At 36.1% G+C, this 122,229-nt stretch overlaps 8 protein-coding genes, 1 long non-coding RNA gene and 6 pseudogenes across 16 annotated transcripts; 8 read left to right on the top strand and 7 right to left on the bottom strand.

Moving 5' to 3' along the window:
• Window positions 1-1,429: 1,429 nt before the first annotated feature.
• On the top strand, window positions 1,430-2,355 carry LOC125210906 (small ribosomal subunit protein eS27y-like). Its single transcript, XM_048110537.2, has 4 exons — window positions 1,430-1,574; window positions 1,695-1,796; window positions 1,881-1,909; window positions 2,055-2,355. The coding sequence occupies exons 1-4, from the start codon at window positions 1,572-1,574 to the stop codon at window positions 2,179-2,181; spliced, it is 261 nt and encodes an 86-aa protein (XP_047966494.1). The 5' UTR covers window positions 1,430-1,571; the 3' UTR covers window positions 2,182-2,355.
• A 303-nt stretch (window positions 2,356-2,658) lies between these two features.
• On the bottom strand, window positions 2,659-5,759 carry LOC125209992 (uncharacterized). Its single transcript, XM_048109572.2, has 2 exons — window positions 3,309-5,759; window positions 2,659-3,244 (listed from the first exon to the last, which is right to left on the bottom strand). The coding sequence occupies exons 1-2, from the start codon at window positions 5,647-5,649 to the stop codon at window positions 2,871-2,873; spliced, it is 2,715 nt and encodes a 904-aa protein (XP_047965529.1). The 5' UTR covers window positions 5,650-5,759; the 3' UTR covers window positions 2,659-2,870.
• An 18,757-nt stretch (window positions 5,760-24,516) lies between these two features.
• LOC148930785 (uncharacterized) lies at window positions 24,517-25,660 on the top strand. The gene is made up of 3 exons (XR_016136493.1): window positions 24,517-24,663; window positions 24,862-24,924; window positions 25,451-25,660. It is a non-coding gene; the product is annotated as an uncharacterized LOC148930785 (long non-coding RNA).
• A 4,424-nt stretch (window positions 25,661-30,084) lies between these two features.
• Window positions 30,085-34,014, bottom strand: LOC125209989 (uncharacterized). Of its 5 annotated transcripts, none has more exons than XM_089066982.1 (3): window positions 32,395-34,014; window positions 30,723-31,092; window positions 30,085-30,653 (listed from the first exon to the last, which is right to left on the bottom strand). In XM_089066982.1, exons 1-3 carry the CDS (start codon window positions 33,949-33,951, stop codon window positions 30,280-30,282), a joined length of 2,301 nt encoding a protein of 766 aa, XP_088923108.1. In that variant the 5' UTR covers window positions 33,952-34,014; the 3' UTR covers window positions 30,085-30,279. The 5 variants fall into 5 exon arrangements, with proteins under 5 accessions (XP_088923108.1, XP_088923109.1, XP_088923107.1 ...); XM_089066983.1 differs by having other exon boundaries at window positions 30,723-31,321; window positions 32,618-34,014; XM_089066981.1 differs by lacking the exons at window positions 30,085-30,653; window positions 30,723-31,092 and adding an exon at window positions 31,167-31,353 and having other exon boundaries at window positions 32,031-34,014.
• A 3,438-nt stretch (window positions 34,015-37,452) lies between these two features.
• LOC125209988 (uncharacterized) lies at window positions 37,453-40,559 on the bottom strand (the record flags this gene model as incomplete). The annotated part of the gene is made up of 2 exons (XM_048109568.2): window positions 37,453-37,918; window positions 38,006-40,559. Coding segments are annotated over 2 exons (2,844 nt in total), but the record flags the coding sequence as incomplete, so codon positions are not given.
• Window positions 40,560-43,547: 2,988 nt separating this feature from the next.
• On the top strand, window positions 43,548-45,547 carry LOC125211437 (uncharacterized). Its single transcript, XM_048111228.2, has 2 exons — window positions 43,548-44,229; window positions 44,314-45,547. The coding sequence occupies exons 1-2, from the start codon at window positions 43,803-43,805 to the stop codon at window positions 44,829-44,831; spliced, it is 945 nt and encodes a 314-aa protein (XP_047967185.1). The 5' UTR covers window positions 43,548-43,802; the 3' UTR covers window positions 44,832-45,547.
• A 9,831-nt stretch (window positions 45,548-55,378) lies between these two features.
• LOC148930784 (uncharacterized) lies at window positions 55,379-57,016 on the top strand. The gene is made up of 3 exons (XM_089066614.1): window positions 55,379-55,452; window positions 55,687-55,841; window positions 56,763-57,016. Exons 1-3 carry the CDS (start codon window positions 55,379-55,381, stop codon window positions 57,014-57,016), a joined length of 483 nt encoding a protein of 160 aa, XP_088922740.1.
• Window positions 57,017-57,566: 550 nt separating this feature from the next.
• On the bottom strand, window positions 57,567-69,089 carry LOC125209987 (uncharacterized; annotated as a pseudogene). Its single transcript, XR_016136270.1, has 4 exons — window positions 67,892-69,089; window positions 59,287-60,025; window positions 58,169-58,749; window positions 57,567-58,100 (listed from the first exon to the last, which is right to left on the bottom strand). The product of XR_016136270.1 is annotated as an uncharacterized LOC125209987 (transcript).
• Window positions 69,090-76,099: 7,010 nt separating this feature from the next.
• LOC148930783 (protein VACUOLELESS GAMETOPHYTES-like) lies at window positions 76,100-77,179 on the top strand. Its single transcript, XM_089068274.1, has 2 exons — window positions 76,100-76,839; window positions 76,923-77,179. Exons 1-2 carry the CDS (start codon window positions 76,134-76,136, stop codon window positions 77,066-77,068), a joined length of 852 nt encoding a protein of 283 aa, XP_088924400.1. The 5' UTR covers window positions 76,100-76,133; the 3' UTR covers window positions 77,069-77,179.
• A 2,904-nt stretch (window positions 77,180-80,083) lies between these two features.
• LOC148930782 (MDIS1-interacting receptor like kinase 2-like) lies at window positions 80,084-81,221 on the bottom strand (annotated as a pseudogene).
• A 2,289-nt stretch (window positions 81,222-83,510) lies between these two features.
• On the bottom strand, window positions 83,511-84,494 carry LOC148930781 (uncharacterized; annotated as a pseudogene).
• A 270-nt stretch (window positions 84,495-84,764) lies between these two features.
• LOC125210381 (receptor like protein kinase S.2-like) lies at window positions 84,765-89,435 on the bottom strand (annotated as a pseudogene). Its single transcript, XR_016136269.1, has 5 exons — window positions 89,181-89,435; window positions 87,615-89,124; window positions 87,149-87,545; window positions 85,417-86,793; window positions 84,765-85,349 (listed from the first exon to the last, which is right to left on the bottom strand). The product of XR_016136269.1 is annotated as a receptor like protein kinase S.2-like (transcript).
• A 5,330-nt stretch (window positions 89,436-94,765) lies between these two features.
• On the top strand, window positions 94,766-99,299 carry LOC148930780 (uncharacterized; annotated as a pseudogene).
• Window positions 99,300-116,183: 16,884 nt separating this feature from the next.
• On the top strand, window positions 116,184-118,385 carry LOC125210809 (uncharacterized). Its single transcript, XM_048110403.2, has 3 exons — window positions 116,184-116,310; window positions 116,392-117,081; window positions 117,162-118,385. The coding sequence occupies exons 2-3, from the start codon at window positions 116,397-116,399 to the stop codon at window positions 118,331-118,333; spliced, it is 1,857 nt and encodes a 618-aa protein (XP_047966360.2). The 5' UTR covers window positions 116,184-116,310; window positions 116,392-116,396; the 3' UTR covers window positions 118,334-118,385.
• Window positions 118,386-118,527: 142 nt separating this feature from the next.
• Window positions 118,528-120,560, top strand: LOC125212613 (uncharacterized; annotated as a pseudogene). The gene is made up of 2 exons (XR_016137072.1): window positions 118,528-120,074; window positions 120,151-120,560. The product of XR_016137072.1 is annotated as an uncharacterized LOC125212613 (transcript).
• Window positions 120,561-122,229: the final 1,669 nt, after the last annotated feature.

Raw genomic sequence — 122,229 nt, 5'->3', positions numbered from 1 at the left:
AAAGCAGTCTTATCTCTCAGAAAATATAATTTGAAAAGAGGCAATCTTTCAAAAATAGAAGTAGTAAGATTTATTTATATAATCTGATACTAAAATTGTATTATGTTGAATTGTTTTATTTAGTTACATATCATAAAAAATCAGTTACTATTAAGAATAAGAAGAATTAATTATCTATATTTGCCGTAAAAGTTTTCAATTCCCCATTTGTGTAGAGGAAATAAAATAGACGGATATATTCTACTCCCTCCATCCACCATTATGTGTTACTACTATAAGTTGACTTGATACGAATTTTATGAAATGTAATGAAAATTTGATAGAAAAGTTAGTGGGACGTGAATTCTACTTTTATATGAGTGAGATGAGTTTCTAAAATATGAAGTCCGTTATAAAAAATAATAGTAAAAATTAAATAAAACAATTAACTGTAAATGAGCGTTAAAGGAAACTTGAGGCGTGGATGGAGGGATTACAAATTAATTTTTTCAATCATCTTAAAATTAACATATGCATAACCTCATAGAAGAAAAAACTAGATCGTACAATTGAATTTCGTAATACTACCTCCATCCCATAATATGAGCCACATTTAATACGAACACGGTTTAAATAAATATAAAGAAAAGTAAGTTGAATAAGTTAGATAATATATATTAGTTTTATAATAAAAGTGAAATGTAACTTTTATTATGGATAGACTGAAATGATAAAATGTGATTTTTATTATGAGATAGTACTAGCTCAAGGCATGTCGCATCAATTCTTCAATGTTTTTTTTTTTTAAAATATTACTAATTTTTGTTATTAGTAGATTATCATTTAAAATTATGAAGACATTTGAAATAAGTATGCTCCAATCTTTAATTGGCCAACAGAAGGGAAGGCCGAAAAACACCATATGTGGTTAGGTCAATCCGTTAATACATTACTCTCTCAGTTACATCATGAAAATTAAACCAATTTTTTTAGGTTAAGCTATATGCTTTGAAAACTGGACAAAGATAGTCTAATCAAATTATTAAGTTATCCTCTTCTTCTCATTTCTCATTTATTTTATATATTTATAGTATATTTTATCATTATTTCATAAATTTATCTTTGACTATTTTTGATAAATAAATCTCACTATCTCATTAATTCATTTTGCTCATATTTATTACTCCATAAAATTAACACACAAAAATAAGTACAACATTCTACTAATTTTTCCAATACTTCCATTTACATCTAAATATCTAATAATACTCGAGTTCAATCAAAGCAAGACAATTAATCACGGAGTAATGGTAAGAAACTATATCAAACCATGCAATAAATAAGAATTTTTAAATTAAATACTCCTAACAATTACAAACATTTAAAATTATGAAAACCTTTGAAAAAACGTAATCCAATTTTCAATTGGGCCTACAAAAATAAAGGCCGAGGAAGATTATCAGTCGTCGGCCCAATCTATTCATATATACTTCAATCGCGAAAACCTAGCTTCATCTTCGCCATTAGTACTCTCCGCAGCTGCTTGAAGCTCTCTCCAGTTTCTCGCCGCGATCCCACTTTCTACAGCAAAGATGGTGCGTCCTCCGTTTCAGCGCTATTGCGAATTTTTTTCGTTTCATAATGAATTTTCGATTTATTTGGTTTGATTATTGCGTTGTTTTCTTTTTAATCAATCAATTGCTGCTTGTTGATAGGTTCTATCCAATGATTACGATTTGCTAAACCCACCGGTTGAGCTCGAGAAGAGGAAGCACAAGCTCAAGCGTCTCGTCCAATCCCCAAACTCATTCTTCATGGTAATAATCGTCATCTAATTTTTTTCGATTTTAAATTTATTGTTTTCTTTTAGATTTTAATTGGGGATTTCTGTGATTTTGTAGGATGTTAAGTGCCAGGGCTGCTTCAACATGTAAGTTATTTCAATATTATTAGATTGTTCAAACAAATTATGATATTGTCATTATTGTGAATCAATTGTTGGTGGATGATAAAATACTTGGTTTTGGTTGATGTGTGCTGTTAATTTATGTATGTAAATGTGTATGTATTTGCAGAACCACTGTTTTCAGCCACTCCCAAACCGTTGTTGTGTGCGGAAACTGCCAGACGGTGCTCTGCCAACCGACTGGAGGCCGTGCCCGCCTCACCGAGGGCTGCTCCTTCCGAAAAAAGGGTGATTGAAGAACATACTCCTAGTCATGAGGTTTTTTGGTTGGATGTTTTTTGACATGTAATGCTCCTTTTAAGACTTCTTGAACATATTCCTTGAGGTTATGTTATCCTAGTTTTGAATTGTGTTACATTGGCAAATTATAACTGACCAGTTTTTATGTGATATTTATTCACATTCACTTATTTTGTCAGGTTGAAACATTTGCCGTTACCCTCTTATTGTTATGGTTATTGTTTCCAAACTCCAAAGACTTGCCCTGTCAATTATTTTGTTGATGCCTTATGGTTCTTGTCTTCAAAGATTTGCACTTTCAGTTAAGATGCTCTTTAGGTAGTTGCTGGTCTCAGCTAGTTGTATATGTTTGTGATATCCATCTAGATGACTTGGTGCAATGACAAGAAGTGTGTATCAAGATTTTAGAGTTTAATACAAGCATGCAATTTATACTATTACACAGATACGTAGTACCATCAACTAGGGTTGGCATCTAAGAAGATGAGAGATTCATTTATTAGAAATTCTTTTTGTTGTTTTCAACAATGGAACCAATACTACATGTTGCTTAACTAATAAAGATCCCTCTCCAGTTGGAGTTTAATAAATATGTTAAGAGTGGAGCTACTTAACTATTACGAAGATGCATCATACACCAAAACATTTAATCTTTATTCAAGAAGCGGTTAAGGCAGTTGTGAGCTCAGTCTGAGTGCATGAGATGAAGCACTGATATGGAGCGGAATGGCATTGGCAATCGTGGTGGATGCTTAGCAAGTTCCTGAGCCACCTCCTTCATTGACGGCCTCGACTTTGGATTAGAGCTAATGCATTTCAGTGCTGTTTTCACCACTCCAGCCACTTCCCTTGACACTCTTACATCTTCATCCGGAGATGATAGCCTCTTGTCCATGAGTTGTTGCACCATCATGTTTTGAGCAAACTGCGTGGATCTCTTCATCATCATCATGGAGAAAACGAAATCCCCCGGGTGGTCTCCAAACATGACTTCCAATGCCAAAACTCCGAAGCTATACACATCACATTTTTCTGTAACCACCATTGTGAAGGCCAACTCTACAACCAACAAACATGTCATCGTAATTAATACAATTACTTGAAAATATGTAATTATGCATACCTGGTGCTATATAGCCCCGAGTTCCCACAAGTACTGTTTGATTGGATGAATCTGGATCCAACAATCTTGCTGTCCCAAAATCAGATAAACAACCTTCAAACTCTGAATCCAAGAGTATGTTGTTGCTCGATACATCTCTGTGTAGAATAGGTGGGCTGCAATCATGATGCATGTAAGATAGGGCATTTGCAATGCCCTTCACCACATTTACCCTCTTCTTCCAGGTCAGCTCTACGGCTTCGTCATCATACTTCAACACGCTAAAGAGGCTTCCTCTTTCCATGTAGTTGTAGATGAGAAACATGCTCCGTTGGTGCATACAAAATCCAAAAAGCTTGACAATATGGCGATGGCGAATCTGAGAGAGAACCTCGGCTTCATTCCTAAAAGAGGAGTCAAAGGTAGGATTATCTCCTTCAAATCTGTGAAGCTTTTTCACGGCAACAACTCTTCCAGAGGGCAGTAGAGCTCTGTAGACGCTTCCATATGCTCCAGTTCCAATGCAGTATCTCAAGTCAAAGTCTTGTGTTGCTTGGATGATGTCTTGATATGCCATGTTTCCATCAAAGTTCCAAATGTTGAATATGTCACCATGTTTGGGATGAGGTGTGACTGATGCTGCTTTCTTCTCCCTTCTTTTGGAGAATATGAAATAGATTCCACAGAAAATTAAAAACACACAGATTACATAGTAAAGAATTTCCACATCTATTGTGGATGTAGTTGGAAGATGTAAATTTAGATTCCCAAGGAACGATTCTCTCCCAAATCTAAGCCACACGTCAGGTGGAATGTGGCCCTCCAAATTATTGAAGGACAAATCGATTCCATGCAAACGTGAAACAGATTCAGGGATTTCACCAAAAAGATGGTTCAATGAAAGATTGATATCGAGAAACTTTGCATTAGGAACATCTCCAAACGGAATAGGTATCTGTCCATACATAGAATTCCTACTGAGGCCTATGGTTGTGATACAAGGAAGCATGTGTATTCCTGCTTCAAAAACACCTTCCAACCTATTGCTATCCAATTTCAAGATTTCCAATCTTGTTAATTGGCTCATAATAGAGGGCAAAGAGCCATTGATGTAATTGTTGCTCAAATCAAGAGCAATCAAATGAAGGAGGTACCCTATTCCAGAAGGAATGAAACCAAAAATGCTATTAAAAGAAATATGAAGCACCTCTAAGTTAGTGAGATTTGATAGTGAAAGAGGCAGCTCACTTTGGAGTCGATTGTATGACAAATCAAGATGAGTAAGTTTGGATAGGCTTCCTATGTCAGGTGGAATGACACCAGAAAATTCATTAGAGGAGAGGTCGAGCACAAGTAATTCACTCAGATTTACCAATATGAAAGGCACCTCACTTTGGAGTCGATTGTATGACAAATTGAGATGAGTAAGTTTAGATAAGCTTCCTATGTTAGGTGGAATGATACCATTAATATCATAATTATCAGAAATGTCAAGTACATGTAACTCACTTAGATTTGCTAATGAAAGAGGTAGCTCACTTTTGAGTCGATTATGAGACAAATTGAGATGAGTAAGTTTGGATAAGCTTCCTATGTCAGGTGGAATGACACCATAAAACTCATTAAAAGAGAGGTCGAGCACAAGTAATTCACTCAGATTTGCCAATGAAAGAGGCAACTCACTTTGGAGTCGATTGTACGACAAATCGAGATGAGCAAGTTTGGATAAGCTACCTATGACAGGTGGAATGACACCATAAAACTCATTAGAAGATAGGTCGAGCACAAGTAATTCACTCAGATTTGCTAATGAAAGAGGTAGGTCACTTTCGAGTCGATTATGAGACAAATTGAGATGAATTAGGTTGGATAAGCTTCCTATGTAAGGCGGAATGCCACCATAAAACTCATTAGAAGAGAGGTCGAGCACAAGTACTTCACTCAGATTTGCCAATGAAAGAGGTAGCTCAGAAGTGAGTAGATTATGAGACAAATTGAGATAAGATAAGTTGGATAGGTAACCTATTTGTGATGGAATAAGTCCATAGAGACCACATTCGGTGAGATGAATACTGGTGAGAGATGTGAAAACAAGCGGATCCAAATAGCGAAGATCGTGACAGCCAGGATTAGCAGTGCATCCTACTTGAGTTTGCAGGCTTATCTCTGTAACGCGGCCACCATCATCGCAAGTGATACCTTGCCACTCGCAGACGGTGGAGTTGGATTTCATATGAGTATGAGGCCACTCAAAAACCATCAACGCCTCCAATTCTCTGCTAGAGTCTGAAACATTTGCTGCAACTACATCACTTAACAATAATATGCTGATAATGTTGACAACAACAAAGAATACATCCATTGCTTATATTCTCTAGTTTGTATAAATGATTCTTTTCATGCATACCTCTAAGTGTCACAAACGCTAATTATATATATATATATAGTACTAAATTAGGGAATATAGTTATTCTGATATATGAGTGTTTTACATACTTTAGATACATTGATAATTGAAATTTGAGTCTTGGAAATAAATGGCTATCGATTGTCATTGACTTGACTTGGAACTCTACTCATGTCATGTAAATTGTAACCCTACCTATATTGCAAGATACACGCTTTTCTATTTCGAAAGCAAATTTTGAATACTCATCTGAGAAAATATTACACTCATATTCTTAGACAAGGTTGTTCTCCAGACTATATTCATTTCGGAACTTCATGCAAGATTTCAATATTTTCTAGAAAAGATACGAATTAGGCAAAGCGGTTTAATCGAGAACTATCTTAAAATGAGAACTTAAAAGCTTATAAGTTGAAAACACAAGCCATATCAGTTACCAACTATAAGTTCTCATTTTATGAGGTGCACTCATAATTATTGAGAATATCTATAAACATAATTAATACACCAATTCTTCTAATTTTTAAAATTATGGGCGACATTTATGTAACATCAATCTCATAATTTCTTAGATGAGAACTTCAATCCCATAACTGTTTAATATTTCTTAAACTGGAACGATGAAATATAAATCTACAGTGCTAGAGATATGTTCTACAAACTTTAATAATTGAAAATCGGAGTGTTGGACATAAGTCAAATTCCAGCCCGATCAACAAGTTAGATCACACTTTTATTTGTTCTGACTTTATAATACTAGCATTTCTCTTTCTGCACATTTTAATATTGACATACAAATATTTCATCCTTATTAGTGACCACTTGCTAACTAATTATCAATTCCAAACTAAAACTATATTTTAGCCATTAGATTAGAAGATCTAGTGATTGAAATAATGACACATGGATTATATTTTTAATTAAGAAAATTAATAAATAAAATTAGAGGGTATTAATGTCAATTCCCTCTCATTAAAATCATCTTAAAACTTTAAATTTACGCAACCCTCTCGATTTAAATTATTTTTTACCAAAAAATATATCAAATTAAAGATAATTTTATAAGGATCCAACGAGATCTCAATTGCATATGTTCCGACGACGTTCGGATGATGAAATTTGATATTTTTTATTTTAGTTTTCGTAAATGTTGATAACCAGATTTTTATCAACAAATACATAAAAAAATCTCAATAAAACCATGTAAAAATCTCACTAAAACCATATAAAACTCTCAATAAATATATGTTGATATTTTCTTGTACTAGTGTTGATATTCTTATATCATATTGTTGATATTTGTAATACACTATGTTAATATAAAAAAAATATTCACGAAAATTATCATATGATAACATAATGATGATATTACCCTTTTGTTAATATTTTGTCTACTATTTATTGAGATTCGTAAGATTTAATCTCATCCACTCATTTTAAATCTAAAGGTAGAGATTTGGTCTTAATTTTGGATTAGGGTGCTATAAGCATTAGAATATGACCCAATGCGGGACCTCATTCCATTAATTTTTTCAACTTACTTTTTTCCACATTTTTTAAAACCCACGCCGAATTAAACTTGGACAATATTTCATGGACGAAGGAAGTACTGTAGTTTAGAAAAGATATGATATAGGGAGTGGTTCAATTCAGAAATGTCATTTACTTAAAATGATAAGTTGATACCTTATCACTTGCCACTTGGAAGTACAAGTACAAAACATATGGTTGTCAACTGATAAATTCTCATTTTAAGATAGTTTTCAAATTGAATCACCCACTTTGATGATAATATATTTTTTTAAATAAAAAAGTCCAACTTATTGAGTTATATATTATTAGCTTTCTTAAAATCTCCCTGTCCATACAAAAAATAGTCTCATTTGTATATAACATAAGCTATACTGAACAATCGGTAAAATATGAAAAAAAGAGAAAAGCGAAAAAATAGTCGAGAACAAAAAAGGTGATGTATAATTATTTACCATTTAGTTATTATAGAGTATGACGTTGATTTTTGAATAAGATACATATTTTGGATTATTGGCATGCGTGTAAACAAGGTGTTCCACCAACATAGCTATAGCATGCGTGTAAACAAGGTGCTCCACCAACATAGCTATAGCCTTAGTGCTTGTCATACAATAAAACACCTCCACATTATGGATTTAGGAAAGTGTGGAAATTTTGTAGCAAGAGTATAGAGTTGACTTAAAAGATCTTGTGTTTATACAGCTCTTCTAATTTTAATAAATTTTTTTTAGAAGCATGCATCTATAATAATTTTTTAATATTAATGCAATGTACATAGGTCTAAGTTAAGTAAAATAACATACTCCCTCCGTCCCACATTTGGAGTGATAATTAGTTATGGCACGGGTTTTAAGGACGTGGAGTGTGTAATGAATGAAGTGAGAGGTGAAGTGTGTAATAAATGAAATGAGATGGTGGAGTGAGATGATGGAGTGTGTAATAAATGAAGTGAGATGATGGAGTGTGTAATAAATTAAGTGAGTTGGTAGAAGGTGGGTCCCTCTTTGACTTTTTGGTTTTTTATTTTTGTTTTGATTTATTTAATATAGATAATGACATTTGGGTGTAATTTTAGTGAATAATGGGGTAAAATTTTATGTGCAAATATGGTAAATTCTAAATGTTACTCCAAATGTGGGACGGACTTTTATGGCAAAATGTCACTCCAAATTTGGGACGGAGGGAGTAGTTTGTAAACTAAGGACCCGTTTTAATACCCTACGGAGGATAAAAAGGCGCCCAGTTAGTAATCAAGGAATGGAGGCCCGGTGGGCCAAAATTGGTTATCTTTGACGGCCGTTTGATAGACAATATTTAATTCAAACCCAATTTTTTTGTTATTGTTTGATAGCATATTAGGAAAAATCTATTTTAGCATTGAATGTATATTCTCGGTACAAAGCATAACTCATTTTCTTCTCTTTTTTCTCTCTCTTTTTCCACCTTTCCTTCCCGAGAAATTTCGGAATAAGGGTCTTAATTCGTTGACCTTTTGAAATTTGAGATTAATTTCGCTGACCTTTCAGAATATGAGACCAAAGCACGCGAATTTTTCGGAATAAGGGTTTTTTCATTTTTTTCTCTTTTTTCCTTTTCTTTTTCTTATTATTTCCATCACAAAATATATTAATGGACTAAACTATCCCTCAATAATATTTGAAACCTCAATTCTAGCATATATCTGATAAATCTGAAACGCCAATTCTGGAACCCCAATTTCTCTCGATAGTTGGGTGCTGCTGAAGATTTTACAGCTTCACAAGCCTATTTTTGATATATGAGCCCTTCATTAATCAAACCACTTTATACCAATAAGAAATTTATTTGTTTTCTCCCAATCACATTATGAATCCATTTTCTAATAAAGAACCGCAACAGATCAATATACAGTTTTCATAAAAAATTGTGGGGATAAAGAAAGAGTTTTTTTAATACTAAGCATTTAATTTGTACGGTAATAATTTGCTACTCCAACATCTGTTATAATGTTAATCAATTCACCAAAATGAATCTCATTTTCTAGTGCTCTACCCATCGACAATATCCAGAGCTCCATGTGGTGCGCCTTGCCCAGATTCATCCTCACTATTGCTGCCGTATCACCACTGCCGAATTCATCACTTGCTATTTTAAACCGCCGCGGAGTCTTAGTGGCGGCGTATCCTGCTATATTCTCACCGGAAAAACTAGAATATAGCACCCAACTCGTACATGGGAATACACTAACCTGAATCTCTTCAACAATGATTGCCAGTTGCTCAACTGGATTTTTGGTGGTTCTATTTACATGAATATTTGTGAAAAAGTTAAAATTTTTGAATGAAATTCAAATATATGTGGCGAAGTGGTTAGGAGGAGGATGAGAACGTGGTTTGGTACTGGAAGTTTCAAAACTGGAGTTTCAAATTATCAGATACGCAAGTATTGGTGTTTCAATTTGTATGGGGTAATTTGGTCCATTAATATATCTTGTAGTATAAATAATACTCCCTCCGTCCCACAAAAGATGTCACACTTTCCTTTTTAGTTTGTCCCACAAAAGATGTCACATTTCCTCTTTTGAAAAAAGTTCCTTCTCACATCAATTACTCCATCTGTCCCGCTTTAGGAGTCCCGGTTGATTAATTTTGGGCGTCCCGCTTTAGGAGTCCCGGTTGAGATAAATTAATAAAAAATGCATACAATATTTATTTATTACACACTTAAACACTTTTTTCTTAAAACATGTGCCCGACTCAACCGGGACTCCTAAAGCGGGACGGAGGGAGTATAAAATTATATTTTCTCTCACCATTTAACACACAAAATAACATCTCCTAAAATACCGTGCCATTTCCCAAGTGTGACATCTTCTCTGGGACGGAGGGAGTAGGAAAAAGAAGAAGAAAAAAATGAAAAAACCCTTATTATGAAGAATTCGCGTGCCTCGGTCTCATATTCTGAAAGGTCAAAGAAATTAGTCCCAAATTTCGAAAGGTCAGCGAATTAGACCCTTATTCCGAATTTTCTCTTTTTTCTCCCCTCTCTTTTTTCCCTCTCCTTTTTTTCGTAGGGTAGCCGAAGCGTTGTGGCTGGGTTTATTCAAACAGAACTAGGAGCATTGTGGCTGGGTCTATTTAAACAGAACTAGGAAATCTCTTGCTTATTGGTGGTTGGAAGGTAACGAGCCCTTACCCATTTCAACAAGGATGTTTCAATTTTGTTTGTACCATTTATTTGTGCTGATTTTATTTGTGCGCAATGTCAAACCTTTTGTGAAATTTTGCAATGTAGCTGTGTTCTAATTTTTGTTTACAATTGTGGGTGTTGGTGAAGATGTGAAGTATTGCAATTTATCTGTGTTCTAATTTTTTTTTACAATTGGTGAAGATGTGAAATTTTGCAAGGTATTTGTGTTCTAATTTGTGAACTGCGTGCAACAAAAATTAAGAGGATAAAGCTATATAATGAACTCCTACTTGAGAAGTTTGTGAGATGCACAATTGAATTTGCTGCTAGGGCTTGAGAGGAAAAGTTACTCAAAAATGGCGTATGTTGGAAGATTTGAGAAGAATGAAACTTGCGTCCCTTTTCTCAGTAATAGAATCGATGCAGATTTTAAAAAAATGGAAGATACTGTACATTTGTGGCTCAAATTTGCAGGCCTAGGCGGGCCAGAGTTAAAAAACGGGCTGATGTTTTGGCCCAACAAGGGTATTGTAGGGATCAGACCACTCGGGGTTCGCTAATTACCAGGACCTCTTTTATTGATTGGTTCTGAGATGGCTAATCTCAGATGGTACAAGCCAATACAACAGTGGTATCACGATTACACACTAAGTACAATGGTTACAATCAGGAACACTAGACTAATCTCAAGCACTCCTCTGGTCTTGAGATCCCATCACTTCCGATAGTACCTGCACACTTAGTAAGAAGATTAGTCACACAAGAAATGATCCCGAAGGATCTAAACCACAAGAAAGGACTAAAACCAAGCATCGGGCCACGAGTGGCTCAGGTCACAGTAGTGATTGCACTAGGCCTCAGACCTCCCCAATCCTCACAGCAAGTCACAAAGGAGAACACCGTTGAACGAACTCAAAACCAGAGATCTCACCGGTCAACGATCACCACGGCCTTCTCACACACGGACTAGCACGCACAACTCAGAACTTCACCGCGAACACAAGAACCTTCACAAGACACTCCAAGCACTTCACGATTGGTCACAGACGAAAGACCAAACCCTAGAAAGAGAAGGAAACCGAAGAAGTTGCCTAACACTCAATCTACACCGGTAGATCCTTTAGGAACTGAGAATCATCGGTGGAACAGAAAGCTCGAAGGGGAACTCCGGCTAGATTCGCCGGAATCTTAGAGAGAAGGAAGAGAGAAGGCGGTTTCTGAGAGCAGAGAGAGAGAGGTCGAAGAATTGAATGAATGAAGCCAAAGGGCACTCTCTCACTTAACAAACACATCTCGCATCCGATGGCTGCCGTGCACGATCCGTGTGGAGTTGCCACATGGCTCTCATCCAGCGGCTCTAGATAAGTAAACGGGCCGGACTTAATTTGGGCCAACAATTAATCATATGGGCTCAACAAAGACTAGCCCAACCAATTAATAATGGAAGTCCAAAGCAAGGAGTCCAATATTCAACATTCTCTACCTTTGGACTACTTCTGGAGAAACAGGGGAGAGCCTTGGTCTACTGCTGCTTCATCATTGCCTACAAGGCATTCCTATCACCAAAGAACAAAATGTTCATTAGATAGAAGATGCCAGGTTGCCTAACAAAACACCAGATGATAAACCAATTAGTTTTGTATGACTTAGCTTGCCTTGTGACTTCAGAGAGTCAACAAGGTCTTTCCCCCGGGACATGCAATGCACATGCTCAACCAAAATCAAAGTGCAATTTTTTGATGCATGACAACAACTTATCCACAGAAAGACATTTAGTACCCATATCAGCAGGGTTATAATCAGTATGCACCTTTTGTAAAAGAACTTCACATTTTCCCACAACATCCCTAATAAAATGGAACCTAACATCTATATGTTTAGTTTTAACATGGAAAACAGGGTTTTTACAAAGTTGAATGGCAGACTGACTATCAGAGTATAACACAGGAGCAGACTTAATAAAATTGAGTTCAGAGAGAACTCCCTTTAACCAGATTGCCTCCTTCATAGCCTCTGTAATGGCTATATACTCTGAGTCTGTTGTAGACAGAGCTACAATGTGTTGTAGTTGTGATTTCCAACTAACACAAGACCTGCAAACCTGAAACACATAGGAAGTTGTGGACTTCCTCTTATCCTTATCATTTGCATAGTTAGAATCAACAAAACCACACAACTCAACACCTTGATCATGCTTAGAAAAACACAAACCATACTTAGAAGTATTTTTCAGGTATCTAAGCAACCATTTGAGAGCCTCCCAATGCACTGGCCCAGGGTTAGACATGTATCTACTCAAGCAAGAAACAACATAGGCAATATCAGGCCTAGTACTAACTATAAGATACATCACAAAGCCAATAGCATTAGAATAAGGGACCTTTTGCATAGCTTTAACCTCAGATTCAGTTGAAGGACAAAGGTCCTTACTCAGCATAAAATGAGCAGCTAAAGGAATAGAAGCAATTTTAGCACTAAGCATATTAAACTTTTCAAGAATTTTTTGCACATAAGGTTCCTGATGAAGGACCAGAGAAGAGGACTTTCTATCCCTAAGGATATTGATACCCAAAATCTTTTTAGCATCACCAAGATCTTTCATGTCAAAATTTTCACATAAAGCACTTTGCACATGTTTAATAGACTTAATGCAAGGACCCATAATAAGCATATCATCCACATACAGCAGCAAGAACACATGCACTTTATCAAGGTTTTTCACATATAAACAAGCATCAAAGGTACTCCTAACAAAACCTAATTTCTGCATGCATGCATTGAACTTGATATTCCACTGCCTAGGAGATTGTTTAAGACCATACAGAGCCTTCTCAAGCAAACACACATGATTGGGAAAGTTAGGATCCACAAAACCCTCTGGTTGTTTCATGTAAATGGGTTTATCCAAATCACCATGAAGAAAAACAGTTTTGACATCCATTTGCTTTAATTCCCAATTAAAATGAGTACATAAGGCAAGCATCACTCTTACAGTAGTAAACTTAACCACAGGAGCAAAAAATTCTGTATACTATCCCCTCTTGCTAAGCAAAACCTTTGACAACGAACCTAGCCTTGTACCTCAACCCCTCAATCTCATCTTTCAATTTAAACAGCCACCTGCAATCAACTACAGAGGCACCAGGGGGCAGAGGCACAAGGATCCAAGTATTATTGACAAACAGAGAGTGGATTTCTTCTTGCATAGCTTTAAACCACAAATCCCAAAACTTGGACCTTTGAGCATACTTAATGGATTGAGGCTCATTTCCATCAGATTCAAACACATTAAAAGCTAGGGCAACTAAATTCACAAAAGAACCAAATCTATCAGGGGGTTTACCAACCCTTCTTACTCTATCCCTGGTTAATTGATAATTGTGTAAATCTGGATTATTATTGGGTTGTGGCTCACCATCAAAAACATTTTCATGGTCAGGGTCTTGGTTTTCCAGAGGCTCAGGGGGTATAGGATCTGGGTTGATAGGGGAAGAGTTCCACACCTGCTCCACCTCAGTGGAAGCATCACTGCCCTGGGACTCCACCTCACTTGAGGACCTCTCCTCAGATTGCTCCACCTCACTAAGAGGTTCACCTTCTGAGGATGGAGAAGCAGGGAACCTGGGAACAACACAAGGGAAGTCTTCTTCATTGAAGATGACATCCCTACTGACCACAACCTTGAAACCAGGTTCATCCCTAACCCACACCCTATAACCCTTAACACCAACAAGATAGCTAACAAGATCACCCTTCCTTGACCTTGGGTCTAACTTATCAGTTTTTGAATGAATAAAAGCATTTGGAGGTTTTGTTTTCCTTTCATATTAAGTTCTAACTCTTTATCGGGACTACTTTCTATTAGAAATTTAGAATGATGACAACCGAAATTTAGAATGATGACAACCTTTAACACTAGTAGATTATGCAGTACATATAGTTATTAACTTGATATATATATTCAAACACCTACACATACTATAATGTACTATAACTTAAACTAAAAGTTCAGATCTATGAGTTGGAAATCTATGTACAGTACTACTTATATAAAATTCAAGAGAATGAATTATGATTGTTGAACTTGACTTGCAGCCTCAGGCCACACGTTAATAAATATACGTATCAATTATCAATCTAGCTATCGGTAAAACACGTTTTACAAACTTTAGGTACATTAATAATTGAAATTTGAGTCTTTGTAATAAATGGGCGTCAACTAATTATTCGCTTGACTTATAAGGCTACTCATTTCATGTAACCCAACTTTGCCCAATTTCCAAACCCTATCTATAATTTATTTTACTATTTTCTTCGCCTCAGTAAATATTACTCCTATACTCATTTCCAAATCAAGGTTGCTCTCCGGACTATATGCATTTTGGAACTTCATGCAATATTTGAGAAAGGATACTAATTTCATGGTAAAATTTAATTACTAATTATAAAAGTTTAACTTGTTGAGTTCATGTTGGCTTTCTTACAGTATTTAATGATTAGTGAGTCTTAAATATAGAGCAACACCTTGATTTCTCAATAAAGATATTTTGGATTGTATGGTGGACTCCCTGAAAGAAGAAAAAAAAACATTGGAGAGTGTGTGAACAAGGCGCTCAATCAACTAAGCACAACATTGTCAAATACGCTGGGTGGGCCGAACCCATGTCCATATATAGTGGGCTAGATTGGGTTGGTTTTTTCCCCTAAAGAATATAGCTATAGTCTGGCTCAAGCCTCTTAGTAAGTGAGCTCCGCTAGACCGGGCGAGTTGCACAGAAAATTTTCTTTTATGCACTTTTTAATTTCTCATGTACTTTTTAATTTATAATGCTAAAATAACTAAATTTGGAGGATTAAAATAAATATAATAATTTATATTTTCGTTTTTAGTTCAAATATATATCCATTCGATAATTTTAGAATTACACGAAATTCCTCATTATTATTTATTAAATAAATATATATTTAAATTCGTTTTATTACAATTTTTTAAGAAAAAATATAATTGTAAAGAGGAATTTTATTAAAATTGAGTAGTAAAATTTAAGACAAATTAATATACTTAAGACTATTTTAAATTAGATGAAATTGTGATTCTTATTTGGACCGATCTTGTATATATTAGACTGAGTAGGTTAGCTAATGAGTCTGGTATTGAATTGACAAAATGTCTTAGAGCTCAATTTAATCAACAAACCCACATTTTTAGATGGGTCAGACTTAGAGACCAACCCAAAATCAACAAATAAAAAAAATAAAAGAATTGCTGAGGTAGAAGAAGTGCTAACACTAGATTGATTCATCATTTATCTCACTTGATGTCAACTAATCATAATAGAATATATCTTTAAATTTTTTATTTGCCATATATTTTACTTACTTTAGAAATTAAAAATCCATTAGTAGATACCAAAACCTTGAAGCAAGCATAAATACTACTCAATTAACATCTACTAATCCTAAAAAGAAAAGTCATTAATATCTTTAAAGTTAATTATTTGCCATATACAAACTCCTTCCGTCCCAAGTTACTTGAGCCGTATTTCATTTTGAGTTGTTCCAAGTTACTTGAGTCATTTCTCTTTTTGACTGAAATAAAATATTTAATCATACCTACTTTATTCTTTTTTTTACCTTATTCTTTCTTACTTTATTCTGTTATCTACTTTATTTTACTTTATTTAACTCACCAGACACAACTTTCTTAAATCCTTGCTGAAAAAAAATGCCTCAAATAACGTGGGACGGAGGGAGTACAACTTTAGAAACTAAAAGTTCATTAGTAGATACCAAATCCTTGAAACAAGCAAATAGAGTAATTATAAATTGAATATATATATATATATATATATATATATATATATATATAGGATTGTGATTAATTGAGATTTTTTATGCTAATTGAGAAATGAGATGCAATATCAGCCACTCATTTTTATTAAATGAGTGGTCCAGATTTTGCCACATAAAAAATAATTTTAGATTAATTTAATATGAAAGGGCAGAATAGTAATTTCTGGTAATTTTAAAAAGCCACTCTAAGCCACTGCACCAGCTTCAGTCGCTTCTCCTTCAAGCTTCCGCCGAGCTCGCCTGATCAAGTGACGATGATGAAACCGCACCGATCATCGGACTCCTTGTTCCAGGCGATCCGCCTGAAATCGAACCTCACGTTCCGTGATTTCAGTCTCGTGCGCCAGATCGGCAGTGGCGACATCGGCCACCTCTACCTCTGCCGCCTCCGCGGCGCGGCGGACGACGGCCGCCTCTACGCGATGAAGGTGGTGGACAACGACGTTCTCGTGTTGAAGAAGAAGACGCAGAGAGCGGAGATAGAGAGGAAGATCATGCGCCTCATCGATCATCCGTTTCTCCCTACACTTTTCGCCGAATTCGAAGCTTCGAATTTCTCCTGCGTCGTTATGGAGTTCTGCGTCGGTGGCGATTTGCACACGCTTAGGCATAAACAGCCGCAGAAACTATTCTCTCTCAACGCCGCTAGGTAATATTCAGATTTTTCAAAATTGAATTCCACTTAATCGCAAATCCTCAATGAAATCAATTTTTAATTTACTAATTTAGTGTTGTTGCAATTATTTAATTAGTTAGAATTAGTGTATTTTTGCAGATTTTATGCTCCGATTTTGACCTCCCTCTATGCTCTGCCGCTGTCCCCGCCGTCAAGTACCCTGACTTCTCGCCGCATCTGCCGTCACCGGCGAAATCCTCCGCCGCGTCTGCATTGACTCCGTTCTCCTGCATCTCCAACCGCTTTATTTGATCTGTGATTTGGTGATGGTAGTGGGGAGGAATTGGATTGGGTTTGATTTGGTGATGACAGTCGGGAGGAATTGGATTGGATTTGATTGGAGAATCAAGCTTAATCATAATGCACTCTAGGTGTTTGGTGATATTCCCCAATTGGAAATTAGTTGCTAAGAGTTAGATTTACGATTTAACTATCTCCCTTTTTTTAATGTTAACTAATGTCAACCACATACACAAATTCATGTCAACTATACACATATTTGGCTGAATTGAATTTTTTTATGCAGTTGTTCGAATTTCGATAAATCTCGTTGTATTTGCCTATGACTGAAGGTTCAATTCGTAGGAGAAATAGGCGTACATAGGAGTACACTGCATATTCGGTTCAATTCAGATTTTTTTGAGTTGTGTATATAAGGTGTTTGTGATATTGCCTAAAATATTATTGTTGACATAAATTATATAAGTTGTTGACATAAAGATGTTTATTTTTTACATAATTATATAGCTCGTTGACATAATAACGTTTGTTGTTGACATGAATTATATAGGTCGTTGGCATAAATTATATGTAAGACGTTGTTGTTGACATAAATAATATACGTCGTTGACATGAAAATATTTGCTGTTGACATTAATTATTTGTAAAATGTTATTGTTGACATAATAGTTGACATAAATAAAGTTTGTTGTTGACATGAATTATATAGGTGGTTGGCATAAATTTTACTGTTGACATAAATTATATATAAAACATTGTTGTTGACATGAATTATATGTAGAACGTTGTTGTTCACATAAATAATATAGGTCGTTGACATGAAAATATTTGTTATTGACATTAATTATTTGTAAAATGTTGCTGTTGACATAATATTTGACATAAATAACGTTTGTTGTTGACATCGTAGTTGACATGAATAATGTTTGCTGTTGACATCGTAGTTGACATAAATAATGTTTGTTGTTGACATCGTAGTTGATAAGTGAATTATAAGTATTATTTGTTAGTTGTTGACATTTTAATACGAGTTGTTGACATTCGATGTTCTCGGTATTGATATGTGAATAGTAAGTGTTATTTGTTAGTTGTTGACATTTTTATACGAGTTGTTGACATTCGATATTCTCGGTATTGATATGTGAATAGTAAGTGTTATTTGTTAGTTGTTGACATTTTAATACGAGTTGTTGACATTCGATATTCTCGGTATTGATATGTGAATTGTAAGTGTTATTTGTTAGTTGTTGACATTTTAATACTAGTTGTTGACATTCGATATTCTTGGTATTGATATGTGAATTATAAGTATTATTTGTTAGTTGTTGACATTTTAATACGAGTTGTTGACATTCGATATTCTCGGTATTGATATGTGAATTGTAATTGTTATTTGTTAGTTGTTGACATTTTAATATGAGTTGTTGACATTCGATATTCTCGGTATTGATATGTGAACTGTAAGCATTATTTGTTAGTTGTTGACATTTTAATATGAGTTGTTGACATTCGATATTGATATTGAAGATTTGAATGTTGAAGATTTGAAGATTTGAAGATTTGAATGTTGAAGAAGATTTGAAGATTTGAATGTTGAAGAATTGAAGATTTAAAGATTTGAAGATTTGAATGTTGAAGATTTGAAGATATGAATGTTGAAGATTTGAAGATTTGAATGTTGAAGAAGATTTGAAGATTTGAATGTTGAAGAATTGAAGAATTGAAGATTTGAAGATTTGAATGTTGAAGATTTGAAGATTTGAATGTTGAAGAAGATTTGAAGATTTGAATGTTGAAGAATTGAAGATTTAACGATTTGAAGATTTGAATGTTGAAGATTTGAAGATTTGAAGATATGAATGTTGAAGTTTTGAATGTTGAAGATTTGAAGATTTGAATGTTGAAGAAGATTTGAAGATTTGAAGATTTGAATGTTGAAGAATTGAAGATTTGAAGATTTGAATGTTGAAGATTTGAAGATTTGAATGTTGAAGACTTTAGAAAATGATTTCAAATGTATTTTATTTTTGTCCTCTACATTATTAATGAAAAGACAATTATACCCCCTTGTTGACATAATGTAATAGTTGTTGACATTAAATTAATCTTGTGAATTAGTGGCTGAGATTGCATCTCATTTTTCAATTATGCCCAAAAATCTCATCCTAACAAGACCCTATAGGGAGATGATCAAAATAAGAATGCATTTAAACCCAGAAATGCAGCCCAAATCTTGGCCCTGGGATTAGATGATCTAAGGGTCAATAATTAACCCAAAACACGGAAGGTCATAATTAAGTAGTTTTAGGTCATATTGTAATATTTGAGTTTATGTCATGTTAAGATCATTTTAGGTCATGCTTTGTTAGCATGACCTAATAATAAACTAACTATGACCTAAAAATGCCCTACGTATGACTGTGTTCTGCGTTTCTGTATTTAAAACTGGTCTTCATAGATCAAAACCCTATAGTTTATTATTAGGTCATGCTAACAAAGCATGACCTAAAATGATCTTAACATGACATAAACTCAAATATTATAATATGACCTAAAACTACTTAATTATGACCTTCCGTGTTTTGGGTTGATTATTGACCATTAGATCATCTAATCCCAGGGCCAGGATTTGGGCTGCATTTCTGGGTTTAAATGCATTCTTATTTTGATCATCTCCCTATATATATATATATATATATATATATATATATAGGGTCTTGTTAGGATGAGATTTAGGAATACAGAAATACAGACTAAACATGGACCGTAAGATCTGGAAATGAACGGTAACGATCTGGCTTTTTCAACATTTTCTGTGGGTCATAATAAGAGTGAGTTATGTCATGTAAGGGTAATTTAGGAATGGAAAATACAATGATCTGCCCTTTCCGTTTTTCAAGAGCAGATTAATTGGGATCATTAATCCACACGTTATTAAGTGGATTCTTCGGTTCCCGCGCCATTCAATTCCTCTCTCTCACCCAAATACCACCACAAAATCCGCAAACCCTACAAACTTCACTAAAAATCACCCAAATCATCTTGGCATCAGATTCGTCGAAACCCTAGAAAGCTCTAACAACTGATTCGCCGAAGAAGGGATCGTCTGGGCATCAAAATCGTCTTCAAGATCGTCTGGAGTGTATTTTTCAACCATGACGGAAAAGGTTTGTATGTTTTGTTTATTTTTCAATTTCACCGAAACCCAACTCAAATCTGACCCAAATTTCAATTCCATTTGTTGGCTGTGACCTAGTCTATCAACGAACTAATGTGAAGAAGAAGGCACCGCCAAAACCTAGAAACCACAAAGGTATGTCGACTACATTGTCTGGGTTATTATATGAAGTAATGAAGTTTTAATTCTTTTTCGGCACTCTGTTTTTTGTTCGCTGGTTTTTTCTTAATCCGCTCTGTTACATGTTCGACTGAACTTCTCGATTTGGTATCTTGGTTCAACATATACCTATTCTCATTTTGTACCTCTGTTTTTTGAAGAATGAGTTAAGTGAAATGTGATATACTATTGTAAAAGGACAAATATGAGATATAATTGATGGAAAATAGGTCATACTATTATTATTTGTTTGTGTAAATGTTAAACACTAAATTGTTGATGCTTCATGTACAGCACTACAAAAGAATATTCTGCACACAGTGAAAAAGGGATAGGAAATGCAAAGGATTTAACGAATTATGAAAAAGGCCAGTAAACATAAATCATAACCTGATATGCTTGTGACTGTATCTCAACTACACAATTGATGTTTATTGACGAGTACGCCGCAGTATTAACATTGTTTTTATGCAGCGAGTTTGGAGGGGAACACGAAAGGGATAGATCCGACAGCAAGTGCAAACAATGCGGAGAAAGGTTGTAACTATGAATTTATTGGTTTGACACTTTGGAATATAATTGTTAGTACATAATTAAGTGGGAACATATAATAGTTTGTTGAGTCGGTGGTCATTTTAACAAGGTTAAAGTTATATCTATTTACTTTATGTAACTGTCCTTTTTGAGAAACTAAGTTGATAATCTCTCAGATATAGTACCACCTCCAAATATGGTTGCTGAAGGAGAAAAAGATAAAGAAATAGGTGAAGATATTTCCATTTCTAGAAAAGGTACTTACTTTTAACACAAATCATAACTTGTTGTGATTGATATGATATCTCTATTACACAATTGTTGTTTTATGACGTCACCTATTAATATTAACATTGTTTTATTATACAGATGCAGTCATTGGGGAAGTAGAAACCTCTGCCATTGGGAAGGAAGGGGCTGGAAACTTAAAACATGCTGCAAAAGGTTAAACATTTACATTGGTTTGTTTGACTCGGTGGAATTTATTCTTATCTAAGTAAATTAGGTCGAACATGTCATAGATTGTCCACTGGGATGTCATTTTTACACACAGTGCACACCATTAGTGCTTTGGGGTCATAATAACCGGATACATGAGTCATGCTAAAGTATGGGTAATCAAGGTCATAATAATTCATTATTTGAGTCATGACATAAACTACTGAGTACAACAATGTCTCATACAACCACTGTTAATGGTACTGATATTGCACCTCATAATAAAGTTGGAACATGTCATCAAATGTCCACTCTTATGTCATTCTTAACCACATTGAACATTATGTTCATACTAAGGGAGTGTGTAAATAATTCATCAACATGACCAACGACAAGGCTGAAATATACAATATTCAGATGGAACATGTCACATATTCCTCCCTCTGCTGTGTATTCTCACTATTGAGTTGAGTTGTGCTTCTTTATTTTATTTTAATGACTTTGAATGTAATTAATTGTGTCTGTGATGTGGTAATATAAATGTCATATTTGTGTAAGATATGTGTATATAACATTTGAATCATATAATATCTGTAAAATGTATTAGTTAGTTGCAAACTTGAGAAATTTTAATGCTTATTCCACTATGATTCAAGAAATTGATGCACTACAGTTTGTGTGCCATATAATAATATTGTCATACTTGTGTAGGATTTGTGTCATTCATCTACGGTCGTGTCCCAGAGACATTGATATGTGTGACACATTAGTCCTCACAGAACTACTTAAATGTTATTTATACTGACACAGTGCATGTCTTGCATAGGACGTTCTTTTGTAAGTATTTAACCATGATTGGTTGTCACAATCATTGCAAAACAATGATCAACGTTCCTATTTCAGAGGTTGAGGATGAGTTGGAGAACGACAGGTAATAGTGATGACAACGGTATTTATTTGCTCAGTATACATGGGTGAAAGAGAAGGTCAATGGAATTGTGGACTATCGACTAAAAACAAAGGTGTGTTTCAGTATCTAAGAGCAAAATACAATCGTGTGTTGATGCTGGCAAGAAATAGTCATAGCGCATTACTGAATAAAGAGTTGGCGTCCAAGCATTATGCAAAGGAGAGCAAGAAAAAAAAAGATCAACGTAGAAAGGATGATAGCAAACTACGTTTCTTAAACAATGGTTATGTCATACCTAAAGCTTCTGAAACATTTCGTTCATTTCTTTATAGATTGCCACTATTTTATTGAATCGATGTTTGGAGCCTACAATTCTATTTTTTCAAAACATGTTTATCTGTCGGTTGGATGTCATTGTTAATATATGTTATTTTATCTTTAAGGTGAGAAAAACATGAACAATTCATGTGATGAGAATTACTCGATACATTGTGTCATAATAAATGAATAACTATGTCATAGCATTGTTAGGTTAATTTGTGTCATAATATACCAACATTCGAGGCATGACATAATACTACTGAGTACAAGAATGCCTCATAAAATTTGATTGAGCTGTTCGTTTCAAACAAACTTAATATAAGTACGATCGAAGAATATTTTCATGTGTTGAACATATTGTAAAAAACAAATACACTATTCTTCTCATGGTTGTAACATAATAAAAAATCCAAATATAAGCACGACCAAAGAATACACAAACAATAACACAATACAATTCAGCTTTTGGGCCGTACTAAACGGATATTCGAGTCATGGAAACGTATGGGTAAACAGGGTCATAATAATGGAATATACGAGTCATGACATAAAACTACTAAATAAAAGATTACTTTGCCGGTTGACCCAAAACATCACGTATTCTTTTGGGTCATACTAGACTGAAATTTAAGTCATGGAAAAATATGTGTAAATTGAGTCATAATAATCCAATATCGAGTCATGACATTAAACTACAAATCTGCACACGAATATGAGTAATTTCAAACAATTTGCCAGTGCAAATAAAATGGACTCAAAAAAAAAATTAAACTGAAGTCACTTTGAAATTGTGGAATGCAAACTCAAAGTCCGTGAAGAAAAAGAAGAAGAACAAACTGGAAACTAATTAGAATGGAAAATGAAATGAAGATCGTTATAAATCTTCATGGAAGATATGAAAGAGAGAAATTAAGGATTGTTTACTGGAAAGTCACGCTGACAATTAGTTAGTGAATAGAGGAAATAGCAATATCATAGGACTTACCATAACTAACGAAATGAGAGATTGAAAAAATTGGCCTTTAATGATAATTAGTAATTAAATGAATAACTATGTCATAGCATTGTTAGGTTAATTTGTGTCATAATATACCATCATTAGATGACACGTGGCATTAATCTAACCGTTAGATCATAAGATCCAATGGACTGCAAGTGTTTTGAGTTTTACTTATACTTAGCGTTCTGACCTGAATACATCCCTATATATATATATATATATATATATATATATATATATATATATAGGAATGTGATCAAATGAAAACTCTAAATATTGTACAAACTCAAAACTATGATCTAGACCATTGAAAAATGTCAACAGATCACAAAAAAGCATCAACAGGAAAATGTCAACAGAATTTCAACGGTAGTCAATGATTGATGCTGTGTTGATATTGTGTTGATACTGTGTTGACATTAAAATCTTGAAATTTTACACCTGTGTTGATATTGTATTGAAACAGTATTGAAGCTGTGTTGAGGAGTTTTGAGTTTGTACCATATATAAGTTTGCATTTTATCACTACCCTATATATATATATATATATATATAGGGTTTTAATCTATCAAAAGAAGGGCCTAAGTACCAAAATACAGACCAATTACCAACCGTCAGATCCATATGTGAGTGGCCACGATTTGTTGTTTAAATTATTTCGTTTGAGTCATAATAAAAGCAAAATGCGTCATGTGAAGGGTATTTTCGGTAGAATAAATAAGTGGAACCGTCATGACCATTTTTAGTGTGCGGATTTAATGGGAGTGTTTACTGCACATGCTAAAATCACTCATTTATTGAAATCCCCCAAATCAAACGGATTAAATCCCAAAATCAGAGACCCAAAACCTAAACCACTCTTCTCTCGCTTCTCCAATAAACCAAAATCCTCATCGCCGACGATTCTTCAGTAATGGTGAATACACGCTTGGCTGGAGCAGCGAAGGATGACGGAAAAGGTTAGCAAGGATTTCTAAATCCCTAGTTTTTTAGAATGAGCAATCTGAATTGACACAGCGTTCTTTTGTGTTGGTACCGCCAAAAGCAACAACGAAAATTTGTATGTTGTCTAAAATATTTGGGTTATTTTTGTTCGGATTATATTTGAATTTTCATATGACAAATCTTTTCGTGTTGATGTTTGTCTTCCTGAACAGCGACTGCAACTATTCTACACGCGTCAAATGTAAAGGCTGCTGGAAGAGATGACCCAAAACAAGGTTAATGTGTTATTTTTTAGGTTATTATTATGTAGTAGGTTATTATGGTTTTCTACACTGAAACAATGAATTTTGTCTACAAATTGAGTTCAACTTAGGATTACATACTCAGACTGTCGTAGTGGATGTTTCAAAGGCTGTTAAAGGTTAATGTGCTAATCTACACAAATAATGAATGAGGTCATAGCTTTGACTGTTTTGTGTCATAGTTCAGAAACATTGATTGTTGCAATATTTTTTTTTAAAAATTGATATGAACAGAGTTTAGTGTTATGGATTGTTTGAGGTTATTCGATAAAATTTCTAGTTTTTTAAGTCATTGTTAGTTTTTGTTAACATCATTTTAGGGTATGCTTAATATCATAACATAAAAAGCATATTAAAATTGACCTCCGTGTTGTCTAAACAGGACCTATGTAAATTAAAAGTACGGGTTTGAAAAATACGGATGTCATTTTTAGATCATTTTAGGTCATGCTTTCTATATGCCTTCAAAGACTAAGAATGACTTCATTTATATGTACAGGTACTGTGGTAGAGAATGTTGATGCAGCTGACTTACAAGAATGCGGAGATCAATGTTGAAAAATGATAGCAAACTACATATCTTAAGCAATTGCTATATGTCATAAATAAAAAGACTGGAACTTTGTTTCATTTTTTTTTTAGTTTACCACTGTTTTAAATTAAGGATGTTTAAACAGTTTAGCTTTACATATTTGGATGGTGTTTTAGAAGTGGCGTCAGATGTTATTGTTTCTTCAATTTATATATGAATACTAGTGCCAAACAAGCTCTTTTTTATGTCATACTCTATGCGTGTTAGAATATTTGAGTCATAATAAATGAATATTTGGGTCATAGCATCGTATGGTTAATTTGTGTCATAATAAACCAACATTCTGGTCATTATATAACACTAAGGAGTACCAGAATGCGTCATGCAAATCTGATCAAAATGTTCGTATCAAACAAATTGAAGTTAAATACACGATTATATGTCGCAATGTTTGTAATGCTTTCCTCTTGTTTCTTGTAGTCGAAATACCATATGATGAAAATTACTTCATACATTGGGTCATAATAAATGAATATTTGGGTCATAGACTTGTTTTGGTTAATTTGTATCATAATAAACCAATATTCGGGTCATTATATAATACTAAGAGTACCAGAATGCGTCATACAGACCTGATCGAAATGTTCGTACCAAACAAACTGAAGTAAAACACAAGATTATTCTCATGTTTTTGACATATTAAAAAAACCCAATATTAATATGGCCGAAGAATACACAAACAATAGCCCAAACATCAATTCAGTCAACAGCTTGAAAGTGGGTGAAGGACCAATATTAGCACCAGCACAATCCGTAATAAATTTTTGGTGTACTGGATCAAGTTGACGATTTAATCTCATGAACTTCTGGTGTTGTACCAAAATCATGGGGTGGTTGTGTTTTTCGTTCAAGTGTTGAATGACATAACCACGGTAAGAATCGAATTTGAATGCAACCCGAGCATTACATCCACATTTTTTCGATTTACGTCGTCGTTTGGGTTGTTCATCGCTAAATTTATGTTCACCTTCTCTGTTACACACCATGTAAAACCATATGGTGAGATCATCAACCTTCTTTGAACCGTTCTTCCTTGTGTCAAAATCGACACGGCGCCCATAGTTCTCGTAGAACTCAATGGCGTTGTCCAATGTGGGGAAGCTACGGCCAACAAAAGGTTTATGCTCTATAGGGCATTCTGGTCTATTTAAATCTGAAATAATTCATAATCAGAACACACATAAAAACTAACGATGAAGTAAAGACAAGTTTCCATCTACTGGATTTAGAATGATAATAGGTCATAATAGGATGAAATCGCGGCATACAACAAGTTCAATTGTCTTATACGAAAATGGGTCATACTAAACACAAATCGAAGCATAGCGGAAAAATCGATCAAATAATATAGATGAAAAGATTCATACAACAGAAGACAATGTCAGTTCATAAATACAAATATATAAATTGGAGCAACACAAACAAATGAAAATAAAGACAATAACCATAACTTGTATTATCAAGAACGTCATCGGAGTATGATCGATTATCTACATGATAAGTAGAATGGGTGTCGGATTCCATCGACGATGATATAGAATTGAAAATGGAACAGATTAATCTGGAACACGATTGGAGTTGGGATCTGCCAACGACGATGATATAGAATTGAGAATGGAACAGATTAATCTGGAACAAGTATAATGGAAGTTTGATGGTACAGTGGCCGAAGAAGATGAAGATACGAAGGAGATGATTTGTTAGTGGAACAAGTATATTGGAATGTTAACTCATAATCACGCATATGATTTGTTAGTGGAAAGAGAAATTGCAAGATTATAGGAGTTGACATAACAATCGAGATGTAGCTAATGACTTTAGTAACCTTATTGGCTTTTTAGTGAATTAGTGAATTAATTGAGCCATTAGATATTTTAATCTCAAGATGATCTCGTCAGATCCTAAGGCTGAAAATTGGCCTTTATTTCTTTATTTAAAGTCATTTTTGTTTTGATCAAAATCATATATATATATATATATATATATATATATATATATATATATATATATATATATATATATAGGGGGTGCGTTAAAATAACAACACTCTTAAAATGACACTGTGACACCACGCTAGACTATAATATTATATATGCTAGACTGCAATAGTATAAACGCTAGATTGCAATCTATAGATTGCAGTCTCGCGTATTGGATATTGCAGTCGGAAAAAATTGCAGTCTAGTGTATTGGATATTGCAGTCCGTGAAAATTTACCCTTGAGCAATTTTTATGATTGCCAAATGGCAGCTTATTATTTGTCCACATATACAAATGATTGGCTAGGAATGGTGGTATGGTGTTATTTTAAGAGGTGTTGTCATTTTAACACAATCCTATATAGGGGAGTGTTATATTGCTAACTCAATGCTTAATTGCTAACTACAACTCAATAATAGCCATTAGATATTCAAATTAAAGGCCTATATCATCAACCACAAAATGTCAATACGATCAACAAAAAACGTTAATAAGGCTATAGGATTATTCCAATAAAAATCAATAGGGGTATTAATGTCAAGTTAGTTATAACTAACTTTTAAAAGAAATCCCAAAACTTTAAATTCATATAACATATATCAAATTAAAGATAATTTTATAAGGATTCCAACGATATACTACATGCATATGTTCCGACGTCAAAATTTGAAAAAAAAAATCTAGAATTTTCGTATTTTTCGTACACAGGTTAATGTCAATGCAGCTAAGATAATATGTCAATATAAAGCATATACAATGTCAATCCTAAATTTGTGTTGACATTCTCAAAGCATTGTATTGATATTTTCGAAACACTATATTGACATTTCATCCAAAACCCTAATTTGGCATTTTTTTTTTATCTTTTTCGATTTAATTAATAAAAACGAAAAATTACACTTGGCAAATTGTAGACCACGCGTTTTTTAAAATCATGTGGCCTTAAATTAGTTGTAGTTAGCAATTAAATGATGAGTTAGCAATTGATCACTCCCCATCCTATATATATATATATATATATATATATATATATAGGGTTTTGATCTATGAAGATCAGATTTAAATACAGAAACGCAGAACGCGGTCATACGTAGGGCATTTTTAGGTCATAGTTAGTTTATTTTTAGGTCATGCTAACAAAGCATGACCTAAAATGATCTTAACATGACATAAACTCAAATCTTATAATATGACCTAAAACTGCTTAATTATGACCTTCCGTATTTTTGGTTAATTATTGACCATTAGATCATCTAATCCTAGGGCCAAGATTTGAGCTGCATTTTTGGATTTAAACACATACTTATTTTGATCATCTCCCTATATATAGGGTATATATATATATATATATATATAGGGTAGTAATATAATGCAGACTTATATATTGTACAAACTCAAAACTCCTCAGCACAGCTTCAACACTATTTCAATACAATATCAACATAGTGTAAAATTTCAAGATTTTACTATCAACGCAGTATCAACACAATATCAACACAGCATCAATCATTGACTACCGTTGAAATTCTGTTGAAATTTTCTTGTTGATGCTTTTTTGTGATTTGTTGACATTTTTCAATGGTCGAGATCATAGTTTTGAGTTTGTACAATATTTAGAGTTTTCATTTGATCACATTCCTATATATATATATATATATATATATATATATATATATATATGAGTAAATGTCAATTTTGGTCTGAAACATATGACCAAAATACCAATTTGGTCCAAAACATTCACTTTTTGAAAAACAGGTCCATAACAAATGAAATTCTTGTCGGAGTGATCCTTTTTTTACAGTTCTGTCAAAAAATTATCGGTCATGCCACTGTGCAATTAGCGTTGACAGTTAGTTTTTTAACGGAACCGTAAAAAAAAGGACGACTTCAGCGACATTTTCATTTGCTATGGACCTGTTTTTCAAAAAGTGAATGTATTGGACCAAATTCGTATTTTGTCATAGTTTTAGGACCAAAATTGACCTTCAATCTATATATAATCAAGATTCAAGAATCCCACTATTTTGAGTGTGAGTGCCTATTTAAGCTTATTCTCCTCATAGCTGCGATCACTCACTCACACATTAGGTTGGTATTTTTGAGTTAATCTCTCTCTCTCTCTTTTTTCTCTAACTGAATATATAGATTAATTCTGCAACTAACCAAATAGTTAGTTTGTTTGATATTCCATAGACAATGGCTAGATTGGCGCGGTCGGTCGAGCCCCTCTGACCCTACCTAGCTCCGTCGCTTGGTGAAGTTCCTATTGTAGCTCCGCTTATTGTCCTTATTTTAACACCTCTTTCTATTTTTGAATCACAGACAGAATAAAAATCATAGCGATGATTTGTGGTGATGTTCTTGACCAACTAACTACGTCAAGTATATATATGCAACATTAATCCAGCTAAAACATATTATAAATTCAATTTACATAGGACTAAGCTAAGTAAAATAACTTACTACTAGTTTGTAAAAAAACAGAGTAGAAGAATCGATCTAGTTGAACCAACACTCGATGTGATAAAGTTCCCTGCTGTAAAATTAGACAGTATAAATCACAAAAATTATGTTAAAGAGTTCCAATAATATGTAATACACATACCACATATACTACCATACATTAGATCATGATTCTGCAAAATATCACAACATTGTTCACGAAGAAGAAAAAGACTAAGGAAACAGAGGAAAACAGAGGCATTTTCATATGGCTACTGAGCATTTGTAAGTTTATTAAGGCAGCTGTGAGCTCAGTCTGTGTGCATGAGATGAAGCACTGATATTGATCGGAACGGCATTGTCAACCGCGGTGGATGCTTCGCCAGCTCCTGAGACACCTCCTTCATATACGGCCGCAGCTTTGGATCACAACTGATGCATTTCAATGCTGTTTTCACCACTCCAACCACTTCCCTCGACAATCTTACATCTTCGTCTGGTGATGGTAGCCTCTTGTCCAAGAGTTGTTGCACCATCATGTTTTGAGCAAACTGTGTGGATCTTTTAATCATCGTCATGGAGGAAACGAAATCCCCCGGATGATCTCCAAACATGACTTCCAATGCCAACACTCCGAAGCCATACACATCACATTTCTCTGTAACCACCATTGTGAAGGCCAACTCTGCATACAACATAACATGTCATCATTATGAAAAAATTACTACTTGCAACTGTGTTATGGTATGCATACCTGGTGCAATATATCCCCGAGTTCCCACAAGTAGAGTCTGATTGGAAGCATCTGGATCCAACAATCTAGCTGTCCCAAAATCAGATAAACAACCTTCAAACTCTGAATCCAAGAGTATGTTGCTGCTCGATACATCTCTGTGTAGAATAGGGGGGCTGCAATCGTGATGCATGTAAGATAGGGCATTTGCAATTCCCTTCACGACATTTACCCTCTTCTTCCAGTTCAGCTCAACGGCTTCTTCTTCATCCTTCAACACACCAAAGAGGCTTCCTCTTTCCATGTAGTCGTAGATGAGAAACATGCTCCGTTGGTGCAGACAAAAACCAAAAAGCTTGACAATATGGCGATGGCGAATCTGAGAGAGAACCTTGGCTTCATTCCTAAAAGAGGTGTCGAAAGTAGGATTATCTCCTTCAAATCTGTGGAGCTTTTTAACCGCAACAACTCTTCCAATGGGCAGTAGTGCTCTGTAGACACTTCCATAGCCGCCAGTTCCAATGCAGTATCGGAAGTCAAAGTCTTGTGTTGCTGCAATGATGTCTTCATAGGCAATGTTGCCATCGAAGTTCCATATCTTGAATATGTCACCATGTCTTGGAACCAACACTCGATGTGATAAAGTTCCCTTCTGTAAAATTAGACAGTATAAATCACATAAATTATGTTAAGAGTCCCAATAATATGGAGTAATACACATAACACATACCACATATACTAGCATACATTAGATCATGATTCTGCAAAAAATCACAGCATTGTTCACGAAGAAGGAAAACACTAAGGAAACAGAGGAAAACAGAGGCATTTTAATATGGCTACTGAGCATCTGTAAATTTATTATAGAAGAAGAAGGTAGCTGTGAGTTCAATCTGAATGCATGAGATGTAGCACTGATACAGAGCGGAATGGCGTTGTCAACCGTGGTGGGTGCTTAGCGAGCTCCTGAGACACCTCCTTCATATACGGCCTCAGCTTTGGATCACAACTGATGCATTTCAATGCTGTTTTCACCACTCCAACCACTTCCCTCGACAATCTCACATCTTCGTCCGGAGATGATAGCCTCTTGTCCAAGAGTTGTTGCACCATCATGTTTTGAGCAAATTGCGTGGATCTCTTCATCATCATCATGGAGGAAATGAAATCTCCCGGATGATCTCCAAACATGACTTCCAATGCCAAAACTCCAAAGCTATATACATCACATTTTTCTGTGACCACCATTGTGAAGGCCAACTCTACCGCCAACAAACATTTCTTTGTCATGAAAACTACTATTACTTGAAAATATGTTATTATGCATACCTGGCGCAATATAGCCCCGAGTTCCTACAAGTAGAGTCTGATTAGACGAATCTGGATCGAACAATCTAGCTGTCCCAAAATCAGATAAACAACCTTCAAACTCTGAATCCAAGAGTATGTTGCTGCTCGATACGTTTCTGTGTAAAATAGGAGGGCTGCAATCGTGATGCATGTAAGATAGTGCATTGGCAATGCCCTTCACCACATTTACCCTCTTCTTCCAGGTCAGCTCTTCGTCATCATACTCCAACACGCTAAAGAGGCTTCCTCTTTCCATGTAGTCGTAGATGAGAAACATGCTGCGTTGGTGCAGACAAAATCCAAAAAGCTTGACAATATGGCGATGGCGAATCTGAGAGAGAACCTCGGCTTCATTCCTAAAAGAGGAGTCAAAGGTAGGATTATCTCCTTCAAATCTGTGAAGCTTTTTCACGGCAACAACTCTTCCAGAGGGCAGTAGAGCTCTGTAGACGCTTCCATATGCTCCAGTTCCAATGCAGTATCTCAAGTTAAAGTCTTGTGTTGCTTCAATGATGTCTTGATATGTGATGTTGCCATCGAAGTTCCAAATCTTGAATATGTCTCCATGTTTGGGATCAGGTGTAACTGATGCTACATTCTTTTCCCTTCTATTGGAGAATATGAAATAGATTCCACAAAAAATAGAAAAAACGAAGATTACATAATAAAAAATTTTCATGTTAATCTTGGATCCCTCTGAATCAGGAGGTTGTGATTTGGGATTGCCAATGAATGATTCTACTGGAAACTTACGCCCTACGTTGGGTGGAATTGAGCCCACTAAATCATTGTAGGACAAATTGATTCCATTTAAACATGAAATAGATTCAGGGACTTCACCATATATTAAGTTCCAAGAGAGATCGATATTGAGAAATTGTGCATTAGCAACATATCCAAACTGTGGAGGTATCTGTTCTTTGTTTGAGTTCCTACTTAGATTTATCATTTTGATAGAAGGAAGCATGTGTATTCCTGCTTCGAAAGCACCTTCCAATCTATTGCCATCCAAATTCAAGATTTCCAATCTTGTTAATTGGCTCATAGCTGCAGGCAGAGAGCCATTGATGTCATTGAAGTTCAAATCAAGAGCTATCAAATGGAGGAGGTACCCTATTCCAGAAGGAATGGAACCGGAAATGCTATTAGAAGAAATGAGAAGCACCTCTAAGTTAGTGAGATTTGATAGTGAAAGAGGCAGCTCACTCCAAAGTGAATTGTATGACAAGTCGAGATGAGTTAGTTTGGATAAACTTCCTATGTTATGTGGAATGACACCATGAATGCCACGGTCACGAGAAATGTCAAGAACCTCTAAGTTAGTGAGATTTGCCAGTGAAAGAGGCAGATCACTTCGGAGTCGATTGTATGACAAATAGAGATGAGTAATTTTGGATAAGCTTCCTATGTCAGGTGGAATGACACCATGAATGTTAGGGTTAAGAGAAATGTCAAGCACCTGTAACTCACTCAGATTTTTCAATGAAAGAGGCAGCTCACTTTCGAGATAATTATTCGAGAAATTGAGATAAGATAGGTTGGAGAGGTAACCTATGTGTGTTGGGATAACTCCATAGAGTCCACGTGAGGTTAGATGAATGCGAGTGAGAGATGTGAAAACTAGCGGATCCAAATAGCCAACATCGTGACATTTCCAAGATTCATCATCGCATCCTACATCAGTTTGCAGGTTTATCTGTGCAACGCGGCCATGATCGTCACAGGTAATGCCTTCCCAGTGGCAGTGATGAGCTGTGGAGTTGATATAAGGCCACTTGAAATCCATCAACGCCTTCTTTTCTCTGTTCGAATCTGAAACATTAGATGCAACTACATTATTGATCAATAATATGCAGATGCTCACAATGATCATTGCATTAGCAACAATCACAACACACATCACTTATATTGTCTGGTTTTTATATGTATGATTCTTTTTCGTAATAATCTACTCATGCCTCTAATGGAGTATAACTTTTTATATAACTTGCAAGCATCATATTTTATCATTACTTGGTAATTATTGACACCACACATTTAATTATTTGTGAAAATCATAAAATTCAAAGTCTTCCAGGTCAATACCTGGATTATTCAATGAATACAACAAAAATTCCTAAACTTTACTTTTCCATTGTATTGCATTACGTGGAGGTGTTTTTTTCTTTTTTTCTTTTTAATTAATTGTAGCTTTTTCTAAGGACTAATTTAGTCACTGTCGATGATGATACTTGTAGCAAAAACATAATCCATCACGTATATAGTATACTTTGTATAATATAGTATTTTTACCTCTGACACAGACGGTGGTGAAGCCAGGATCTTTATGCTGGGGGGCAAGTCACGATTAATAGTTAAAGGGTTTATAGATGTAGGTGATATCGGAAGCTCGAAATAATCAATATTTTAAATTTATACGTAAGTGATAATGGATGGAAACGAATTTTTGATGATGTTTAAATGTCCATTATAAAAAATATAATAAAAACATATACTTTAGCAATAAATAATTTATAAACTTTTTACTATAAGTATAATGATGGATTATGAAGAGACATTAATGGAATATCGTAACTACTACAAGTATAATGATGGATTATGAAGAGACATTAATGGAATATTGTAACATCCCGAAATTCCGTAAATTTAGAAAAAAAAAATTGTTAAAATGCAATGGAAGTCGACAATTAAAATTAAATTAGAAGTCTCGGTGAGTAAAGATTTGCGTGTTGAATTAGTAGGAAAATAAATGGATTAGATACGTGTTTGTATTGATTGTAAAATGTAAAATCTAGACTAAGTGTTGTGGTGTAGGATTTTAGAAGAAAAGTATTAAAATTGAGAAAAAAAAAGAAAGGAATTAAGAAAAATGGAAAATGGAAAGGTTTGTATTTATCCCTCAAAAACTAGAACCTACGAGATTCTTCTCTTGGCACACACTTTTACACCTCATACACACACTCACCGTGATACATATATTGATACACACACACACCCTATGGGGGAGATACGCAGTCCCTCCGCCGGCAGCATTGCGCCTCAGGCAACCTTTGTTCTTTGTTGAAAGTGGCACCCTCTCCTCGTCTCCCTCTCTGTCTCGATCTTTCTCTTGCTACTCACAAACATATGGTACTTTTTGTGGCTGATCGACTATTTCTAGCCGTCATTACTTGATTTCAGCGACAATAGATTAGCTTTGTCTCCCATTTGTGTAAGTAATGTTCCTATTTTGTGTATTCTTTGAATTTTATATGTGACTGAAAGTTAGGGCTTCTTTTTGAAATTTATCCCCAAATTATTGGTTTAGCAAATTGGGTGAAATTTTAGTATATTAATGGACATTTCTGTTCTTACTTATGATTGGGGAGTTGAGTTGGACGATAACTATGAATCTTGTTATTTAAATGAAGTGTTAGCTTAGAGTTCTTCCATATAATTTATGGAAATTGTATTGCTACTTTGGATTGACTTTAGAATATCTAAATCTATATGTGGGAGAAAAGTATTTTTGGTAGGGAAAAGTTGGGACAATCCATTGACTAGTGAGAATATTGATGATTTTTGCATATTGTTGTTTAAAGATGCTCAAATGAGTTCTGTTATGCATTCATGGGAATATTTGCTACATGATTAACTAAAGATCAATGAAGAAGAGTTGATACTTGAGGCTAGGTTGTTTAACTGATTCTGGAACTCAAGATTTTAGAGCAATGATAGAATTTTATAGAAGTTGAGAATGATATAAAAGGATAACATATTTTATATTTAAATTAGTTTGTATTGATGTTAGTATATGTAATAAATATATGCTAAAAAGGTAATCTTTACCGAGATATAATACGGGCAACGAGCAGAAGTAGGATTAAGGTGATTCTGGTTTCAAGGTGTTTTGGAATTTGAGATTAAGTGATCAAAGTAGCTCTTTTGTTGTACATTTTCCCAAGTTGGGTCGCTTGCCAACCTTTTGTGTTTGGGTAATTCTTTTGTTATGCTAGTTGTGGCATGCACAAGAAGTGTAATATAGTTGGAACATTTAGTTACCGCGTGCACCTTTGTTGAATATGTATATTTGTAAATTGTTATCCCAGTTCCATAAATATGTATATTTGTAAATTGTTATCCCAGTTCCATAAATATATATATATATATATATATATATATATATATATATATATATATATATATATATATATATATATATATATAGACTTTTAGAGCAGTTTTCTTTTCGATTACCAAGTAATGAAAAACAATTCATCTATATATAAATTAAGAATCAAGGATTTTCTGTTAATTCAATACTTGTACCAAAATGTGACATCACTTGCATGATTATTAAATTAATCCGGTAAGGGGTGTTACAAATATTGTAACAAATCGGCACTATAGGCATAATTTGTAGTACTACTATAAAAGAGAGAAAAGTTGCATAAACTATGAAGAAGAAAATGACACCAAAGGGGTGGTTGAACACGGGACACGGGACACACAATTTACAAGGCAACACTCACAACTAGCTGCACCACTGAAATTACATGTGAATTATGGTTTGCATATAACATATATAGGTAAATTGAAATTTCAGTAATGGAAATTTAGTGATACATTGACTGACTTAGAAGATGTAGTCATCCCACGACTACCCCAATTTCCAGCCCAATTTGCACGTGATTTCAAAATTGTATGTAGCTAACACAAAGCCCATATGAACCGACGTGACAAAATATTAGGAGTACTACACATAGATAATATTGTCTCTTATGGAGCAAAAATGATCAATAATAAGATGGAAAATTTTTTCTTAGTGGAAAAGAGAATAAGAATTTAAAGCCATGATATAAATTTAACAACCAATGAAAATGCAGCCTTACATTTTCAGACTAAGGTTTTCTGAGAGAATTCTTCATTGTAGGCCTCAACTTTGGATCAACGCTTATGCATTTCAGTGCTGTTTTCATCACTCCAGCCAATTCCCTCGACACTCTTACATCTTCGCCTGGAGATGGAGATGGTAGCCTCTTGTCTAAGAGGAATGTGAGACCTACTTTTATACAATGGTTTTATAATAAAATGCGAGTGAAATGAGTTAGTGCATGTAGGGAGTAAAAATTCAATGGTCCTTCCACACCATGGTGGCACAATGATTTGGTGTGCCTCACCATTAACTCTTTGACAATTGGAATAAAAAGGGTCCATATGCCATATCACTTTAACATAAATTAGGAAACTTATTGGTAAATTTGGATACATCAATTTAATCATTTTATGGAAAGTTGAATAATATTTAATATAGAAATTATACTTATATGAAAAATGAGTTGACGTTACAATTTATATATGTATATTCATCTCATAATATAATAGTACTTATATACAAGACATCAATTTTATAAAATAATAATATTTTAAGATTATATTAATATTTTATTTTTTAATTTTTATTTTCTTGTGTTAAAAATTATTAATTTTTTTACACGCTAATAAATCTAATGAAAATTATAATAGTACTAATATACATACATGACATCTCTTTTATAAAATATTTTTCAAATTATATTTATATTTCACTTTTATTTTTCAAATGAGTTGAAAATATAGTAATAAAATAATAGTACTTATGCATTTGAGTGCTGTTTTCACCGCTCCAACCATTTCCCTGGACACTCTTACATCTTCATCTGGAGATGGTAGCCGCTTGTCCAAGAGTTGTTGCACCATCATGTTTTGAGCAAACTGTGTGGATCTCTTCATCATCATCATGGATGAAATGAAATCCCCTGGATGATCTCCAAACATGATTTCCAGTGCCACAACTCCGAAGCTATATACGTCACATTTTTCTGTAACCACCATTGTGAAGGCCAACTCTGCAACCAACAAACATATCACCATCAAAGTCATGGATATAGTTAATGTGTTAATTGAAGATGTGGTATGGTAAGCAATATTTAAACCTGGTGCAATATAGCCTCGAGTCCCGACTAACAGAGTCTGATTGGAAGAATCTGGATCCAACAATCTAGCTGTACCAAAATCAGATAAACAACCTTCAAACTTTGAATCCAAGAGTATGTTGCTGCTTGAAATGTCCCTGTGTAAAATAGGCGGGCTGCAATCGTGATGCATGTAAGACAACGCATTGGCAATGCCTTTCACCACATTTACCCTCTTCTTCCAGTTCAGCTCCACAGCTTCGTCGTCGTCTTTCAACACACTAAAGAGGCTTCCTCTATCCATGTAGTCATAGATGAGAAACACGCTCCGTTGGTGCAGACAAAAACCAAAAAGCTTGACAATATGGCGATGGCGAATCTGAGAGAGAACCTCGGCTTCATTCCTAAAAGAGGAGTCAAAAATAGGGTTCTCTCCTTCAAATCTGTGAAGCTTTTTAACAGCAACAACTCTTCCAGTGGGAAGTTGTGCTCTGTAGACGCTTCCGTAAGCTCCAGTTCCAATGCAGTATCTCAAGTCAAAGTCTTGTGTTGCTTGGATGATGTCTTGATAGGCGATGTTGCCATCAAAGTTCCATATATTGAATATGTCTCCATGTTTGAGAACAGGTGAGGTTGATGATGCTGCTGCTGCTGCTGCTTTCTTTCTTAAGAAAAAGACTCCAAAGAGAATTGAAAGCAGAAACACACACCCAAATACTATCACCACAGCATAAACTATGTGTGACCTGTTTCCATGTTTTGCTCTCTCCAAACTTCCATCTGGGATAAGTAACTTGGGATTGCCGAGGAATGACTCTGCTTGAAAGGTAAGCCAGACATCATGCGGAATCTGGCCCTCCAAATGATTGTAGGACAAATTGATTCCTCTCAAATATATAACAGACTCAGGGACTCCACCCGAAAGTTTGTTCCAAGAAAGATCAATATTCTGTAAACTCGTAGGAGCAACATATCCAAAGTCAAAAGGTATCTGTTCTTTGATTGAGTTCCTACTTAGATTTATCATCATGATTGAAGGCAGCTTTTCAATCCCCCCTACAAAAACACCTTCCAGCCTATTGACATCCAATTTCAAAAATTGTAAACTTGTTAAATGGGCGATAGTTGAGGGAAGAGAGCCACTGATGCTGTTGTTGCTCAAATCAAGAACAACCAACTTCTTGAGGTTCCCTATTCCGGAGGGAATGGCACCGTGAATCAAATTTTGAAAAATTTCAAGCACCTCTAATTTAGTGAGATTTGCCACTGAAATAGGCAACTCACTGTAGAGTTGATTTTGAGACATATTGAGATGACTTAGTGTCACTAAGCATCCTATCTCAGGTGGAATGGCACCAGAAATGTCATTAGAAGAAATGTCGAGTTCTGTCAATTTAGTGAGATTTGGAAGTGAAAGAGGCAACTCACCCTTGAGTCGATTGTGAGACAAATCGAGATGAGTTATTTCTGATAAGGTTCCTATCTCAGGTGGAATGACCCCAGAAAAGTTATTCCAAGAAATGTCAATGCCTATCAATTTAGTTAGATTCGACAGTGAAAGAAGCAACTCACCCTCGAGTCGATTGCTTGATAAATCGAGAAGAGTTAGTTCTGATAAGCTTCCTATCTTAGGAATTATGCCACCAGAAAAGTTATTTGAAGAAATGTCAATGTCTTGCAATTTAGTTAGATTTGATAGTGAAAGAGGCAACTCACCCTCGAGTCGATTGCTAGATAAATCGAGATGAGTTAGTTCTGATAAGCTTCCTATCTCAGGCATAATGACCCCAGAAAAGTTATTCCAAGAAATGTCAATGACTATCAATTTAGTTAGATTCGACAGTGAAAGAGGCAACTCACCCTCAAGGTAATTGTGAGACAAATCGAGATGAGTTAGTTCTGGTAAGCTTCCTATCTTAGGTGGAATGACACCGGTAAACTTATTCCAAGAAATGCTGAGCACATGTAACTCACTCAAATTTACAGGCAGCTCACCATGGAGTCTATTACCAGACAAATCGAGATGATTAATTTTGGATAAGCTACCTATTTCAGGTGGAATGACACCATAAATGCCATAGTTATAAGAAATGTCAAGCACAAGTAACTCACTCAGATTTGCTAATGAAAGAGGCAGTTGGGAATTGAGTCGATTACGAGAGAAATTGAGATGAGTAAGCTTGGATAAACTTCCTATGTCAGGTGGAATGCGACCATAAATGCCATAGTTAAAAGAAATGTCGAGCACAAGTAATTCACTCAAATTTGACAATGAAAGAGGCAGTTGGGAATTGAGTTGATTATTGGAGAAATTGAGATAAGTTAGGTTGGAGAGGTAACCTATGTGTGGTGGGATATCTCCATAGAGACCACACGAACTGAGATGAATGCTAGTCAGAGATGTGAAAACTAGTGGATCAAGATAGCCAACATCGTGACACCACCCAGGTTCATCAGTGCATCCAACTTGAGACTGCAGACTTAACTCTGCAACGCGGCCATGATCGTCACAGGTAATGCCTTCCCAGTGGCAGTGATGAGCAGTGGAGTTGATATAAGGCCATCCAATACTGATTTATCCTTAATTCCTTATGATGTGACTTGAACCTGACTGTTGGTTTTGTAGAAACATCTAATACTCCTATCTCAGGTGGAATGGCACCGGAAAAGTTATTAGAAGGAATGTCAAGAAGCTGTAATTTAGTGAGGCTTGGAAGTGAAAGAGGCAACTCGCCCTTGAGTCAAGATAAGTTAGTTCTGATAGCTTCCTATCTCAGGTGGAATGACACCAGAAATGATGTTGTGAGAAACGTCAAGCATCCTCAATTTGGTGAGGTTTAGCAATGAGATTTGCCAATGAAATAGGAGGTTTAGAATAGAAATAGTTATGAGACAAATTGAGACGTGTTAGCTTGAATAAGCTTTCTGGTGGATTGTTACTATACTACTCCCTCCGTTCCTTCGTAGTTGAGTCATTTCCATATATAATAATTTTTTTCTCTTTCTTACTTTATTCTCTTTACTTTATTCACTTTTTACTTTTTTCTCTCTATATTTTTCTTTTTCTTACCTTTTTTATCTATTTATTTAATACACTCAACATTCATTTCTTAAACTCCGTGCCGAAAAGTTCCGTATCAATTAAATATGTTTTACAAACTTTATATGCATTAGTAATTGAAATTTGAGTCTTGGAAGTAAATGGGTGTCAATTTATTTTCATTGCCTTTTACTTAGAAGTCTACAAGTTATTTCACAATTTTCTTCTTCTCAACACGCTTTTCTGTTTCGAAAGCCAATTTTGAATATTGAGATGAGAATATTGACTCAACTTATTTTAACACAAATAATATCCGCAAGTGTACGGGGCTAGTGTAGCAAATAGCAAGCAAGATTATCGTATTCCACAGAGACAAGATTGTATCAACTTAAGTACCACGAACAAATTTCGACTACTATCTAGACAATCCAAAGAGAAATGATTTTGTTCTAACACTACTATAAGCATAAAACAATGAAAAAGAAATTAAAAGTAACAAGAGGAAATAAACACAAGTGAAAAGATACCACAAAGAGGAGAATATAGTTTTGGATCCAACTACAATGGAATTGTATTGTGATTGATTCAACAACTTCGATTACCCATTTTTCTAGGTTCAGCCCCCTCGCGAGTGTACTCACCCCGTTGATTAACCCTTAATATCGAAGTCTCCTTCTACATGTTTAGATTAACTCCATAGAGCAAAAGACCCAAGCCCTCACTAAGGTTCCCCTCTCCCGAGTGTAGATTATCAAACTGATACTCACTCTTTTATCAAACCTAGATAGGTATCTCTCGATTACAACTATAAAGGTAAACAAACTCAATTGGTAGCTAAGCAATTGAATTAAAAAGGCACAAGAATGAACAAAGGAATCACAAGAGCTAAGCAATCAAAAGAAGTCCTTGAATTAATCACAAACATCCATTGTAGTCTTCACCAAAACTCCACAATAAATTTAGCTACTCATGTTTTTCATGAAAACCAAAACAATGAGTTCAATCAAATACATCAAAGAAAGCAAATAAATACTCCTGTGGAACGATTCTATGGATTAGAGACTCCAATTTCTCGATTTGTAGTCATCAATCTTCAAATCTCTCTTCAAAGTGTTATTGGGGAAGTGTAGAGTGTGTGATAGGCGGTGGAGTGTAGAATGTGTGAACCCTAGGTGTTCTTCCTTTTAATCCCCCATAAAAAATCGCGTTTTTGGCATAAAAATACGCCAAAATAGCGTACCCAGCCGGGTGGAATTATAAAGAGTAAAATTCACCCGGCCGGGTGGTAATTTTGGACCACTTTCTGACTGTTTCCGCGCAGAACACTTACCCCGGCCGCGTGAAATTTTCTGGAACGCGCAGTGTTCTTATAATTGCCATAACTTCTTCTACCGAACTCCGATTGAGGCGTGCGAGATACCCACGCGAAGCTTTTTCGAAGAAGAAGAGATTGATATGCATTAGGGGCTGATTGGACTTCAAAATCTCCAGTTAATATTGTCTCAAACCAAGGCTGTTGCACATCCACATATTTTGTACCTTTTTCTACACATTCTTAACAAAATGGTCAAATACCAAAATAATAGAGAAGTAATCATAATAATATCCAATAATAGATGAAATGTGATCAAAACCATACAAGATTACTCTCTAAAACCAAGCAAATCCAAGTATGTCAAATATTCATTTGGAATTACATGTAATATTTGAATATATTTAGAAAAGATACGAATTTGATGGTCAAAATTAATTTATTTCTAAATTGTGAAAAGTCTAACTTATTGAGTTGTTAGCTTTCTTGTACCCTCTCTATCCACAAAATTATTTGTGGATGACGGTTTAGTTGTAAGGTGCTAAATTTAAGTATAAGAGAAAAAGAAAAGTGATTGAAATATTATTAATGAAGAACGAGACCACCAAGAGAGAAAAATGTTTTCTTACTTAAATTTAGTTTAATATTCACAAACTCAAAAATGATAAAATTAGTGTATTTTTAGGAATAGAGGGGAGTTCTGAATCTAAGAAGAAAGCAAATGGACTAATTAGCAACTTTCAGGATTATATAATTCTTTATTTGGTCGACGATGCCAAATAATATTATCGAATGTTTTTCTCCAAGGACGGATGTACATGCATCCTATAAGGGGCAAATGTCTCACCTCAACAAAATTCATTAGTGCTATTTTGATCATTATTTTTAAATTTTTTTATAATAGCTCCGTCCCTGTTTTTCTCTCTCTTTAGAATAAAGGTGCAAACTTTGGTGCGTCAAAAGAATTACTACAAGTTTTAGTAGTACTACTACTTTACTCTTGGCATATTTTATCAAAAGAATATTTTTGACAATAGATGAGAGAGTATTCCACCGCCAAACCAAATTAATGAATATAATTAGTAAAGTGGATATAGTGATATTTCATTGATATTCTTGGCAGACTAACTAAGTCAAGTAGGAGTATATATATATACTGTATCTGATTTTTGTGAAAGTAGCACGCATCATTATTCCATCTAAAACATTCATATATTGGAAGTTGTTGGCATGTCATAACACATCTTCTCCTCACTCGCATTCAATTGCATAAATACATACACATTCAATTGCATGCATCACTGAAGAGGGAAAATATTCAGAGTAACATTCCGCCTTGCAGAGTAACATGCCGGCATCACACGACTCTCTCTCTTTTCCTCGGTAACCTGCATTTTTGAGTTGACCTCTTTTACTCGAAGTTGTTGTGAATGTTTTAACACCACCTCTCTCTATTTTTTTTTTGAATGGCAAGGAAGTCCCATTTCACCTACAAATGTGAGGATTGCGACTTTGAAATGCATCCTCTGTCTGCAGCTGCAATGTTTGGTGTTGAGATCAAAACCAAACACAAGAACCATCCACATCACCCGCTCGTGGCTCATTTTAGACAGATTATGTCACTGTGTGATTGCTGTGGGGAGATGCATCAAGGTTTCTTCTTCTGGTGCTGGATTCATCAAGACTGCACCATACTGCCTACCGCTATCACGCTCCCCTCTCATCCTCTGCCTCTTCTTCAATGCATGGTTCTATTCCTGTCACTACTCGATCTGAGCAATGCATGGTTTGCAACAAAACCCACCCTGCTTCTTACCTGTAACGCTATCTATTTCTGTCCCCAAACCTACAAATTTGTTCATGTCAGGTGTGGACTCGACAAAATTCAATCAAGTATGTAATGATCATATACTATAACTCATTCACTCGACTTCATATACTAATAATAGCTATTAACTATGTATATATTCATTGCAGAAACAGGGCTAGAGTTGATCCAACTGCCAGACGACGAGTTGGACACATTTCCAAGTTTGGAGATCCGTACATACTCCCAGAGGAACCATATAGATGATATTGGCGATGAAGACATGAAGCTTGCAATTGAGAATTTTCATAAGCATCCTTTGATCCTAGTTGGTGATGAGGCAGAGCATCATAATTATAATTGTGATTGCAAACTAGTGTGTGATATATGCACACAAACCATTACTATTTTATCTCAATTTTACAGATGCGCTCAACAAACTGGTGGCTGCAATTTCCTTGCCCATAAAGTCTGTGCAGACCTTCTCCCCATTCTCAAGTTTGCAATTACCCCTAGAGTTCAATACCATAATCCGCAACCATGTCCGAACCCACCCAAATGGTTCAGTGGAATATTTTACTGTCTTTTCTGTTATCTTCCTAGCAATGGACTTTGCTATTCCCATTTTTTTCCTAGTTCTATCGGTTTTCCCTTGACGTTTGATCTGGCGTGCATAGCTACCCAATGATTGTAAAGCACAACTCACGCAACCAACACCTTCTCTTTCGCACCTCCCATCCTCGTTCACTGACCTCCACCATAAGTTGTTGCTCCAGCGGCTCCATTGCTTTTGATGTCTATAAGTGCACTATCTGTGATTTCTATATTCATATAAGGTGTGCCGTACTACCAAAAAAGATTCGTTTCCATAAATTTGATCAACATCCTCTGCATTTGATTTCTACCGGTACTAGTAGTATTGGTAGTGATCATAACATCTGCGAGGTGTGTGAGGAAGGTATAGAGTGCAAGTATTGGTTCTACCGCTGTGCTAAATGTGACTACTCTTTCCACGTAAACTGCATTCCCTCGCTTGGCTATTTGTCCAAAGTCAAGTTTGGAGGCAAATTTAGTATGTCTTGTCACTTCCATCCTCTCACACTTACACGGATGCTTACGTACGGAAGAAATGAGAAGTGTGGATATTGCAACCAAATCATTCTAGGATTGGTAGATCAAGCGGCTTTCTCCTGTTCACAATGCGATTATTTGATTCATTTTTCTTGTGCACGGAATTCACACTCATCCTCTCAGATTCCTAGATACATACTTTTCGAGGAATTTAACATAGTAGCCACAAGGCGTATGCGTACAACGAATATTGGTGCTTAAGTTTACTATGTTTAATAGTTGTGTTATATTAATGAATTAATTGTCATAAAAGAGCTTGTTTTAAATAAAATTCTTTTTTATTTTGTCTTACTATCTGTCTATGAAATTTATACCTATATTTCTATTTTAAGCACTTAATTAAAATTAGTCTGTATCTCATCTGCAACGTGATGCCTTTCCAATGACAGTGATGAGCAGTGATTTGATATAAGGCCATCCAAAATCCAACAAATCCTTCAATTCTCAACTAGAATAGAAACATTAGATGCAACTACATAATTGATTAACCATAACACCCTGACTTTTTCTATTTTTTAGTTGAGTTTGAATTTTTAAGTCGAATTCTTTTTCCTTTAGTTCTTGTTTCTTTTGATGGTACGGGTAAAATTCCATCGTACGAATTCTTTCTGGAATAAAAATTCAACTTGATCTTATTGATGGTACCATGAAATTTTATTCATACCATCAATAACTTTCCTTTATTCCAACAAGTGGTATCAGAGTCACTCTATTGATGATTCTCGGAGAATTGGGGCAAAGAAAATTATGGTTTTATGATTTTATTCGTACCATGGAATTCAAGAAGTTGAATATTTGGATATTATTGTGGGAAGGATTCTTTTTTCCCCCCTAATTACGCGTATAATATAAGAAGAATTCCAATTGCAGTCCTTCTCTGATGGGTGTTTCCTTATGGATATATACATAGTTAATGTATTTGGATATGTGATTGAATTTTTTGAATTGTTTATGATTGAATTAAGTCATGAACGTTTATGCACACATATGATTTGAATGTTTTTATGTTTACATAATCTCGCTTTTTCGGGTGAATTGAATTGGTTGGTTTATGAAAGTCAAATTGACCGCCGCTTCGCCGGTGCATATGTGAGTTGGCTTTTATAATTAAGAATTCTTATTACTTGTGTGCGTGTTTATCATGAGGGAATTGTGAATGTATTAAATTCATTCACGTTCGTTTCAATTGTTTACATGTATACGGAAGATTTATTATCCGTGGTCCTAAATATTCAAATTAAAAGTTGTTAATTCAGTCAAAATTCACTTAATTGTATTGACTGTTAAAAATTTGACGACGCCATCCAAAAGTGGACTAAATCCGAACCGTTTTCTTTTGTACCGAATGCAATAATTCAAAAGATAATGTTTTGGACCAAAATCATAAAATCATCATATATGTAGGACCACAAATTGCCTTTAGTCTATGTTAAAATTAGATGATATTGTAGATCTTATTTGGACCGATTTTGAGCTTAGGTCTTTATTCGACTAGGTTGGATTTCTGATGGGTCTGGGTACGGAATTGCAGAAAAGGTCCCAATCTCAATTTAATCAAACAACCCACATTTTTTTATGGGTCATGTCAATGCTGAACTAAGTAAGCCCGTACTAATTAACATTAGAGACCATAAAAGAAAAATAAATAAATTGCTAGGTAGAAGAAGTGCTAAGTGCTAACACTGGTTGCTCACCGTATCAAAAGCCATAAATATGCTTGATTTATCAATTATCTCACTTGATATCTACTAATCTAATCGTAAAGAAAGTATATCTTTAAATATTTTTATTTGCCATATACATACAACTCTAGTAGATACCAAATCCTTGAAGAAAGCAAATAGACTAATCAACACCCACTAATCATAAACAGAAAAAGTCATTAATATCTTTAAATTTTTATTTGCCATATACGTACCACTTTAGAAATTAAAAATTCATTAGTAGATACTAAATCCGTGGAGCAAGCAAATAGACTAATTAACTTTAGTAGTATATCATTACTTACTCTGGGTGAATTACATTACTAACTATTTAAATTGCTAACTCTGCTAACTCATCAATGTTGTGTTTTAAAAATGCTAATACGGTGACATTAAAATATCAACACATAATATCAACACATTATATTGAAGTTCAATAAAATTATGTATTGACATTTTTAATACACTGCATTGATGAGTTAGCAAGTTAGCAACTTAAGAAAGTTAGCAATTGATCACACCCCTACTTAGTCGTGGTTCCAAAAAATATAGTATTGTTTTAAAAAAAAGTTATACAGTTTGATATTATCAAATCATCTTCTCACTCAATAAAGTGACAGACTTTATCGTATAATACTCTCTTCATTCTATAAAAATATGGACATTTAAAACCGTATGAGAATTAATGCATAATTGATAAAGTAAGAGAGATAAGAGAAATGAAGCTTTGAATTAAATAAAGACTAAAGTCCACTTCTGGTCCCCTACATTTGTTCAAAAATTCTTTTTGATCACTTACATTAAGTTTGTGACCTTTTAGTCCCAAACATATTATTTTGATCCAAAAAGGCCCTTTTTAATTAAAATAAACGGTCAAAATATTTGACCAACTTAATAACTTTAAATTTTTAAGTTGGTCAAATATTGAATGTCTCTTCCTTATCATCAACAATGCTTTAGCTACATTTGTTTGTAGAAAATCTGCTTTTTTCTATCTTTCTTTATTTGTTTTGTCTATCTTCAATATGAATTTGATTTATATATAATCTCTGTGTTATACTTGCTATCCACTTAATTTAACAACCACTAAAACTTTATGACGATTTGTGGAAAGCTAATTAGTTTGCATATTTTATTATTTATAATAGGAAAAATGAGCAACGTAAATTTCCTTTAATTTGATCAATTTTTATTTGAAGTAAAAAAATATTTTATAACATTTAATAAATTAATTAGGTTAATTAGATTATAATTAAATTATTAAGTTGGTCAAACACTTTGACCGTTTATTTTAACTGAAAAGGGCTTTTATGGATCAAAACAATATGTTTGAGACTAAAAGCTCACAAATTTAATGTAAGGGACCAAAAAGAATTTTAGGGAAAATACAGGGGATCAAAAGTGGACTTTAGTCTTAAATAAATCCAACAACATGACATTTTGAGAAAAGGGGATGATATTCTTGGCCGACTGATCAAGTCAAGTATATACTGTGCATAGCACCCAACATTAATACTTTAATCCATCTAAAACAAGTATATATATACGAGTACTATATTCGAAGATTTTACCATGTCTTAACACATCTTCTTCCCAAAATTTGGTGATACACATTCAATTGCATCACTGAAGAGGGAAAATATTCAGAGGCACTTCCGCATTTCGTCGATTTCTCTTGCCTTAGGTTGGTATTTTTTTAGTTAATCTCTCTTTATTTTTGTTCTAATTGAATATAGATTTCTGCATATAACCAAATAATTAGCATGTTTAATTTTATATTCCATAGGAAAAGCTTTGGTTAGATTGGTGCCTGCATTTAATTGAAAAAGATAGAAGCTAATAACAAGCCAAATTTTATAGGAAGAACTAAAACAGGCAGCTTTGCAAATGTGTCCAAGAAATCACAAAATGTGATAGTAACATTAATTATTAGTTATGCTTCAGCTTTCTTGTCCATGTTTTAACACCTCTCTCTGTTTTTTGAATGACAGGTATGGAGGGTGATAGGCCTTTCAGTCATGATCATCCATTGACTTCCTTTGTAGTAAATGATGAGGAAGTGGATGTTAGTGATAACTATAATTCTTGCAAACTTTGTGGTTTGCCAATTCTATCTGCTCTCCTTCCTACACTTGCACCACTGATGCTTGCGATTTTTTCCTGCACAAATCGTGTGCACACAAATTACTAGAAGAATTTATCCATCCCAATCATAGTCCGGATGATGAGGACCACATCCTTCGTCTGCGAGAAGGAAGTCCCAATTTCACCTACGACTGTGAGGATTGCAATTTCAAAATGCATCCTCTGTCTGCAGCTGCAATGTTTGGTGTTGTGATCAAAAGCAAACACAAGAGCCATCCACCTCACCCTCTCGTGGCTCATTGTAGACAGATTTTGTCAATGTGTGATTGCTGTGGGGAGATGCATCAAGGCTTCTTCTTCTCGTGCCAGCTCTGTGATTCCTGGATTCATCAAGACTGCACCATACTGCCTACTAAAAGATATAGCCAAGAACGACAGTAGACATTGAAAGACTGAACAAGAAAGCTTTAGCCATTGAGAGAATTTTTCTGTTTCATTCCATAAGTGAGAACATTCTACATTACAGTATTTATACTACTAATCAGAAGCATCTAGAATGCCGTGACTAATTCCTTCACTAATTTAACAAACTCTGATAAACACAATACTAAGTAAACAGAATTCTGCTAAAGCTTGTTCTTTGTCATTTCTTTGACCACAATGTCTCTCCAAGTATAATGGTCCCATTGCTTGACTGTCGGCAGATCCCCAACCTTCATCAGATGTGGTCCAGCTTGTACTTCTTGCATCTTGGCCTCATTAGGTGTTCCACACAACCTTAATGAATCATTTGTCTTATCCATTTCATGCAATTCAACGTTGCATGCTTTCTTGATTCGAGCCTCAGCTTGCTCTTCACAAGGTTCTCTAACACACCCTCTCAATCCGAGTGAGGCAAGGGACACAACGCCTAATCTTTCCCGCAGTTTCACGAAGGATTGTTGGCTTAAGGGCTTTGTGAAGATGTCCGCAATTTGGTCTAGAGTTGGGACATGCCTTAGTTCTATTTCCTTAGCAAGAACCTTGTCTCTCACAAAATGAACATCAAGTTCAATGTGTTTAGTTCGTGCGTGAAGCACTGGGTTTGAAGCCAGTGCGATTGCACTTAGATTGTCCACCCAAATGACCGGGTCACACTTCCTTTGTACCTTCATTTCTCCCAACAATGAAGTCAACCAAGTCACTTCACAAGCCGCTTGTGCCAGGCTTCTATACTCTGCCTCAGTGCTTGAACGAGCCACCACATTCTGCTTCTTCACGCACCAAGAAATCAAGTTTCTTCCATAGAAAGTACACAAACCACTTGTCGATCTCCTGTCGTCAAGATCAGCAGCCCAGTCCGAGTCAGAGAAGGCTGATATCTCACCATTAGACTTGCGAATTTGAACACCAAAATCAATGGTTCCAGAGAGATACCTAAGTATCCTCTTCACAGCTCTCCAGTGTGTGTCTAATGGTGAAGCCATGTATTGGCTCACTTTATTGACAGCATAGTTTATGTCTGGTCTTGTTATGGATGCATACTGCAGCGCCCCCACAACACTTCTATACATCTTTGGATCAGATATTGGTTCACCCACATTCTTGCTCAGCTCACAGCTAGAAGACATAGGAGTAGGACAACCCTTACAACCCAACATATTGGCTTTCTTTAAGAGATCTTTGATGTACTTAGATTGACATAGGTGAAGGCCATTTTCAGTAGTTTTAATCACTTCAACTCCCAGAAACAAACTCACCTCCCCAAGATCTTTTAAAGAAAAATGAGAGTGCAGTTGAGAGATCACCTTTTGTATAGAAGCTTGGCAATTTCCTGTAATTAGCATATCATCTACATAGATCAGTAGATATATGACCTCATTTCCTCTGTGTCTGAAGAACATAGAAGCATCAACTCGTGACTGTGTGAAACCAAGAGTAAGAAGAACTGAGTGAACAGTGTAGAACCAAGGCTCTTGAAGTCTGTTTGAGCCCATAGATTGCCTTGTTGAGCTTGCAGACTAGATGTGGCCCCCCTTGCTCAAAACCAGGTGGCTGTTTCATGTAGATATCTTCCTTCAAATCCCCATTAAGAAAGGCATTATTCACATCAAGATGTGTAACAGACCACCCAAGAGAAACAGCTAAACTGAGAATAACTCTGATAGTTGTAGGCTTGACAACCGGACTGAATGTTTCATTAAAATCAAATCCAGGTTGCTGTGAAAAACCCTGAGCAACAAGTCTTGCTTTGTGCCTAGCTATCTCTCCAGAAATGTGAAACTTGATCTTGAAGATCCAGGTGCAGCCTATCAGATTTTTACCCGGTGGAAGTGTGGTCAAAATCCAAGTGTGGTTTTTGAGAAGAGCAAGAAATTCAGATAACATTGCCGCCTTCCAAATTGGAACTAACAAAGCTTCTGATACAGACTTGGGAGTGAGGTATGGTGAGAGGTGTACAGTGAACACTTTTGGCCTGAATACACCAGCCTTGGATCTTGTGGTCATGGGATGAGTTGGTTGCTTGAGATCGGTGATAGTAGCAGGATCAGAGTCACTGGAGCTGGAGGAGATAGGAGATGAGGTATGATGAGTTTGGGAGGAAGCAGGAGAAGATGGAGAAGCAGAACCAGAATTTGATGAAGAGTGGTGTGGCTGAAAGGTAGAAGAGGGTGGAAGGTTTGGAAAGTGTGAGGCAGGCATGTATGAAGTGGGGGAAAAAATTGGAGTTTCTGGAGGAAAAGAGAATTTTTCTGTGTTTTTCTCATAAGAAAAGGACTTAAATGGGAAACTGAATTCATCGAAGAGGATATCTCTAGTGATGATCACCTTTCCATCCGGTTGGAGTGCCTTATATCCCTTATGACATGGGCTATATCCCAAAAAAGTGGCTTTGACTGATCTGAAATGTAGCTTATGCTTATTGTATGGTCGGGTAAAAGGATAGCACAAGCAACCAAAGACCCTTAGATAACTGTAGTCAGGTTTCTTGGAGTTTAGCTTTTCATAGGGAGAGAGGTTCATGATGACTTTAGATGGCATCAAATTTATCAAATAAACAGCAGTGATGAATGCATCATCCCAAAATTTTTGAGGCAAAGAAGCCTGAGCCAACAAAGCCAATCCTGTCTCAACTATATGCCTATGCTTTCTCTCAGCTAGGCCATTCTGTTGTGGTGTGTAGGGACAGGATACTCTATGGAAAATACCACATGTTTTCAACAATGAAGTCAAGCCTTGAAACTCACCTCCCCAATCTGACTGAAGAGTTTTAATCTTACAGTTATAACGGTTCTCAGTCATAGCCTTAAACTCCTTAAAGGCTGAGTGAACATCATTTTTATGCTTTAAGAGATAAATCCATGTATATCTTGAAAAGTGATCAACAAAAGATACATAATAGGAAAAGCCATTTCTTGAAAGAACAGGGGATGGACCCCATAAATCACTATGAATCAACTCCAGAGGTGAATTTATGACAGAGGTAGATTGAGTATAAGGGAGTCTGTGTGACTTTGAAATGCAGCATGGTTCACAAAGAGGAGTTTTCATTGACACAAATGGAATTTTACAGCTATTTAAAGCAATTTTAACAACATCTAGAGTAGGATGACCTAGCCTATTGTGCCACAAAGCAACATCTAGGCCAGTGGAACAATTTGAACTACTACTAGAGTTGGAAATATCTAAGCTGCTGCTGGGGTTGGAAGGATCCAGACTGACAGAGTGAACAACAGGAACGGCTTGGCTTGAATGAAAATTGGAGCTGGAGCTTCTCTTGATTGGGGAATGGTCAACTAGGAAGTGATATAATCCTTTCTCAAGAGTTCCCTTGAGCACGATTTGCTGGGTGCCCAGATCCTTGACAAAACAAAAGTCAGGGTGAAATTCAAAGAAAACCGAATTGTCTCTAGCAAATTTAGACACACTAAGAAGATTTTTGGTAATGTTAGGAACATGCAAAAGGTTTTTTAGATGAAGCTTTCTGGAACAAGTAGTTGATTGTGGACTAAAAGCAGATTCCCCAATATTAGAAATAGAAACAGAAGATCCATCTCCAAGAACTAAAGATTTACCTCCTGTATATTCTGAGCTAATGTTCAAGTTGCTCAGATCATTGGAGATGTGATGAGTTGCTCCTGAGTCCGGATACCAGCTTGTGGAAGGCCCAGCATCATAGTTAAACTCTGACTGGTTTCCAATAGAGAAAGAGGCAGTAGGTGATCTTGGAACAGATTGCACCATGTGAGCTGAGGGATTGAAATACCCTTGCTGTTGTTGTTGAGGTGCACTTCCTCTGAACTGGACCTGAGGAAAAGTGAAGTTCTGCTCAAACCTATGCCAACATTTTGCTGCAGAATGGCCAGGCTTCTCACAGAGCTGACACACTATTTTATTTCCTCCTCTTCCAAAGCCTCTGCCACCTCGGCCTCCCCTTTGATTCCTTGATCCACCTCTTCCTCCTCCAGTATCAAATTTTTTGGAGTAAATGGGTGGAAAATCTCTTTTCTGCACAGCTTGCTGCACCAAATTCAGTGTGGGTTGTGACCCTTCAATGCTTGTTGCATTTCCTCTGGTGTTTTCCATCCTTGCTTCAAAGCTCAGCAGGAAAGAGCTCACATCTCCTAGGCTCCACGGATATGATCTGGAGGTGACAGCACACACAGCTGGGTCATATTCTTGACTCAGACCTCCCAAGATGTAGAGAATCTGTTCTCCATCTAATATCCTGCACCCAACTGAACCTAGGAGATCAAAGTAAGTTCTCATTTTGCTGAGATATTCACTCATTTTGAGTGAGTCTTTCTTCAAGCTCTGCAATTGTTGTCTGTATTGCATCACTTTGGCAGTTGAGCGGCTGACAAAATTCGTTTCAAGAGCACACCATATGTCCCTTGCTGATCTGAGTCCCACCACAAGAGTGAGAGCTCCTTCAGACAGTGATGAGAGCAGCCATCCTGCTACCCTTCTATCCTGTCTTTGCCATGCCAAAAATGCCGGATTCATCACCAAAGTCCCTTCTTCTGCATCCGGAACCATCTGAGGTGGAGCTGTAGCTTCACCAGTAAGAAATCCTTCAAGGCCGTAGCCATAGACAGCAACATCAACTTGCTGTTGCCACATGAGAAAATTCCCATCAGTTAGTTTCACTGATATGGGTGGCAGCTGTGAGAAAAGAGGAACAGCTCCATAAGGAACCGCATTAGGGTCTGCCATTTCCCAAGGTAAAAGGTGAGAAAAAAAGGAAAACAAACAGAAATGGGGTAGGAGAGACAGGATCATGAAGATCCCGCTCTGATACCATGAAAGATATAGCCAAGAACGACAGTAGACATTGAAAGACTGAACAAGAAAGCTTTAGCCATTGAGAGAATTTTTCTGTTTCATTCCATAAGTGAGAACATTCTACATTACAGTATTTATACTACTAATCAGAAGCATCTAGAATGCCGTGACTAATTCCTTCACTAATTTAACAAACTCTGATAAACACAATACTAAGTAAACAGAATTATGCTAAAGCTTGTTCTTTGTCATTCCTTTGACCACAATGTCTCTCCAAGTACAATGGTCCCATTGCTTGACTGTCGGCAGATCCCCAACCTTCATCAGATGTGGTCCAGCTTGTACTTCTTGCATCTTGGCCTCATTAGGTGTTCCACACAACCTTAATGAATCATTTGTCTTATCCATTTCATGCAATTCAACGTTGCATGCTTTCTTGATTCGAGCCTCAGCTTGCTCTTCACAAGGTTCTCTAACACCTACTGCTATCACGCTCCCCTCGAATCCTGAACCTTATGTTCTCGCTTATTCTATTCGTGCCAGTATTCGAAGTGAGGAGTGCATAGTTTGCAACCAACCCTTGCTTCTTACCCATAACGCCATCTATATCTGCCCCCAAACCGTGCAGTTTTCTCATGTCAGATGTGGACTCGAGAAAATTCAATCAAGTACGTAAGGATTGTATATAACTCATCCACTCAACTTCATTACTTATACTAATAGCATCTAATATATATTCATTGTAGAAACTAGGCTAGAGTTGATCCAACTACCAGATGACGACTTGGACACATTTCCAAGTTTGGAGATCCGTACACACTCGTAGAGAAACCAAGCACATAATATTGGTGATGAAGACAAGAAGCTTGCGATTGAGATTTTTCACAAGCATCCTTTGGTCCTAGTAGGTGATGAGGAAGATGACCACACTTACAAACTAGTGTGTGATATATGCACACAAACCATCACTATTCCATCTTCATTTTATAAATGCTCTCAACAAGGCGGCTGCTCTTTTCTTGCTCATAAAGTCTGTGCAGACCTCCCCATTATGAAGTTTGAGCTTCCAAATGATGAAGACAGCGAAGAATATAAGGCACGCCCTTGTCCGTACCTTGACAAATGGTACGTCAGTTCAATATTTTTCTGCATTTTCTGTTGTCTTCCTAGCAATGCAGCCTGCTACTACTTTCTGCCTGATTCAGGTCCCTTGATGGTTGATCTATCGTGCATGGTTGCCCCAATGGTTATAAAGCACAGCTCACACAGCCAACACCTTCTTTCTCGCACCACCCGCGGTATGTGGCCCTCCTCCATCAGTTGTTGTTCCCGCCTCTCAACCTTTTTTTATGTGTATAGGTGCACTACCTGCAATTTCTACATTCATCTAAGGTGCGCCTTACTACCAAAAAGGGTTCATTTTCATAAATTTGATCAACATCCTCTTCATTTGATCACTACTGATACTAGCAGTACCGGTAGTGATCATGACATATGCGAGGTGTGTGAGGAAGGTATAGAGTGCAAGTATTGGTTCTACCACTGTGCTATATGTGACTACTCTTTCCACGTAAACTGCATTCCTTCGGTTGGCTATGTAGGGATCAGATTAGTCTAGATTAACTAATTACCGAGACCTCTTTGTTCTTGTACAAGAGAGCTCAGCCAAACTCTCACCCACGCGGCTGATGAACAGGAACAAGTAACCCTAGCTATTACAAGATCTTGAACCGATCTAAGCTATCAACCTTGCTAGCTCCATAACCTGCACACTTAATCAACTAGTTAGTAACAACAGGAAGATCCTCTCGGATCTAAAACACAAGAAACTAACTACGAACAAAGAGTAAGATCAGAGATCAAAGTATCTTGGCTCAGAACCCGCCACAACAACACAAATCTATTTTTCCAGAACTAGACCCAAGGGAGCACCAATGGATTGGATAGAGTTAACCCTCTGACCACCAATACCCCCACCAGAGAAACCCCTCACACCAGATCAAGTTTCACCAAACGAATCTCCACACACGGCCTTCAAGTTCTCACAAACCCTAGATCTTCTCCAGCACCAAGCAATCGAAGAGATTGCCTTACACCAGCACTCACAAAACAACAGATCTACCACTCAACAAACCATGGAAGATCACCAAGAGATGGCCGGAAGATCATCGGAGAAGAAGAGAGAGTAGAGAGAGATAATCTGAAGAATCGAAGAGAGAGAGAGATGATAGATGAGATAATGAAACCGACGCCCAGGCCTTCTCTCACTAATCACCAACAACCCTACATCCAACGGCTATCAAGCAAGATCCAAGAGGGAGGGCACGTGGCAGCATCTGGTGATAGAAGGTAAGTCATTGGGCTCAGCCCAATAAAAAGCATCCGGGCTTAACAATAACACAGCCCAAATAAGAGTCCATCCAAATATCCAACAGGCTATTTATCCAAAGTCAAGTTCGGAGGCAAATTTGATATTCCTTGTCACTCTCATCCTCTCACTCTTACACGGATGCTTGGTTACGGAAGAAATGAGAAGTGTGGGGACTGCAAAGAAATCATTCCGGGATTCGTAGATAAAGTTGCTTTCTCCTGCTCACAATGCGATTATTGGATTCATTTTTCTTGTGCGAGGGATTCACTCTCATCCTCTGATCAGATCCCCAGATCCATGGTTTTTGGGGGAATTTGATGTTCAGTCGTTATATGAATGATTGTGTAAGTAGCTTTCAATCTGAGTGATTTGTGTCTTCTTCTTCTATATATATTTCTATATATATGAGTGAATAAAATACAAACCCTTTCTTTGCAAATCCTTTTAACGGGGCAGTTAGTAGTAAGTTGTTACTGTGTTTTAGTAGTTGTGTGCTATTGTTTGATGTTATTACGTACTACAAATTGCCAAATTATATTTTAAAAATTCGTCAATATATGCAATAAGAATAAGATTTTTACACATATACTGATCGGGTAGTGATATAAAGCAAACTCATATATTGTACAAACTCCAAAGTATGATCTAGACCGTTAAAAATGTTAACAGATGACAAAATAATAGCAATAGAAAATGTCAACTCGTGTCAACATAATATCAACACAGCATCAACTATTGACATTGTTGTGTTGACATTTTTTGTTGCTACTATTTTATCATCTGTTGATATTTTCTAACGGTCTAGATTATAGTTTCGAGTTTAGACAATATTAGGGGAGAAAAACATAATTAACGAATCACATAAATATGTTAAAAGCGGAGGCACTTAACTATAGCCAATAGTATAAATACAAAGCTACATATGCCAACATATCTTGATACGTAAACAGAGAAAAGAGAGGCATTTCCATATGGCTACTGAACATCGAAAATTTATTACCAAAAGAAGGCAGTTGTAAGTTGTGAGTTCAGTCTGAGTGTATGAGATGAAGCACTGATATGGAGCGGAATGGCATTGTCAATCGTGGTGGATGCTTAACGAGCTCCTGAGACACCTCCTTCATACACAGCCGCGACTTTGGATCATAGCTTATGCATTTCAGAGCTGTTTTCACCACTCCAATCACTTCCCTCGACATTCTTACATCTTCGTCTACAGATGGTAGCCTCTTGTCCATGAGTTGTTGCACCATCATGTTTTGAGCAAACTGCGTGGATCTCTTCCCCATCGTCATGGAGGAAAGGAAATCCCCTGGATGATCTCCAAACATGACTTCCAATGCCAACACTCCGAAGCTATACACATCACATTTCTCTGTAACCACCATTGTGAAGGCCAACTCTGCACCCAACAAACATGTCATCGTCATGAAACAGTTACTACTTTAAACTATGTTATGTTGTGCATACCTGGTGCAATATAGCCCCGAGTTCCCACAAGTAGAGTCTGAATGGAAGAATCTGGATCCAACAATCTAGCTGTCCCAAAATCCGATAAACTACCTTCAAATTCTGAATCCAAGAGTATGTTGTTGCTTGATATGTCTCTGTTGTTGCTTGCTACAATCATGATGCATGTAAGACAATGCATTAGCAACGCCCTTCACTACATTTACTCTCTTATTCCAGTTCAGCTCCACGGCTTCATCATCATACTTCAACTCGCTAAAGAGGCTTCCTCTTTCCATGTAGTCATAGATGAGAAACATGCTGCGTGGGTGCAGACAAAAGCCGAAAAGCTTGACAATATGGCGATGGCGAATCTGAGAGAGAACCTCGGCTTCATTCCTAAAAGAGGAGTCAAAAGTAGGATTATCTCCTTCAAATTTGTGAAGTTTCTTAACTTCAACAACTCTTCCAGTGGGCAGTAGAGCTCTGTAGACGCTCCCATATACACCAGATCCAATGCAGTATCTGAAGTCAAAGTCTGTGGTTGCTAGGATGATGTCTTGTTAGGCGATGTTTCCATCGAAGTTCCATATCTTGAATATGTGATAGGGACTTGGACTCTGATACAAGTCCATCAGCGTGCAGCCATCCGTAGCTCTATGCCCGAAGTCTTCACAAGCCCACCCCATCAAGGAAGCAAAACCTAGAGTCAAATCAGCCGCACATGAGGGAAGATAAATTGATTAGCATATCAATCTAAGATATCCCATATCTATTATTCATGTAATCTTATTTTGAGTACTTTCTCCTATATATAGGAGATCAGTTTAGTATCAATGTGTTAAGGACCTAAATCCCTAATGATCCGATAAAAGGACAATAACAAGATAAAGATAATCCGGCGCCGCGAGGGTCAGCGGAGATAAGGATCTGGGCGGCTGTGCGCGGGTTCCAACCCGTCGGGCAACGGCTACAGATCAGATATACGTTCCGGCTAAATAATTATTCATGTAATCTTATTTTGTGTACTTTCTCCTATATATAGGAGATCAGTTTAGTATCAAAGACATTGAAAAATAAAGTATAAACTTATTCTCATATTCCGGTTCTGGCTGAAATCACCCCTAGCACCTGAATATGTCACCATGTCTTACATCAGGTGTGTTTGATATTGCTACTCTCTTTCTTAAGAAACAGACTCCAACTAAAATTAAAAACAGAAACACACAGCCAAATACTATTGTCACAGCATAAATTATAACTGACTTATCACTATGTTTGCTTCCTCCTTCAGAATCAGATGGGGCTAGTAACTTGGGATTGCCGATGAACGACTCCATCCCAAATTTACGCCATAGTTTGGTTGGAATGTGGCCCTCTAAACGATTGTAGGACAAATTGAGATGAGTGAGTTTGGATAAGCTTCCTATGTTAGGTGGCATGACACCATGGATGTAGTTATAAGAAGTGTCGAGCACATGTAACTCACTCAGATTTGCTAACGAAAGAGGCAGCTCACTTTGGAGTTGATTATAAAACAAATCGAGATAAGTTAGGTTGGATAAACTCCCTATGTTAGGTGGAATGACACCATTGATGCGATAGTTATGAGAAATGTCGAGCAACTGTAAGTTGCTCACATTTGCCAATAAAAGACGCAGCTCAATTTGGAGGTTATTATGAGACAAAGTGAGATGAGTAAGCTTGGATAAGGTTCCTATATCAGGTGGAATTGTACCATAGATGTTATTGTTATTAGAAATGTCGAGCACGTGTAACTCACTAAGATTTGCCAATGAAAGAGGCAGCTCACTCTGGAGTCTATTGCATGACAAATCAAGATGAGTAAGTCAATTGTTGGTGATTGTTGAAATGTTTGTAGTTTTGGTTGATTTATATATTTATGTTTGTAAATGTTGATGTATTTGCAGAACCACTGTTTTCAGTCATTCCCAAACCATTGTTGTATGCGGAAACTGCCAGACGGTGCTCTGCCAACCGACTGGTGGCCGTGCCCGCCTCACCGAGGGCTGCTCCTTCCGATAAAAGGTGATTGAAGAACATACTCTAGTCAAGAGGTTATTTTGGTTGGATGTTTTTTGACATGTAATGCTCCTTTTAAGACTTCTTGAACATAACCCTTGAGGTTATGTTATCCTAGTTTTGAATTGTTTTACATTAGTAAATTATATTTGACCAGTTTTTATGTGATATTTACTCATATTCACTTATTTTGTCAAGTTGAAACATTTGCCGTTGCCCTCTTATTGTTATAGTAATTGTTTCCAAACTCCAAGATTTTCCCTGTCATTTATTTAGTTGATGCTTATGGTTCTTGTCTACAAAGATTTTCCCTTTCAGTTAGAGGATTTAATTAGATTCTCTTGATGGCCTCAGCTAGTTGTATATGTTTCTGTTATCCATCTAAGCAGATGAGAGATTCATTTATTAGAAATTCTTTTTGTTGTTTTCAACAATGGAACCAACACTACATGTTGCTTAACTAATATAGATTCCTGCTCCAGTTGGAGTTTTATAAATATGTTAAGAGTGGAGCTATTTTACTATTACGCAGATACATTATCATAGATACTACAAAAATAGATATACACTAAGACATTTAATCTTTATTCAAGAAGAAGCGGTTTTATGCATTTGTGAGCTCAGTCTGAGTGCATGAGATGAAGCACTGATATGGAGCGGAATGGCATTGGCAATCGTGGTGGATGCTTAGCAAGTTCCGGTCAAGGATCTGGAGCGACTGAGGAAAGAATCGTCGAATCGGCGTCGGATTGCGGCGAATCCGGAGGGGTTGAGGAAGGAATTGTCGAATTGGTATCGGATTCCGGCGAATCGCGGCCGGATCTAGGCTATCTGCTCGAGGCGTCGAACGACGAGCTAGGGATTCCACCTCCGGTGGCGTCTCCGGCGAGGAAGGAGCTGGTTGGACTCGTCTGAGTTATGATGAGTTTTGAGAGAATGAGTAGCTGAATAGCACAAGCTTAAGGAGCTAATTAAAATCATGAAATTATCATGCTGCCCTTTCATAATAAATTAATCTAAAAATATTTTTTGTGTGGCAAAATCTGGACCACTCATTTAATAAAAATGAGTGGCTGATATTGCATCTCATTTCTCAATTACCCTAAAATATCTCAATTGATCATGAACCCATTTTTCTTTATAGAATGTCAAAGATGGACATATTTTTTCTAATATTAAAAATCTCAATTGATCATGGACCCATTTTTCTTTGTAGACAGTCAAAGATGGACATATTTTTTCTGAAATTAAAATATTACTACCTCCGTCCAAGAAAATTCGTCCCAGTTTACCATTTCAGTCCGTCCCTGAAAATTTGTCCCACTTCAAATTTACTAAATATGAACAATAAAACTCCCCTCCATATTTAATTTATTTACACTAACTTGCCATTTCTCCTCCCATTCGGTCAACACTCTTTCTTCACCATCTTCTCACCTCCCTCAACCTTTGGTGTGAATTCCTCCATTAATTCCACCAACCCACCGCCTCCTTCAATTGATTTCAGCCACCCACCACAGCCTCTCTCCATTTAACTCTCCCACCCACCTAAGCTTAACTCCATTAAACTCTCCCACCCACCACCATCCTCCATTTCAATGATTTAAATGGAAGGGAAGCCGTTCCCCAACCGTTTCCTTCATTCTACTTAAACCCTAGTTCGTATATAACGCCTCCCTCTGTGAATTGATTTCATCCACCATCCACCGCCTTTATCACCTTCCGAAAACCCTAATTTTGTGGGTTTGCGATGCCGGAAGATCCCGACTCCTGTCCTTATTTTTCCTCCGACAATCTGGACGACTTCGTTGTCCCAGACACACCAGAGCATCTATGGCCCTCATACCCCCCCATAGTCGCCCACTATCCCGTCAGAGCCCGCTTTTCAGTTGGAGCCCGCTATCCAGTCGGAAACTTGACGGACACCATTGTCCCCGAAACGGAACCTGAATTCCTTCCCAAATCTAAGATGTTTGAGTACTTTGGGGTGAAAGCCCTTTCTACGGTCCACCATCACCAGACACCCCACCACCACCAGCCACCCCCTTTTATGGTCCACCACCACCACCACCAGCCACCTCCGTCAACATACCTCAAGCCTCCCCCATCGTATATTCAGATGTGGAGAAGGAAATGTTTGCAATCTTGCTGCCAAAGTTTTTGGATCTACCACAACCACCACCACCAGCAGCCACCTCCGTCGACATACCTCAAGCCTCCCCCATCGTATATTCAGATGTGGAGAAGGAAATGTTTGCAATCTTGCTACCAAAGTTTTTGGATCTAATCTAATCTAAGTATGTTGTCCCTCAAATTTCTATATTTTGGGTTTGGATAATGTGGGTTTGGAGGTTGTGGTTGTTCGATGGATTGGAGGCTTGGTTGTTTGAAGGGTTTGAAAAATGTGGTTGTGTGAAGGGTTTGGAGGCGGGGGTGTGGATGGGTTTTGGGGTTGTGGGCCTGTGGTTGTTGTTTGATCTGGAGGCTGGGGTGTGGATGAGTTTTGAGGTTGTGGGTTTGGATGTTGTGGTTCTTGTTTGATCTGGAGGCCGTGGGTTTGGATGGACTTGGTTGTTGTTTTATCTGGATGTCGTGGTTGTGATAATTGCTGATGTTGAGTTATTCCTTATGATGATAGCTATGCTCATATTGATTTGTTCCTGTGCTGATTTTGTATGGTTTACTGATGTGTTCCCTGTGATGATTTTGTATGGTTTACACATACTGCTGTGTTCCCTGTGATGAATTTGTTTGTGTTTCTTGTTGTTGAGTTTTCTGATTAATGAGCCACCCATGTTCTTAGGTTAGGAGGCTTGTTTGTCTATGATTTAACCATGCTATCTGAGGGATTAGGCTTTAAAAACCATACAAATTCATTATAGAAACAGTTTCATATTACAAGTCACCCCTTTACAAGGTTAGGAGACTGTTATGTGAGATAGACACCCTTAGAAGCCACTCCTTACAAGTTTTGGAGGCTGCCCTGTGATGAAATTTTTCTGAGGGATTAGGATTTTAGAAGCCACTCCTATACAGATTTGGAGGCTTTACAAAATGACAAAAAACAGTTGAATAGCATAAGCCACACCTAATTCTGAGGCTTACACACCCAACTGACAAAAAGTATGATTTCTACATGCTGGACTAGAAGCCTACAGCTTCACTGACACCTGAGATGTCATATTTTGTGCTCACATCATTTTCTGGCTGTTGGAGGTATGCCACAACAGCCTTCACAACTTCTTCTTTCACCTCTATAGCATCTGGCAGTGTCCCCATCCTTGTTAATCTCTCTTTATTCATGTGTGGAGTTTTGTAGCAATTTCCCCCTTGCACCTTAAGTATCTCAGTTAGACAACTTTGTAGAGTAAGGAAAACATTGTTGAGTGTGTACGGATTAAGTTCTTCAAAAGACATATGCACATTCCTCAACAAGTCATCCACTCCCTTAGCCAATTTATCATCTTGTAGAGATTGGCACCTGAGATGAAACTTGAACCCATATGTGGATGCAGCTGATAGAAATCAGCATCATTGTGATTTATGTGAGGCTTGACATTGTCCTGCTTAATGAATATCTCTTTGATTAAATTCTCTGGCCATTTTGCCTTGATTGCTGGTATGATCTACACATTATATGATCTGTTACTATGTGATTGAATGAATTATGAGGAAAAAAAGTGTACCTTTTGAATGAGGCAATCTTTCATCACTGCTTTGTTCACTGATTGAATGGATTTTGTCTCCATAGTCTCCCTTGGCCTGTTCTTTGATTTCATCTTTGCTGGCTCCATAGTGGTGAAAGGAAAAATGCCTATTTTTCCATCAAAAGTTACTTCTCCATCTCCTGCAATCTGAGGTCTACACACAGCACACATAAACATCACCTTTGTGATGAACCTCTTTGACTTACATGCTCTATATGGCTCAATCTCATCTGGCAGCAGGTAGTATCTATCCGATGTCTTAGTAATGTAAAACCATTTTTCATCTATGTGTACTACATTGTGCATTGTGTGATATTTTAACATACCATTGACTATGAGTGGTTGAATATGGCTGAGACCCCATCTCATCCTTGCTAACTTGTTGGAGGCAGTGAGTAGGGGCTTTATAGCATTTGTGTGTGGTCTGATTTGCTCTTCTTTCACAAACCTAGCCACTGTGCTCTTGCTTACATCAAGTTTTGAAGCAATCTTACGGATGTTAGATCTCTCAAGGACGGAAAGATCTCTATACTTGACAGCATCAGGCTGAAATTTATCTTTGTGCTCATAGCCCTTAACTCTTTCACTTATGTGCACAGGTACACCACTCTGAATTTGAAGTTTTGCCTCTGCCCATATTCTGTGGACCGTCTTCCGGCTTACTCCAAACTGTTTTGCTGCCTTTTCAATAGCTCCATACGGTGCTTCTCCTGCCTGGCTCGATTGCAGCAGACTTTGAGCTAGCAGATTTTTGGTGGTGTTTGGTATTATGCGTGACTCTCTTCCAGCAGGCTCCTCCATAGCCCAGTGATGAAATTTTTATGAGGGCACTAGTTCTAAAAATCACCATTTGTAGTTGTAGCTATTCCTTTTATAGATAGGTGTAGCTTGAATTTCCCTCCATTGTTGTGTGTATGAAATGATGTTCCCTCCATTAGTTTGAATTACTTTCCCTCCAAAGTGTGGTAGGTTTTTGGGAAATTCCCTCTCAAAATGTATGAAATTAATTAGGGTGGCAGCACCCATATTTTGAAATGCAGAGGCCAATTTGGAGTTATTTACTCATACATTGAGCAAGTTTTGTTGTTGTAAAATTGTCTGCCATTGTATTTAATCAATTTTCAGTAATCTCATTTTAATTACAGAAAATTGGTTAAGTGTAGATGTTAATTGTAAAAAAAAAGATGGATGTAAAATCTGTTAGTTTTCCTTTTACACCTCAATTTAAAAGAAATGAATAAAAGAATAGCATCAATGTGGGACCCAAACTCCACTACACACCTTCATTTAATGCAAAGTCAAGCCAATTCTTAAAATCCATGCCCGATCAAACTGGGACGAATTTTTGTGGACAGAGGTAGTATTTTTTACTTTATTTCTTTTTAGTTTTTATTCTCTTTACTCAATCTACAAAATAAAATTACATATAATCTTACATATGGAGAGAGTATTAGAATTGAAGTAAATGTCAATTCCCATTGACTTGGACTTAGAAGTCTATACAGTAATCACTATTAACCATTATTAATCAACCCATCTTACAAGGGCAAGTCTACAAGATACTATTCCACAAAATTATTTTCTAATCTGAAAACTTATTATGTGATATTTTAAGATACTATACTACACTTACTCTCAACAAATATATATTTAAGGAAATATATATCATAGAAAATTCAAACTCCCAAAGTTGTTAGCTTTATTGCGTCTAATTACTACTCCCTCTGTCCGCCATTAGGAGTCCCGGCCACTTTTGAGCACTTGTTTTGTAAGAATAATAATAAATAGTTAAAGGAGAGAAATAATAAAGTAAAATAGAGAATAATGTTGAGAAGAGTCTTATTAACATTATTCTTTCTCTTACTTTACTATTTCTCCATTTTAACTATTTATTATCATTTTTACAAAACAAGTGCCCAAAAGTGACTGGGACTCCTAACGGTGGACGGAGGGAGTACTCCATTTTCTGTCTCATAATTTATTTATTTTTTTGGCTTATTTCAATTGGGATGGTCACTAATAAAAGTAGCGTTAGTTTCACAATTCGAATTGAACTCTAAATTTGTCTTTTGCCAAGTCACACTTCCGGCGCGCCACGAAGATAAGTTTGTGTCGAAAATCTATCGATTCGGGTTGGATGAGAAATTTACACAGTTTGATAAAGTTCATAACTTTCATGCAACATTAAAGTTAATGGGAAAAGTTAACTATTTTGAAAATTCATAAATTTACAGGCAATTTGCCCTTTGTTTTATTAAAGCCACACTCTTATTATTGTTGGTTTATGAGTAGAAGCACATATATTAACATAGGGATGTGATCAAATGAAACCTCAAATATTTTACAAACTCAAAACTATGATCTGTACCATTGAAAAATGTCAATAGATCACAAAAAAACATCAATAGGAAAATGTCAACAGAATTTCAACGGTAGTCAATGATTGATGTTGTGTTGTAATTGTGTTGATACTGTGTTGACATTAAAATCTTGAAATTTTACACTGTATTGATATTGTATTGAAACTGTGTTGAAGCTATGTTGAGGAGTTTTAAATTTGTACAATATATAAGTTTGCTTTTTATCACTACCTTATAAACATATATTTTATCTTAATTGTGAAAAAAATGACAATATTATCCTAGAAGAAAAAATGAGGAAACAGAGGAAAAACAGAGGCATTAGCATATGGTTAATGAGTTCAATCTGAATACATGAGATGAAGCACTGATATGGAGCGGAATGGGATTGGCAATCCTGGTGGATGCTTAGCAAGTTCTTGAGCCACCTCCTTCATTGGCAGCCTCGACTTCGGATCAGAGCTAATGCATTTCAGTGCTGTTTTAACCACTCCAGCCACTTCCCTCGACACTCTTACATCTTCATCCGGAGATGGTAGCCTCTTGTCTAATAGTTGCTGCACCATCATGTTTTGAGCAACCTGCGTGGATCTCTTCATCATCGTCATGGAGGAAACAAAATCCCCCGGGTGGTCCCCAAACATGACTTCCAGTGCCAGAACTCCGAAGCTATACACATCACATTTTTCTGTAACCACCATTGTGAAGGCCAACTCTGCCGCCAACAAACATGTTATCGTCATGAATACAATTACTTGAAACTATGTTATTGTGTGTAAAACATACCTGGTGCGATATATCCCCGAGTTCCCACGAGTATTGTTTGATTGGATGAATCTGGATCCAACAATCTAGCAGTACCAAAATCAGATATACAACCTTCAAACTTTGAATCCAAGAGTATGTTGCTGCTCGAAATGTCTCTGTGTAGAATAGGTGGGTCGCAATCATGATGCATGTAAGACAATGCATTGGCAATTCCCTTCACCACATTTACTCTCTTCTTCCAGTTCAGCTCCACGGCTTCTTCTTCATCCTTCAACACACTAAAGAGGCTTCCTCTATCCATGTAGTCGTAGATGAGAAACATGCTCCGTTGGTGTAGACAAAAACCAAAAAGCTTGACAATATGGCGATGGCGAATCTGAGAGAGAACCTTGGCTTCATTCCTAAAAGAGGAGTCAAAAGTAGGATTATCTCCTTCAAATCTGTGAAGCTTCTTAATGGCAACAACTTTTCCGGTGGGCAGTAGAGCTCTGTAGACACTCCCATAGCCTCCAGTTCCGATGCAGTATCTCAAGTCAAAGTCTTGTGTTGCTTGGATGATGTCTTGATAGGCGATTTTTCCATCGAAGTTCCAAATGTTGAATATGTCACCATGTTTGGGATGAGGTGTGACTGATGCTGCTTTCTTCTCCCTTCTTTTGGAGAATATGAAATAGATTCCACAGAAAATTAAAATCACAAAGATTACATAGTAAAGAATTTCCACATCTATTGTGGATGTAGTCGGAAGATTTAAATTGAGATTCCCAATGAACGATTCCCTCCCAAATCTAAGCCGCACGTCAGGTGGAATGTGGCCCTCCAAACTATTGAAGGACAAATTGATTCCATGCAAAAGTGAAACAGATTCAGGGATCTCACCAAAAAGATGGTTCATCGAAAGATCGATATCGAGAAACTTTGCATTAGGAACATCTCCAAACGGAATAGGTATCCGTCCGTGGATTGAATTCCTACTGAGGCCTATGGTTGTGATAGAAGGAAGCGTGTGTATTCCTGCTTCAAAAACACCTTCCAAGCTATTGCCATCCAAATTCAAGATCTCCAATTTTGTTAATTGGATCATAGTTGAGGGCAGAGAGCCATTGATGTAATTGTTGCTCAAATCAAGAACAATCAAATGGAGGAGGTATCCTATTCCAGAAGGAATGGAACCGAAAATGCTATTAGAAGAAATGTGAAGCATCTTTAAGTTAGTGAGATTTGATAGCGAATGAGGCAGCTCACTTTGGAGTTGATTGTATGATAAATCAAGACGAGTAAGTTTGGATAAAGCTCCTATTTTATGTGGAATTACCCCATGAATGCCATGGTTATAAGATATGTCAAGAACCTCTAAGTTAGTGAGATTTGCCAGGGAAAGAGGCAGCTCACCTCAGTGTCCATTGTATGACAAATAGAGATGAGTAAGTTCGGATAAGCTTCCGATGTTAGGTGGAATGGCACCACTAATATCATAGCTATGAGAAATGTCAAGTACATGTAACTCGCTCAGATTTGCTAAGGAAAGAGGTAGCTCACTCATAAGGTAGTTGTGTGACAAATTGAGATGAGTAAGTTTGGATAAGCTACCTATTTCAGGTGGAATGACACCAATAATGTTATAGTTATCAGAAATGTCTAGAATGCGTAACTCACTTAGATTAGCCAATGAAAGAGGCAGTCGGGAATTGAGTTGATTATTGGAGAAATTGAGATAAGATAGGTTGGAGAGGTAACCTATGTGTGGTGGGATAGCTCCATGGAGTTCACATTCGGTGAGATGAATGGTAGTCAGAGATGTGAAAACAAGGGGATCAAGATGGCGAAGATCGTGACACCAAGTTTGATCATCGCATCCTACTATAGATTGTAGGCTTAGCTCTGCAACGCGGCCATGATCGTCACAGGTAATGCCTTCCCAGTGGCAGTGATGAGCTGAGGAGTTGGTATGAGGCCATCTAAAATCTATCAATGCTTGCAATTCTCTGCTCGAATTTGAAACATTCATTGCTACTGCTTTACTCAAAATTAGTGTGGTGATGAAGAGCATCCATAAAAAAAACATCTTTATATATATGATCTGGTATTGTAGCTCTAATATCATCACTCATATATAATATAATTGTTTCCTGATTAATTCAACAAGTTTCACCATCATCATTCAATCCCACGCGTTATTATATTCTCTACGCTTTTATTCTACTCCACATTTTACGCTTCTACTCCACATTTTATGCTAGAATGTGGAAAATATCCATGCAATCAAATCGTCACGATGTAATGGAAATATGATTACTAGAGTAATTGGGATGTCATGAAAATATGTGTAATTCTGAAGTACTTTTGTATACTACCTTCGCCCAATTCTTAGTAGTAAATGACAGTATGAGTTATAACGGCGGACGCAGATATTTGTCAAAGGTAGGGGCTATATATTAAAATTTTGTACTGGATAATAATTTTCTTATACTTTTTTATTTAGGTAGGGGATTTTGCACATTAATTCACACAAATTACTAACAAAATTATAATATAATACAACTAGAAAAGAAAAAAAAAATTGGGGAAGGGCTTAAGCCCTCTCTCATGTCTATGTGTGTCCGCCAATGGTTATAGAACAAAATTAATAATGTAAAAGATATATAGAGAAAAAGTGATTGAAGTAGTTTTAGAAAATTGTGGCTCATATTATTAGTGATAAAAAAGTTACTATAAATAAATAGAGCATAATTTTTGTGGACATACTAAAATAGAAAATAAGACTATATTATGTGGACTGAGATAATATTTTGATGTACTTATTTTGTTTGTATTATTATTCTAATTGACACATTTTTCTTAGGCCCTGTTAGGTGGAGATTTTTAGGCCTAATTGAGAATTGAGATGCAATCTCAGCCACTCATTCACAGTTTTTGCTCAATATCAACAGCGTGTAGTTTATGTCAACTAAGGGGTATTATCATCAATAGCATCAAATGTCAACAACTTATAGTTGACATTATATTTGTATAGTTGACATGAATTATATATGTAGTTGACATTATATGTGTGTAGTTGACATGAATTGCATATGTAGTTGACATGGATTATACACATAGTTGACATTATATGTGTGTAGTTGACATGAATTGAATATGTTGTTGACATGGATTATACACATAGCTGACGTTTTATGTGTTTAATAGACATTATATATGTGTAGTTGATATGAATTGTATAGGTAGTTGACATAAATTAGGTATATAGTTGACATTAAAATTTAAAAAAAGGCAGAAAAACTCCCATTCCGGAAACGAGAACAAACTCTCTTCCGTCTCTCACGTTCTGCCTTCTCTCTCCCACCTTCTTCATCCCCAACACCTCTCTCTAGATTTCTACCACAAATTGGACAGATCCTAGATCTCCAAAATAGAACACCCCTTCACAAAATTAGATACACCCAAGCTAAAAAAACCCATCGTTTCTCCAAGTTGCTGCTCTATCAGAATCGACGCCGCAGCTGTCGTCAGTCCAGATCCCCTCTGCGTTCACGTGAATTCAAAATGCCAGAGACGAAACGGAGACGAAGGCAGAGGAGATTGACTCGCCGGAGGTGAGCGGCCGAAGGAGGATCTGCTGGACGGAATCGACGAGGATTCCTATCTCTGCACTTCCATCCACGACCTCGACTTGTTCTTGAAGAGTTTCGAGGAGGAAATCACTGCATCTCCCACTTCCGGTCACGGATCTGGAGCGACTGAGGAAGGAATCGTCGAATCGGCGTCGGATTGCGGCGAATCTGGAGGGGTTGAGGAAGGAATCGTCGAATTGGTATCGGATTCCGGCGAATCGCGGCCGGATCTAGGCTATCTGCTCGAGGCATCGGACGACGAGCTAGGATGAGTTTTGAGAGGATGAGTAGCTGAATAGCGGCAAAGAGCTTAGACATCAATATATGAGGTGCCGAGTTCGAGCCCCATTGACATCAGTTGTAATTTCCTCCTTGCTTGGGAGTTTATTTATAATTTGTAATTTCCTCCTTCATATAGGAGTTAATTTTTTGAAAATAATAATAATAATAATAATAATTAAAATCATGAAATTATCATGCTGCCCTTTCATAATAAATTAATCTAAAAATATTTTTTGTGTGGCAAAATCTAGACCACTCATTTAATAAAATGAGTGGCTGATATTGCATCTCATTTTTCAATTACCTTAAAAATTCTCAATTGATCATGGACCCATTTTTCTTTATAGACTGTTAAAGATGGACATATTTTTTCTAAAATTAAAATATTATTTTTCACTTTATTTCTTTTTAGTTTTTATTCTCTTTACTCAATCTACAAAATAAAATTACATATAATCTTGTGCTAAATAGAAAATGCTCCAAACATATGGAGAAAGTATTAGAATTGAAGTAAATGGTCAATTCCCATTGACTTGGACTTAGAAGTCTATGCACTAGTCACTATTAACCATTATTAATCAACCCAACTTACACGGGGCAAGTCTACAAGATACTATTCCACAAAATTATTTTCTAATCTGAAAACTTATTATATGATATTTTAAGATACTATATTACACTTAATCTCAACAAATATATATTTAAGGAAAGACATATCATAGAAAATTCCAACTCCCAAAGTTGTTAGCTTTTATTGCGTCTAATTACTACTCCATTTTCTGTCTCATAATTTATTTATTTATTTATTTTGGGCTTATTTCAATTGAGATGCTCACTAATTAAAGTAACATTAGCTTCACACTTCGAATTGAATTCTAAATTTGTCCCTTGCCAAGTCACACTTCCGGCACGCCACGAGAATAAGTTTGTGTCGAAAATCTATCGATTCGGGTTGGATGAGAAATTTACACAGTCTGATAAAGTTAATGACTTTCATGCAACATTTAAAATTCATGGAAAAAGTTAAAATATTTTGAAAATTCATAAATTTACAAGCAATTTGCCCTTTGTTTTATTAAAGCCTATTCAGTCACCATGTTTATCGATTTGGGATATAATGAAAATATGTTTAATTTTGTATGGCAAGCTTATACTATCTTTGTCCATAAAAAATAGTCTTACTAGTAGATAACATGAGTTTTAAAATAAAATTAATAAAGTTTCCAAGATTCAAAAATAAAAATTTACTCCATAGTTGAAGTACTTCTAGGTAAGTGTGTGACTCATTTTATTAAAGAGAAAAAATTACTATAAATAAATAGAGAATAAATTTTATGGACATAACAAAATATAAAATAAGACTATTTTTAGCTCAATCTCTTTTAATAAATGGATAGTATCATTTTTTTGGTTTTATTATTTTGTTAGTACTATATCACTCCATCCTAATCCTAAGTGACAGATTTTTCTTTTTAGAATTTTTACACTAAAATATACACATGTTCTAAAATAGAAGTATTATTTTCTTATTTTATACTATTTCCTACTTTTATTCTCGATTCATGAAATAAAATTGTATAAAATATTATGGGAATAGAAAATGCTCCACATATATAAAATTGAAGTAAACGGTCAATTGCCATTGACTTGGACTTAGAAGTCTACACTCGAGTCACTATTATTCATTTTTAATCAACCAGGGCCAAGTCTACCAGATATTTCACAAATTTATTTCAATTTGAAAGCCCATAATTAAAAATATTGATAATCTACACATACTCCCGATAATTGAATATTTTTAGGAAAGATATAAACTTAATCATAGAAAATTCAACTCACTGATTTGCCTATTTTGATCATATACATATAATTTCTTGTAAATTGATCGCATTAAATTACCTAGGAAAGTCAGTGGTCCGGACATATTATACAATGGTCCGGACATATTAAACAAGATATGTCTAGTTAATTATAATGGCAAAAGGAGAGACCAATAAGGAATGAATATTTCAGCAATTTAATTGACTGGACATACCACGTGACAATGTAAGACTACTAAAATTTTATTCCCGTTGATTTTCATAATACTATCTGATATTAGAGGCAATTCTTGAAGTATGAGAAGTAAAAATATTTATTTCTAATTTTTTATTAGTACCCCCTCTGTCCCATAAAAATAAAAATTTTATTCCCGTTGATTTTCATAATACTATCTGATATTAGAGGCAATTCTTGAAGTATGAGAAGTAAAAATATTTATTTCTAATTTTTTATTAGTACCCCCTCCGTCCCATAAAAATAAAAACATTTTTTATTTAGGATGTTCCATAAAATATTCCTTCTATTTTTGGTAAGAGTAGTGCTAAATGGCCATAATGTGACTGGCCATAAAAATAAAATATTAATAAAATATTGTTACATTTAATGCTTATTTACTTGGATTTAGTTCATCTTAAAAGTAACAATTATCTACGACTAATTTACCCTTTGTCTATAAATAAATACACATAAAAAACTAAGTCATCAAATCATCTTGGAACTTTGAATTTGTAGCTCATTGTTGTTTTATGTCAGCTTACTCAGTTTTTTTTAAACTTTAATTTATTGTTTTATATTTTATTATTTAATTGTTTAATATGTATAACTGCTTTAAAATCAGAACCTATAGCTTTATGATATTAAAATTTGATTATTGTTGATTATATATATAGATTCACTTACAAATGAAATAATTTAAAATATATTATATTTAACATTAATATTTAAATAACTTATAAATAAAATAAATGTAAACGTTTTACTCATTATTTTACATACTAATTCAAACTTTTTGAGAAAAGATTATTCCAATATTAAAAGTATATATAGAAAATTCTGATTAAATAAAATATAAAATTAATGGTTGGAGATAAATTGAAATCTTAAATGGTTCATAAAAATTGAGACACAAACTATTGTGCAATTCATAATAAAAATCCATTGAAATCCTCAATAATTCAATCAAATCAAAATTAATTAAATTATTAATTGAATATAAGATCAATTAGAATTTTTTTAATTTTTATATTAAATCTAAAAATTAGTAGGAACTCTCAGTTGTTCAATTATACTGAATTTGAACACTTAGTTGAAAATCATTCGAGATACTTAATTAACAAATTAAAAATAAAATAAATCAAAATTCCTATATATAGAAAACATAAGAGAAATGTATCCCTCTTTTCAATTCTTTTATGTAGATTTCGTATCACTTTTTTATATTTTTATTCATTATTTTTGTATTGTTATTTAAAATTTTGTGTAAAATTAATTTTAATGTTATACTAATATAAATATCTACTGAGATTAGAATTCAATTTTTACTAATTATTTTTGTTATCCTTTATAAAAATAAGTCAATTATTAATAGTTAGTATTTACATAATTATAACAAAATATATGTAAATATTATACTAGTATACAATGCATTTATAAAAAAAGGTAATTCAGTTTTCTTAGAGGGGACAATGTTTCAATATTAAAAGTATACATAGAAAATGTCTTATTCTGAATGTATAAATTAGACAATTGGAAATTACTTAATTGAAATCCATTAAATAAATTAAAATCCTAGATAAGTTATAAAGCTTAGTTATGACAAAAACTCATATATAGTTTATAATCAGTTTAATGTATTCAACAATTCAATTAATCGAAAATGAGTAGTATACATTTTTATTTGAAATTAATATTGTTCAATTATATATCTATAATCAGTATAAACCCTCAATTGTTATGATGTCACATCTTAATATTATCAATTAAAATCTTGAATTGAAACATAACATCCAATTAAATAAAAATGAATTAAATCTCCCGTTAAATCTAAGATCAATATAAAACCATAATTATATTTATTTGTATATCATAAATTCATAATACAACGTAGTAGTTGAGTTTGACCATATATTAACTCAATTACTTATTTGAACGATCATAAACTTATAATTTTGATCACTTATAATTTAATCATATATTAACTCAATTTTGATTAATTCAAAATATTGTTAAAGATATTTTTAATACAATTAAAGACGTTAATTTGTGTCCTTAAAAAGTAATCTTTTGTAGCGCATGTGAATCATTATAGTTGTGAATATCACCATTTTATATTTATAAGGCAAATTAATTATCGATAATTTAATTTACTATCACCCATGTTAATTAGGAGATCAATTTGAGTAGTATGTAATATTTTTATTAAGTTATATAATATCATATCATGATAGTATAATACTACTTTATTACGTAAAAATAAAATATTACTCCCTCCGTCCCGCTTAAGATGACACGTTTTCCTTTTTAGTTTGTCCCAACTAAGATGACACATTTTCTTTTTTGGTAACTTTCTCTCTCCAATTAATACACTCAACCACTTTTTCTCACTCCTATTAAAATATACATCTTTCTTTATCTCTCTACTTTAATACTTACACCCACCTTCTCTCTCTCTAATTGAACACTTTAACCAATAACTCCTAAAACCCCGTGTCGGCTAAGTAATGTGTCATCTTAGCCGGGACGGAAGAAGTACTACTATAAAACTCAAATAAAACTTAGAGTAGTCTATCACAAGGCACCAACTACCAAAACTCATCCATTAAGCTCAATTTCATCCCTCATTTCTTACTAGTAATTAGTACTATACTACTATACATTTCACTAATATACAAATAAATATATTGACTATGAAGCTGGGGAGTGATCAATTGCTAACTCATTATTTAATTGCTAATTACAATTAATTTAAGGCCATATGATTTTAGAAAACGTGTGGTCTACAATTTGCCACGTGTAATTTTCGGTTTTATTAATAAAATAAAAAAAGATATAAAAAAACTCCAAATTAGAGTTTTGAATGAAAATGTCAATATAGTGTTTCGAAAATATCAATACAAAGCTTTGAGAATGTCAACACAATGCTTTGAGAATGTCAACACAATGCTTATATTGACATTCTACATGTATTATATTGACATATTTTATATAGTATGTTGACATTTCTGCTGTACGAAAAAATTGGAAGTTGTTGGCATGTTTTAACACATCTTCTCCTCACTCACATTCAATTGCATCACTGAAGAGGGAAAATATTCAGAGGCATTTCCACATTTCGTCGACTTCTCTTACCTTAGGGAAAATATTTAACACTAGCTCTCTCTGTTTTTTTTTTTGAATGGCAGCACAGGTGTGGAGTGAGGATATGGAGGGTGATAGGCATTTCAGTCATCCTCATCCATTGACTTCCTTTGTAGATGACAAGGAAGTGGATGAAACTGATAATTTTCATTCTTGCAAAATATGTGGTTTGCCAATTCTGTCTGCCCCTTCCTACACTTGCACCTTTGCTGCTTGTGATTTTTTTCTGCACGAATCATGCGCGCACAAATTCCACCAAAAATTTATCCATCCCAATCATAGGCCGAGATATAAAGACCACACGCTTTGTCTCCAAGTAGGAAGTCCGAATTTCACATACAAATGTGAGGATTGCAATTTTGAAATGCATCCTCTAGTTGCAGTGGATGGTGCTGAGATCAAAACCAAACACAAGAGCCATCCACCTCACCCCCTCGTGGCTCAGTGTAGAGAGATTTTGACTCGTTGCGATGCTTGTGGGGAGAGACATGATGGTTTCTTCTTCTCGTGCCAACTCTGTAATGTCTGGATTCATCAAAACTGCACCATACTACCTACCGCTCTCAAACTCTTCTCTAATCCAGAACCTTACCTTCTCGCTTATTCTATTCCTAACCATATCCGAAACATTGAGTGCATCGTTTGCTTCCAACCCTTGCTTCTTTCCCATAATGCCGTCTATTTTTGCCCCAAAACTGTGAGATTTTCTCATGTCAGATGTGGACTCGACAAAATTCAATCCAGTACGTCAAAATAGTATATAACTCATTCAGTCAACTTCATATACTAATATTACTATTATTAACTTTGTATTCATTCATTGCAGAAACAAGACTAAAGTTGATCCAACTACCAGACGACGAGTTGGACACATTTCCAAGTTTGGAGATCCGTGCATACTCTCAACCTGATGAGGGTCCTAGTGTTCAAGATAAGAAGCTTGCAATTCAGAATTTCACAAACATCCTTTGATCCGAGTTGGTGATGAGGAAGAGGATCGTAATTATAATTATAATTATAATTCTAAAAATCTAGTGTGTGATATATGCATACAGACCATTACTATTCCATCTCAATTTTACAGATGCTCTCAACAAACTGGCGGCTGCTCTTTCCTTGCTCATAAAGTGTGTTCAGAACTTCTCCCTGTTATCAAGTTTGGAATTCCAAGTGATGAAACCAGTGAAGTATTTAAGGCACAACCTTGCCCGTGCCCGAACCAATGGTTCTTCAGTTCAATATTTTTATGCTTGTTCTGCTCTCTTCCCTGCAATGGACCTTGCTATTCCTTTTCTCAGTGTCAACATCCTTTGTATGATGTCCCCATGACGACTGATCTGTCGTGCATGGCTGCTCCAAGCATTATAAAGCACAGCTCACACAGCCAACACATTCTCTTTCGCACCTCCCTCTTTATGCTTGTCTCTCCCATCACTTGCTGTTCCCGCGGCTCCACCCTTCTTGATGTCTATAGGTGCACTATCTGCAATTTCTACATTCATCTAAGGTGCGCCTTGCTACCAAAAAGGGTTCATCTTCGTAAATTTGATCAACATCCTTTGCATTTGATCACTACCGGTACTAGTAATAGTACTGGTAGTGATCTCGACATATGTGAGGTGTGTGAGGAAGGTATAGAGTGCAAGTATTGGTTCTACCACTGTGCTAAATGTGACTACTTTTTCCACGTAAATTGCATTCCCTCGCTTGGCTATTTGTCCAAAGTCAAGTTCGGAGGCAAAAGTAGCATGCCTTGTCACTCTCATCCTCTCACACTTACACGGATGCTTACTTATGGAAGAAATGAGAAGTGCTGGTATTGCCACAAAACCATTCTGGGATTGGTAAATCAAGCGGCTTTCTCCTGTTCACAATGCAATTATTGGATTCATTTTTCTTGTGCAAGGGTTTCATTCACATACTCTCAGAATTGTAGATCCTTGGTTTTCGGGGAAATCGATTTACAGTTTTTGTATGATCTTGCTAAAAAATGAAGATTAATTGATATATATTGACTATTGTTATTGTGGATGAGATGGATTTTCTGTGTTTAATAAACAGCATGTATTTGTTTATATTGTGACGCGGATCAGGTGTATGTATTTAATTTATATTGAGCTTGGTTTACAGAATTTGATTTGCCTAATCTTGTTTTTATGACAATAAATATTTTGATTATATCATTTTCAATGCACTTTCTCTATGTTAACTATGGTAATTCGTAAAATATGTTTTTCAAATTGTAATGAAAAAATATAAATGAATATGTGATCGAGCTGGATATGTTTACAAACTTTAGATATATTAATAATTGAAATTTGAGTATTGGTAATAAAGGTGTTGACCGAATTAGAACTAGAAGATGTAGTCATGTCGCCACTACCCCAATTTCCAGCCCAATTTGGAAGTTACTATTTCACCATTATTTGTAGATACTCTACAATATTCTACAAAGCCCACTTTGAATATCGATGTGGCACAATATAATATTATACTCATATTTCCAGATTTAAGTTCTTGTCAAGAAATTTCATGTAATATTTTTATCTTTTTAGAAAAATATAAATCTAATGAGTTTAAATCGGACATTTCCTTATGAGATATTAGGGCTGACAATTTTTGACACGACACGATAACACGACACGAACCGGCACGAAATTAATGGATTTGGGTCAGAACTTATCGTGTTCGTGTCCTTATCGGGTCGACCCATTAAGGACACGAAAATTTCGTGTCGTGTTCGTGTCGTGTTCGTGTTATCCGCTAACAATGCGTGTTCGTGTCGTGTTCGTGTTATCCGTTAACACATAATATTTTAATATTATTATTATTATTAACACATAATATTTTAATATTATTATTCTTATTATTTCATTTTTCAATACTTATTTTCGTGTCATTAATGGGTTCGTGTCGTGTTCGTGTCGTGTTGACCCGAAACGGTTCGTGTCGTTAATGGGTTCGTGTCGTGTCCGTGTCGTGTTCGTGTCTGAGGGTAGCGGGTCGTGTTCGTGTTCGTGTTTGAGGTTTTATTAACGGGTCGTGTTTGTGTTTGTTGTTATCGTGTTCGTGTCGTTATCGTGTCGACACGATAATATCGACCCGACACGCACGATTTGCCACCCATATGAGATATTTTACTTTTGTCATGGGCTAATTAACTTATAAGTACCAAAAATATTTTTGGCGAAAAAAAAATGAAGAACTTTTTTGGAAAAGAAATGAGGAATTTTGAGGGAGGAAAATTTATGTTGTGTGATTTTTTCCACGCGTTTATCTTTACATAACACTTTTTTCTACGTTCACTAATGTTTGCCTGGTTTCGGTAGAGATTTGATTACTCTTCTTTATAATAGTTCAATTTTTTTAACAAAACTTAAAAAGTAAAAATAAGTGGGGTATCCGAGATGAGAAACATCCTACACTAACTAACTGCATTTTGTCATTATACTGTGCAAAACATTTATTATTAAGATAATGAAATATGGACTATTTTTAAGGGCGGATGAGTATTTAACAAATACAAAATAAAAAAATTAAAGTCTTATAAGTCAATTAGTAGAGTTTTCAGTGATTTACTCATATTTCCAATCTTTCCTTTTCCATAGCAATGCATGCATGCAATGCATTTGGAGGTGTTCTTTTCCTTTCATAATTCATATTAAGTTCCAACTTTTTCTTGGGACTACTTCTCTTAGAAATTTAGAATGATGACAACCTTTAACACCAGTAGATTTTGCAGTACATAGTTATTAACTGGCTATATATTTTCTAACACCGACACATAACTAGAACTAAAGTTCTGATCTATTCTTGTTTTGACATTGTTGTGTTTGAAAGAAAAAATCCTCAGACCATATATTAGATTTATTGGAGAAAAACCCAAAAGTTCAGTGCCCTATTTGTTATAACTATAAGACAAAACCAATAAAACAGAAAAGATAGAACAACACACAACTACAACAATAGCTACACAATGGTATAAGCTCAATCTGAATACATGAGGTGCTGAACTGATATGGAGTGGAATGGCATTGTCAACTGTGGTGGGCGCTTAGCGAATTCCTGAGACACCTCCTTCATTGTCGGCCTCAACTTTGGATCAACGCTTACGCAAGTTAGTGCTAATTTCACCACTCCAGCCACTTCCCTTGAGACTCTTAAATCTTCATTTGGAGATGGTAGCCTCTTGTCCAAGAGTTGTTGCACCATCGTGGTTTGAGCTAACTGTCTGGACCTCACTACCATCATGTTCATGGAGGAAATGAAATCCCCTGGATGATCTCCAAACATGATTTCCAATGCCACAACTCCGAAGCTGTATACATGACATTTTTCTGTAACCACTATCGTGAAAGCTAGTTCTACAACCAACAAACACATAATCATCAATATAATATACAGAGTTTGTTGAAGCTATTTTATGGTATGCATACCTGGTGCGATATAACCCCGAGTTCCCACAAGTAGAGTCTGATCGGAAGAATCTGGATCCAACAATCTAGCTGTCCCAAAATCAGAAAACAACCTTCAAACTCCGAATCTAAGAGTATGTTGCTGCTCGAAATGTCTCTGTGTAGAATAGGTGGGCTGCAATCGTGATGCATGTAAGAGAGTGCATTAGCAATGCTCTTCACTACATTTACTCTCTTCTTCCAGTTCAGCTCCACGGCTTCTTCTTCATCCTTCAACACGCTAAGAGGCTTCCTCTTTCCATGTAGTCGTAGATGAGAAACATGCTCCGCTGGTGCAGACAAAATTCAAAAAGCTTGACAATATGGCGATGGCGAATCTGTGAGAGAACTTGGGCTTCATTCCTAAAAGAGGAGTCAAAAGAAGGATTATCTCCTTCAAATCCATGAAGCTTCTTAACCGCAACAACTCTTCCAGTGGGCAGTAGAGCTCTATAGACGCTCCCATAGGCACCAGTTCCGATGCAGTATCTGAAGTCAAAGTCCAGCGTTGCTTCAATGATGTCTTGATAGGCGATTCTGCCATCGAAGTTCCATATCTTGAATATGCCACCATATCTTAGATCAATTGTGTTTGACGATGCTTCTCCTTTTCGTACGAGAAATGCTACAAAGATTCGAATGAAAATTGTACTCACAACGCAACCGGCCATGAGGGTCATCCCAATTAATATACCTTTGGCCTCTTCTCGATCTTTTGGGGGGAATAATTTGAGGGACGGAGAAAGTACGAGAACTATAAAAGAGCGTTTTACAAATTTGATTTGCCTATAAAAGAGGCAGCTCACCCCCTCAAGTGTATTATGAGACAAATCAAGGTAAAAGTTAGCTTAGATAAGTTTCCTATGTTAGTAAGATTTGGCGGTGAAAGAGTCAGCTCATCCATGTGTTGGAAATATATCTTGAGGTGTTCCAAGTATGTTGGGAAGAGAATGCGTGGAGTCCCAACCTATTGGGAAGAGAATACCATTTATAATGTAGAGTTTATATATTATAGTTTCTAGGTATATTTATATCTAGTGTCCTATAAATACCTATGTACTCCATGTATCAACAACAATTCAAACTAAATACAATGTAGTCGATAAAGCTTTGAGTGTTTTTATTTTCTGCATTTTAGTTTTCAACATGGTATCAGAGCAGCTAACGATTCACCCAGAGAAGAACAAATGAAGGTAAAGAGATTGGAAAAACCTACGGATAAAATACCATAGCAAGACCCAACAGACACGGCGTCACGACGGCAGCGGCAGCAACCGCGTCTGGAGCTGGCGGTGCTGTCGCTTGGCTGAACCAAGACGATGACAGTGAGGTCTCGGCAGTTAAATTTCAAACGGGCATCAATGGCGAAGCCTGACCATGGCGAGGCAACGGCTAGATCGAGCGACAACACAGCCGGAGAAGAAAACAGAGTAGTCCTCGGTTTGTCCGGCCGAGGGGGAGAGGAAGTATCCGACCAAACAATTCCTCCCAAATCTATGTTGGCCAAGAAGGCCAAAGATCTGCCGGTGGGAGAAGAGCTAAAACACACGAGAGAGAGCAGAGAAGACCGATTTGATATTGGAGGAATGGAGGAGCAACTACTGTCAAACGATTCATCTCTGAATCAAGGAGAGAATTGCTGAGGAAGAGGCAGAGCAGCCAACATCTGCGTGGCGAGGGGGAGAGAGATAGCGTCGCCACACCGTTGTTATGAAGGCCTTGGTGGGAATGAAAACCGGAGAAGATCAATCCGTAGCAGCACGTTGCTACGACTGAGAAGAGTCTTGGAGAAAAGAAACTATCACTGGCCATAATAGCTGCCGTAAAGGAAGCTGCTGCCGGCAAAGTCAGATAGGCCTGTGAGGGAAAGCAGTGTTGCATTCTGAGCACGACCGGAGAAGGAGAAGCGTCGCATTGTTGCTGATGCAGAATTGAATGGGGAGCTATTGAACCTACATCCATAGCCATTAGCCAATAAAGTAAGCAGCAAAGAATCTTGAGGTCTAATCAAGAAAAGAATATTAGCCGGAGAAGAAGGATCTAAGGAGCAGAGGCCCCGCAGAGTTCGGCATAGGTGGTCACCTATTTCAGGGTGAAGATTGCCACGGAAAAGACGAGGAGTTGTCCAGAGGGCGACAAACGGACCAAGTACTGGACCACTCGTCCTCAAAACAGGAGCACCACCAGTGGAGGGAATCCCACCAGGAATGGAGCCGGAGATAGGCCGAGTCGGATGCAGGAAAGGGAGCCGTTGTTGGAAGTTCGAGAGAGAAGCGAAAGCAGCCCGTCGCCGTAGAGTATGGGCCGTCAAAAATGGCGCAGTTGTGGAGCCGATGTCATTCAGAAAGCTGCGGTCGCCATCTATTGGCAGTATATAGGCCGCTGAGAAGAAGGCAGAGGCCATCGTGAAGAGCTCATGGTGGAAGGTGGTCCGGAGAGGTTGCTGCCTGCTTCCTTCTGACGGGTTGAAGGTGTGAGATTCAAATCTTTCCATGTTGGGATGCTACAATCCAAAAGCGTAACTCCTCGACACGAGTCAAAACTGTCATAATGGCTCCTAATGGCACGAGCTAAAACTGCCGAATATGGCTCCTAATGGCACGAGCTAAAACTGCCGAAGATGGCTCCTATGGCATGAGCTAAAACTGCTAAAGATGACTCTAGACACGAGCTAAACTGCCATCAGAAAAATTGAAGTACTCCTAAATATGAGTATAAACTATTTATTAAAGTGAAGATCGTGCAAGTTAAGTGTCGAAAAATTCGATACTTAACTTGAGGGCGAGTGTTGGAAATATATCTTGAGGTGTCCCAAGTATGTTGGGAAGAGAATGTGTGGAGACCCAACCTATTGGGAAGAGAATACCATTTATAATGTAGAGTTTCAATATTATAGTTTCTAGGTATATTTATATCTAGTGTCCTATAAATACCTACGTACTCCATGTATCAACAACAATTCAAACTAAATACAATGTAGTCGATAAAGCTTTGAGTGTTTTTATTTTCCGCATTTTAGTTTTCAACACCATGAGTCCATTGTGATTTGTTAGACAATCGAGATAAGTTAACTTCGATAAGCTTCCTATGTTGGGTGGAATGAGACCATATACATAATAGTTATCAGAAATGTCTAGTACGTGTTAGATTAGCTAATGACAGAGGCAACTCACTTTGGAATTGGTTATGAGACAAATTGAGATAAATAAGGTTGGATAAACTTCCTATGTCAGGTGGAATGAAACCATAAATGTTGTTATCAGAAATGTCAAGGACATGTGACTCACTCAGATTTGCCAATGAAAGAGGCAATTTAGAATCAAGATGATTATGGGAGCGATTGAGATAAGTTAATTAGGTTGGAGAGGTGACCTATGTGTGGTGGGATAACTCCATAGAGACCACATGAGCTGAGATGAATGCTAGTCAGAGATGTAAAAACAAGCGTATGCAAATAGCCAACATCGTGGCATGAATGTCCACCACCAGCGCATGGAGTTTGCAGGCTTATCTGTGATCATCACAAGTAATGCCTTTCTAGTGGCAGTGGTGAGAAGTGGAGTTTTTATAAGGCCATCCAAAATCCCTCAATGCTTGAAATTCTATGCTATTATTTGCAACATTGCTTCATACTGCTTTACTCAACAATAATGTGGTGATGAAGAGGATGCTGAAAGTAGTAGCAATTAAATCCAATAGTTGTATGATCTGCCTAGTTTGTATTAACTATCTCTCTATATAGTTATTTGAAATATTTAATCAATACAAAAGATCCTGTAAGGTCAATTGCTGAATTGTCAGGCTATTCAAAGACTGCCCCACTTTGCTACAAATTTTCCAAAACTTCCCTTTGACAAGTAACTAAGTAGTATACTTCTTAAGGACAATGGCAGAGTATTCAATGACTGCCACTGGATGACTTTTTCCCTTTCATGACAAGTCATGCTTTATCTTGGGAGTAATTCTATTAAATCACAATTAATTATACACGTTTAAATTCAAAGAAAATCACAAAAATTATGAGTATATCAAGTCAACCCAGAATTGTATTCAAAGATTGGCCTACTCTCCTAGAAATTTCCACTACTTTCCTTTTCCTGCATTCAATGATATGAATCTTTGACTTGGAATAAATAGCTTTGTTTGTTGTAGAGTACAAAATAGAGTAAAAGAAACTAGTGGTGGCAATCTACTTAGAAGAGAAAAAACATTACTTATAAATCACATAAATATGCTTACTATACCCAATGTCAAGCACATGTACATATATCAACATATACTTTATCTTGATTCTACAAATATTGACAACATTATTCAAAATCAAGAAAGACTACGGAAACAGAGAAAAACAGAGACAATTTCATATGGCTACTTCACATCTACTATAAATTTATTACTCCTACTATAAAAAGAAGCTGCTTTTAGGCAATTGTGAGCTCAGTTTGAGTGCATGAGATGAAGCACTGAAATGGAGCGGAATGGCACTTTCAACCGTGGTGGATGCTTAGCGAGCTCCTGAGACACCTCCTTCATACATGGACGTGCCTTTGGATCATAGCTTATGCATTTCAGTGCTGTTTTCACCACTCCAATCACTTCCCTCGACACTCTTACATCTTCCTCCAGAGATGGTAGCCTCTTGTCCAATAGTTGTTGCACCATTATGTTTTGAGCAACCTGCGTCATCGTCATGGAGGAAATGAAATCCCCTGGATGATCTCCAAACATAACTTCCAATGCCAAAACTCCGAAGCTATACACATCACATCTTTCTGTAACAACCATAGTGAAGGCCATCTCTGCAGCCAACAAACATGCCATCAGTATGAAAACAATGACTACTTGAAACTACGTTATGATGCATACCTGGTGCAATATAGCCCCGAGTCCCGACTAACATAGTGTGATTGGAAGAATCTGGATCCAACAATCTAGCTGTCCCAAAATCAGATAAACAGCCTTCAAACTCTGAATCCAAGAGTATGTTGCTGCTCGATACGTCTCTGTGGAGAATAGGAGGGCTGCAATCGTGATGCATGTAAGATAGAGCATTTGCAATGCCCTTCACAACATTTACCCTCTTCTTCCAGTTTAGCTCCACAGCTTCGTCGTCATATTTCAACACGCTAAAGAGGCTTCCTCTTTCCATGTAGTCGTAGATGAGAAACATGCTCCGTTGGTGCAGACAAAAACCAAAAAGCTTGACAATATGGCGATGGCGAATCTGAGAGAGAACCTTGGCTTCATTCCTAAAAGAGTAATCAAAAGCAGGATTATCTCCTTCGAATCTGTGAAGCTTTTTAACAGCAACAACTCTTCCAGTGGGCAGTAGTGCTCTGTAGACGCTCCCATAGCCTCCAGTTCCAATGCAGTATCTAAAGTCAAAATCTTCTGTTGCTTCAATGATGAGCTGATACGCGATGTTGCCATCGTAGTTCCATATCTTGAATATGTCGCCAGGTCTCCCCTCAGGTTCGGCTGTGGCCGAAGCTGCTTTTTTTCTCTTTCTGGAGTATATGAAACAAATTACAAAGAAAACTGAAGTCAAAACGAAACAGCCAATGAAGGTCACCACGGGGAATATGATTTTGGCATTGCTTCGATCTTTTGGGGGGAATAATTTGAGGTTGCCGGAATATGAGTCTTCAGAGAACTTCGACCAGACACTGGGAGGAATCCGACCCTCTAAATGATTGAAGGCCAAATTGATTGTATTCAATTTACAAAGAGATTTGGGGACTCCACCAGAAAGATTGTTCCGAGAAAGATCGACGTTCAGAAACTGTGCATTAACAACATCTCCGAAATCACAAGGTATCCCTCCTCGGATTGAATTCCTGCTAAGGCCTATGGTGTTGATAGAAGGAAGCATGTGTATTCCTGCTTCGAAAACACCTTCCAACCTATTGCCATCCAATTTCAAGATTTCTAATCTTGTTAATTGGCTCATAGTTGAGGGCAAAGAGCCATTGATGTTATTGAAGCTCAAATAGAGATGAGTAAGTTTGGATAAGCTTCCTATGTCAGGTGGAATGAGACCATAAATGCCATAGTTATAAGAAATGTCAAGCACAAGTAACTCACTCAGATTTGCTAATGAAAGAGGCAGTTGAGAATTGAGTTGATTATGAGAGAAATTGAGATAAGATAGGTTGGAGAGATAACCTATGTGTGGTGGGATAACTCCATAGAGACCACATGAGGTGAGATGAATGCTAGTCAGAGATATTGTGACACCACGAACTTATTAAAATTTGGGAGAAATCTGCCCAAATTCGTGATATTAGTGAACAATAAGCTCTAAATAGAATTCTTAGATGAGAAGCACTTTCTCTTATTATTCTTGTTTTGCCTTCTTGTGATTGAAGCAAAAACCGACAATCTTCTGATCAAAATGCTGAATGAAATAGAAAATGTTAGGATAGGAAAAGCCCCAATACTCCACATTTTGTTTAGAAGCTCTTCTAAAAATAGAGGTGATTGATTCATAGAGATCTTTATGCTTTGTTTGACACGAGACACTGATTATTATCGGAAAAAACTAACAAAATGGGAGAAGATAGAACACGACACAATAGCAACATCATGACATAAGCTCAATCTGAATGCATGAGATGAAGCACTAATATGGAGCGGAATGGCATAGTTAACCGTGGTGGGTGCTTAGCGAGTTCTTGAGACACCTCCTTCATACAATGTCGCAACTTTGGATCAGAGCTTATGCATTTCAGTGCTGTTTTCACCGCTCCAACCACTTCCCTCGACACTCTTACATCTTCGTCTGGAGATGTAAGAGTGTCGAGGGAAGTGAGATGGTGGCCTCTTGTCCCAGAGTTGTTGCACCATCATGTTTTGAGCAAACTGCGTGCATCTCTTTGTCATTGTCATGGAGGAAATGAAATCTCCCGGATGATCTCCAAACATAATTTCCAATACCAACACTCCGAAGCTATATACATCACATTTTTCTGTAACCACCATTGTGAAGGCCAACTCTGTACCCAACAAACATGTCATCATCATGAATACAATTACTACTTGAAACTATGATATGATATGCATACCTGGTGCAATATAGCCCCGAGTTCCCACAAGTAGAGTTTGATTGGATGAATCTGGATCCAACACTCTAACTGTCCCAAAATCAGATAAACAGCCTTCAAACTCTGAATCCAAGAGTATGTTGCTGCTCGAAATGTCCCTGTGTAAAATAGGTGGGCTGCAATCATGATGCATGTAAGAAAGTGCATTGGCAATGCCCTTCACGACATTTACCCTCTTCTTCCAGTTCAGCTCCACGGCTTCTTCTTCATCCTTCAACACACCAAAGAGGCTTCCTCTTTCCATGTAGTCGTAGATGAGAAACATGCTCCGCTGGTGCATACAAAATCCATAAAGCTTGACAATATGGCAATGGCGAATCTGAGAGAGAACCTCGGCTTCATTCCTAAAAGAGGAGTCAAAAGTAGGATTATCTCCTTCAAATCCATGAAGCTTCTTAACCGCAACAACTCTTCCAGTGGGCAGTAGAGCTCTGTAGACACTCCCATAAGCACCAGTTCCAATGCAGTATCTCAAGTCAAAGTCTAGTGTTGCTTCAATGATGTCATGATATGCGATGTTGCCATCATAGTTCCATATCTTGAATATGTCACCATGTCTTCCATCAGGTGCTGCTGAAGCTGATTTCTTTATGTTTTTGGACCATACGAAGATTCCAGTGAAAACTGAACACAGAAAGGAACAGCTTAAGAAGGTCACCACAGGGAATATAATTTTGGCATTGTTTCGATCTTTCGGGGGCAACAAGTTGAGGTTGCCGAAATATGCGTCTTCTGGGAACTTCCCCCAGAAACCGGGAGGAATCCGGCCCTCTAAATGATTGAAAGCCAAACTGATTGCTTTCAAACTAGAAAGAGATTTGGGGACTCCACCAGAGAGATTGTTCCAAGAAAGATCGATAGTTAGAAACTGTGCATTAGGACCATCTCCTAAATGAAAAGGTATGCATCCTTGGATTGTGTTCCTGCTGAGGCTTATGTCTGTGATAGAAGGAAGCATGTGTATTCCTGCTTCGAAAACACCCTCCAACCTATTAAAGTCCAATCTCAAGGTTTCCAATTCTGTTAATTGGCTCATAGTTGTGGGCAGAGAGCCACTGATGTTATTGTTGCTCGAATCAAGATTTATCAAAAGATGGAGGCACCCTATGCCAGAGGGAATGGCACCGAAAATGCTATTAGAAGAAATGTGAAGCACCTCTAAGTTAGTGAGATTTAATAGTGAAAGAGGCAGCTTACTTTGGAGTTGATTGTATGATAAATCGAGATGAGTAAGTTTGGATAAGCTACCTATTTCAGGTGGAATGACACCATTAATGTTATAGTTATCAGAAATATCTAGAACGCGTAACTCACTCAGATTTGCCAATGAAAGAGGAATAACACTTTGGAGTTTATTATTCGAGAAATTGAGATAAGATAAGTTGGAGAGAGAACCTATGTTTGGTGGGATATCTCCATAGAGACCACACGAACTGAGATGAATGCTAGTGAGAGATGTGAAAACAAATGACTACTTGAAACTATGTTATGATGCATACCTGGAGCAATGTAGCCCCGAGTTCCCACAAGTAGAGTCTGATTAGACGAATCTGGATCCAACAATCTAGCTGTCCCAAAATCAGATAAACAACCTTCAAACTCTGAATCCAAGAGTATGTTGCTGCTCGATATGTCTCTGTGTAAAATAGGGGGGCTGCAGTCGTGATGCATGTAAGACAGGGCATTGGCAATGTCCTTCACCACATTTACCCTCTTCTTCCAGGTCAGCTCCACGGCTTCATCATCATACTTCAACACGCTATAGAGGCTTCCTCTTTCCATGTAGTCGTAGATAATAAACATGCTCCGTTGGTGCAGACAAAATCCAAAAAGCTTGACAATATGGCGATGGCGAATCTGAGAGAGAACCTCGGCTTCATTCCTAAAAGAGGAGTCGAAGGTAGGATTATCTCCTTCAAATCTGTGAAGCTTTTTCACAGCAACAACTCTTCCGGTGGGCAGTAGAGCTCTGTAGACGCTCCCATAGCCTTCAGTTCCAATGCAGTATCTGAGTCAAAGTCTGCAGTTGCTTCAATGATTTCTTGATAGGCGATGTTGCCATCGAAGTTCCAAATGTTGAATATGTCACCATGTTCGGGATGAGGTGTGACTGATGCTTCTTTCTTTTCCCTTCTTTTGGAGAATATGAAATAGGTTCCACAAATAATGAAAAACACAAAGATTACATAGTAAAGAATATCCAGATCAATTGTGGAACTAGTTGGAAGATGTAAATTGAGATTCCCAAGGAACGATTGTCTCCCAAATCTAAGCCACACGTCGGGTGGAATGTGGCCCTCCAAACTATTGAAGGACAAATCAATTCCATGCAAACGTGAAACAGATTCAGGGATTTCACCAAAAAGTTGGTTCATCGAAAGATCGATATCGAGAAACTTTGCATTTGGAACATCTCCAAACGGAATAGGTATCCGTCCGTGGATTGAATTCTTACTGAGGCCTATGGTTGTGATAGAAGGAAGCGTGTGAATTCCTGCTTCAAAAACACCTTCCAAGCTATTGCCATCCAATTTCAAGATTTCCAATCTTGTTAATTGGGCCATAGTGGCAGGCAGAGAGCAATTGATGTTATTGAAGCTCAAATCAAGAGCAATCAAATGGAGGAGGTACCCTATTCCAGAAGGAATGGCACCGAAAACTCTATTAGAAGAAATGTGAATCACCTCTAAGTTAGTGAGATTTGATAGTGAAAGAGGCAGCTCACTTTTGAGTGAATTGTATGATAAGTCGAGATGACTTAGTTTGGATATGCTTCCTATTGCAGAAGGAATGGCACCGAAAATGCTATTATAAGAAAAGTCAAGCACCTCTAAGTTAGTGAGATTTGATAGTGAAAGAGGCAGCTTACTTTGGAGTTTGATTGTATGATAAATCGAGATGAGTAAGTTTGGATAAGGTACCTATTTCAGGTGGAATGACACCATTAATCTTATAGTTATCAGAAATGTCTAGAACGCGCAACTCACTCAGATATGCTAATGAAAGAGGTAGCTCACTTTGGAGCCGATTGTGGGACAAATTGAGATGAGTAAGTTTGAATAAGCTTCCTATGTCAGGTGGAATGACACCATAAAACTCATTAGAAGAGAGGTCGAGCACAAGTAATTCACTCAGATTTGCCAATGAAAGAGGTAGCTCAGAAGTGAGTAGATGATTATGAGACACATTGAGATAAGATAAGTTGGAGAGATAACCTATTTGTGATGGGATAACTCCATAGAGACCACATGAGGTGAGATGAATGGTAGTGAGAGATGTGAAAACAAGCGGATCCAAATAGCCAACATCGTGACACCACCAAGATTCATCATCATTGCATCCTACTCGAGATTGCAGGCTTATCTCTGCAACGCGGCCATGATTATCACAAGTGATGCCTTTCCAATGACAGTGATGAGCAATGGAGTTGATATAAGGCCATCCAAAATCCATATACGCCTTCAATTCTCTGTTTGAATCTGAAACATTTGATGCAACTACATTATTGATCAATAATATGCAGATACTCACAATGATCATAGCATTAGCAACAAACACAACACCCATCACTTATATTGTCTGGTTTTTATATGTATGATTCTTTTTCGTAATAATCTACTCATGCCTCTAATGGAGTATAACTTTTTACTATATAACTTGCAAGCATCATATTTTATCATTACTTGGTAATTATTGACACCACACATTTAATTATTTATGAAAATCATAAAAATCAAAGTCTTCCAGGTCAATACCTGGATTATTCAATTAATACAACAAAAATTCCTAAACTTTACTTTTCCATTGTATTGCATGACGTGGAGGTGTTTTTTTTTTTTTTTTTCTTTTTAATTAAGTGTAGCTTTTTCTAAGGACTAATTTACTCAGTGATGATGATGATACTTGTAGCAAAAACATAATCCATCACGTATATAGTCTACTTTGTATAATCTAGTATTTCTACCTATAACACATACGGTGGCGATGCCAGGATTTTTATGCTGGGGGGGCCCAAGTCACGATTAATAGTTATAGGGTTTATTGATGTTGGTGACATCGGAAGCTCGAAATAATCAATATTTTAAATTTATACGTAAGTATAATGGATGGAAACGAATTTATGATGATGTTTAAATGTCCACTATAAAAAATATAATAAAAACATATACTTTAACAATAAATAATTTTTAAACTTTTTACTATAAGTATAATGATGGATTATGAAGAGACATTAATGGAATATTGTAACAAATCGACACAATATGCATAAATGGTAGTACTACTATAAAAGAGAGAAAAAGTTGCATAAACTAAAAGACAAATCGACACTATATGCATAATATTTAGTACCACTATAAAAGAGAGAAAAGTTGCATAAGAAGAAAACGACGCCAAAGGGACGGGGACACGGGACATACAATTTACAAGGCAACACTCACAACTAGCTGCATCACTGAAATTACATGTGAATTATAGTTTGCATATAATATATATAGGTAAATGGAAAAATGATGGGGGACCATGGGGCCCTTGGCCCAAACGTGGTTTCGCCACTGAACACATAATATTGTCCCCCATATTAATATATTATTATCAATAATCTATTTTACTATGCCAATAGTAAAATATGTTTTTCAAATTGTGATGATGAAATATTAATGAATATGTGACAGAAATATGTTTTTCAAATTATAGGTATATTATTAACAATTGAAATTTCAGTATTGGAAATTTAGTGATACATTGACTGACTTAGAAGATGTAGTCATCTTACGACTACCCCAATTTCCAGCCCAATTTGCACGTGATTTCAAAATTGTATGTAGCTAGTAGTACACATAGATAATATTGTCTCTTATGGAGCAAAAATGATCAATAATAAGATGGAAAATTTTTTCTTAATGGAAAAGAGAATAAGAATTTAAAGGGAGAATTATCTTATCTCCCAAATTCCCATGATATGAATTTAACAACCAAAGAAAATGCAGCCTTACATTTTCAGACTAAGGTTTTCTGAGAGAAGTTGTTTTAGCTTTGAACTTTCAATATATAGATATTAGTACTATAAAGAATAGAAACAAATTTTAGACTTTATTTAATTTATCACTAGTTAGTTCTTCTAATTTTCCAAAAGTTTTAGTGCAATATACTACTCCCTCCTACCTGCTTTAGTAGTCTCATTTGAGTTCGACACGAATTTTAAAAAAATGTAAAGGAAAGTTGGTGAAAAAATATAGTGGAATGCAAATCCCACTTTTATATACTCCCTCTGTCCCGCTTAAGATGACCCATTTTTCTTTTTAGTTTGTCCCAATCAAGATGACACATTTCCTTTTTTGGAAACTTTCTCTCTCCAATTAATACACTCAATCACTTTTTCTCACGCCTATTAAAATATTCACCTTTCTTTCTCTCTCTACTTTAATACTTCCACCCACTTTTTCTCTCTCCAATTAAACACATTAACCATTACTCCTAAAATCCCGTGCCGGCTAAGGAATGTGTCATCTTAGCCGGGACGGAGGGAGTACTTGTATTAGTGTTATAGTAATATGAGAGTGGAAAAAAGTTGGTGGAATGTGAGGCCTATTACCATTTATGAAATATTCCAACCGAGACTTCTAAAGTGGGACACCCGAAAATGAAAACCGGGACTCTTAAAGTGGAATGGAGGGAGTACATTACTCTACATTTGTCCATATTTTATTTAATATTATTTAACAAATAATAAAATCAAAAAATTAAGAGACTTGTAAGTCATTGCAGGAATTGTAGTAGAGTTTTCAATGATTTACTCATATTTCCAATCTTTCCTTTTCCATTGCAATGCATGCATATGCAATGCATGTGGAGGAGTTTTATCCTTTCATATTAAGTCTATTTTTTCTTGGGACTACTTCTATTAGAAATTTAGAATGATGACAAAAATTTAAGTTAATAACACTAGTAGATTTTGCAGACATATATAGTTATTAACTTGTTATGTATACACATTTCTTATTCTAGAATTTGATTGTTATATATTCAAGCGCATCCAAATAGCGAAGATTGTGACACGCAGCATTAGCAGTGCATCCTACTTGGGTTTGCAGGCTTATCTTTGTAACGCGACCACCATCATCGCAAGTGATACCTATCCACTCGCAGACTGTGGAGTTGGAGTTGATATGAGGCCACTCAAAAGCCATCAACGCCTCAAATTCTCTGCTCGAGTTTGAAACATTTGCTGCAACTACATCGATGTACCAGAGTTGTATGATTTTGTTAAGTAAGAAGATTAATTGATATATATTGAGGGTGCTCGGTTTGCAAGATTGTATCTGGGATTAAATTTGTAGTGTGTTTGGTTCATGAGATTCAATCTTACAACTCAATCCTAGATGGATAATTAGTCTTAGCTAACCCCCTATGACTAAAATAATCTCACAACTCCATCCTAGATTATATCTTGATACTTATTATTTTATCTTGGCAACCGAACACCACCGTTGAGTATTATTTGTTGTTAATAAGAAATTGTTCGTACTTGTTTATATTGTGACGCGGATCAGGTGTTTGTATTTAATGACTTAATTGTTATAACAAGCTTTGTTTTACAAAATTTGATTTGCCTATCGTACATGTGTGATATGCATCACTACAAATAAATTTTCCAAACTTTTCTTCCCAAATGTGGACACGGTTTTTGAAAGGAACAAGGCATCATGGTATTTTCAACGAAAACTTAAGTGGTACATCCTCCGTCCCACCATAAGCAAGACGCTTCATTTTTGCACTATTTTAGAGAAATGATAATAAAATAATTAAAGTGGAGATAATGTAAAGTAAGAGATTTTCTCTACAATGGCATCGAAGTACATGACTAGTGACACAACATGACCTATTAGAATTTTATCAAATAACAGAGTGAAATCGAATCATAGCAAGATCATACGAAACATGGATATAACACAACTTAGTATTTATTCAATACGTAAATGACTCGACCGATGCAGTGATGTCCAATTGGTGACGCACAACATGTAATTAATGAAATTTCCATAAAAAATATAAGTAACATTTGAAGAAAGTAATGTGCACATGACACAACTTAGTATTTATTCAATACGTAAATGACGATGCAGTCATGCAGCGATGTCCAATTGGTGAGGCACAACATGTAATTAATGAAATTCCCATAAACTATACCTCTGATTATCCAATTGGTGACCAAATTAATGAATAAAAGTAATGTGCACATGACATATGAAGTAGCACGCATAATTATATTCTCCATCTAAAACATGATTCAAGGAGTACTATATATTCCAAGTTGTTGCTATGTCTCAACACATCTTCTCCTAAACTCACTCACAATATTCAGAGGCATATCAGCACAACTCTCTCTCTTTTGATCCTCCTTTTTCAGGCAAGCTGCATTTCGTCGACTTCCCTTAATCTCTTTCTCTCTATCTCTCTCTCTCTCTCTCTCTCTTCTAATTGAATATTGAATTCTGTTTTTTTTTTCATATTCTATAGAGAAATTGTATTATATTCGAGTTGTTGTCAATGTCCCAACACAATCTTTAATTTCTCTATTTTTTGAATCACAGTTGTGAAGTGGTGATATGGAGGGTGATAAGCATTTCAGTCATCGTCATCCATTGATTTCCTTTCTAGTAGATGATAACGAAGTGGATGAGAGTGATAACTATCATTCTTGCAAAATTTGTGGTTTGCCAATTCTATCTGCTCCTTCCTACACTTGCACCTTTGCTACTTGCGATTTTTTTCTGCACGAATCATGTGCACACAAAATCCAAAAAGCATTCATCCATCCCAATCACTGTTCGGAGGATGAAGAAGAACACCACACCCTTTGTCTCCGAGAAGGAAGTCCCATTTCATCTACAAATGTAAGGTTTGTCATTTCAAAATGCATCCTTTGGATGCAGCAGAGCAGTGGATGGTGCTGAGATCAAAACCAAACACAAGAACCATCCACCTCACCCGCTCGTGGCTCACTGTAGAGAGATTTTGTCTCGTTGTGATGCGTGTGGGGAGAGACATGATGGTTTCTTCTTCTCATGCCAATAATGTAATTTCTGGATTCATCAAGCCTGCACCATACTGCCTAGTACCGCTCTCAAGCTCCTCTCTAATCCTTGGTCTTTCCTTCTCGTATATTCTATTCCTGTCATATCCCGATATAGTGAGTGCATTGTTTGCGAGCAACCCTTTCTTTTTACCCATAACGCCATCAATTTCTGTCCCCAAACCTACCAATTTGTTCATGTCAGATGTGGACTCGAGAAAATTCAGTCCAGTACGTAACGATCATATACTTTAACTTCATATACTATAATTGTTGGGGCTACCGCAGCGGAAGACACGGAAAACAAATAGGTCCTTAACAGATCTATTTAGGTGATTACGCATTCGATTCCAATTTATGCAATTAACATAGATCTATAGATCACACATCAAATAATCACATAATCATGCATATTCGACGTGTATTAATTTGTTACCTCATAATCCGATATCGGATTGACGTTGCTTGCTGCACCTCCGGGTGATCCTTGGTTTATCTACCACGAATCTTCCGTACTATTCCCTTGTCCTTGATCATCCATCCGTGTGGGCAGATCTTGAATAATCAACAAATAGCTTTGAAGAGATCTAGGAAAAACCAATCACAAACTCGATATTGTCTTGATCTAATCCTATGAATTAGGATAGAACAAGAACAAAATAAAACCCTAATTCTCCCACGTGCCAAGACATGAAAACCGAGTCAAAGAGAGAGAGAGAGACGGCGACAGTTACTAGGGTTTAGGGGGAGGAGTGTTATGTTGAATGGTGTGCTAAGGTTTCCCTCCACATTCACTATTTATAATTGACTGAATGGGCCAGTAAGGGGATCCATGGAATGATTAAAGTGTTGGGCTCACCCATTAGATAAATTACTAATTAAATCAAATGACCCATGATTTAATATATTATCAATGGAATATTATTTTATTCCACTAAAGAACAATATTGCACTCCCACTTAAATCACCAAATTACAAATAACTTGGGTCCATTTTATTTTATAATATTTCCCGCATTTAAGATTATCTTGATCCGTCAATTTAATTCTTTTGTCTGCTATGTGACTAGAATTAAATTAATTCTCCAAAGAGTTTTTCTAGTTTGAAACTTTATTTATTATTCGTGGAATAAATTTCAACTGCGCAGTTTTCTGAATAATAAATTCCTTTTTCAAACACCTCTTGGGAATCACCCCTTAGGGATTTAATCATACGACACTGGGCACGCGAATTCTATGAAATAATATTCCAATACCTTCATGCTATTCAATTACTACCACCCAAGATATCATGAATTTGAGTTACATACAAACTCTCACATATTGATAAGTCAAAGTGGCGTATGACTGAATAAACAATATTGATATTAATTCCATAGACTAGAAAATACTAAAATTTCTGAAATATATTCTTGCAGTAGATAGCAATAAAGAATACATTTCATATTAGATCCTTTTAGTGCTTTACCACACCGGTGTTACTAATCTCGTCTTAGGTAAGAGAGAATTATCACAAACACCGCAACCGTACCAATAGGTAGTCAAAGCCTATCTAGGTTGTGAATACGTTTTTCTTCTTACTAGATATGGCCAAGTCCCCTACTAGAAAACTCATGAGGAGATTCATCGAATTTCCCTACTTGACCTTCTTAGTAAAAAGCCTTAGACTTGTTTATCATATTTCAATAATAAACCATTATATTATATTATTTATTCTCATAATTAGGTAAACAAGTGGACATGGCGTTTCTCGTATACATGCACAAGCTGACTGTATAAAGGCATGTATGCTCGAAACATCTTTTAGTATACAAACCCCAACAATAATACAATAATATCTATTAACTGTGTATTTGTCACGCCTCAGAATGCCCTTAAACCTAGAAATGTTGACCAAATCTTGGCCCTAGGATTAGATAATCTAATGGTCAATAATTAACCTAAAACACGAAAGGTCATAATTAAGTAGTTTTTGGTATATGGGTTTATGTCATGTTAAGACTATTTTAGGTCATGCTTTGTTAGCATAATCTAAAAATAAATTAACTATGACCTAAAAATACCCTAGGTATGACTTTGTTATGCGTTTCTGTATTTAAATCTAGTCTTCATAGATCAAAACCCCATGCACACATATTTAAATATTTAGGACATATATACACTAATTTAATTCTACAGTATATACACACTCCTATTTAAAATTCTCGTAAATCAAAACTATTAATATATTCGAGTATACCGAATCGATCATAAAAGTAAATATATGCTCTATGACACACTTCACATGAATACCAATATAATATGCAATGACAATATAATATGAAAATATACAAAATAATGCAGGTTTCGGGTTAGGGATGTCACAGTATTCATTGCAGAAACAACGCTAGAGTTGATCCAATTGTCGGATGAGGAGTTTGACACATTTCTGAGTTTGGAGATCTGTACATACTCACAACCTGATGAGAATCCTAGAGATGAAGATGAGGATCCTAGTGATGAAGATTGGAAGCTCACGATTGAGAATTTTCACAAGCATCCTTAAATCCTAGTTGGTGATGAGGCAGAGGATCACAATTATAATTATAAAAAACTAGTGTGTGATATATGCATACAAACCATCACTATTCCATCTCAATTTTACAGATGCTCTCAACAAACTGGTGGTGGCTGCTCTTTCCTTGCCCATAAAGTCTGTGTTGAGATTCTCCCTATTATGAAGTTTGAGATTCCAGGTGATGACAACAGAGTAGTATCAAAGGCACAACCAGATTCTCCCTATTACCCGAACAAATGGTTCTTCAGTTCAATATTTTTCTGTGTGGTATGTTGTCTTCCTTGCAATGGACCTTGCTACTTCTTTCCTGATACCAATCATCCTTTGTATGATATCCCCTTGATGGTTGATCTGTCATGCATGGCTGCCCCAAGCATTATAAAGCACAGCTCACACAGCCAACACCTTCTCTTTCGCACCTCCCGCTATTTGCTGACCTCACCCATCACTTGTTGTTCCCACAGCTCCACCATTCATGATGTCTATAGGTGCACTACCTGCAATTTCTACATTCATATAAGGTGTGCCTTACTACCAAAAAGGATTCAATTTCGTAAATTCGATCAACATCCTCCGCATTTGATCACTACTGGTACTAGTAGTACTGGTAGTTATAATGACATATGCGAGGTGTGTGAGGAAGGTATAGAGTGCAAGTACTGGTTCTACCATTGTGCTAAATGTGACTACTCTGTCCACGTAAATTGCATTCCCTCGCTTGGCTATTTATCCAAAGTCAAGTTTGGAGGCAAATTTGATATTTCTTGTCACTTTCATCCTCTCACTCTTACACGGATGCTTACTTACGGAAGAAATGAGAAGTGTGGGCAATGCCACAAAATCATTCAGGAATTGGTAGACCAAGTGGCCTTTTCCTGCTCACAATGCGATTATTGGATTCATTTTTCTTGTGCAAGGGAAGGGATTCATTCACATCCTCTCAGGATTGTAAATCCTTGGTTTTCGGAGAAATCGATGAACAGAGGTTCTATGGTATTGCTGATGATGAAGATTAGTTGATTGTATATTTTGGAATTATGGAGAACATGGATTTACTGTGTTTAAGAAACTGTACTTGTTTGAATTGGTTTTACGAAATTTGATTTGCCTATTTAGTTTTTCAATAGTAGTATTGTATATTGTGACAAATACCAACAATATCATGGCATACCAGAATCAAGAAATCTCACTGGCGTACCTACAATTTTAAATAAAGAGTGAACAATAATTTAGGTCATGGTAGTATAATATATGTGAAAAATATTAACAGTAGTAGTTAATATTCTATGACTAATCATGATTATATTTATATATATATATATAGGGGTGTATTCAAATTAATGTGTAAAAATCTGTTAAAAAGGAAAACTAATCTCATCCATTGATTAGGTGTGATCTGATGGTTGATATGGAAGCCACGTGGAATTTAAAAATTAATAAAATAATCGAAAAGGGTAAAATTGGTAAAGCACGATTATACATGATTTCGGTACATGATGTAGTTATATTTGTACATTATGTTCTATCAGTACATGATGTTAATGTATGTAAATTGTATTTTAATGTACATGTCTCAAGCTTTAATGTACAACATACCCATGATAATGTACCAGGGTATGAATTCGCGGATGGAAGCTATACTATATCGCATCTACGAAATTCACAAATGCATACCCCGACGGAAAGTGATGTACGAAATACCAGTGATAATGTACGATATACCCATGATAATGTACAATATACCCATGATAATGTACCGGGGTATGAATTCAAGGATGGAAGCTATACTATATAGCATCCACAAATGCATACCCCGACAGAAAGTGATGTACGAAATACCAGTGATAATGTACGATATACCCATGATAATGTACTAGGGTATGAATTCGAGGATGGAAGCTATACTATATAGCATCCACAAATTCACAAATCCATACTCCGTCGGAGAGTGATGTACGAAATTATAGTGATAATGCATGATATACCCATGATAATGCACGATATACCCATGATAATGTACCGGGGTATGAATTCGCGGATGGAAGCTATACTATATAGCATCCACAAATTCAGAAATCCATACCCCGTCAACGAGTGATGTACGAAATACCCGTGATAATGCACGATATAACCATGATAATGCACGATATACCCATGATAATGTACCGGGGTATGAATTCACGGATGGAAGCTATACTATATAGCATCCACAAATTCAGAAATCCATACCCCGTCGGCGAGTGATGTACGAAAAACCCGTGATAATGCACGATATAACCATGATAATGCACGTTATACCCATGATAATGTAGCATCGTATTACACATCGGGCCCAAAGTTAACATCATTCACCAAGAGTTTAGTAGTCCATGGGGCTAGGGTGTAGTACCATCATATTAACATAACTTTCACTAACCGGTGGAAGTTAGATCCAGTCCCCTAGGGTTAACTCATCCATAGGGCTAGGGTATAGTATCCACAAGATTACCCTAGTGAACGTTGTGTTACTGAGTCGGTACTACACCCTAGCCTCATGGATTAGTAAATCCTTTGGGAATGGATATAACTTTCGTCACTTAGTAAAAAAATTATAATCTACATTACATAGAAGGGGCATATACATTAAAACACATTAATGTACATTATTAACACATTAATGTACAAATTAAGTTAATGTACTAATCCATATAAATGATGTAACAGTAATATACTCAAATTGCCCTTTAATGTACGAAACTGGTATAATAATGTACGGCGATGCTTTTAATCAAAGCCATTAGATTAATAGATCCAAGGGCTTATATTAGTCCTATGTTTTATACTAGGGGGTGATAAGGAGGGTAATGCACCCCTATATATATATGTTTGTGTTAAAATGACAACCCCTCCCGTAACACCACTTATACAGTAATATTATAAATGTTACACAGCAATATTACAAACACTACACAGCAATCTATAGATATAGTGTGTCGGATATTGCTGGATAAGAAAAATTGTTGGATAAAGACCAGCAAATTGTTGGCCGTCTTTTTTGGGGGTCCTTTTTTATTTTATTTTTTTGCCACGTGGCAGCTTATTATTCTTCCACGTGTACAAATGATTAGCTAGGAATGGTGCTATGGTGTTATTTTAAGGGGTGGTGGCACCCTAACATGCCCCTATATACATATATATATATATATATATATATATATATAGAGTTGTGATCAATGTCGAACCCTTCTTAAAGACCGAACTAGGGACCAAATTTGGGCCACTCATTTTTCTTAATCTTATGGTTATGATTAATTTAGAATTAATTTAATATTTTATTAAATAAAATCGTTTTTAATTTAATTTTTTTTTCAATTTTTTTTTAATTTTTTTAATTTTTTTTTTAATTTTTTTAATTTTTTAATTTTTATATTTTTAATTTATTTTTTTACTTTTTTTATTGGATAAAAACTTGCTGGAGTAAATAATGAACTATATTCACTACATAATGAACTAAATGAATGTATGTTATGAAATAATTTTTCGCATTCATTATATACTGAATTTACTTCAACTGAAAGATAATTATGTCATAACACATTATGAAGTAATAAACTAATGAAATGAAGTAATAAACTAACGGAATGAAGTAATAGCATGACCGAATGAAGTAATTAACTAACGGGATGAAGTACTAAACCAATCGAATAAAGTAATAACATGATGAATAAATGAAGTAATAAACTAACGGAATAAAATAATAACATGACTGAATGAAGTGATAAACTAACGGAACGAAGTAATAACCCTAAACCCAACGGAAAGATAATTATGTCATAACAAATTATGAAGTAATAAACTAATGGAATGAAGTAATAGCATTACTGAATGAAGTAATAAACTAATGGAATGAAGTAATAAACTAACAGAATGAAGTAATAGCATGAATAAATGAAGTAATAAACTAACGGAATGAAGTAATAGCACGACTGAATGAAGTAATAAACTAACGGAATGAAGTAATAACATGACTGAATGAAGTAATAAACTAACAGAATGAAATAATAACCCTAAACCCAACTGAAAGATAATTATGTCATAACACATTATGAAGTAATAAACAAATAGAATGAAGTAATAGCATGACTGAATGAAGTAATAAACTAACGGAATGAAGTAATAGCATGAATAAATGAAGTAATAAACTAACGGAATGAAGTAATAAGTTCATAACATACGTTCATTTAGTTCATTATGTAGTGAATATAGTTCATTATTTACTCCAGCAAGTTTTTATCGAATAAAAAAAAATTAAAAAAATTTAAAAAATTTTAAAAAAAAGTTTTAAGAAAAAATAAAAAAAACGTTTTCATTTAATAATATAGGACTCTATATATATATATATATACTTAATTAGTCGTCTATTTATATATGCATGTATCTAGCTTCAAAGGATTAAATATTTTTTTTATGTATGTATAGGTTCATGATCAATTGAGATTTTTTAGGCTAATTGAGAAATGAGATGCAATATCAGCCACATGAAAAATATTTTAGATTAATTAATTATGAAAGGGCAGAATGGTAATTTAGGTTTAAAACAAATGAAACGTGGTTTCCAGCACTCCAATTCAATTCAATTCCCAATTTTCCTCCATTAAAGCAACGCCTTCACCAAATCTTTAACCAATTAGCCAATGGAAGGCGTTTCCGCCACCGTCTACCGAGGAATCAGAGGCTACTGACGCCGCAAGGGCTACCAGCGCATCGCCGGCGCCGGTCACAAGCAGAAGATGCGAGTTGTAGAGCTAGGCGATTCCGGCGGGGTGACGCGGCGGAGGTCGTGGCGCATCAAGCTGACGCCGCGGCTGAAGCTTGTCGTGAATCTCCTTCGATTTCGCTATCGTCAGATCGATCACGCCGCAGGCGATGTCTCTGTCGCCGTCGGAATCGAAGCGGTGCACCTCCGATCTGAGGATGTTCCAGCACACGTCCGATCTATCAGTTTCAGAGTAAAGATCTCTCAGGTATTTTTCAGTGTTGTCGCCGGAATCGGAGTTGTGTGATTTTCTTGATCTTTTCCAGTGGCCTCAAAACTAATTTGATTAGAAGAGCGAATTAAGTATGCTGCTTCATCTAATTTTGTGTTTTCGCATAGCGTTGGGAGATTGAAATGCTAATTTGATTAGAAGCGCGAATTGTGATTTTTTCAATTTTTTCAATATGAAACTTCAACTGTTTGATTGGCTTTCACTGAGTTTTGAAGAGACAGAAACTTCAACTGTTTGATTGAATTTTTTATGCAGTTGTTCGGATTTTGAGAAATCTCGTTGCGTTTGGCTATGAGTGAAGGTTCAATTCGTAGGAGAAATTATTAGTTTATTGTTTTTCTCTAGAAATTTTGTTTCTCCGGCGTGAATCGCGAGCGTAAGCGAGGTCAGATCTGTGATCATAATGGAGTTGCTAATTCTCTACTATATGAAAATAAGTTCAGAATTTTGTAGCGGATTGTTGTAACCGACTTCGTCCGTTTCTGATTTTTCAGATTTTTTTTTATGGTGGTGTTGGTATATAAATCAATTCTCAATTTCTGTTATGCTTTGTGTTTCTGGAAAGTGTATTTGGTGTTAATTGTGATAAATGCAGTATATATTGCATCAAATTGTGTTTGCTTATTCAATTATTTGCTTGTTTGAGGTTGGATTTGTTCCTATTTCTGCAAACTTGAACTTAGGTAGTTGAATCTCCAAAAAAACTTCAAATTCTGCTTTGTGTTTCTGGAAAGTGAATTTGGTGTTAATCAATTGTGATTAGATAAAAATAATTGTTATTTTTTAATTATCAATTGTGTTGGATGTAGCTAGATTGGAGAATCAAGCTTAATCATAATGCACTCTAGATGTTTGGTGATATTCCTTTGTTAATGCCAACTACGCACATATAATGTCAACTAGATATATAATGTATGTCTAACTACATATACAATTCATGTCAACTACACACGTATAATGTCAACTATGTGTACAATCATGTCAACTACATATACAATTAATGTCAACTATATGTACAATCATGTCAATTATATATACAATTCATGTCAACTACATATACAATTCATATCAACTATACACATATAATGTCAACTATAAGTTAATGACATTCGATATTCTCGGTATTAATATGTGAATTGTAAGTGTTATTTTTTGGTTGTTGACATTTTAATACGAGTTGTTGACATTCGATATTCTCGGTATTGATATGTGAATTGTAAGTGTTATTTGTTAGTTGTTGACATTTTAATACGAGTTGTTGACATTCGATATTCTTGGTATTGATATGTGAATTATAAGTATTATTTGTCAGTTGTTGACATTTTAATACGAGTTGTTGACATTCGATATTCTCGGTATTGATATGTGAATTATAAGTATTATTTTTTAGTTGTTGACATTTTAATACGAGTTGTTGACATTCGATATTTTCGATATTGATATGTGAATAGTAAGTGTTAGTTGTTGAAATTTTAATACGAGTTGTTGACATTCGATATTCTCGGTATTGATATGTGAATTGTAAGTGTTATTTTTTAGTTGTTGACATTTTAATAAGTTTTATTTTATCGAATGTTGAAGATTTGAAGATTTGAAAATTTGAAGATTTGAATGTTGAAGGTTTGAAGATTTGAATGTTGAAGAGATTTGAAGATTTGAATGTTGAAGATTTGATGATTTGATGATTTGAAGATTTGAATGTTGAAGATTTGAAGATTTGAAGATTTGAAGATTTGAATGTTGAAGATTTGAAGATTTGAAGACTTTGCCGCTAGAGTTTTAGAGAAGATTTTAGAAAATGATTTCAAATACAATTTAATGAAAAGACAATTATACCCCCGTGTTGACATAATGTGATAGTTGTTGACATTAAGTTAATCTTGTGAATTAGTGGCTGAGATTGCATCTTATTTCTCAATTATGCCAAAAAATCTCATCCTAGCAAGACCCTAATTGTATATTACTAGAATTCAGCTATTTTGAAAGTTATATATGTTCTTGAGAATGTGAAATATTAACTAGTGCGTAAAACATCACTTTGTCTATAGTAAAATTAATTATATGTATATAGCTTCCATTCTTTATCAAATTTTAATTTAATATGTATGTATATAGCTTTAGAGGATTATTAGAATTTAGCTATAAAACTGTGACACATGATAAGGGCCGGAGGGAGTATATGTTAGTGTGAATTGCATCCTATAAAAAATAAATTATAAATTACAACTCATAAACCTAATCAAACTATGGATTCATGAATTCCACACTAAGTCTATAGTTATTCCAAACAATAATTTGTAAATAATTTGAATAAGTCACATACCCGAAACCATAAGTAACAACTTTCTTTTGAGATCCACAAAACAAATTTCATTTCAAGTCATTGGAGAGTAAATGTACTGAAACGCCCCTAATGGATATGAATTCATTTTTGTCCAAAAAAGTGTTAAGAAAGTGCAAAAGCACCCGAAACGAGCAGATGGGATAGTATAGGGACCGCAAAAGTGCATTTTAAAGTACAGGACATTCTTTTTCCTAATTCTAGTGCATAACATTAATTCTTCTTCTTTCTCAGCCTTCTTTGACGCGATAATGGACGAGTCGTGTCAAGGAATGGACTCATTAAAGGACATGTGAAGAGCCCATACTCAAGACACGTCAATGCAACACGCATTGGCCACCGTCATCCGAAGCAAGCTCGGGATGGAGGCGATCTGGCGAGTCTCGAGTAGTGTGGGTATTGCAACCAATTCATTCCGAGGTTGGTAGATCAAGAGGCTTTCTGTGTTTACACTGTGATTATTGGATTCATTTTTCTTGTGCGAGGGATTCACTCTTCCTTCTGATATTCGTATATATTTTATTGTTTTCATTTATGTATATTAAATTATGTAATTTTATTAGGGACCATCCCAAAATAAAAACAAAGAATTGCTGATGTGGAAGAGCTCTCACGCTGGAAGCTCAGCATATCAAAGCTGATATATATACGATTTAGCTCCCTTTAAAATTTTAATCATCCAAAAGATATAAGTCATTATTATCTTGATTTTTGTATCTTTCACTCTAAGAATAGAGGGTCAGACTTGCAGACTTTTGCTGCATGAAAAGAATTACTAATGTAATATACTTTGAGTTTGGCGACATGTTTAGGTCATCGGCATCCCTGTCTCTTATCCAGTGACGAAGCCACTATGGGCCTGGGGGCCACTGGGCCCCCAGCTTATAAAATTATTAATATATATATGCTATTACAAAGATAAAGATTGTGAGTAGCCCAGCAAATTGTTCTTGCAATACCCGAGTTCGAATCCCTAAGCCAGCAAATTGTTCATTTTTTTATCCTTTGCACAATTTACATACATTTTTATGCTCCCAAGTCGACCCCCCTTAGAGCCTAAAATTCAATTTTTTTTCTTTGCTTTATTTTAATACACTCTTATATCTAGGAGTTTGTTTAATGTTCCCAAAATTCAATTCATTAAGTAACAAATCATTATTTTTACCCTTTTACTTCCAAGAATTTGTTTTAGTTTCTTAATTACAATATTTTTTTTGTTTCCAAGTTCAAATCCTTCTACCTATAAATAAAAAAAAATATCCTTATTTTATTTTCTTACACTTTTATGTCTAATAGTTTTACTCTCACTGCTATTTTATTTGCATATATCCAACTTTTAGTTTTATATTACTCTAATTTACTTGCACATTGTTTTATAACAATTATAAGCACATATAGTACTAGCATAATTCTAATTTCTATTATGCATTCTCTTTTTTTTTTCCTCTCATTATTCATCTACTATATCTTTTGCAATTCTCCATTGCTGATGCTAAAAAAAATTTCGACGATGCCAACACTAAAAAATACCTAAGCCTCGGGCCCCCCAACGTAAAGTTTCTGGCTTCGTCTCTGTTCTTATCCGTCTCTTAACCGTCTCATCTCTTCACTATTCATGGCCCCCACTGTACTTTTCGCCCCATCTCTTAACTAAGAGACAACACATGCATTCATCCATCTCTTAACCATCTCATCCCTTAACTATTCATTCAATTTCATTTTTTATTTTTAATTCCAACAAATTCATTAAATAAAATAAAAATTACAATTTAAAGACCTAAAAAATTAAAAAATACATAATTAAAATCCTAAAAAAATTAAAAATACATAATTAAAATCATAAAAAAATAAAAAATAAAAAACCATTAAAAAAATTCGAGTGAGAATAGGGAGTTTTTTTATGGTGGATAATTTGTGGGAATGATTTGGTATTTATAGAAGTGATTGGAGGCTTTAAAAAAATTGAAAAAAAATTACAAATTTGAAAAAAAACGGCTATAAATGGCTAGTATAATTTTCGGAATTTTTTTTATATATATTTTTTAATTTTTGAATTTAGTCTGATTTAAAAAAAACTAAAAAAATTCAATTTTAACGGATATAAACGACGCCCACTCGCGTGTCGGCGAGTGGGCGTCACGCACGAACCAGCGTGGCGAGACGTATCGAGGCCGGCCTCTTCGGAAGGAGACACGTGACGAGATGTCCCATCTCGTCGAGACGAGATGGAGGCCGCATCGCCGTCTCGATGCGGTCTCGTCTCTTCGAGACGAGATAGAGCCAGCATCGAGACGCGATGCGGATGCCCTTAGTACCTTACTTTATGAAAAGGATTTTGGGATTTTCCTGATCTGAGTACTTGTGATGACAATTTTAAAATTTAATGAAAGGGCAAATTGAAAAACTTTATTAAGTTGTGAACAAATTCTGGTTATCACATATAGAAAAATGATCAATTATATCATAATTTTGATTTTTTTTAATTATCACATATAGAAAAATTACGCAGCCTTCGGCTTTGTATGGCCGTGAACCTCCGGCTTTGGTGGCTGCGCAGCCTTCGGCCAAACGCCATGACCCTCCCACCATGGAGTTGATTCGTCAAAGGGGTGAACTCTTAGTGGAATTGAGGAAAAATTTGGAACGTGCGCAGCAACGTATGCGATCCTCAGCCAATAAACATCGTCGGGATGTTAGTTTTGAGGTGGGGGACAAGGTCCTATTGAAGCTCCAGCAGTATCGGCAGCATTCGGTTGCCAAACTCTGTCAACCAAGCTTGCGCGACGTTTTTACGGGCCGTTTGAGGTAATTGAACGAATTGGTCCAGTGGCCTACCGCCTGAAGCTACCGGAGGGTGCGCGTATCCATGACGTTTTCCATGTCAGCTTACTGAAACCGTTTGTGGCTGGTGGTTCTGTGGAATTCGAGGGTGAGCTGCCGTCAGACATTTTGGGTACCAGACCGATTCTCCGCCCGATCAAGGTCTTGGACCGCCGGGTAACCTTGCAGGGGGATATTGCCGTCGACCAGGTTTTGGTCGAGTGGGCCGGAGCGTCGCAGAGTCAGCCGACCTGGAACCTGTTGCTGCGATGCGTCGCCGATTTCCGCAACTCCTTGAGGACAAGGAGTCTCTTAACCAGTGGGGAGTTGATACGGGTGTTCCCCCAACATCCTCAACAACGACACCAGTGAGTTCCATAGCGGGACTGGAGCAAAGCGTAGCAGAGGGAGCACGGCGGAAAAAGGGACGTAAAGCTCATACGCAAGTGGAGCCGAGAAGAGATGGGCGACCGAGGCGGTAGCAGAAGCAGCCGATGAAGTTTGGAGACTTTGTGTCTCGTTAGTTTAGTATTTTGTTATTTAAAGGAATATTTATATTTTGGACTTCTTTATTTATATTTTGAGTCGAGCGTAATTATAAGCTCCGTATCGGATTTTCTTGTTGGTTCTTTTCCGGTATAATCGAGTCGAACCAAACCTAGGGTCCTTAGATATATAAATAGGGATTCTGTGTATTGAGCAAATCAATCAATATACCAGAAATTTCCTACTCTCTCGCAATTTACTTTTCAGCCAAGTTTTATGCTCCACGGCCAAAACCTTATTGGCGTGGAAATCTGGTTGCTCGACGGAGATAAATCTCTGCGAACGGACCTCTATCCGGCGAACCTCTCGCCTCTGCTATCGTTACAACACAATTCGTAACATTCCAGGCAGTGGCGGATGCAGAAATAAATTTTAATAGGGGCTTTACTAAAAAATTTTATTGTTAACAAAATCTATATATTCCATCCGTCCGTGAAATATTGTACATTTTTGCCATTTTGGTCCGTCTGTATTGTTCACTTTGCTTTTTTCCATTTTTGATAAATGGACCTCACTTTCCATTAACTCTCTAAACTCACATTTTATCTTATAACTAATATATAAATGTGAGACTTTTTCTACTCACTTTCTTCACATTTCTTAAAATTAAGTCAAATTTGGACAACATTTCATAGACAGAAGGGTATATATTATATAAAGAAATACTTCATCCATCCTAAAAAAAAAACTAGTTTTAGCATTTTAGGCCATCCCCCAAAATTAGAGTCTAAATATGAAAAGTTTTCATATATTATCACCACTAAATAATGGGGACCCACAATCCACTAACACTATTTCTGCTACTTTTTGTTTTCTCTTACTTCTTTTCAATCTCTCTTAGTTTACCAATTATATATTAAAATTCGTGTCATTTATAAATTTATCTATTTTTTTTAGAATAAAGGAAGTATAATAATAATTATAAAAATGCATAAATATATTATACATAAAATTAATACTACAACACAAATTTAACCATTTTAATTCTTTTGAATAAAAAACGGCAGTGTCAGTTTAGGAAACAATTTAACCATTATAATTCTTTTCGAACACAAGTAGAGCCAAACAAGAGAAACATTTTCAATTTTCAACAGTACACATCTGAATAAAAAAACGGTAGTGATTAAAGTGTTACTAGGTGGATGATAAGTGATAACATTAAATTTAAATTTAGTGGCACTTTAAAAAAGAATTTAATCAAAAAACGTGCGACAGCCACGTATTTAATGAGTGAGTAGGGATTGACTTTTTCAACTCTATTATTATTATATTCGTGTAAGTTTAACCGTTCATCTTCTCCTTCTTCCCAATTCAAAAGCGGCCATTGATGAGATGTAAGTAGTTTTCTCTGTAAATTTAATTTTCAGCCCCTCCTTTCTATTAAATCTCCAACAATTTAGACTGCAAAAACATCAATTTGATGAGGGCTGAAGATACTTTTCACAAAACTTCAAAAAATTTTATAATAGAAATATATTAAAAAAAAAAATTGGGGAAGGGCTTAAGCCCCTCCCCTCTTGAACGTGTGTCCGCCAGTGATTCCAGGTGATGACAACAGAGTAGTATCAAAGGCACAACCAGATTCTCCCTATTACCCGAACAAATGGTTCTTCAGTTCAATATTTTTCTGTGTGGTATGTTGTCTTCCTTGCAATGGACCTTGCTACTTCTTTCCTGATACCAATCATCCTTTGTATGATATCCCCTTGATGGTTGATCTGTCATGCATGGCTGCCCCAAGCATTATAAAGCACAGCTCACACAGCCAACACCTTCTCTTTCGCACCTCCCGCTATTTGCTGACCTCACCCATCACTTGTTGTTCCCACAGCTCCACCATTCATGATGTCTATAGGTGCACTACCTGCAATTTCTACATTCATATAAGGTGTGCCTTACTACCAAAAAGGATTCAATTTCGTAAATTCGATCAACATCCTCCGCATTTGATCACTACTGGTACTAGTAGTACTGGTAGTTATAATGACATATGCGAGGTGTGTGAGGAAGGTATAGAGTGCAAGTACTGGTTCTACCATTGTGCTAAATGTGACTACTCTGTCCACGTAAATTGCATTCCCTCGCTTGGCTATTTATCCAAAGTCAAGTTTGGAGGCAAATTTGATATTTCTTGTCACTTTCATCCTCTCACTCTTACACGGATGCTTACTTACGGAAGAAATGAGAAGTGTGGGCAATGCCACAAAATCATTCAGGAATTGGTAGACCAAGTGGCCTTTTCCTGCTCACAATGCGATTATTGGATTCATTTTTCTTGTGCAAGGGAAGGGATTCATTCACATCCTCTCAGGATTGTAAATCCTTGGTTTTCGGAGAAATCGATGAACAGAGGTTCTATGGTATTGCTGATGAATGAAGATTAGTTGATTGTATATTTTGGAATTATGGAGAACATGGATTTACTGTGTTTAAGAAACTGTACTTGTTTGCATTGGTTTTACGAAATTTGATTTGCCTATTTAGTTTTTCAATAGTAGTACTGTATATTGTGACAAATACCAACAATATCAGGGCATACAATTTTAAATAAAGAGTGAACCTATATATTTAGGTCATGGTATAATATATGTGAACATATTTGCAGTTCGTATTCTTTAAAATGAACTTTTTCGTTCCATATAATATCCATTTTACTCGTTCCAGGTGCTTTTAAACTCTTTTCCAACAAAATTGCCCCTAAATCCATTAGGGACTTTTTTACATTTATACTTTAATGATCTGAAATAAAATTTGTTTTGTCGGCTCATGAAATGAAGGGTTAATTCTATTTGTGTTCTAGGCTACAATAGCCATTCCATCTTAATACTGCGTTTTTTTTAGCTTCCCAGTTTGGGAGAAACGCATGTCCGTCATGCGTCTTTCGTTAATGAAACGCATCAGATACATGCGTCTTAGGGAAAGGCGCATGACCCTCATGCGTCTTTTAATTTTTTAATTTTTTTATTGAAAGACGCATGACATGCGTCTTTCCCTAAGACGCATAAGTGTCATGCGTCTCTATTTTGAACATAAATCGCGACAGACAGAGGCAAAAAACCATTCTGTGAAAGATGAGAGAAAAAAAGGAGGCAGCGCGATTTTGAGCCAATTTCCGGCGATTTCGTTAATTTTGTCGGCGATTTCTTCCATCTTGTCGTTATATTTAGGTAAGTTTATCTCTTACTCTTAATTATTGAATAATATTGTTAGATTAGGTTGGTTTTCCCTGATTTATTAAATTAGGGTTCATAGGAAAAAAATTGTCCCTAATTTTTGTATTTGTTATATTTTCTTATGCAGAAATCATGCAAATATTTGTGAGTTTGTATTGGGGTGGTAAAATAGTTCAACTTCCACACTTGGGTATTTGTTATGATCCACCTCGGGCGAGAGGCTCCATTATATTGAATTCGTGCGTTTCGTATTCTGAATTAGTTGCAATGATATGTGGTGCAATGAGAATAGATATGAATCAACACGTCATTCAAATATCATGGAGACATTGTCTAGTCTTTGCATCCACTATGAGTTATATATGTACTAAGATTTACACTGATCAAAGTGTGGAGTTTATGTTCAACGATGCTCAAAATTCTACTCGTTGTATTGAATTGTTTGTTGAGTATTCACCTGTGAGAAGTTCAGAAATCACACCAAGTGTTGATTATGGCGTTGTTGATTGTGGTATTGGATCATCGGCGAGGGTTGAACATGTGAGCTCTGATCGTGATATGAGTGTTGCAGATGCTGTTAATGTTGGTGTTGGAATAAATAACGACTTAGATGTTGCAGATACCCTTGATGATAATACTCGCATTGTACGAGATAATGATGAACCATTGTCGCCAGTAACATCTGAGGCAGATGCCAGTCTAAGTGAGAATCCACCCAATTTAACAACCCAATGTAAGATGAATTTCTCACATTAATTTCTGAATTTCGTCCATAAATTAGAGATAAAAGACTTAACAAAAATCTCAAGATTCAACAATCATTCTTCACTAATTCGATGAATTTCACAACTTCAATAATTGGATAAATTTCACAAACATATAGAATCAATTGCTTGCATATCATCAACAAACACCCGTTACAATTAACAAAACATCAAATTATCAGCCTAATTGAACAATTTAATCAGAAACCCTAATTTACAAAATCACCTAAAACCAAAACAAAAAAGCCAATAACCAACCAATAAGTGAAGAATGTTGAAGGATTGAAGAAAACTTACCAAAATAAAACGAAAAATTGGAAGAAGTCGCCGGAAATCGCCAAGAATCGCCGCTGCCGTTTTTCCCCTGCTGCGCGTTCTGCGTCTGAGTTCTGGAGGGGTGTCTAAAGTCAAAGTAAAGACGCATGTGCGTTATGCGTCTTACCTATAGACGCATGTGCGTCATGCGGCTTTTAAAAAAAAAAATTAAAAATTGATAGACGCATGATTGTTATGCGTCTTTAGTTAAAACGCGTAACCCTGATGCGTTTCATTAAAGAAAGACGTCATGACGGACATGCGTTTCTCCCAAATTGGGAAGCTAAAAAAAACGCAGTATTAAGATGGAATGGCTATTGTAGCCTAGAACAAAAATAGAATTAACCCATGAAATGAAATTTGTTATGTAAATTTAACATTAGTAGTTAATATTCTATGACTAATCAAAATTATTCTTGTATTCCTATTTTATTAGTGTATAAATTCATATGCTTTTAACTTTCTCTTTCGTTACCAGGTTTCCAAATTTGATTATATTATATAAATTTATATACTTTGACTATATTATTATCATAATCTATACTTAGTCGACGTCTATTTATACATGCATGTATATAGCTTCCAAGGATTAAGTATGTTTTTTTTATTTATGTATGCTTGTATATATATTACCAGAAATTTAGCTATTTTGAAAATTATACTACCTCCGTCCACGAAAATTCGTCCCGGTTTGACCGGGCACGAGTTTTAAGAAATGTAATGGAAAGTGAGTTGAAAAAGTTAGTGGATTGTGGGTCCTATTTTTATATATTAGTCTTATAATAAAATGTGAGTAGGAATGATTTAGTGAAATATGAGGTCCACTACCAAAAATGGTAAAAGTGAAATGGGACAAAATTTGGGGGACGGACGGAAATAGAAAAGTGGGACAAAATTTGAGGTAGTATATGTTCTTGAGAATGTGAAAATATTAACTAGTGCGTAAAACTTCCGTGTGTCTATAGTAAAATTAATTATATGTATATAGTTTCCATTCTTTGTCAAATTTTAATTTAATATGCATGTATATAGCTTTTAGAGGATTATTAGAATTTAGCTATAAAACCGTGACACATAATGGGTGAAGGAGGGAGTATATGTTAGTGGGAATTGCATCCTACAAAATATAAATTATAATTCACAACTCATAAGCCTAATCAAACTATGGATTCATGAATTGCCCACTAAGTTTATTACTATTCCAAACAATAATTTGTAAATAATTTGAATAAGTCACATACCCGAAAACATACGTAACAAATTTCATTTTAGATCCACAAAACAAATTTCATTTCAAGTCATTGGAGAGTAAATACACTGAAATGCCCCTAATGGATATGAATGCATTTTTGTCCAAAAAAAAGTGTTAAAAAAGTGCAAAAGCACCCGAAACGAGCAGATGGGATAGTATAGGGACCGCAAAAGTGCATTTTAAAGTACATAACATTTTTTTTCCTAATTCTAGTGCATAACGTTTCTTCTTCTTTACCAACCTCTTTGACACGATAATGGATGAGTCGTGTCAAGGAACGGACTCATTAAAGGACATGGGAAGAGCCCATACTCAACACGCGTCAAATGCAACACGCATTGGCCACCGTCATCCGAAGCAAGCCCGCGATAGAGGCGATCAGGCGAGGCTCGAGTAGTGTGGGTATTGCAACCGATTCATTCAGGGGTTGGTAGATCAAGTGGCTTTTTGTTTTTCACTGTGATTATTGGATTCATTTTTCCTGTGCGAGGGATTCACTCTCTTCCTCTGATATTCGTATATATTTTATTTTTTTCATTTATGTATATTAAATTATGTAACTTTATTAGAGACCATCCAAAATAAAAACAAAGAATTGCTGATGTGGAAGAAGCTCCTACGCTGGAAGCTCAGCATATCAAAGCTGATATATATGCTCTATTTAGCTCACTTTTCAATTTTACTTATCCAAATGAGAAAAGTCATTAATATCTTGATTTTTTTTGTGTCTTTCACTCTAAGAATAAAGGTTCAGACTTGCAGACTTTTGCAGCATGAAAAGAATTACTAATGTCATATACTTTGAGTTTGGCAACATGTTTTAGTACCTTACTTTATGAAAAGGATTTTGGAATTTGCCTGATCGAGTACTTGTGATGACAATTTTAAAAATTAATGAAAGGGAAAATTGAAACATTATTAAGTTGTGAACAAATTCTGGTTATCACATGTAGAAAAATGATCAATTATATCAAAATCTTGACTTGTTTTTTAATTATCACATATAGAAAAATTTCGGCATGCAAAGAACATGAATATATTTTCATTTTGCGTAGATGGGTAAAAATTAAAGACGTGATTAAATAAGTGTATTTAACGACATCGTTTAAGTAATCTAACATTTTTTCCACATAGTATTTTCAGTATGTAACATCACCCATAATTTCCCACAAATATATATGTTATGAGTTAATCGAGAAAAATATTATGATATATTTATCCATTTTTTAATCGTCATAACTTAGTGGTATTTCTGTAATTTTTCCTTTATGATACCAATATTTTAGAAATAACTGTGAGAGTATTTTATATTGACTATTTAGTTGGATACATCACTCCTTACTCGAGTACTGAATAATCATTACTGACATTACTACGGACACAGTTTACTAAGAAATTTGGAAACATGTAATATTTTCTAAAACTTAGTCGAACAAAATAAGTAAATAACAAACATGATGACATCGAATTACAGATCACAAACATTCTCACAATTATAAAGTAATGTGCACATGACAATTGAACAAAGTGGATGTACGTAGTGATATTCGATTGATTAATATTCTTGGCCGACTAACCAAGTCAAGTATACATATGTACTGTACATGATTTATAAAAGAAGCACGCATCATTATATATTCCATCTAAAACATGATTCATAGAGTACTATATATTCCAAGTTGTTGCTATGTCTCAACACATCTTCTCCTAACTCACATTCAATTGCATCACTGAAGAGGAAAAATACTCAGAGGCATTTCCGCATTTCGTCGACTGCTCTTACCTTAGGGTTGGTATTTTTGAGTTGATCTCTTTTACTCGAAGTTGTTGTGAATGTATTAACACCTCTTTTTCTTTGTTTGAATGACAGTTGTTATGGAGGGAGATAGGCATTTCAGTCATCGTCATCCATTGATTTCCTTTCTAGTAGATGATAAGGAAGTGGATGACACTGATAACTTTCATTCTTGCAAAATTTGTGGTTTGCTAATTCTATCTGCTCCTTCCTACACTTGCATCTTTGTTGCTTGTGAATTGTTTCTGCACGAATCATGTGCACACAAATTCCACCAAAAATTTATCCATCCCAATCATAAGCCGAGATATAAGGACCACACCCTTCGTCTCCGAGAAGGAAGTCCCAATTTCACCTACAAATGTGAGGATTGCGATTTCAAAATGCATCCTCTGGCTGCAGCTGCAATGCTTGGTGTTGAGATCAAAACCAAACACAAGAGCCATCCACCTCACCCGCTCGTGGCTCATTTTAGACAGATTATGTCACTGTGTGATTGCTGTGGGGAGATGCATCAAGGTTTCTTCTTCTGGTGCCAACTCTGTGATTTCTGGATTCATCAAGACTGCACCATACTGCCTACCGCTATCACGCTCATTTATCCTTGGCCTTTCCTTCTCGCTTATTCTATTCCTGCCATTATGCGATCTCTTCAGTGCACAGTTTGCTACCATCCCTTGCTTCTTACCCATAACGCCATATATCTATGTCCCCAAAACCAGAAGTTTTCTCACGTCAGATGTGGACTCAACAAAACTCAATCCAGTATGCAAGGATCATATATAACTCATTCACTCCACTTCTTATACTAATAATACTATCGGTTAACTCTTTATTCATTGCAGAAACAAGGCTAGAGTTGCTCCAACTGCAAGACGACGAGTTGGACACATTTCCAAGTTTGGAGATCCGTACATACTCCCAGAGAAACCAAACAGATAATATTAGTGATGGAGATAGGAAGCTTGCAATTGAGAATTTTCACAAGCATCCTTTGACCCTAGTTGGTGATGCGGCAGAGGATCATAATTACAATTGTAAAAAATTAGTGTGTGATATATGCATACAAACCATTACCATTCCATCTCCATTTTACAGATGCTCCCAACAAACTGGTGGCTGCTCTTTCCTTGCGCATAAAGTCTGTTCAGAGCTTCTCCCTATTATCAAGTTTGGGTTACCAATGGATAGAAACGGCGAACGATTAAAGGCACAACCTTGTCCGTGCCCGAACCAGTGGTTCTTCAGCTCAATATTTTTCTGTTTTTTCTGCTCTCTTCCTTGCAATGGACCCTGCTACTTCTTTTCTGACTCTGAACATCCTTTGCATGATGTCCCCTGGATGATTGATCTGTCGTGCATGGCTGCTCCAAGCATTACAAAGCACAGCTCACATAGCCAACACCTTCTCTTTCGCACTGCCCGCTATTCGCAGGCCTCTACCATCAGTTGTTGTTCCCGCGGCTCCACCTTTCTCGATGTCTATAGGTGCACTACCTGCGATTTCTACATTCATCTAAGGTGCGCCTTGCTCCCAAAAAGGGTTCATTTTCGTAAATTTGATCAACATCCTCTGGATTTGATCACTAGTAATAGTGGTGGTAGTGATCATGACATCTGTGAGGTGTGTGAGGAAGGTATAGAGTGCAAGTATTGGTTCTACCGATGTGCTAAATGTGACTACTCTTTCCACATAAACTGCATTCCCTCGCTTGGCTATTTGTCCAAAGTCAAGTTCGGAGGCAAAAGTAGCATGCCTTGTCACTCTCATCCTCTCACACTTAAACGGATGCTTACTTACGGAAGAAATGAGAGGTGTGGGTATTGTCACCAAATCATCCCGGGATTGATAGATGAAGCGGCTTTCTCATGCTCACAGTGCGAATATTGGGTTCATTTTTCTTGTGCGAGGGATTCACTCTCATCCTCTGATCAGATTCCTAGATCCATGGTTTTCGGTGAATTCGATATGCAGGCGATATATGATCATATAAGTAGCATTCAATCTGAGTTGTAAGTTGTAAAGCCTTTTAACGGGGCATTTAGTTGTAAGTTGTTATTGTGTTTCAGTGGTTGTGTGCTATTGTTTGATTTTATTATGTACTACTACAAATGTTACTTATGCATCACAAATTCCATAAGAACATGTGTGATGTGTTTGATTATTAGTAAATATTGTTTGCTAACAATAGGAGATTCCATAAGAACATGTGTGATATGCATCACTACAAATAAATTTTCCAAAACTTTTCTTCCCAAATGTGGACACGGTTTTTGAAAGGAACAAGGCATCATGGTATTTTCAACAAAAACTTAAATGGTACATCGAGACCTGAGGGCGCAACCATGTCCGGACCCGGCCGAATGGTTCTTCCATGGAATATTTTACTGTGTCTTCTGTTGTCTTCCTTGCAATGCACTTTGCTACTACCTTTGTTTTCCTAGTTCTTCCGTTGTTCCCTTGTTGGTTGATCTGTCGTGCATGGCTACTGCATTGTAAAGCACAGCTCCCACTGCCAACACCTTCTCTTTCCCACCTCCCGCAGTCCGGTGGCCTCCCCCATCAGTTGTTGCTCCCGCATCTCTATTGCTTTTGATGTCTATAAGTGCACTATCAGTGATTTCTACATTCATACAAGGTGCGCCGTACTACCAAAAAAGATTCATTTTCGTAAATACGATCACTACCAATACTAGTAATAGTAGTGGTAGTGATCACGACATCTGTGAGGTGTGTGAGGAAGGTATAGAGTGCAAGTATTGGTTCTACCGATGTGCTAAATGTGACTACTCTTTCCACATAAACTGCATTCCCTCGCTTGGCTATTTGTCAAAAGTCAAGTTCGGAGGCAAGTGTAGCATACCTTGTCACTCTCATCCTCTCACATTTAGAAGGATGCTTACTTATGGAAGAAATGAGAAGTGTGGGTATTGCAACCAAATCATTGTGGGATTGGTAGATAAAGCAGCTTTCTCCTGTTCACAGTGAGATTATTGGATTCATTTTTCTTGTGCAAGGAATTTACACTCATCCACTCAGTTTCGTAGATCCGTACTTTTCGAGGAATTTGAAAATTAAACAAGTCATGAGTACAACGAATATAAGTACTTGATTTTACTGTGTTTAGTAGTTGTGTTAATTCTGATAAAGAGCTTGGTTTTAAATAAAATGATATTCTATTGTTTTTACTATTTCCGTCTGTGAAATTTTTTCCGATAGATCTATTTTAAGCACTTTAGTAAAATTAGTCTCCATCTACTGAGCGAGTCTCTTCATCATTACAAGTGATACCTTTCCATTGACAGTGGTGAGAAGTGGAGTTGATATAAGGCCATCTGAAATCCATCAAAGCCTTCAATTCTCCACGAAGGAGATCCCAATTTCACCTACAAATGTGAGGATTGCGATATAAAAATGCGTCCTCTGGCTGCCGCTGCAATGCTTGGTGTTGAGATCAAAACCAAACACAAGAGCCATCCACCTCACCCTCTCGTGGCTCTTTGTAGAGAGACTTTCTTCTCTTGCCAACTCTGTGACTTCTGGATTCATCAAGACTGCACCATACTGCCTACCACTCTCAATCACCTCTCTAATCCTTGGCCTTTCGTCCACGTATATTCTATTCCTACCGATTCCCGGTGTAGCAAGTGCATCGTTTGCGACAAACCCTTGCTTCGTACCCATAACGCCATCTATCTATGTCCCCAAACCAGGAAGTTTTCTCACGTCAGATGTGCCCTCGACAAAATTCAATCCAGTATGCAAGGATCATATATCTCTTTTCACTCAGACTTCATATACTATAATATCTACTAAATATATATTTATTGCAGAAACAAGACTCGAGTTAATCCAACTGCCAGACGACAACTTGGACACATTTCCACGTTTGGAGATCCGTATGAGTATGAGGATACTAGTGATGAAGATGAGGATGCTAGTGACGACGATAGGAAGCTGGCAATTGAGAATTTTCACAAGCATCATCTGGTCCTAGTTGGGGAGAAGGAAGAGGATCATAATTATAAATGCAAAAAACTAGTGTGTGATATGAACGCACACTTTTCACACAAAAACACACAGTGGGCGTATAGAAGGCACACCTCTAGTCCTCCGCGAATTGCCACCGCCGCCACATCCTCCGTCCACACTCCATTAAAGAGGTAGAAACAAGTTTGAAGCTTTACAAATCAAATAAATGGTGGATTAAATTGAAAATAATTCAACCATAGGTTGAGTTATTAAAAAGGACAGAGCACTAAGCTATATAATTAGCTCTGGATACTTGAATTTATTTGAAAATTGCTGAACACAATCAAATCCTTCTCAAATTAACACACACACATACATGCAAGCAATGTTTGGTTGATCAATCTTTCAGAATTCAATCTTTGAATCAAGAATGCTGAATGACATGAAAAATTTTAGGATCGGAAAATCCCCAACACTCCACATTTGGTTCAGAAGCTCTTCTTAAAGCAGAGGAAATGGAAGAATAATGAAACAGAGGAAACTTAGCTCAGGGCTATTTGATCTTATTAAACACAGCAAAAACCCACAATTTCTTTTTTTGACCTTCTTGTGATTGAAGCAAAAACCCACAATCTTCTGATCAAAATGCTGAATGAAATAGAAAATGTTAGGATAGGAAAATCCTTAAGTAACACTCCACATTTTGTTTAGAAGGTCTTCTAAAAACAGAGGTGACTTGATTCATCGAGATCTTTATGCTTTGTTTGACACGAGACACTGATTATTATCGGAAAAAAACTAACAAAATGGGAGAAGATAGAACACGAAACAATAGCAACATCATGACATAAGCTCAATCTGAATGCATAAGATGAAGCACTGATATGGAGCGGAATGGCATAGTCAACTAGTGTGTGATTTATGCATACAAACCATTACCATTCCATCTCAATTTTACAGATGCTCTCAACAAATTGGTGGCTGCTCTTTTCTTGCCCATAAAGTCTGTGTAGACCTTCTCCCCCTTCTCAAGTTTGAGACTCCAGATGAACTCGGCGATGTAGTAAAGGCACAAATTTGTCCGTGCCCGAACAAATGGTTCTTCAGTTCAATATTTTTCTGTTTTTTCTGCTCTCTTCCTTGCAATGGACCTTGCTACTACTTTTTTAAGTTTCAACATCCTTTATATGATGTACCCTTGACGACTGATCTGTCGTGCGTAGCTGCTCCAAGCATTATAAAGCACAGCTCATATAGCCAACACCTTCTCTTTCGCACTGCCCGCTATTCGCGGGCCTCTACCATCAGTTGTTGTTCCCGCGGCTCCACCTTTCTTGATGTCTATAGGTGCACTACCTGCGATTTCTACATTCATCTAAGGTGCGCCTTGCTCCCAAAAAGGGTTCATTTACGTAAATTTGATCAACATCCTCTGGATTTGATCACTAGTAATAGTAGTGGTAGTGATCATGACATCTGTGAGGTGTGTGAGGAAGGTATAGAGTGCAAGTATTGGTTCTACCGATGTGCTAAATGTGACTACTCTTTCCACATAAGCTGCATTCCCTCGCTTGGCTATTTGTCCAAAGTCAAGTTCGGAGGCAAAAGTAGCATGCCTTGTCACTCTCATCCTCTCACACTTAAACGGATGCTTACTTACGGAAGAAATGAGAGGTGTGGGTATTGTCACCAAATCATCCCGGGATTGGTAGATGAAGCGGCTTTCTCATGCTCACAGTGCGAATATTGGGTTCATTTTTCTTGTGCGAGGGATTCATCTGATCAGATTCCCAGATCTATGGTTTTCTGTGAATTCGATGTACAGGCGATATATGATTTTGTAAGTAGGCATCAATCTGAGTGATCTTGTGCCTTCTATATATATATATATGAGTGAATAAAATAACCCTTTATTGCAAAGCCTTTTAACGAGGCATTTT

This window comes from Salvia hispanica, chromosome 3 (genome assembly GCF_029641045.1).
Source record: "Salvia hispanica isolate PSC_SH4W2 chromosome 3, Shi_PSC_v1, whole genome shotgun sequence".
NCBI classification, from domain to species: Eukaryota; Viridiplantae; Streptophyta; class Magnoliopsida; order Lamiales; family Lamiaceae; genus Salvia; species Salvia hispanica.
Note: the sequence above shows the minus strand (reverse complement) of the source record. Positions and strands in the feature narration are given on the sequence as shown.

What these genes read in the sequence shown, in the direction of transcription:
- LOC125209989 (XM_089066983.1), bottom strand. Translation starts at nt 33,951, where the DNA reads ATGTGTGTTGTGATTGTTGCTAATGCAATGATCATTGTGAGCATCTGC. An exon ending in GTTACACCTGATCCCAAACA is followed by an intron (nt 31,322 to 32,617) that starts TGGAGACATATT and finishes AGTGTTGGTTCC; the next exon opens with AAGACATGGTGACATATTCA. An exon ending in TCGGGGATATATTGCACCAG is followed by an intron (nt 30,654 to 30,722) that starts GTATGCATACCA and finishes TGTTGTATGCAG; the next exon opens with AGTTGGCCTTCACAATGGTG.
- LOC125211437 (XM_048111228.2), top strand. Translation starts at nt 43,803, where the DNA reads ATGGCAAGGAAGTCCCATTTCACCTACAAATGTGAGGATTGCGACTTT. An exon ending in ACTCGACAAAATTCAATCAA is followed by an intron (nt 44,230 to 44,313) that starts GTATGTAATGAT and finishes TATTCATTGCAG; the next exon opens with AAACAGGGCTAGAGTTGATC.
- LOC125209992 (XM_048109572.2), bottom strand. Translation starts at nt 5,649, where the DNA reads ATGGATGTATTCTTTGTTGTTGTCAACATTATCAGCATATTATTGTTA. An exon ending in TCGGGGCTATATAGCACCAG is followed by an intron (nt 3,245 to 3,308) that starts GTATGCATAATT and finishes TGTTGGTTGTAG; the next exon opens with AGTTGGCCTTCACAATGGTG.
- LOC125210906 (XM_048110537.2), top strand. An exon ending in CCCCAAACTCATTCTTCATG is followed by an intron (nt 1,797 to 1,880) that starts GTAATAATCGTC and finishes GTGATTTTGTAG; the next exon opens with GATGTTAAGTGCCAGGGCTG. An exon ending in TGCCAGGGCTGCTTCAACAT is followed by an intron (nt 1,910 to 2,054) that starts GTAAGTTATTTC and finishes ATGTATTTGCAG; the next exon opens with AACCACTGTTTTCAGCCACT.
- LOC148930784 (XM_089066614.1), top strand. Translation starts at nt 55,379, where the DNA reads ATGAAGTTTGAGCTTCCAAATGATGAAGACAGCGAAGAATATAAGGCA. An exon ending in TGTCCGTACCTTGACAAATG is followed by an intron (nt 55,453 to 55,686) that starts GTACGTCAGTTC and finishes TTATGTGTATAG; the next exon opens with GTGCACTACCTGCAATTTCT. An exon ending in ATGCGAGGTGTGTGAGGAAG is followed by an intron (nt 55,842 to 56,762) that starts GTATAGAGTGCA and finishes AATATCCAACAG; the next exon opens with GCTATTTATCCAAAGTCAAG.
- LOC125210809 (XM_048110403.2), top strand. Translation starts at nt 116,397, where the DNA reads ATGGAGGGAGATAGGCATTTCAGTCATCGTCATCCATTGATTTCCTTT. An exon ending in ACTCAACAAAACTCAATCCA is followed by an intron (nt 117,082 to 117,161) that starts GTATGCAAGGAT and finishes TATTCATTGCAG; the next exon opens with AAACAAGGCTAGAGTTGCTC.
- LOC148930783 (XM_089068274.1), top strand. Translation starts at nt 76,134, where the DNA reads ATGGCAGCACAGGTGTGGAGTGAGGATATGGAGGGTGATAGGCATTTC. An exon ending in ACTCGACAAAATTCAATCCA is followed by an intron (nt 76,840 to 76,922) that starts GTACGTCAAAAT and finishes CATTCATTGCAG; the next exon opens with AAACAAGACTAAAGTTGATC.